At 55.3% G+C, this 138270-nt stretch overlaps 5 protein-coding genes across 10 annotated transcripts; 3 read left to right on the top strand and 2 right to left on the bottom strand.

The window, feature by feature from the left end:
* Positions 1–3517: 3517 nt before the first annotated feature.
* Positions 3518–21193, bottom strand: LOC307178228 (CMRF35-like molecule 1). Its single transcript, XM_079906166.1, has 8 exons — positions 21087–21193; positions 9278–9607; positions 7838–7958; positions 6926–7038; positions 5311–5333; positions 4837–4983; positions 4147–4346; positions 3518–3682 (listed from the first exon to the last, which is right to left on the bottom strand). Exons 1-7 carry the CDS (start codon positions 21127–21129, stop codon positions 4191–4193), a joined length of 933 nt encoding a protein of 310 aa, XP_079762292.1. The 5' UTR covers positions 21130–21193; the 3' UTR covers positions 3518–3682; positions 4147–4190.
* Positions 21194–43163: 21970 nt separating this feature from the next.
* On the top strand, positions 43164–52314 carry RAB37 (RAB37, member RAS oncogene family). Of its 2 annotated transcripts, XM_079906167.1 has the most exons (10): positions 43164–43903; positions 44040–44136; positions 46823–46933; positions 47923–47964; positions 48474–48540; positions 48643–48695; positions 49624–49689; positions 50259–50315; positions 50389–50465; positions 50661–52314. In XM_079906167.1, the coding sequence occupies exons 2-10, from the start codon at positions 44044–44046 to the stop codon at positions 50764–50766; spliced, it is 672 nt and encodes a 223-aa protein (XP_079762293.1). In that variant the 5' UTR covers positions 43164–43903; positions 44040–44043; the 3' UTR covers positions 50767–52314. The 2 variants fall into 2 exon arrangements, with proteins under 2 accessions (XP_079762293.1, XP_079762294.1); XM_079906168.1 differs by lacking the exon at positions 46823–46933.
* A 1108-nt stretch (positions 52315–53422) lies between these two features.
* NHERF1 (NHERF family PDZ scaffold protein 1) lies at positions 53423–70626 on the top strand. The gene is made up of 6 exons (XM_079904365.1): positions 53423–54085; positions 64551–64712; positions 65757–65910; positions 68169–68209; positions 69363–69452; positions 69664–70626. Exons 1-6 carry the CDS (start codon positions 53624–53626, stop codon positions 69853–69855), a joined length of 1101 nt encoding a protein of 366 aa, XP_079760491.1. The 5' UTR covers positions 53423–53623; the 3' UTR covers positions 69856–70626.
* Positions 70627–72376: 1750 nt separating this feature from the next.
* NAT9 (N-acetyltransferase 9) lies at positions 72377–76498 on the bottom strand. 4 transcript variants are annotated; one of them, XM_079905723.1, is made up of 7 exons: positions 76468–76498; positions 75742–75827; positions 74722–74831; positions 74028–74171; positions 73370–73429; positions 73069–73163; positions 72377–72961 (listed from the first exon to the last, which is right to left on the bottom strand). In XM_079905723.1, the coding sequence occupies exons 2-7, from the start codon at positions 75816–75818 to the stop codon at positions 72827–72829; spliced, it is 621 nt and encodes a 206-aa protein (XP_079761849.1). In that variant the 5' UTR covers positions 75819–75827; positions 76468–76498; the 3' UTR covers positions 72377–72826. The 4 variants fall into 4 exon arrangements, with proteins under 4 accessions (XP_079761849.1, XP_079761850.1, XP_079761851.1 ...); XM_079905724.1 differs by lacking the exon at positions 76468–76498 and adding an exon at positions 76126–76424; XM_079905725.1 differs by lacking the exon at positions 75742–75827 and having other exon boundaries at positions 76468–76489.
* Positions 76499–76621: 123 nt separating this feature from the next.
* TMEM104 (transmembrane protein 104) lies at positions 76622–134605 on the top strand. 2 transcript variants are annotated; one of them, XM_079905329.1, is made up of 10 exons: positions 76622–76750; positions 77355–77471; positions 84793–84914; positions 87612–87693; positions 88166–88262; positions 89243–89323; positions 93462–93561; positions 94004–94109; positions 117182–117275; positions 131688–134605. In XM_079905329.1, the coding sequence occupies exons 1-10, from the start codon at positions 76655–76657 to the stop codon at positions 132446–132448; spliced, it is 1656 nt and encodes a 551-aa protein (XP_079761455.1). In that variant the 5' UTR covers positions 76622–76654; the 3' UTR covers positions 132449–134605. The 2 variants fall into 2 exon arrangements, with proteins under 2 accessions (XP_079761455.1, XP_079761454.1); XM_079905328.1 differs by having other exon boundaries at positions 94001–94109.
* The last annotated feature ends 3665 nt before the right edge of the window (positions 134606–138270 follow it).

Raw genomic sequence — 138270 nt, 5'->3', positions numbered from 1 at the left:
CCTCCAACTTTTATAAAGTGGAATCTTTAAATATTAATCATTCAAAAAGCAAAGGAGGGAAACCCTGGAAGCTTTAGTCAGGTTATAAATAATCGTGCACTCAACCAGAACTGAGTGGTTAAATCTCTCGGAGTTTGTCTTAACAGAATGTGCTTTCCTGGAAGGTGGTAAATGCCACCCTCACTCAGATCAGCAGAACCTTACCTGAACTTTCTCTCTCTTGCAGTAAAGGTGCCAGTCCACAGCCCAAAGTCTGCCTTAGCAGGGTCTCCGGAAACGGTTGAGACAACACCTAGATGCCGGTCATTATGAAACAATTTCCCTTCAAACCTCTTGCACATGTTTGCCTCCCTTCTCCCACCCTGACTACTTCCCCAGCGCTCTCAGGACTGAACAAATCGGGCTGGTTTCAGGGCAGAGTCCTGTAGTCACGACCCAAAACCTAAAGAACCTAAATGCCTCCCGTGAGGACCACCAGTCAGAAATCCGCCCCATCCAGCTATAGAACGGACTGGACAAATTTCACAAATATCATGGGCTGCTCAGCTACATCTCTGAGGACATGAGAAGGTCTCTTTTCAGACAGCCACCCATCCAGATGGCTGGGAGCTGGGATAAAAACATTATATCCCGCGATATATCTGGTAGACACTTTTTTAAAGCTTGCATGAGGCAATTAAAAGCGTGAATCAGAGTGAATCTGTCTTCTAGGCTGATTTACCTTCCCTCGGCTCAGCCGGGCGGCCAGGACCTTCCACGTCCAGCCCATATCCACCATGCAGACAAAGTCAGGGTGGGAGGGAAGTCCAAGAGGGAGGGGATATAGGTATACATATAGCTGATTCACTTCATTGTACAGCAGAAGCTAACACAACGTCGTGGAGCAATTATACTCCAGTAAAAATTAAAATTAAAAAAAGAGGAAGAAGAGGCCACCAGACTCCTCCAGCCAAATCAGACGGAGCTGAATACTAGTCTGTGTTCCTAGACATGACACAAGTTTCACGACAGTAAATCTTTACTAGTATCTGTGGTAGATTCCAGAGAAGATGAGTCCCCTACAATCCGACAGAAGCTTGTACTGAGCGAGTCTGTTTTGTGCGGGCTGCTTAAACACTCAGCAGTAAAGGGACGTCCCACACAACGGTTAAAATGGCGCAGCGACGCCATTCAGAACGTGGCTGTCTGTTGTGACTTATTCACGGAGCTCAATTCACTGTTTCATTTAAAGGTCTCCCTACAGGCACTTCGTGCTCTGTAAGTCCTAAAACCACCTGGGTCAGAAATACTCTTACTCTGACCCACTCAGCTCAGGTGACCAGCCCAAGAATATTTAAGCTTGCTTGGGTTCTGTAAGCTCTCCCAGGATGATAAAGCCCTTGAGATTCTAGGGAATCATCTTTCAGGGAGTGGGGGGCAAGAAGAAAGAGCAGCCCATGCTGAGATGAGATGGCCATCCACTAAGGCCACCTCCGCCAGACTACTTGGGATGTCCAGAGCTGTGAGAAGTTGGGGAAACCCCAGGACACACTGATAATGGCCCAACTAAACATCCCTACGGTCCCAATACCTGCTGGGGCACTTGTCTGTGACCCCCAGGCAGAGCTGGTCCTTTCTTCCCAAGTCATGACTCCCTTCCCTGACACTTCCCTCCAGCCCCAAACAAAAGAAACCCAAGCAAAGGAAGAGACCTTTGTCCTCCAGTCAAGGGGAATCATGGTGCCTCACCGCTCTCATTTCGGGAGGCGGAAAAAAAGTCTCTCCACTGCATGCTGCTGGGAAGGGGATCCTGAAATCCCTCTGGTTGCCCAGGTGACCCAGGGGTCCCTTCCTCACGTGATGGACACGGGTGTCCCTGCTCCTGAAAGCTCACCCTGAGTTCCCAAGTCTGAACCATCAAGTTACTTATTCATTCGGTCAACACATAAATATTCAAGAACGCACCCTGTACCTGACATTAAACTAGGCACGGGGGATACAGCAGTGAGGAAGACAAATTCCCCACGTCTGGGCAGCCTACAGCCAGGTGGAGAGGGGGCAATCAGTAAACGCATGTGCCAATCAACAAGTTAGCTCATAAAGTAGTAAGTACTACTTTTTTTTTTTGCGGTACGTGGGCCTCTCACTGTTGTGGCCTCTCCCGTTGCGGAGCACAGGCTCCGGGCGCACAGGCTCAGCGGCCATGGCTCACGGGCCCAGCCGCTCCGCGGCATGTGGGATCTTCCCGGACCGGGGCACGAACCCGTGTCCCCTGCATCGGCAGGCGGACTCTCAACCACTGCGCCACCAGGGAAGCCCAAGTACTACTTTTACTTAGGGCAATGTGACAGAGAGGAATCAGAGGTGTAGCAGGGGCCACTGCTGTTAGGGGGGTCTGGGAAGGCCACCCTGGGAGGGAACATTTGAGCTGAGTTGTGATAATAAAAATAAGCTTTTTTTTTTTTGCCACACCACATGGCCTGTGGGATCTTAGCTCCCCGACCAGGGATTGAACACAGGTCCCTGCAGTGAAAGCACGGAGTCCTAAGCACTGGACCACCAGGGAATTCCCTTTTCTCCTTTTCTCCCTCTCTCCCTCCCTCCCTCTCTCCCTGCCTTTCTCTCTCTTTGGCAAACCTAACTATTCACATATCCGTTGGAAGAGCATTCCAGAAAGAAGGAATAGTAAGTGTCAACGCCCTGAGAAGGAACCACGTATTATCTTGTTAGAAGGATGGAAGAAAGTCCAGTGTGGGCAGAGCAGGGCAAGTGAGAGGCAGAGTAGCCAGAGAGAGGGTCTTAGGGGCAGGCAGGGACCCATGGACCCCGGGGGCCTCCTGGGCTGTGGAAGAAGCCACTGGAAGGTTACAAGCAGGGAGTGATCAAGTCTGTGCTTTAAAAAGATCCCTCTGGCTGCTGGGAGGAGACTGGACTCAGGAGCAGAGAACAAGAGGGACTCCAGGCCGGGGACTGGACTGGTTTGGTAACCATGGAGATGGCAAGCTGGGATGAGATTCAGGATTCCAGAGGGAGAGCTGCCAGGACCCTAGAATAAAGACAGCAAGTCCAGCGTCTGTATATACTCGATGACTGTCCCTGTGTGAGTAGCTGTGTATAGACACACACGCTCACACACACACACACACACACACACAACACACATTATCCTCCTTATACACACAGTCCAGGGTGGTGGCCCAGACTCCAGATTCTGGAGCCAAGATGCCCAAGTTCAAATTCTAACTTATCCACTTGCTAGCAGTAAAATTTGGTAAGTCACTGAACCTCTCTGTACCCAGATTCCTCCTCTGTAAAATGGGGACAATAATAAAGGCGTCCTCTTAGGGTTGTGGTGAGGATTAAATTAGTTACTATAGGTAAAGCATTTAGGGAAGAGTACCTGTTACACAGTATATTTTTTCCTATTTCTGCTGTAACAAATTACCACAGATGTAATGGCTTCACTAACACAATACAAATTTATTCTCTTACAATTCTGGAGACCAGAAGTATGAAATCAGTTTCACTGGGCTAAAGTCAAGACATCAGCCGGGCTGGCTCCTTCCGGGGGCTCTGGAGAGGATCCGTTCCTGCCTCTTCAGCTCCTGGAGGCTGCGGCGTTCTGCGGGCCCTGGCTGCATCACTCCGACCTTTGCTCCCACCATCACACTGTCTTCTCCTCTGTGACCTTCTTGCCTCCCTCCTATAAGAAACCTTGAGCTTATATTCAGGGCCCAGTTGGATAATCCAGAATCATCTCCCCATTCACAATCCTCAACTCTGTTACATCTGCACAGTCCCTTATGCCACAGAAGGTAACATTCACAGGTTCCGAGGGTCCAGGTACCGCTAAGTCTTAGGACCATTGTTCAGTCCAGCACTCGTGATAAGCAATAAATAAAAGTGAATTACTATTATTATCGTTACCATTGTGACCGCTCCCTCAGCAGCTCCGGAGTGTATCCCCAGCCCCCTCCCCAGCTGTGTGGGAGAGAAAGGGATGTGGAAAGACCCCTGTCTAACTCCCAGAAGCTCCCTGAGACTAGGCCCCGAGCCCAAACCATAGCTGGCCACGATGCTGACTGTATCAGACAGAGGCCTCAGGACCTGGCTGGTCCCATGAGGGGACTGGGGGGCAGGCAGAGAGCAGATGAAGCAGGAACATACTCAGAGGCCTCGAGTGGGTCTGAGAGGGGCCCCTGGAGCGCAGGCTAAGGCTTCCTGATGGCGCTGTATTCCGTGGGTTCCTCATGGCTCCTGCTGGGAATGCGGGTGATGAAGCACTCCATGTTGCTATAGGTTGGCTCTTGATCTGAAGTTTCCAAAGACAGAGCTGCACAGGCAATGCCCTCCCTGAGAAAGGGAGTCTGCAATGAAGACGTCCTCGGGGTTAGAGAGGCTGGCAGGAGGCTGTGCCCACAGACGGAGGAGACCTTGGAGGAGCCTGGGGAGACAGACCCTCCAGGGCTTCTGGAGTCTTCTCCCAGGCCCCCCAGCTGCTCCCCCCTCCACTCTGCCAGGCACCTTTAGCTCCGGCCACGGCAGAAGATGCTCTCCCTCAATTCCATGCCAGGGCGGCACATTTGGCATGGAATCCAGGTCCCTCAGCCTGTCTGGGTCTCCCCTGCCCAGCATGAGGACCGTGTCTGACCGGGCTCTGAGTCTCCCAATGCTAAGACCTGGTGTGGAGGTACTTCAAATGCCAAAAGCATGCAGGAGCTCTGCCAGCAAGGCTTTCAATGACTGCATCTTGTCCCAGCACCCACCCTCCCACGTGGGCGGGAGAAAGCCGGTCCTCAAAGGAAGGGCAACAGCGGGTCCGGTCTGAGCCCCGTAGCAGCCCCACCAAGTGCATACCATGGTGACATACTCCACTTCCTCCGCGTTGGCCTGGGCGGGGGAAGAGGACCTCGTGGAAGCCTTCTTCTGGGACGACCCAGAGTTTTCAGTCTGCTGCAGGCTCAGGTTTGCGTAGCACATGTCGCCCTCCTTGGGCTGAAGCACCTAGGAGAGGAAACACAGGTTTCTCTTCCACAGAAGGACACGTGGCTCTCTGCTCCCCTGGGACCCCCCTCTCCCAGCTCCCTCTGCAACCCCCATCTCCTCTTAGCCTCCCACACCTCCCCCTCCCAAGCCCTCCTCCCTTCTGGCTGATGCCAGCGTACGACTGGGCCCCTTCCCCGGCCCTTGCAGCTGCGCCATGAGTATATGGACATTTGGACACAGAGTTTGTCTGATACATTTGGACCTTGGTGCTCCTGGGAGATGGAAAATAGGGAAGTGAGGGAAACGTGTCTGGTGTCTCTGCTCTGACCTCGGGGACTCTCTTACCTGCTCTGCGGATATCTCAGCAGCTAAAAGACAAAAACAATCAGAGTTAGAAAGCCCATCCCCTCAGGTCTGGGGGAGAAAAGAGGAATTAGGTTTCGGACTCAGAGAGAAGAGACCCGCTTCTAATTCTGATCCCTCAGATGAGAACTAAGGAGACCTCAGCCCATCCATTCCCCACATCACAGAACTGTGCGATCAGCTGCTCAGGTGGCCCTGCCAGTTATCAACTCCCCCGGGATTAGGCTCGACCTAAAACTTCTGCTGGGATTCTGCCTGTGACGCCACCATTTCTCCACCTGCAGGGCTCAACTCAAAGTCACACCTACTTTCTCCAGCTATCCAGGCTGTCGGATCCCTCCCTCCCTGGCTCCCAGGGCATTTGATTTATGTCTGTCTCATCACCCTTGTCCCACTGAATTCTGGTTGGTCTTCAGGTGGGATGCGGGCTGCTGGATGGCCAAGATTGTCCCTCCCATGCCTTCCGGGTGCGGACTGTACCAGGCACAAGAGGGGCTCCATCAGTACAAGCTGTCCTCGCGACGGGATGGCTCTAAGCTGCCTCTGAGTGGCGTACCCGAGCTGGGTCATCACTGTCCGGACCAGCTCTCAGGTGCCCTCTGGTTCCTGTTTCTTTCTCTCCCTGCCCTCCCCCTGCCACCGTCACGCCCCCAGCTTCGGAGACAACAAAGAAACAAGAAAGATTTTCCCTATGATTTTTAGATACTGAGGGGGACAGAAAGTATTTTTAACTTAGGTCACGGACAATACATTGGGGGGAAAGTATGATGAACAGGAGTCAGGCTCCCGTGTCTCCAAACTACAAGATTCCCCAGGCTGTGGGGACAGAGCAGTGTTAAAGAGGGTCCCGTGAGTTCCCAGATCCCAGTGGGTTCTGAGAAAGGGAGGAGGCGCAGTTAATGTGAGAACGTGGAAGTGGAGCCAGACAGGAAAAGTGTTTGGCCGAGGCCAGACCTCGTAATAGACAAGTGCAGACTCGTGAGCAGAGGCCCTTCCCTAAAGGGCAAATATACACAGAACAAGTAGGGTAGCCTGAGAAAGGGCTGAAGGGAGGAAGGGCAAACACAGGAGTGGCCACCAGCATTCCTGAGAAAACACAGAGAACCGTGTATGCGTGTGCACACGCACATGTGCACATGCGTGTGCGGGCTATGTTGTGTGTGCGTGCGTGAACATGTGCTCGTGCATGTGTGTATACATGCGTGTGTGTGTGTTTCTCCATGCCCCCATGTCTATTCAGTACCCCCTTGACCACCACAGGAATTCTACTAAAGTGTCTGGGGACCCTAGGAAGGCTGCCTGCCTAAGGCCATTGCCATCTCTGCCACCAGGAACCAAGCCAAGAAACAGACAGGGAGGCAGAGCAGAGAGGCAAGAGGAGCAAAGAGGGATGAGCAAGGTAGAATTGAGTCCAAAACCTCCTGGGTTCACCTCCAAGCTCCAGCCCCTCAAACTGCCAGTTGCCGTGGCCTTTGGGACGGCACCCCTTCCAGACTGTGCAGGTATTCCCTTGGGCTGATGGTTCCCGGATGACCATGCTGGCCCACACACTTCCACCCAGCCCAGCCCCAGCCCGGTGTCAGCCAGGTCCCCTCACCTTTCTTCTGTTGTTTCATCATTCTCCAAACCACAAGTGAGGTCACCATCAAGAGAAGAAGCAGCACAGCAAAGATGAAGGGAAGGAGGGTGTTGGCCTTCAGGAACACACTGCTGGGAATGACAGAGGATGCCCCAGTCACCCAGGCTCACCTCCTGTCTTTGGCCTTATCCCACCCACCTGGGAGCAGGGACAGCCACAGGCCTTGAAACCTTTCAACCTACAGGCCTGAGGTTTCCAGTCGGGGAACCCCTACTCCCAGATGCCCTCAAAGATGGTGTTTTAAAAAAAGAGAGAGGGGGGTTCCACAAGGGGTCTCAGTGAGCCTAGAAGCCAAACAGAAATTGTATGGCAAAGGCTCTGAAAAGGCCTCCCTGCTTCTAAGTTTGCCCCCTGTACAGGCTGAACAGTGTCCCTCACCCAGGAATTCATGTTCATTAGGAACTGGAGAAGGTGACCCCTTGGGAAATAAGATCTTTGCAGAGGTCGCCGAGTTAAGATGAGGTCATACTGGATTAGGATGGGCCTGAATCCAATGACTGGTGTCCTTATAAAAGGGAAATGGGGGCACACAGACACAGAGGGAAAAGGCCATGGGATGACAGAGGCTGAGATTGGAGTGATTGCCATAAGCCAAGGAGTGCTTGGCTCACTGGCGACCACCAGAAGCTAGGGGAGAGGCCTGGGACAGAGTCTACTCTTGAGCCCAAAGAAGGAGCCAACCCTGCCGACACCTTGATTTCATTTCTGGCCTCCTGAGCTGTGAGAGTAAGTGAGAGGAGGCCCCAGCATCCTTGAGCTTGAGGGTCCGGAGACAAGCTCTGGCTGGGACCTGGGACTACAAAAGTCTCCCCTTTGGAAGAGTTTGGGCCAAGTGGGCCACATGTAACAGCAGCATCAGAGCTGGCTTACCCGCTGTTGGAGTCGGGGCTGGTTACAGCCAGGGAGTCACTGGTCTCTTCCAGGTTGGCCGACACTGTGAACACGTTGATAGCAGAGGTGGCAGCAGTGGTGGCCGGCACTGTGCTGGGTGCTTGGCGTACAGACCAGGTTACACATGGCTCTGCCTGTTCACCCACCCGCAGCCTTACACATGGCTCTGAGCCGGGGGTGGGGATCATGGGCTACCTGAGGAGTCTGGAGCAGGGCCAAGGGAGAGAGCCTATAGCCTGGACCGCTCATATCTCCCTGGCCGCTAGGAGACTCAGAACCTCAGAGGCAGGTGGAGCTGGCACAGGTCCGGGGAGGACATCAAGCAGAACTTGGAAGGTTAGGGGGGGCCAGGCTTGCCTCAGGACAAGGGCAGCTGGAGTTCAGCTGGAATTCAAACACTCCGGCTGCTTATGACAGGGCCTCGGCCAGAGGCCAGTGCCTCTCACCTTATTTATCCACAAGGACATGAACAGAATGGGGGCTCTCAGGTGGCTGACACGCCCCAAATCTGTGACTTCGAACATGAGGACCAGCCCTGAGCAAAACCCTGAGGTTCAGGAAGAGCCTTTACTTGGGGCAAGTTCTAAAGCTTTCGCAGTGGGGATGGTTACATCTCAGGAGCGCTGTCGGGACTGAACGAAATGAGGCTGTGCTCTGCAAGTATAACGGGCCTCACACGTTCCTGGTGTGGTGGAGGCTCCGTTGACTGTGCGCCCACCCCCGTTGCCACAGGTGCCCAATGAGCTGGTGTCACCAGCTCTCTGCAGAAGCAGAGCCCAACAGATAAACTCGATCAGACCAAGGCACTGAGACCACTGAGCCGACACGCTCAGCGTGTTTGCATTCTGAAAGGATTTAGGAAGAGAACATCCTTCATCCCAAATGTGTAAATGGCAAATGATGGGATTTCAGGCACCTGGGAATGCGGTCCTTGGATTGTGGAGGCCTTTCCAGACCCCAGGAATTAATGGCAGCAGTCCAACTGTGCTGGGTCTTTCCCCCTGAGATGGGACATGGACCAGGGGGTGGGAGCTGCAGCTCTGAAGACCCAGCCCCAAATTCCAGAAAGAATAGGAACACCTGGGCAACAGGAGTCCCAGGAAAACATTAGCAGAAATTAGGGTCTCCGGGTGAGCCCATCACCTTGATCTCCATGGGCAATAGACTCGGGCACCGGGAAAAATAATGTGTCGAGAAAGGCTTGTCCCATCCTGGAGGAGGCCCTGGGGGCCATGAGAGCCTCTAAGGGAAGCCTTGCCCCTCCCAATCCCAGGTGGTCAGTGTGGGTTCCATGAGACCTCAGGACTCCCCCACCCCTGTGACGGTTCACTCTGAGTGACAAGTCACTAAAGAGGGACCCCAGGGACCAGGACAGAGCAGGCCCTGAAGAGACACATCTACACATACACATATGCTTACCTGGGTTAATGGTCACTTTAACTCGGACCCCAAGGTCAGTTCCAAATTTCTCAATCCCACACCAGTAAGAGTCTGCATCGTTTAGCCTGAGCTTCTCCATGGTCACGGCAATGGTGCGACTTTTCCTATTGTCCCTGATGGACACGCGGCCCTCCTTCACCTCCTTCTCTGGTTCAGTGGTTTTAACGACGAACTTGCAGCTGCTCCAAGCAGCTCCTCGGCACCACCACTTCTCATACGTCTCCCACTCAGGGCTGTATTGACACTTCACAGTCAACGAGCCTCCCTCTGGGCCGCTCACTGCTCCTGGGCCAGTGATGGCAGATGAGCCTGGAAAACACGAATCCATGTACCTGTCACCTCCCATCCTGAGGGCAGGGCCACAGCCTCCTGCATTGTGAATAGTTCCAATAAACCCAAGGTCCTCATGAGTTAAGTAGCAGTCAAGAAAGGAATACACCTTACACGTAAAGACCTTTTGTTCTTCAAAATCCTACCAGATCAAAGCCACCAGGAAAATCCCATAAAAGCACAACTACAGACCTTAAAGAAACAAAAACGTTGACACAGAGCAATAATAACTTCCTGTAGTTCACCCCCTCTCCCCTTCTCTGAGGCCAGTAAGTCTTTCTATTTCCAGCAATGTCCTTTTGCAACCATCTCTGTGTTATGCTGGTCTGATGGGGAAGAAAGACCAGAGGACCCATTTCCACAGAAGATGACTTTGTACTGAGGACCTCAGGAGGTTCAGCTGAAACACCCCCATCACCTAGCCCTGGAGAAACTTCCTAACGGTTCTAATTGTTTCGAGCGGTTCTACTGTAAACCACCCTGGAAGGAACGCCTTTGAAATCGACCAAAACAGTGATGCTAATCAGTCTCCCCATGCTATGGAATCTGTAACACCCGGATCCCATTTCTCCCCATTGAATTGCTTTGGTTCCTTTGTCAAAAAGCGAATCTGTGGGCTTCCCTGGTGGCGCAGTGGTTGAGAGTCCGCCTGCCCATGCAGGGGACAAGGGTTCACGCCCCGGTCCGGGAAGATCCCACATGCCGCGGAGCGGCTGGGCCCGTGAGCCATGGCCGCTGAGCCTGTGTGTCCGGAGCCTGTGCTCCGCAACAGGAGAGGTCACAACAGTGAGAGGCCTGTGTACTGCAAAATTAAAAAAAGCAAATATGTGAGTTCTTTATGGATTTTCCATTCTGTTCCGTTGATCCATTTGTCTGTCCTTTTGCCAATCCACACTGTCTTGAATACTATAGCTTTGCAGTAAGGCAGGTATCACAGAGTAAAGCAGCATTTCCCGATATATATGTTCTTACTCTTTCTTTCATTTTCTCGCCTTTGAAAGATTCAAGATACAGAGAAATGTATCTTTATTATAAGAAAAACAACACTTCAAGCATGATGAAGAATGGCATCAGTGTCAGACCCCGGGAGGTAGTGAGGACCAGGGCAATCTGGAGAGCAAACGCCCCCCGCAGAGGCATGGCCCCTCCCACTCAGCCCACTGTCCTCTTGCAAGAAGCAAGCAGTGTAATTTAAGACCTTCTCATTTTTCTGGAGGAGTCCAAATTCTGGGTTTGGGGTGGAACCTCTCAATTTTAAAACTCTGGCTTATTTAGAAACAACAGCCATCCAGCCCGGGCCGCCCAAACCCGTCTGCCGGCAGAGCCTGCTGTCCGGGCTCAACTCAGATCCACACGCGTAAGGGAGGTTCTTTCTGTCATTTTCCTTGTGTGTCTTTGTCAGCGTTGGTAGTAGAGATATGCTACTTTCACACAATTGATCTGGCAGATTTCCATTATTTTGCGCTCTGAGATCAGAACATAAATAGAGCAAAGGAATTTTGGTTTCTTTCGGATCTTAAAAAATTGGCTAGAAAACGATCTGGCAAATTCTTCATTGGGGCAAATTCTTTGATTACTTAAATTTTTTTCTCCATGGATATTGACCTATTTAAGCTTTTTTATTGTTCTTTAATAAATTCTGTTCTTTTGTTTTGTTTTTCCCCAAAAGATGTCTATTTTACAGTGTATTAGCATAAAGTTCTGCAAATATAAAGTATCCTTTAATAATTAAATTTTTCATACCTATTATAATGACACATTTTGATGACATGTGCTGTTTTATTTTATTGATTACATGTGTCACAAGATTTCCTCCTTCATGTTTTTCCTCCCCCTCTTCCTCTTTCTTTTTTCCTGTGCTAAACCCTTTTGAGATTTAGTTGGTAAATGTTACTGTTTTTAGTTTTAAGTTATTAATTTCTCATAGATATAATTTTATTTCCTTGAGATTACCACGTATCTTTTTCTAATCTGCTAAGTTTAAAGCTGGGATAATTTTCTTCCTTTCTAAAGTTAAATAAAGCATGTTGAAAACTAAGAATTTACTTCTGTCCACTTTTAAAGTTAAGATATAATTCGCATATCGTAAATTTTACACTTTGAAAATGTATACTTCCGTGGGTTTTAGGATATTCACAAAGTTGTACAGCCACGAACTCTATCCAATTCCAGAATGTTTTCATCACCCCAGAAAGAAGCCCTGTACCCATTAGCAGTGACTCCTCACCTACCCCTTCCCTGAAGCCTCTGGAGACCACGAATCTTTCTGTCTCTATGGACTTGCCTTTCTGGACATTTCATATAAATGGAAGCATACAATATATGATCTTTTTTGTCTGACTTCTTTTACTTAGCATAATGTTTTTAAGATTCATTCATGTCATAACATGTATCAATATTTCATTCCTTTTTCTGGCTGAACATTATTCCATGGTGTGGATCTGCCGCATTTTGTATATCCATTCATCACTTCATGACATTTGGGTTGTTTCCACTTGATACATAATTTTGGAACACTGTAAAAGTGCTTTTCTTATAAAACAAAGCATGAATCTATCCTCTGACCTAGCAATTTCACTTCTAGGTATTTTTCTAAGAGAAGTTAAAAACAAATGTCCACAAAAAAGAATTTTTATCACAGCTTTATTTATAATACCAACATATTAGAAGTAACTCAATGGAGTAGGAGGTTGGGGTGAGCAGATGTGAGCTTTTATATAGAGGATGGAGAGACAGCATGGTCCTACTGTGCAGCACAGGGAACTATAGTCAATATCCTGTGACAAACCCTCATGGAAAAGAAACTGCAAGGTCCTACTGTGCAGCACAGGGAACTACAGTCAATATCCCATGATAAACCCTAATGGAAAAGAATATAATTTAAAGGAACATATATATATGTATAACTGAGTCACTTTGCTGTATAGCAGTAATTAACACAACACTGTAAATCAACTATACTTGAAAGAAAGAGAGAAAGAAAGAAAGAAAGAGAGAGAGAGAGAAAGAAAGAAAGAAAGAAAGAAAGAAAGAAAGGAAGGAAGGAAGGAAGGAAGGAAGGAAGAAGGAAGAAAGAAAGAAAGAAGGAAGGAAGGAAGGAAGAAAGAGAGAGAGAGAAAGAAGGAAAGAAAGAAAGAAAGAAAGAAAGAAAGAAAGAGAAAGAAACTCAAATGTTCACCAACAGGGGAACAGGTAAACAATTAGTAGCATATTCGTAGTAACAGCATAGTACAGAATAATAAGAAGGAGTGAATTAGTGATACAAAAAACAACATGGACGAATCTCAAAAACACACTGTGTGAAAGATCAAAAGAGAATAAACTTCATGATCCCGTTTATGCAAAGTTCTACATTAAGCAAAATAACCTTCGGTGATAGAAATTACAACAGTGATTCATGGGTGGGGGAAAGATTGGGAGGGACACTAAAGAACTCCAGGTGATGGAAATGTTCTGTATCTTGATAGGTGATACAAGTTACACGAATTTGTCAAAACTCAGAATTATACACTTAAGATCTATACATTTCACTATATGTAAATTATACCTTAATTTAAAAGACTCTTATGGGATGCATCTGGAGTTATGCTTAAGGACATTTTATAACGTTAAATGCATCTATTAGAAAAGTAAAAAGGACTTAAATTTAATAAACATATATTTCAGAAGTTAACCGAAAAACAGAAGGAGGAGTAGGAGGAAAGAAGAAAGTAGAAGAAAGGAAATAATGAAGTTAATAAAAATTAATGAAGTGGAAAAAATCATATAATAAGGAAATCAAAAAAGCCTAGAGTTGGTTAAAAATAAATAAATAAATAACCCTAATTAGATATTCATTACAGAAAGAGAGAGGTCTAAATAATGAATATCAGGAATGAAAATGGGGACATCAGTACATATCCTGCACACATTAAAAGGATTATAAGGACTTCCCTGGTGGCACAGTGGTTAAGAATCCGCCTGCCAATGCAGGGGACACGGTATCGATCCCTGGTCCGGGAAGATCCCACGTGCCGCGGAGCGTGCGCCACAACTACTGAGCCTGCGCGCCTCGAGCCCGTGCTCTGCAACAAGAGAAGCCACCGCAATGAGAAGCCCGCTCACTGCAACGAAGAGTAGCCCCCGCTCGCCACAACTAGAGAAAACCCGCGCGCAGCAACGAAGACCCAACGCAGCCAAAAAACAAAAAAGCTAACAAGAGGATAAGGCAATAATAGGATAGGATAATAAAAGGATATCTAGATAAGATTATGGCAATAAATTTGAAATTTTTTGGAATAAACAGATGCCTAGCAAAAATAATACAATGTGCTAAAACAACACAAAAAGAAATAGAAATCTGAATAATCTTACAACTATTTAAATAAATTAAATCCATTATTAAAAACCTCTCCAAAAGAAAACTCGAGACGTCTATAGCTTCAATGGAGATATCTATTTACTAAACATTGAAGGAAGAAGTCATGTCTACCTTACACAAAAGAATTCTGAAACAAAGGAAAGGAGGATGCAATCCCAAATCCATTTAATGAGACTGGCATAATCTTGATGCCAAACACTGACAAGGGCAGTGCAAGAAAGAAATATTATAAGCAAATATCACTCATGAATATAAGTGCAAAGGTCTGAAATGAAAACTCAGCAAGCTGAATCCAGGGCATCTTTTTAAGATTCGTGCATATGTTATAACGTGTGTCAGTATTTCATTCCTTTTTATGGCTGATCACTATTCCATGGATCTGCCACATTTTGTATATCCATTCATCAGTTCACAACATTTGTTTTTCCCACTTTACACTAAGATCCCACATGCCGCGAGGTCAACACCCATTCATGATTTTCTAAACATTCTTAGCAAATGAAGCGTAGAACATGCTTTATCTGATAAAGACCATCTATTAAAAGCCTCAGGGCTTCCCTGGTGGCGCAGTGGTTGAGAGTCCACCTGCCGATGCAGGGGACACGGGTTCGTGCCCCGGTCCGGGAGGATCCCACATGCCGCGGAGCGGCTGGGCCCGTGAGCCATGGCCACTGAGCCTGCGCGTCCGGAGCCTGTGCTCCGCAATGGGAGAGGCCACAATAGTGAGAGGCCCGCGTACCGCAAAAAAAAAGGAAAAAAAAAAAAAAGCCTCAGCAAATACCGCAATTAATGTGAGACATTGGCATCTACTTTATAATAATGTGTTAACCTGGACATTGATTCTGTATCCACTTTTCTGTACATGTGCTGTTTTCTGAAATTCTGACCAACGTAGTAAGACATGGAAAAATATAAAATATATAATTATTGGGGGGAAATAATAACAGTTATAGAAAAGTTTTAAATCTTAAGTTTAAAAGGATTTTCATTTATAATGGAATTCAATAGAGTGGCTAAAGCCACAATAAATATATTAAAATCAATGGCTTTCCTATAAACCAGCAACAAGTAGTTGGAAAATAAAATAGAAAAGTGCTCATTTACAGTAGTAATAAAGGTGTATTAAATACCAAGAAATAACTTTAACAGAAACAATCAGGACTTATAGAAAAAAAACCATACACAAACACAATGAAGTTTTCTTGACAGACATAAGGTTTAAATATAAGAGAAGAGCTCTGTTATGATCCTGAATGAAAATGCTGTATACTGTAAAGATTTTCCTCCTTCCCAAATACATTTATAGATTTAACTCAAAACCCCCAGAACATTTTTAGAGCATGTACATTTTTTTCAGATAATCTCCATCTATACACATGTGTGTATATATATGAATATGTATGGCTATGTAATAAATATTATATTTAATATGTGCTAGAGATTATTTGAATAAATGAAGAGACAAGAATTTTTAACATATTAAAGATGAGCAGTAAGGAGGGACTTGCCTGCCAGGTATCAAAATAGTACCAGGCCAGGGGCTTCTTTGGTGGTGCAGTGGTTAAGAATCCGCCTGTCAATGCAGGGGACAAGTGTTCGATCCCTGGTCCAGGAAGATCCCACATGCCGTGGAGCAGCTAAGCCCATGTGCCACAACTACAGAGCCTGTGCTCTAGAGCCCACAACCCACAACTACTGAGCCCGCGTGCCACAACTACTGAAGCTCTCGAGCCTAGAGCCCGTGCTCCACAGCAAGAGAAGCCACCACAATAAGAAGCCTGCACGCCACAGCGAAGAGTAGCCCCTGCTCTCCACAACTAGAGAAAAGCCCATGTGCAGCAACAAAGACCCAACGCAGCCAAAAATAAATAAATATTTTTAAAATAAATTAAAAAAAATAAAATAGTACCAAGCCATAATAAAGAAACCAGTTTGTGAATATAACAAGACTGTATACACATATCAATAGGACACAGTCAATAGCCTAAAAACAGACCTAGTCTATTTAAGAATTTCACATATACCATAGAAGACTAAAACGATAAATAGAGAAGGGAAGGGTTAAGGCATATCGCTATCCTGTCACCTCTCAGTGTGCTCCATTTAGGTAAATATAGAGAGATTAAGGAGGTCAGCATAAAATAGCAAAGCATTTTTTAAACTGAAAGAAAACAGAAGTGAATCTATAAAATTCCTGGATGACAGGGAGATCTTTCGAAACTTGAAATCAATGGACGACAGGAAACTAGAAAGAGTTAGTAGTGAATTTGACTGCATGCAAATATAGCACTTGGACATACCAATAAAAAAAGACTGAAAAGGCAAAGAACAGACTGAGAGAAATATTTAGAACAAACAACATAGAAAAGGATTAATAGAGTTTCTCTCGATTAAGAGTGTATAGAAGAAAAACATTAATACCCCATTTGGAAAACTGATGAGAGGTAAGAGGCAAGTCACAAAGAGGAAATTCAGCAGCTAATAAAATTCAAATGTTTCATTTAAATAATCTCGCAAATAAGAAATGTGGAAGACAACACCTTTTTTCACATAACAAACCAATCAAGTTTTGATGACTCACTTTTTTGCTGACGGGGGCCAGGTGGTCCAGGCACTGTGAGAATATGCTGGAAGGAATGTAGCTGGTTCAGCCATACAGAAAGCCATATGGCAGTCATATGTAACAGACACAGTCATGCCCTTTGCTCCAGTAATGCTACCTCTAGGATTTGGTTCTCAGGAAATAATCAAAGAGGCTAACAAAAAGCGTATGCACAAAGATTCATCGCATAATTAGCAAAAATAAAGGAAACAAAGTTAACTTCCACCAATTAGGGACATAAGTATATAATGAAATATAATGCAAACACTGCTGCTTATGCTTAGAAATATTTTTAATTATGTGGAAAATTCTCATATGAAGTGAAAATAAGGGTGTTAAAAAATCGTATGCAGTATAACACCGATGAACTTTTAAAATATGCATAGAAAACAAAGCTTAAACATAAGTAAACCAAAATCTTAACAACTGGTCACCTCGGGCGTTAAGACAGACATAAGGGTTTTTTTTGTTTTTGTTTTTGTTTTGATTTTTATTTATTTATTTTTGGCTGTGTTGGGTCTTCGTTTCTGTGCGAGGGCTTTCTCTAGTTGCGGCGAGTGGGGGCCACTCTTCATCGCGGTGCGCGGGCCTCTCACTGTCGCGGCCTCTCTTGTTGTGGAGCACAGGCTCCAGACGCGCAGGCTCAGTAGTTGTGGCTCACGGGCCTAGCTGCTCCGTGGCATGTGGGATCTTCCCAGACCAGGGCTCGAACCCGTGTCCCCTTCATTGGCAGGCAGATTCTCAACCACTGCGCCACCAGGGAAGCCCCAGACATAAGGTTTTTTGATTTTTCCTAATTCTTCATTTTTTTCCTGTACTTTCCCAAGTGTCAACAATGAGCATTTACTACTTTCAAAATCATAGGAAAAACAAATGCCTGGACAGGGCTGTTTAATAGTGTGGTAGGCAGAGCAATGGCCCCCAAGGATGTCTGTGTCCTAACCCCCAGAATCTGTGAATATGTTCACCCTTACATGGCAAAAAGGGACTTTGCAGATGTCATTAAATTAGGGATGTTGAGATGGACAGATTATCCTGGATTATCCCGGTGGCCCAATATAATCAGAAAGGTCCTTAACCGAGGGAGGCGGGAGGGTCTGAGTCAGGGAAGGAGTGATGACAATGGAGCGGGGGCTGAAGTGATGTGGGACCACACGCCAAGGAAAGCAGGCAGCCTCTGGACTTCCCTGGCGGTCCAGTGGTTAAGACTCCGCACTTCCACTTCAGGGGCCGCAGGTTTGACCCCTGGTGGTGGGGGAAGTTCCGCACGCCACAGGGTGTGGCAGGCAGCCTCTGGAAAGCCTCTGGAAGTCGAGGAATCAAATTTTCCTCCTAGAGCCACCAGAAGGAGCGCTGCCCTGTTGACTCATTTTAGACTTCTTATCTCTAGACTGTAACATTATAAATTTGTGCTGTTCTAAGCCACTAAGATTGTGGTCATTTGTCCCAGCAACCCTAGGATTCTAACGCGGATGGCCATTCCATCTTTAGTTGTCATTTAGTAGCGGATCTGACCCTTGAACTCGACTGAGCATTTAGTATCAGCTCTGACCCTTGGACCATCTGCTCCACTCACTTCTCGGACCCCTCTTCCAGGTCCCCACTCCCCAGCAACCTGTGCTGTGGGAACCCTCCTGGCACAGAGGCAGCCTGGAGCTCCAAGAAGCAGCATCCTCCCTGGGCATGGTTACTCGCAGCCTAGATGATCAGGAATAATCCTAGATCAGGTGGAAGCTAAGCCCCAGGGGGAGGTGAGCGGCTCACGGTCAGTGAGTGACAGTTGGGACTGGACCCCATCTCCGGCTCAGCAGGGGACATCAGCTAATTTCCACTCTGGGTCAGCACGTCTGGGGTCTTGTCCACCTCTGCCACCACTTACGGTGAGGCTTAAGTTGGACAAGACAGCTCATTTTTCTCTGAAAAAAATAGCATCATTAAGACTCTTGTCTCATAGAAAATGAATGCTATAAAGCCCGGTGGGAACTTTCTGGGGTATCTTCTCGTGTACTTTTAAAACAGTGAACCCTTGCAAAGAGGGAAGTAGTGCTGGTTAAATGTGTTACTTGCAATCGGAAGTTCTATGGGAAAGGCTGGTGACAGGTGGCACAGAGGTTCCCACTTGAGACTGGCTTCCTGTTAGTGCACAGCTGAGCCTGTCCCACTTCAGACAGATATTCCCGCTCTGCCTCAATCACTCCTAAACCATATACACACGCGTGCGCACGCGCGCGCGCACACACACACACACACACACACACACACACTACTCTCACATCTGCTCACCGTCAAGTTCCCCTGTTCCCAGACGTCAGGGAAGAAAAGCAATCCTTTACGTGCATTCGCTGCTTTGCTTGTCAATTTGTCCCCTGACTTCTCACCCCAAATCTATCTTCTCTGTTTCTACACCGAAACTCAAGGCGGAGCACCCACAAGCCACCCGCAGCCACCGGCAGGAGGAGAGCCACACATCTCTCTCCTCCCCAGAGACCTTTTCCCCAAAGAGATAATAGTATCCTCCCAATCGGCCCCAGCAGGCTGTTGTGAAGTGTGTAAGGAAGCCGCAAGGCCTTTCTGTTCCTCAGACGTACCACGGCCAAGCTCATTTCCACATCAGAGCCTTGCTGTGCCCGGTGCCTGAAAAGGCGTCCCTGATCTGAAGTGCCCGTTCCTTCTCGTCTCCCAGGTCTCAGCTCAGAAAGCGCCTCCTCAGAGGGCTCCTTCTAAGCCCACCCTATTGAAAGCACAGCCACCACCCCCTGAGTCAGGGCATCTAGCTCAGCTCTGTTCACAGCACGTGTCACTGCTTGGAAGCATCATTTTCATTTCTATGCCTGATGGAATGAACGATCCAATCAGACCACGTAAAAGAGTCATGGGTCACAAAGGGGTGTCCGGTTGTCACGCCCCCTGGAGACTCAGATCCAAACGCAACCACAGAAACTTTTCTCAGGAGAACACGACGGCTCCTAACTCTTCTCTCTGCTCCGTAATTCTTTTCTTACGGAGATATAATTCACATACCATGTAATTCACCCTTTTAAAGTGGACAGCTCAGTGCTTTTGTAAGATACTCACAAAGCTGTGCGAACATCATCACTAATTCCAGAACACTGTCGTCATCTCAAAAGAGAAACCCCGTACTCATGAGGCGTCCCTTCCCCTTCCTCCCTCCCCCAGTCCCTGGCAACCACTAATCTACTTTCAGTCTCTATGAATTTACATATTCTAGACTTTTCATATGAATGGACTCATACAAAGTCCAGCCTTTTGTGTCTGGATTCTTTCACTGAGCTTAATCCAGGTTGTAGCAGGTGTCAGTACCTCATTCCTTTTCATGACGAGTAGTATGCCCTGGTGTGAGTATGCCCTGGTGTGAGTATGCCCTGGTGTGAGTATGCCCTGGTGTGAGTACACCACGTTTTATTTATCCATCCATCAGTTGATGTGCATGTAGATTGTTTCCAGTTTTTAGCTATTATGGACTATGTTGCCCTGAACATTTGCATACCAGGTTTTTGTGTTCTTTTTTTTTTTGCGGTACGCGGGCCTCTCACTGTTGTGGCCTCTCCCGTTGCGGAGCACAGGCTCCGGACGCGCAGGCTCAGCGGCCATGGCTCACGGGCCCAGCCGCTCCGCGGCATGTGGGATCTCCCCGGACTGGGGCACGAACCCGCGTCCCCTGCATCGGCAGGCGGACTCTCAACCACTGCGCCACCAGGGAAGCCCCCCGCCCCTTGACTTTTAATCAAAATGGTATCCATGGGACTTCCCTGGCGGTCCAGTGGTTAAGACTCCAAGCTTCCAATGCAGGGGGTGCGGGTTCGATCCCTGGTTGGGGAACTAAGATCCCACATGCCACACGGCGTGGTCAAAAAAAAAATGGTATCCATCAACCTCAAGTTGGCTTCAACCCTGTGTCTCTGCTCACGTCCCTGTCCCCTTTTCCTCTTCATTCTACAAAGCTGACCTCCTCTCGACCTTTCCATTCTACTATTTCCTTCCCCAAAAGCCTAGAACTGCCTCTCCCTCTCCATCTGGCAAACTCCCGCTTCCCTTCCTTCCAGGCCCCCTTCACCCTCACCCCTTCCCGAGAGCCCTCCCTTGCTCACAAAGCTTTCTGGAAGGTGACAGTGCAGGAGCGATTATTCGCCAGTTCTCCTGAGCAACTAGGGTGCCTCTGCTTTTCTGTGACCAGTGGGGGCCATCCGTCTGTCCGTTTTGAATGACCAGCCCCTGGGTGGTCAGGAGTTATGCCTGGTTCTAGGTTCATCATGAAGACCACGTTCCATATTTCTGCATCGGCCGTTGTGGGCACCGCAACACGAGGGTGAGGGATTGAGTGGATGAAACACACAGGCTGACGACTGGGAGGAACTACTTAGAAAGGGGGTTGGTTTCTCAGCAGGACACCTTGCTGGGCTCCCCCCTCCCTCTGCCAGCCGCTTCCTCCTGCCCCATAGGCTTTTCCCGAGAGAACAGACCCAGGCCCAGCTCACCTGCGAGCCGGCGGAGGAGATAGAACAGCAGCAGCAGGTGCATTTTCTCCTCACACGGGTCCTCCTTGGTGGAGCGCGTCAGCGAGAACCAACTGCAGTCTGCTTCATCTTCCAGCCCTTCTGCGTTCACTTATTCTCACTCTTGTACTTCCTCCTTCAGGCCCTTCCCACTGACGAATGAGACTCAAAGAGGAAGGAGGTGGAATGGGTGAAATTTCAAGGCAGTTGGCAATTCAAGAAGTGATCATAAATAAGCTTTTGAGAAGTACCTCCCTGTCCGGAGCCATGATGGGTTCTCTAAAAGGAGAACTTTGCTCCTTCTTGGCCTTGAAGTTTGCAGACCCACCAGTTCTGAGCAGCTCTTACTCAGTCCTTCTCTGTTGGTGGGAAGACTGGGATGGGGGAAAACCAGCCCCACTGGAGAAGTCGTGGGGAGCACACAATGTCCTAAATGTGGAATTTCAAGCGTAGCCAAATTCTCGGGAGCCTGGAAGGTCAGGAGTTCCACTGTATCACGGGGGGTTGAGCCAAAGTCAGAGAAGAGATTGTAGATTCCAATCTAGACCAGAGATTGGAATGAGGGGGTGAGGGGGTAACAAAACCCAGACTACCTACTAAAAGAGAGGGGCTCAAAGAGTAGGGACACGGGTATTCCCTGGGGGTCCAGTGGTTACGGCTCCGCACTTCTTCCACTGCAGTGGCTACGGGTTCGATCCCTGGTCGGAGAACTAAAAAACAGAGTAGGGACAAGTGAGCAGGGAACTACTGGTCCAATGGGCAAGAGGGGCCTCTGTCCTGAGAACATACCAGGAACTCTTGTTGCTGTGCCCCAGTTTACAACGTGAGAATCGTGGATATCGATTCCAGCCTGAATCCTCCAGAAACTTGTCAGTTATACCTTCCTGAAGAAACCAGCTCATTGTTCCTGGCTATTACCCCCTAGCTCCTCTCACCCCCTGACACACACCTTGTAATAACTGTCTGTTGCAGTGGGAAGAAAGGATGCACCAGCTTCGCCTGTCTGACTCCCTTTCTTTTTTGACAATTTTGTGCCCATCTCCCACCCCTCTCCCCCATCAGAATCCCAGCAGGACCTGGGGTTAAGCACAGAAATTAGGAAAGAATGGGACGTTTCTCATATTTTGTTCCTAGAGCCACTTTTGCTGTGTGTCACACATACCTTGTGACATCTTGAGGAGCGAGTGAATCCCAAGGAGAGATATAAGCCCTCACAGGCTCATCAGGAGTGAGAAGGCATCAGGAGGGTTACCTGCACTGAAAAGCACAGCAGCTGATAAGCCAGGATGTGGCCAGAATTGGTCTCGCACTTTACATACCTCCAGACCGTAAAATAAGGTCAACAGTACAGGGTGAGAGCTCGGTCAGCCCTTGGTCCCCGCTGCTCAGCAAAGCCATCCTGGGCCTGTGGCACTGAACAGCTATGCCAGGAGACATTGGGCCCCAGCAAACAGGAACACCATTTGGCTTCCAGGGGAAATGACCAAGGAATTAAGCAATTTGGAGCACCCTGAAAAATAAGGGACGGGTGCTTTGAGGGATGTGGGGTAGTCTTTCCTTTCTTGAGAGCAGGCAGTAGGAGTAAACAGCCTCTGAACTACCCCAAAACTCTGCCTGTGGCCTGACCCTCTGCTCCTGGGCCCTTCTGGATCAAGAAGAGAAATTCTCCTTTGAATCAAGAAAAGAGAATTCTTGGGCTACCCTGGTGGCGCAGTGGTTGGGAGTCCGCCCGCCGATTCAGAGGACACGGGTTTGTGCCCCGGTCCGGGAAGATCCCACATGCCGTGGAGCGGCTGGGCCCGTGAGCCATGGCTGCTGAGCCTGCGCATCCGGAGCCTGTGCTCCGCAACGGGAGAGGCCACAGCGGTGAGAGGCCTGTGTACCAAAAAAAAAAAAAAAGAAAAGAGAATTCTCTGAGCATCTCTAAGTGATAGCAAGTCTGTTCCTCTAAACAAATGCCTCTGGGCACTAGGGGAGCCTCAGTCTTTTCTGGGGGCCCTGTGTCCTCAAAGACCCATTTGAGGCCCTCATCCTGGCTTGGCCATTGACGTCTACATGAGCAGTAACCTTCAATGTCCCCATCTGCGAAGGAAGGAATTGGACAGGTCGTCTGAGATTCCCCTGCCCCGAGGCACCTGTGGGTGTGTGCGTGAATATGTGCACGTATGCACACGTGCGCGTGCGCGTATGAGCACATGTGGTGTGTTCCTGTTTGTATGTGGGCCCATGCGTGGGAGCTGTGTTACAAGTGTGCAATGCATTGTGCATGCTAGTGCTGTGTGTGCACCTATGTAGTGTGTGTGTTTTGTGTGTGTGTTGATGCAACCATCAGGTTCTCCTGGTGACAAGGAGCAAGCAGCTTGCTCAGGCTACTTCTCTAGGTCATATTGGACTTACAAACTACAACCATTTCAGAACCCAATCTGTTCTCAGTGGGAGGAGCTCCTGTATCGAAAGGGCCGGTTTTGTTGAGTCTCTCCCACTCTGGAATAGAAGGCCCACGAGATGTCTGTTCCAAGACCCACTGGAGAATTACAAAACCAAAGTCTAAACCAGGCGGAACTGAAGAAAACCAAGGAACTAAACCTCTCCATGGAGGAACAACAAGAAACAGCCAGACTTCACCGGGACCAGAGCAGATGGGTGTCCAGAAGCCAGGCACCCCTGGGCTGAAGGAGCCTCACTCTGGGCTCTGCCACCAGCACGGCAGTGGCTCTGCTGTGCTCCCCTTCTCAGCTCTTCTCACTGGGGTGGCTAGATTCTCGCTTCTTTGTGACAGTGAGGAAGAGGTCCATTTGCCACGAATCGATGGTGTCAGCACCCCTCACTTGACCAGACCCCTATATCAAATTTTGTGTTCATAATTTGGGGATCCTTTTTTTCTTCAAAAGGGCCCCCAACATTGTATAAGCTTCAGGCCTGTGATAGATGGTCCCACCCTGGATATCTACCCTTTGACTCCCTAGCCCTTCTCCCAAAGAGGCAGAGTCTCTCCCCCCTCCACTCGAGTCTGGACCAGACTTAGGATCTCCTTTGCCCAAGAAAATGCAGCGAAAGTGATGCTGGGACTCCCCTGGTGGTGCAGAGTTAAGAATCCACCTGCCAATGCAGGGGACACGGGTTCGATCCCTGGTCCGTGAAGATCCCACATGCCGCAGAGCAACTGAGCCTGTGCGCCACAACTACTGAGCCACACTCCAGAGCCCATGAGCCACAACTACTGGAGCCCACGAGCCACAACTACTGAAGCCCATGCACCTAGAGCCCTTGTTCTGCAACAAGAGAAGCCACTGAGATGAGAAGCCCGCACAGCACAATGAAGAGTAGCCCCTGCTGGCTGCGACTAGAGAAAGCCCGTGTGCAGCAATGAAGACCCAATGCAGCCAAAAATAAGAAAGAAAGAAAGAAAGAAAGAAAGAAAGAAAGAAAGAAAGAAAGAAAGAAAGAAAGAAAGAAAGAAAGAAAGAAAGGAAGGAAGGAAGGAAGGAAGGAAGGAAGGAAGGAAGGAAGGAAGGAAGGAAGGAAGGAGGGAAGGAAGGAAGGAGGGAAGGAAGGAAGGAGGGAAGGAAGGAAGGAAGGAAGGAAGGAAGAAAGAAAGAAGTGATGCTGCACCGTTTCCAAACCCCAGCCTGCGGAGGCCTCCTGCACCTTCTCTTATTCTCATGCTCTTCTGCTTCTGCCATGAGAACACGCCAGGCTAACCAGTGGCTGGATTGAGAGACAGGTGGAACGGAGCGAGGCGGCCCTAGCCAACAGCCAGCTGACCCCCAGACGCGCAAGGGAGCCCACCTGAGGCCAGAAGGACCACCCAGATTAAACTGCCAATTCACAAACTTATTGCATGCCACTGAGTTTGGGACAGTCCATTGCAGCATTATTGTAGCAATCAAAAACTAAAAGAAGACCCCACAAAATCCAGACCCGCCCTGACAGCAGCTCATCCTCCACTCCATGGTTTTATCTGCCCCATGGTTTCTGTTCACTCCAATCCTCTCTGCCCTTCTGACTTTTCCTCGCAGCTCCTCAAGGATGGCCTGGCCTGGCCCTTCTGTCTCAAGACTCTCACCCTCACCTCTTCCCCAACGTGGTTCAGATCAGAACAGCCTTTGGACCACTAGAGTCATCCATGGCTTGTGATTCAATAAATTGGTCTAAATTACAAAAGCAATACATGTTCATTTCAGGAAAGTAAATTGTGAAATAGAGATAAGGTCAAAAAAAAGGATTTAATTGCTTCACTTTTAAGAGCTAATCACTCGCAACATTAAGGTTTATACTTCACCCATCTTTTTTCTCTCTTCCTGCAGAAATGCAACGTTATTCCAGAAATTATGGAGAGTGACTAATGTATGAGTTCACGTCACTCACTGCTCAACAGATTTCCACCGCAAACAACACTATCTCCTTTGGGGAAAGATGTCCTGTAAAACAAATATCCTCAAGGAGGATGGTTTTAGGGAATTCCCTGGTGGTCCAGTGGTTAGGACTCGGTGCTTTCACTGCTGTGGGCCGGGGTTCAATCCCTGGTCAGGGAACTAAGATCCCGCAAGAAGCGTGGCACGGCCAAAAAAAAAAAAAGAATGGTTTTAAAGCTTTGGAGAGTAGAACCAGTTCACGTTTCTTTTTGGTGGAAATGCCTCCAGCGACTATATGACCACAAATTCCTCTTCGTCCCGTTGGACTTGCAAACTACAGTCTTTTCAGAACATAACTTGTCCACAGGTGAAGGAGCTCCTGTATTGAAAGCACCGGGCTTGTTGGGTGTCTCCCACTCTGGATTAGAAGATCTGTGAGGGCTGTATCCCCAGTGGCTAAAACCACATTTGACCCTTAGTAGATTCTCAATAAAGTAATTGGTGGAAAATGAATGAACGAATGAACCATTTTTACTGCATTGTCATTCTTCCCCTAGCCATGTAACCTCTGCTAAGAAACTCTGTCTAGCACCTAGGAACCAGTCATAAACCATAACTGTTCTCAGCAACTGTCCCCAACCCCTTTCGGTTCACCTTGGACCCAACCTCACTCCATCTTTTCTACCCACTCTGTGCTACGCTCCGTGTTTCATATCGTTACCATATTGACCGTATTGAACCCTCACTACAAATCTAGGGGAAAGGTGATGTGATTCCTATTTTTCAGGTAAAGAAATTAAGGCTCAGAGAGCAAGTACCTTGTCCAAGGTCACACGGCTAATAACTGGCAAACCCAGGATTCAGCCCCAGGTCTGGCTCGTATAAGCATGCCATCCTGCTTCCTGCTGGAGAGGTTGAGAAAGAAACCAGCTGCCCTTTGATCCTGTTCAGTGCTGACAATGAAGAGGAAGGTAGCATCAAAGAGTGAATAAGACAGAGCATTCTTGAGCTGCTTGTCTTCAGGGTATCCACTCCAACGCTGTTTTTTTTAAATTTTATTGAAGTATAGTTGATTTACAGTGTTGTGTTAATTTCTGCTGTACAGCAAAGTGATTCAGTTATTTATATACATATTCTTTTCCATTATGGTTCATCACAGGACTGAATATAGTTCCCTCTGCTATTCAGTAGGACCTTGTTGTTTGTCCATCCTATATATAATAGTTTGCATCTACTAATCCCAAACTCTCAGTCTTTCCCTGCCCCCCACACTTGGGAACCACAAGTCTGTTCTCTATGTCTGTGAGTCTGTTTCTGTTTTGTAGATATGTTCTTTTGTGTCATGTTTTAGATTCCACTTATAAGTGTTATCATATGGTATTTTTCTTTTTCTGACTTACTTCACTTAGCGTGATCATCTCTAAGTCCATCCATGTTGCTTCAAATGACATTATTTCATTCTTTTTAATGGCTGAGTAATATTCCATTCTGTATATGTACCACATCTTCTTTATCCATTCATGTGTCAATGGACATTTAAGTTGTTACCATGTCTTGGCTATTGTAAATAGTGCTGTTATGAACATAGGGGTGCATGGATCTTTTCGAATTATAGTTTTGTCTGAGTAAAGACAAAAAAACCTTCTCCAAAAGTGAAAGAATGTGTTATCATGAACTGGAAACTGATTTAACAAAGCAAGTGACTGATAACACCGGCGTTGAACATTTTCCAGGTCTAACGCCCCTCTAGTCTGCAGTCTATGGAATGAGAAACTGAGTCTCAACTAAGCTCTTGTCCAGGAATTCAGGCAGAGGCAAAACTTCTTTTTGAGAAAAACATAGGTCTCCAGAGAGTGAGTTTACCCCCTACTAGGATCAGAAGATGAAAGGGTTCTTTGATTTTCAGAACAGAGTGTCTGTCATCTCTGCTGCCTGCTCCTCGGGTATCCAAGGTGTGCAACACCTGCTGAAATGGATGAAACGGAATAGCTGCTATTCAGGTTCCCTTTGCCCAAAGAGCCTGATCCATTTTAGTGTGCTAGATTTGTTTGCAAAAATAAAATCAAGTATTTTTAAGCAAAAGTTAGGCTAAACATTGGCATTCTTCTTGGCTTTTACCAGAGTTGTCCTAGCTCACCATGCTTCCCCAACACAGACACGGACTTTTTCAGATTACGAAAGTAATGTGGTCCAGTGGTTAAGACTCCATGTTTCCACTACAGGGGCATGGGTTTGATCCTTGGTCAGGGAACTAAGATCCCGCATGCTGTGTGACGCGTGGGCAAAATTAATTAATTAATTAATTTTTTAAAAAAGCTTATGAAAACCAGCATATACACCTAAGTGAGGTACATATAGGTCATCATAGAAGCAGACCTCTCTGCCCCCTCTTCTTTTGCTTAATAATATAGTTTTTCCCAAACAGCACATATAGATCTTCCTCATTCTTTTATCATTCCCAATATTGCATTGCATGTACATTCTAGAGTTTATTTCACCTATACCAACTGCTTAATTATTTGCTCCTACAAATGCTACAATGAGCAGCCTTGTACACATATCTTGGTGTACTTTTGCAAGCAAAGCCATAGAATTGCTGAATCATAGGAATTTGCTTTTGTAACTCTGCTATTGTCAACTGCTCTCCAAAATGCCCCAATGTAGACTCCCACCAATGATGTATGTGTGAGTACCTGCTTCCCGAAGTCTCAGCCAATATTGACCATTATCAAAGTTTTATCAAACCTTTGTATATTATTTTGTATCAGTCAGGGTTCTCCAGAAAAACAGAACCAGTAGGAAATATATCTATAAAGGTAGATTTCATTCAAGGAGTTGGCTTACACAACCGTGGGAGTTGGCAAGTCCAGAATCTGTAGGGTTGGCCAGCAGATTGGAAATTCTCAGGCAGGAGCCAATACTACAATCTTGAGGCATAATTTTTCCTTTCTCAGGGAAATCTCAGCTTTGCTCTTAAGGTCTTTCAATTAACTGGATAAGGCAAATGCAGATTATTGAAGACTTACAAGTCAACTCATTGTAGATGTTAATCACATCGAAAATATGCCTTCACAGCAATCTCTAGATTAGTGTTTAATTGAATAACTGGGATTATAGCCTGGCCACCTTGACACATAAAACTAACCATATATACACACACATAAAATATATCTATTCATAACCTTTGTTCATTTTTCTATTGAGACTTTCTTTTGAGAGCTCTTTATATTACTTGGTGTTTTAACCCTTTGTCTGTCATACGTCTTGCCAATATTTTCCCTCTGTCTTTTCTTTTTTTTTTTTCGGTTTGTAACTGCATTTTTTTTCTTTTTTTTTTAACATCATTATTGGACTTAATTGCTTTACAATGGTGTGTTAGTTTCTGCTTTATAACAAAGTGAATTAGCTCTAGAGCCCGCGAGCCACAACTACTGAGCCCTCGAGCCACAACTACTGAAGACCGTGTGCCTAGAGCCCATGCTCCGCAACAAGAGAAGCCACCGCAATGAGAAGCCCACGCACCGCAATGAAGAGTAGCCCCAGCTTGCCGCAACTAGAGAAAGCTCTCACGTAGCAATGAAGACCCAACATAGTCAAAAATAAATTAATTAATTTTTTAAAATGGGCATTTGTAATTTTGCAGAAGATGCAAAGTTTTTCCTATAGCTTTTGTATCGACCCTTGCTAAAAGCCAGGGACTAACATTAAATCACATTTCCATAGAGGCCTCTCACCGGGAGCTGGGCTAATGCTGTCTAAATACATCGCTTTCCTGTGACTTCGTGATTCAGGGGAACATTTAGAAAGCAAGATGAATGCGGTGGTTACCATGGCTCTTACAGTGGCTCTGAGCGACCTTTTTTTTCTTTTTCTTTTTCTTTTTTAACACTGGTGTGTTCGTTTCTGCTTTATAACCAAGTGAATCAGCTATACATATACATATATCCTCATATCTCCTCCCTCTTGCGTCTCCCTCCCACCCTCCCTATCCCACCCCAGCGACCTTTTAAATAAGACAGGAAATTTAAATGCCATAAAGAAAAAGATCAATAGATCTGATTGTATAGAAAAATATACTCCGGTCTACAGAAGATACCAGCAACAAAATCAAAAGACAGAGGGGGACATATATACACTACCAAATGTAGAATACATAGCTAGTGGGAAGCAGCCGCATAGCACAGGGAGATCAGCTCGGTGCTTTGTGACTCAGTAGTTGTGGCGCACAGGCTTAGCTGCTCTGCGGCATGTGGGATCTTCCTGGACCAGGGATCGAACCCGTGTCCCTTGCATTGGCAGGCGGATTCTCAACCACTGTGCCACCAAGGAAGCCCTACAAATGCCCATTTTGTCATTCAGGACCTCTTGTATAAGAATCTACATAAGAGATTCCTCTCAGCAGCTCATGCCAAGAGAAAATACTCATTGATTGACAGGACTCAAGTACCACACACCCCTTCTGGTTTCCCATTTTGTCTTGACTGCCAAGAAATCCAGAATCAAATGTAATTCTCAAATGCAGGAAAAACCCAGCCTCACTCTGGGGCAGAAATTCCTCGGGCAGCATCATTAACTGCCCTCTTTTATAGTGGGTTTTGTTGTAAATCACCTCAAATCCCTTTTGGATGTGGATGAGGCACAAATACGGACATAAACAAAATGACTTAAGAAGAGAGAACAGGGTTCAAGATGGCGGAGTAGAAGGACGTGCGCTCACTCCCTCTTCGAGAGCACCGGAATCACAACTAACTGCTGAACAATCATTGACAGGAAGACATTGGAACTCACCACAAAAGACACCCACATCCAAAGACAAAGGAGAAGCTGCACTGAGACAGTAGGAGGGGCGCAATCACAATAAAATCAAATCCCATAACTGCTGGGTGGGTGACTCACAAACTGGAGAACACTTATACCACAGAAGTCCACCCACTGGAGTGAAGGTTCTGAGCCCCACGTCAGGTTTCCCAACCTGGGGGTCTGGCAATGGGAGGAGGAATTCCTAGAGAATCAGACTTTGAAGGCTAGCAGGATTTGACTGCAGGACTTTGACAGGACTGGGGAAAACAGAGACTCCACTCTTGGAGGGCACACACAAAGTAGTGTGCACATGGGGACTCAGGGGAAGGAGTAGTGACCCCATAGGAGACTGAACCATACCTACCTGCTAGTGTTGGAGGGTCTCCTGCAGAAGCAGGGGGTGGCTGTGGCTCACGTGGGGACAAGGACACTGGCAGCAGAAGTTCTGAGAAGTACTCCTTGGTGTGAGCCCTCCCAGAGTCCGCCATTAACCCCACCAAAGAGCCGGGTAAGCTCCAGTGCTGGGTCACCTCAGGCCAAACAACCAACAGGGAGGGAACCCAGTCCCACCCATCAGCAGACAAGCGGATTAAAGTTTTACTGATCTCTGCCCACCAGAGCAACAGCCAGCTCTACCACCACCAGTCCCTCCCATCAGGAAGCTTGCACAAGCCTCTTAGATAACCTCATCCACCAAAGGGCAGACAGCAGAAGCAAGAAGAACTACAATTCTGCAACCTGTGGAAGGAAAACCACATTCACAGAAAGATAGAAGAATTTAGATAGAAGAATTTAGAATAATGAAAGTGAAGATGATCCAGGACCTCAGAAAAAGAATGGAGACAAAGATCAAGAAGATGCAAGAAATGTTGAACAAAGACCTAGAAGAATTAAAGAACAAACACCTGGAAGAATTAAAGAACAAACAGAGATGAACAATAACTGAAATGAAAAGTACACTAGAAGGAATCAATAGCAGAATAACTGAGGCAGAAGAACAGATAAGTGACTGGGAAGACAGAATGGTGGAATTAACTGCTGCAGAACAGAATAAAGAAAAAAGAAATGAAGACAGCCTTAGAGACCTCTGGGACAACATTAACAACAAGATTCATATTATAGGGGTCCCAGAAGAAGACAGAGAAAAAGACCCGAGAAAATATTTGAAGAGATCATACTCGAAAACTTCCCTAACGTGGGAAAGGAAATAGCCACCCAAATCCAGGAAGCGCAGAGAGTCCCAGGTAGGATAAACCCAAGGAGAAACATGCTGAGACACATAATAATCAAATTGACAAAAATTAAAGACAAAGAAAAGTTATTGAAAGCAACAAGGGAAAAATGACAAATAAAATACAAGGGAACTCCCAGCTGATTTCTCAGCAGAAACTCTACAAGCCAGAAGGGAGTGGCATGATATACTTAAAGTGATGAAAAGGAAGAACCTACAACCAAGATTACTCTACCCGGCAAAGATCTCATTCAGATTTGATGGAGAAATCAAAAGCTTTACAGACAAGCAAAACCTAAGAGAATTCACACCACCAAACCCGCTCTACGACAAATGCTAAAGGAATTTCTCTAAGTGGGAAACACAAGAGAAGAAAAGGACCTACAAAAACAAACCCATAACAATTAAGAAAATGGTAATAGGAACATACATATCGATAATTACCTTAAACGTGAATGGATTAAAGGCTCCAACCAAAAGACACAGGCTCGCTGAATGGATACAAAAACAAGACACATATATATGCTGTCTACAAGAGACCACTTCAGACCTAGGGACACATACAGACTGAAAGTGTGGGGATGGAAAATGATATTCCATGCAAATGGAAATCAAAAGAAAGCTGGAATAGCAATACTCATATCAGATAAAATAGACTTTAAAATAAAGAATGTTACAAGAGATAAAGAAGGACACTACATAATGATCAAGGGATCAATCCAAGAAGAAGATATAACAATTATAAATACATATGCACCCAACATAGGAGCACCTCAATACATAAGGCAACTGCTAACAGCTATAAAAGAGGAAATCGACAGTAACACAATAATAGTGGGGGACTTTAACACCTCACTTACACCAATGGACAGATCATCCAGACAGAAAATTAATAAGGAAACACAAGCTTTAAACGACACAAGAGGACAGATAGATTTAACTGATATTTATAGGACATTCCATCCAAAAACAGCAGATTACACTTTCTTCTCAAGTGCACATGGAACATTCTCCAGGAAAGATCACATCTTGGGTCACAAATCAAGCCTTGGTAAATTTAAGAAAATTGAAATCATATCAAGAATCTTTTCTGACCACAACGCTATGAGATTAGAAATTAATTACAGGGAAAAAAATGTAAAAAACACAAACACAAACACATGGAGGCTAAACAATACATTACTAAATAACCAAGAGATCACTGAAGAAATCAAAGAGGAAATCAAAAAATAGCTAGAGACAAATGACAATGAAAACATGACGATCCAAAATCTATGGGATGCAGCAAAAGCAGTTCTAAGAGGGAAGTTTATAGCTATACAAGCCTACCTCAAGAAACAAGAAAAATCTCAAATAAACAATCTAACCTTACACCTAAAGGAACTAGAGAAAGAAGAAAAAACAAAACCCGAAGTTAGTAGGAGGAAAGAAATCATAAAGATCAGAGCAGAAATAAATGAGATAACAACAAAGAAAACAATAGCAAAGATCAATAAAACTAAAAGGTGCTTCTTTGAGAAGATGAACAAAATTGATAAACCTTTAACCAGACTTATCAAGAAAAAGAGGGAGAGGACTCAAATCAATAAAATTAGAAATGAAAAAGGAGAAGTTACAACAGACACCGCAGAAATACAAAGTATCATAAGAGACTACTACAAGAAATTCTATGCCAATAAAATGGACAACCTGGAAGAAATGGACAAATTCTTAGAAAAGCACAACCTTCTGAGACTGAGCCAGGAAGAAATAGAAAGACAATTTGGTACTGGCACAAAAACAGAAATATAGATCAATGGAACAGGATAGAAAGCCCAGAGATAAACCCACGCACCTATGGTCCACTAATCTATGACAAAGGAGGCAAGGATACACAATGGAGAAAAGACAGTCTCTTCAATAAGTGGTGCTGGGAAAACTGGACAGCTACATGTAAAAGAATGAAATTAGAACACTCCCTAACACCATACACAAAAATAAACTCAAAATGGAATAGAGACCTAAATGTAAGACCGCACAATATAAAACTCTTAGAGGAAAACATAGGAAGAACACTGTTTGACATAAATCACAGCAAGATCTTTTTTGATCCACTTTCTCGAGTAATGGAGATAAAAACAAACAAATGGGACCTAATGAAACTTAAAAGCTTTTGCAAAGCAAAGGAAACTACAAACAAGATGAAAAGACAACCCTCAGAATGGGAGAAAATATTTGCAAACGAATCAACGGACAAAGGATTAATCTCCAAAATATATAAACAGCTCATGCAGCTCAATATTAAAAAAAACAAACAACCCAATCAAAAAATGGGCAGAAGATGTAAATAGACATTTCTCTTAAGAAGACATACAGATGGCCAAGAAGCATATGAAAAGCTGCTCAACATCACTAATTATTAGAGAAATGTAAGTCAAAACTACAATGAGGTATCACCTCACACCAGTTAGAATGGGCATCATCAGAAAATCTACAAACAACAAATGCTGGAGAGGGTGTGGAGAAAAGGGAACCCTCTTGCACTGTTGGTGGGAATGTAAATTGATACAGCCACTATGGAGAACAGTATGGAGGTTCCTTAAAAAACTAAAAATAGGATTACCTTATGACCCAGCAATCCCACTACTGGGCATATACCCAGAGAAAACCTTAATTCAAAAAGACACATGCACCCCAATGTTCATTGCAGCACTATTTACAATAGCCAGGTCATGGAAACAAATGCCCATTGACAGACAAATGGATAAAGAAGATGTGGTACATATATGCAATGGAATATCACTCAGCCATAAAAAGGAACGAAAATTCCTTTCATAGAGAGATGGATGGATCTAGAGACTGTCATACAAAGTGAAGTAAGTCAGAAAGAGAAAAACAAATATCGTATATTAACGCATATATGTGGAACCTAGAAAAATGGTACAGATGAACCGGTTTGCAGGGCAGAAATAGAGACACAGATGTAGAGAACAAACGTATGGACACCAAGAGGGGAGAGTGGCAGTGGGGTGGGGGGGTGGTGGGATGAATTGGGTGATTGGGATTGACATGTATACACTCATATGTGTAAAATGGATAGCTAATAAGAACCTGCTGCATAAAAAAATAAATAAAATAAAATTCAAAAAAAAGTCCTATGATAAACAATAATGGAAAAGAATATGAAAAAGAATATATATATATATATATAACTGAATCACTTTGCTCTACAGCAGAAATTAACACAACATTGTAAATCAACTATACTTCCATAAAATTAAAAAAAAAAAAAAAAAGAAGGGAGAACAAAGACACTTGTCTGAATGGTGGCGAAGCTGACACAGATTTCTGTCACAACCACAATTAATTAACAGTTTCATAAATGCTCCAAAAGAGGAAAGGTGGAGTAGAAAATCTAGATCTGAGGTTGACATCTGGCTTCTCCAAGCAGTAACATTTGGAGCCCCCCTGGAGAAACTTGAGGAAAATCCTGGCAGCTTCTGAGTGGAGAGAGAAACTCCATTGTGTCTCTAAGGTAATAGATTAGGCAGACCCACCTGTAACATTTGGGAGACCAGGGCTAGAATACAAATGGTGGCCCATAAACCTTATGTCTCAATATTTTCATGTTCTAAATCAAGCTAAAAAAACTATCCAATCAAGTGCATCTGATCTTCCTACCTTGACAAAAATACCAGCCTACTGACCCAGAAGGATTTGAATGTAGGATTCTCAGAAGTTCTGCACCGAAATGTGGCAGCCTAGTGACAGCCATCTCCCGGTCCTTAGCCCGCCATCCACAGACACTCCCCTGCCCTTCTCCCTCCTGCACATTCCACACCCCAAAGGTCCTAAGGAGGATGCATGTAGACACCCCAGCCTTCACATCCAAGCTCTGTTCACATCCCTGCAAAGAGCCACCCCTTGGCCACTCCTCAGGCAACTCTAGCAGTGAGCTAGGAGCAAAGTATAGTCTATAGGAGGGACACGGGTCTTTGGACCACTCATTTCATGGGGAGAGGCACAGGCAGAGGATGACCAGGGCTAAGGGTGGTCCTGGATTTAGGGGAAAATCATTCAATGTGTAAATTGATCCACTCTGAGCTCTCCATGGTGACCCAGGAAAAAAGTCTGGGTCATCAATTGATTTCCTGATGTGATCATCTTCACGGGGCTGATGTTTCTAAAACGGCCTATACGAGAGCATCGTCCTGGCCCTGCCTCCAGGCAGGATTCACCTGGATCTGAAATGCTGAACCCCGTCACCCCGGACTGTGAGCTCACTGAATCAGAAGGCGTCCTAAGAAGATGGAACTGTTTTCATATGAGAGAAGAAAGTGATGAGAACTCTTCACCCTGGAAAGGAAAAGGATATAGCCTTTAGTAAATGAATGAGGTGGGCACGGATGGACAGATTGACCCCTCACATTCTGGAATATTCTCTCTAGGAAGCACTTCCTCCAGCTTGAGGAAGTTTGATTTGAGACGTGAATTATTAAAGCCGCTACACACAACAAACAAACGGAGCCTTTTAACCCGGGAGGAAAATAAAAGCTGAACGGAATTTGGTTCGCGAAGTGTGGGTGGGGGACGGTAGTCAGAGGAGGTCCAAAGGCAGCATCATGGGTAACCCCATGTTTGCCCTGCTATCGAGTCAACGCCACGGTCAGAGCAAACAGTGCTGGCGCCCACGGCTCTGACCTAAGGAGGCCTTGTCAATCTTTATGCTTTTAAATTTTTGGTTTTTTATGTCTTTATGTTTTTCCAAGTTGAGCTAAAGTTGGCATCTCCTAAGCCTTTCCAATGACTCTGAATGCTTGCCTTTGGAAAGTGGCTACTGTCCTCTTTGAAACTAAGGCATTTACCCATTCATTCATTCATTGAGCACCCACTGGGTATCAGCCTCTGGGTGCATGTATATTTCTTCCCTGCTGCTTATGATTTTCTTTCAAATACAGCACCCGAACTTCCAGCTAATTCTCCCCACTTACTTCTTCCAAGTTCAAAAGTAGCCAGACCCTTCTTTCCCAGACTCTGCTTCCCTTTGAAATGCTGTCCTCTCCAAGGCCAAGTGCAAACTCTTCCCAAGATCTATATGCAGACATCCTGATTTTTTTTTATTCTATAGATTTTCCCATACAGGAAACCCATTGTGTTAATCCAGGTCTTCCAAGAAGCAGATGCCAAAAGGGAATTAAATGCGCAAGGATTTTGTTAGTGGAAACACCTACAAGATAAATGGGGTGGGAGCCAGGAGAGGTAGGGAGAGCGGTGAGGCCATGGGGAGGGCAGGTCTGACGCCAGGTGAAGGAGGGAGAGCAGCAAGGTTGGGTAGAAGCAGCTGAGGCTGCTGTGAAGTCTCTGGAAGGTTCTGTAAAACGTAGAGAGAGTCCTTGAGCCTAATTCGGCTTTTAGGGGCGTCTTGTGTCTCCCAGGAACAGATCTGCCTCAGTGTTCCCGCCACGCTCCACCTTTGGCCAGGAAGCTCCCGAGGGAAGCATGGCCTCAGCACAAACACGTCAGTGATGGATTGGATCGCAGAGTGCAGCCACGGGGGCCTCCGTCAGGAATGCCGCTGTGTTCGGAAGTCTGAGAGGCACATTCTCAAGGTCACCTCAGATGCTAATTAACTTGGGCTGAAACGAGGTTTCCTCTGTGCTTTCACGCTGTCCTCAGTGGTTTCAATAGGAAATCCAGAGTTTGGCCTGTGTCTGTGTGTGTGTGTGTGCGCGGGGGTGGATGCGTGTGCACACACGTATATGGTATTTAGAGAGCCCACTCCCGCAGCCACCAGGACCTCTCAGCAGCCTAATCTACACCGCAGGCCCTCAAACCCCTCTGCTGCTCCCTTTCAGACCATCCTGGTGGGCGACAGCGGCGTGGGGAAGACATCTCTGCTCGTTCAGTTCGACCAGGGCAAGTTCATCCCGGGATCCTTCTCAGCCACCTTGGGCATCGGATTCACAGTAAGTACCTCTGGGCTCGGGGCCCTGCTGGGCCTCTGACAGGGTCCCGGCAGGAAACAGGTGGATGCTCACATTGGATCATTCAGGAGGTTTAATAGAAAGGCTATTTACCAAGATGCAGTCCATGGGTGGGGAAACCAGGAGGGATGGCCCAGGGCCCTTGGGCAGTTTCAAGGCGTCCATCCCACCCCGAGCCTGAAAATCAGTGAGGAGGGCACCGTCACCAGAACCAGGGACAAAGGGGGCTGCGTGGGCAGGGCTGGGAGGAGCTGCCACCCTCGGTGGTGGAACGGAGCAACCAGTGCAATAAGTCGGCCGCCCTCCCGTGTTGCTCTCCTCCTGCTTCCCCTCCATCTTCTTCCTGGGCTCCGCTCCAACTAGTAAGCAAGGGAATATCTTGATACAGACACAGGGCAAGAAGAGCCTGGAGAGGCAAAGGGATGCCTTAAAAGTTTAAGCACAGGGCTTCGCTGGTGGCGCAGTGGTTGAGAGTCCGCCTGCCGATGCAGGGGACACGGGTTCGTGCCCCGGTCCGGGAAGATCCCACATGCCGTGGAGCGGCTGGGCCCGTGAGCCATGGCCGCTGCGCCTGCGCGTCCGGAGCCTGTGCTCCGCAACGGGAGAGGCCACAGCAGTGAGAGGCCCGCGTACCGCAAAAAAAAAAAAAAAAAAGTTTAAGCACAATCCACACTTGGCATCGTCATGTGGGGCCTAGGGCGCTGGCAGGTCAAGGGTTAAAGTTCAGGTTTCAGCACTGTCTCTCCCTGGAACAGCCTCAAGTTTCCTCTATTCCCAGCCCTTCTGTGGGCCACGAAGCCCTCGCTCTAGCTCACATCCCCACTTTCACCATGGCTGCCGGCTGCTGTCAGAAGACCTTGAACCCTGGGGAGGCCTTTGGAAGGGTCTCAGCCCTCTCTTGGACAGTGGCAGGAGCAGCAGGACCCTCTTTTGGGGTCTCCAGAATCCTTGTCCCCAGAGATGCAGAAGAGCAAATGTCATTTCTTGGGCAGCATGGGTATTTGAAAGGCCAGCCCCCGGGACCGAACAGAGCACCAGGCCTGCGAGGTGCTGGGACACAGCAGAGCCACGCTGGTGGGAAGAGAGAGGGGACCCCCAGAATCTGGGCCTGCCCACTGGGTCACAGTGCAGAAGGCAAGGGCCCACGACGCAGCAGAAATGAGAGGCTGGCCAGGGTGTGCGCCAGGGCCTGGAGTGATGGGGGAGACCGAGCCCCCGGAGGGCGGGGCCGAGTCCAGGGGGGCGGGGCTGAGTTCCAGGAGAGTGCGGCCCATCCTGGCAACCCCCAAGCCTTGGACCAGGCTGCCATGAAATGAACCAGGATGGCGGTGTCAGGCGTCCTCCACCGCGGGCCCACGTCACCTGCCCCTCAGCACCCAGGGCACACGGTGTCCCCACAGTCACACTCCTCACTCACTCCAACCCCGTCCTTCCGCCTGTCAGAGGACAGGAGGCAGAGAGTGGGGTGGGGAGTCTGTGTCACACTCCACAGAGGCACAGGTGTGGGACCTCCAAATTCTGCCACCAGCCTGGTAAGAAAAGTGAGGCAACTCGCCCGTGAGAAGGAAGAAAGTGTGTGGTCCACAGGGCAGGCCGGGCTCTTCCCCTCTCCTGGGCCAGGGCCTTCCAGAGGCTCAGCTGCTCGCCTGGCACCGGTCAGCACCTCAGGACAAACCCGTGGGCAGCTTATGCTGGGTGAGGGCCTGAGGGCCCAACTCAGGCCTGAACCTGGGCTCTCCTGTGTCAAGTACATGACCTGGGAGCAAAACGGGTACATAGTCTACCCCTCAGCTGGGACACAAACCTAGGGGAACCCCCATACTGGTGGTAGAGGGCAGGATCAACAGCCCATGATGGGAACCACACCAAGGACAAGTGACTGACCCTGGGCCTAGACACACTGCCCAGTTATATACAAAGAGGTCTGCAGCTCTCGCTGAGAAAATGTCTGTCTCCTCCGCAAGCCCCCTTCCCACCGCTTGTATAGCACTAAGGACCCTCAATTCCTTTCCTTTCCAGAGACAGGTCTCTTTCCAACCCTCTGCTCAGAGCAGCTCAATCTTTGTGGAGCAGCTGAAGTCTCCTGTGTTGTCTGACAAAGGGGCTGGAGGGCATTGGGGTCTCCTTCCAATATCAGTGGTCTGGGGAGCCCCAGAGAGCTGGGCTGCAGGACACTCATTTGTCTGTCTGTCATTTGCACAGAGGTTTGAATCACTGCCGACAGCTGGCCATGTGCAAGTGCCCTGTGGCCAGCCCTGGTTGTGGCTGAATTCCCGGTAACTGAGGTCCTGCTGGCCTAGCTCATAAGGCTGAGCGTGGCCTGGGCAGCAGGAGAGGGGAGGAGTCCTTGATCTTTACTTTAAAGGAGACAGAGGTGGGGAATTCCCTGGTGGTCCGGGGGTTAGGACTCTGCACTTCCACTGCAGGACAGCAGGAGTCACGGGTTCGATCCCGCATGCCATGCGGCCAAAAAAATAATACTACTACTAAAAAATAAAGGAGACAGAGGTAAGTGGGGGGAAGCACCTGGTATCTGTCCTCAGGCCACTTCTCAGAGCCTCTGGAGCCCACTGCTTCCGGAAGCGGGACCGGCCCAGGTCCTGGGTAGGTGCCTCTCAAACCAATATCTTCCCCAACTGCTCCCTCATCACCTCCATCAAACTGGCTGCTGAGTCCTGCGGATGGGTTCACTGGGGTGCTGACACCGACCGGGCTCACACACTAGTTGCTCCAGCTGGCCCCTCCCCCGTGCCAGTTCAGGTCCTCCTGGCTACCTCTTGCCTCGGTGTGCCCCAAACTCTGCAATCTTGCCTGGACACTGCTGTAAAGTTCATCTTCCGAAAGCCTTGCCCCCGCGCCCCACCACCAAGCACCATCAGTCTCGCTACCGCCTTCCAATAAAGTCAGAACCCCTCATCTGCCAGCCGAAGTCTTGCACAATTTAGCCTGGTGGTTTTTCAAGCACTCACGCAATGCTCATGAAAACCTCCATTTTGTCTGCGGTGCAGATCCCAAGCTCACCCACGCCCATGTGGGGACCAGGATTTGCATGTTGTCAGCCGCCACGGACTCTCACGCAGATGCTCCTCGTGCCTCAGTCCCCCAGCCTCTGTCCTGGTCTCCCCTCTACATCCTGACCCTGCACTCACAGGGCTGTGCACCTTTCCCCCAGCTCTGGGGGTTTCTTCCAGCCCCCTCTGCTCGTTCCCCGATCTCCTCAGCTGCACACAAGGGCCCCCCTCTGAACCACCATGAGGTTTCATGAGGCATCATCACCTGCTGTATCAGGAAGGGGTGTGGCTGTGTGGGGTGACGTGCACAGGCGGGCAGGGAGGTCTGTTAGGGGTAATGTGGGGTGTATGTGCCTTCTGGATTTGGAGGTGATGGGAGGGGCTGGGGTCATTGAAGAGGCGCTTTCTGGGAATTCCTCGGCGGTCCGGTGGTTAGGACTCCTCGCTTTCACTGCCGAGGGCGCGGGTTCGAGGCCTGGTAGGGGAACTAAGATCCTGCAAGCCCCATGGCACGGTCGGAAAAAAAAAAGAGGGGCTTTATTTGGGGGGTGATTTGTACATCTGGGGACGGCGTGAGACATGGGGGCCAGTTAGGGGTGTATGTTGGTGGTGTGGGATAAGCTGTGTAACTGTGATGTGGTGAGAGGTGTTTAGGGGGACGTGAGGTGTGTGTTTGGGAGGGGTGGTCATTTAAGATGCGTGTTTCGGGGGGGCCGTGTAAGGCATTGTGTTTATGGTATGATATGAGGTGTGCCTGTGTTCATGATGTGACATGTGTGTTTGTGGGATGATGGACGGTATGTGTGGTTGTGGTGTGTCATGAGGCGTGTGTGTGTGATTGCAGCTGATACAAGACGCTGTATGTGGCTTGATCTGCGACGTGCATGGTGTGAGGGGTATGTGTTTCTGTGACGTTGCGTGTGTGTGAGATTTGAGGTGTGTGTGTGTGTTGTGTGCATGATGTGAGGTGTCTATTTGTGGTGTGGTGTGAGCTGTGTGTGTCTGTGTGGGGTGTGAGGTGTGGGTGGGGTGACGTGTCCCTGGTGTGAGTACTTGAGGAGATGCAGGCTGGCCCAGCGTGTACACAGCACTAAAGAGGCTCTCGGGAGGCCTGGACCTTCCAGCAGTTGTGCTCTCCAGGTCACCCATCTAGAGCCCCCATCCTTGAGTGGGTTGTGCTCCCTCCCTTTGGGGCAAAACCTGCCTCTCCTGCACCCCCAATTCTGAGCACCCCTGACCCCCTCTCGCTTCTGCCTCACTGGCCGCTGCCCTTGAACACCCCGCCTGACGCTGCAGTGTCCCAGAGGACAGTGTGTAACACTCTGCATACAACACAGCCCACAGGCCCCAGACCCAGCAGGCCACACAGACATGACCCAGAAGAGGGCGGCCGGGCCTCCCCGGTGCCACCAGCCCACTCGGACTCCGCTGCAGTGTACAGCAAGACAGTGCTTGTACTTCTCCCCCACTTCTGGAGCATTCACTGATGGGCAACCGTCTCCATCCCAAACCTGTGTGCCACAGGACAGAAAGGGTCTTGGTGGAGCCAATATAAACCACAGCCGGAGGTCAGAAACCAAGGTGTCGGCAGGGCCACGCTCCCTCTGAAAGCTGAGGGAGGGTCCTTCCTTGCCTCTTCCAGCTTCTGGTGGCTCCCGGAAATCCTTGGCATTCCCTGGCTTGTAGCCGCAACACTCCCATCTCTGCCTCTGTCTCCACATGGCCATTTTCTCCCCGTGTGTCCTCTTCTTATAAGGACCCCAGTCGTACTGGATTAAGGGCCCACCCTACTCTCTATGACGTCATCTTAAATAATTACATCCGCAATGACCCTCCTTCCAAATAAGGTCACATTCTGAGTTACTGGGGTTTAGGACTTCAGCATCTCTTTGGGGAGTGGGGGGAGCATAGTGCAACCCGTATCAGCCTGGTTGGCAGTGGAAGGCCCGGGAGGACCAGGCCAGGTCCCCTCTCTCCTTCCTCCTTGGTCATTACCCACTTGCGCTGAAACCCGCTCCCCTGCAGGGTTCCTGGATGAACCCTCAGGAGCCCGGGGCCCAGGACATTGAATGGACTGGGGCGTTATGTACAGCCAGAGCCTCTGGCACCCGAACAGCAGGCAAGGACGCACACCTGCAGGGCTGTGTAGAGCTGCTCCTTGCCCAGGTATGGCTCCCCGTACGAGTCCCTCCCTGTGTGCAGATGAGGTTACAGCACACCACTTCCGGCAAACAGCTCCAGCTGATGCCAAAAGTCACGTGGTAGGAGGCGGGTGCACACACAGTCCCCTCGGGGCCTGTGGTCACCCATAAGCCGTGCCTGCCCCTTGCCCCTCACCCCAACATGTAGGTAGAGAGGTGCAGGGCCCCTGCCTCTCCTCACACCCTTCACACAGTTCCTTTGCATTGCACCCACCCCGTTCCGCGGGAACCTGACCTCCCTTATATAAGACGTTGGGACAGCGTAACTGAATGGTTAGCCCAGGCCAGGGCCCCTGAACTCCGCTATAGACAACCCCGGACATACTCTCACCCTCTGTCACCAGGAGCTGCAGGGTTCCTTAGATGTCCTGGAGACTCTGCTCAAAATGATTCACCACAGGGACTTCCCTGGCGGTCCAGTGGTTAAGACTCTGTGCTTCCATTGCTGGGGGCGTGAGTTCGATCCCTGGTGAGGGAAGTAAGAACCCAGGTGCCAGTGCGGTGGAGCCAAAAAAAAAAAAGATTCAGGACTTCATGAATTCTTTTGATACCAAACGTTTAAGGCCTACTCGGTGCCAGGGGTCAGCTCTGCCTTCGGGAGCGCCTGGATTGGGAGGTGTGCAGGGAAGCCCACCTCGGAAGGCTCTCCGGGGTGGGTACATTCTGGGCGCAGTCCAACAGGGCGGGCAGAAATGGGAGGTGTCAAAGTCCAAGCACCGGCCAGGGGCCCCGAAGTGCAAATGCGCTGCAAGGTGAATATCCACCGGTCGGTAAACGCAATTACATTCAGATGACGTCGAGCTGGGGTGCATTAGCAAAAGCGAAACCGCCTGAGAGCTGCGCTCGGAACGCACGCCTCCTCGTGAACTCCGCGCCGCGCTGCCCAGGGGCGTCTCCAGCCTCCCCCGCCCCCGCTCCCGGAGCCACCTGTTGCCCGCCAGCCGGATGGAGCCCGGGCGCCGCCTCCTGGCCACGCTGCGCAGTGGCAACCCGGGCGCGGGTCCGCGGGTCCCAGCGAGGCCAGACCTTCCCCTGAAGGCGGGGTCTCCAGGGACAGCTCCCGGTGGGAACCTAACCCCGGCAGCTGGCAACCCTGGGGACCGGTCGGTCCTAGGGCTGGCTTTGGCCCACGCCCTCAGGCCAGTGTGGCGCACGGGGGCCCTCCTGCCCCTCCGGAGCTGACCCTGCGGTCCTGCGCGCCCCAGCGGGACAGCCCGCTCCACGCCAGTGTCTTTCAGGTGGCGGACGGAGGGAGGAGCCTGTCGGGGTCCGGGCCGGGGCGGTGGAGGGGAGAAGGAGTGGGTGGAGCCTAAGGCGAGGCGGTTCCTGCGCCGTCCCTCGCCCGCCGCCTACCCCAGCTCACCTCTGGTCCAGGGACATGACGGGCACTCCTGGCGCCGCTGCCACCCGGAACGGCGAGGCCCCCGAGCGCTCCCCACCCTGCAGTCCGAGCTACGATCTTATGGGCAAGGTGGGTGGGCACTGCACCCAGCGCTGGGGACTCGGTGCCGGCTCTGGGGGTCACCCCTCCCCGCGCTCTTCGCCCTGAGACCCCGGCCTCCCCGCCCAAGACCCTTTCTGGCTGCGTCTGCGTTGGACTCATCCCTTCCCCCCAGGCAGCCGGGTCTCCCAGAATAAGGAAGGAGGGTCGAGACAGAGCCCTGGGCCCATGCCAGCGTCCAGGGATCTGGGCTGGCTCCGTGGGAGAAGGGAAAGGAAGGTCGGAAGGAGCGAGTGACTCCCCACCCAGAGGACCGCAACCCCATTTTCTTCTGCCACACTCCGGCCAATACGAGCCCCAGGAATCCCATGCTTCTAGGTAGGGTTTGAGCGCACAACCCTCCAGGGTACAGGTACCCGAAGCGCTGGGAAATAGGGCTGCCTGGCGACTTGGAAAGGACGCCTCCTGGCGGCGGGGAAACTTGCAGTTAATGCCCTTCTCGCAGTTTCCAGGCCTTAGGACTGAAGATCTTTAGGACCCCAGCTGCCCCCAGGCGCTACCCCTTCCCTTTCCACCCCTGCAGTCACTGCCCACACCTTCTTCTGGGAGGATGTTGCTAGCCAGAATGCAGACCCACATGGGAATTTTTAGAACCTGAGAAAGACCTGGGGCGTTAGGCACAAGTCTCCCACCTGGGAGAGCTTAAGTCAGCTGTCTGGGGCTGGTTCCCTCTGCGGGTGGCCCTGAACGGAAGCAGGTGGGGCTGGTGGTGGACACTGGTCTGTATGCCCTCCCTCCATGCCCTTGGAGCAGGCAGGTACCAGGAACTCTGAAAGAGGTGCTGGGAGAGCCCAGAGCCTCCACTCTTCCTCTGTACGGTTGGGGATAGATTAGCGAAGGGGCCGCCCATCTCATGCTACATGGCCTTGAAGGAGACCTGCCTCTTTCTGCGCCTTGGGTTCCTCCTGCAACCCCCCTTGTTTCAGAGGAAGCCACTCTGCAAGTCACCCACCCAGAGCCGTTGCGATAAGCGTCCTGTGTGGGCTCCAGGCAGGAAGTCGGCCCCCACTGTGTTCGGGGGAGGGGAGCTGCTGAGGGCCAGCCCCAGGCCGCTGGGAACTGCCTGACCTCCTTGCCTGACACGCCAGCTGGGTGTTTGCCTAGGAGGTGGCAAGGCTGGGCAGCTGTTTGGTGGACTTGCCTGGCTGGGTGGGTGGCATCATTTGCTCAAGGCAACCGTCAACTGTAAAGTACACAGGTGCTTGCCCTACCTCCCTCTCTCCCTCCTTCCCCATCGGGTACTGGGACCCAGGAGCCAGGGAGCAATGCAGGCTCCCGAAGGCTCCTTAGCCCCCAGCCTGCCATCTGTCCCCTGGGCCAAGCGGCATCTGTGGAGAGTTGGCCTCTGGCCCCCACCAGCCTTCGTGCCCGAGGCCTGCCTAGGAGACTGAGTCCGGGATGGTCTGGGAAGAGCCTGGTGGGAGCTCCTTGGGGAGGATTAGAGGGGATGGGGCCACAGGCAGGCAGCACCCACCCCGGGCCACTCTTCTGGAGTCAGGTGGTTCACGCCAACATTGTTGACCCTAGACATTAACGGAGTCTAGAAAGGCCTCAAAGAAATTATCCCTCTTTCCTTCTAACCACTATGGAAACTGCCACAGAAGGGTTAAGAAATCTTCCCGAAGTCCCCCAGTAACCCACGTACAAGCCAGGACCCCAGCCTTCATACACCTTTGGTTCAGCCCCCCACCTCTCCACCAAAGTTAGCTAATCCCATACCCCATGCCCACAGCAGGAAAGCCCTTGGGCTCCATTGTCAAGGTCACAGCCTCAAAAATAACTCAAATCCAGTCCCTGCTCAGCCCATTAAGTATCGACTCGGCCTGTTGGGAAAGTTCCAGCATTAGGTCTGGACATCTGTTCTCCAAGATTGAGGAGTGACTGGACAGAGGGGTCCCCTCCCCCGCCCATGGTCCCCAGAGAATATGAGCAGAGACTGGACAGACAGGAAAGGGACAAACATACCCCCCCCCACACTCCCTCCTGCTCTGCCACCTACAGTGACCAGGGATGCCAACTGTCAGCCATTTGTCCCATGTGGGAGGTTTCTGCGGAACGAACTTCAGACTAAATGTCTCTCCGCTTCAGTATAAATTTCAACCTTCCCTAATTCACGCAACGCTTTTATAAACATAAAATGTCATCAGGAACTTCCAAATAAATGTAACCAAAAGTAAAACACCTGAACAAAAGTAAGTTTAGAATATGGCTTTGCAAATGACAGAGCCGTGCCCCCAGCAGATTCTGATACACTCCCTTGGGTGGGAATCCCTGTCCGAGGTATTAACACTTCTCTTTCTGGCACCATAGCCCCACCCACGTGTGCACACATGCGTGGAACACACACAGAGAGGTAAGGGATCCTAGCACGGTGCAGAGTCGAGACCACAAGAATGTGGTTGTTCTCTGGGGCCACCGAGCACGTTTGAGGTCCTGTTAGTGCTAAGTTGGCAGCTCAGGCTTCCAGGAAACCAGATGAGGACAGGAGGGTCAGAGGGAGAGCCTGAGAGGCAGCCGGAGCCAGGGAGTGTGGAGAGGAGAGGCAGGGTGAAGGCAGCAGCAGGCTTTTCCAGAAGCAGGTGCCCTCGGGGCAGTCGGCATCCTTCCCTGGCTCTCCCTGGAAGCCCAGCTAACTGCCTCTGCCCCCATCTCCTAGGTGATGCTTCTGGGAGACTCAGGCGTCGGCAAAACCTGTTTCCTGATCCAATTCAAAGATGGGGCCTTCCTGTCCGGGACCTTCATAGCCACTGTCGGCATAGACTTCAGGGTGAGGTGGCTGCAGGCTCCTCCTCCAGCAGCGAGCCAGGGGCTATGGCTCAGGCACGGGGGACGGTCCTCTCCTCACCTGCGCTGGCTTCTCAGGACCGCTGTGGCTCACCCTAGGGCACAGGATGCTCCCCTAGGGACCCCAGAGGTGGCCAGCTAAGAGGAGTCTGGGCTTGGGGAGGCTCTTGGCTCCCCTACAGGATGAGAAATGAGAGACTGAGTCTTAACATCCTGCCCCCAGCCAGGCAGACATATCCCACAGTGCTAGCTGGGCCCCCCGGCAAGACCTGAGGTCAGCCAGTCTTTCTGGAGTCCCGGGAAGCCCAGCACAGCACTAGGTGGAGGAACTGGGCTGGCCCTGTGGGAACAGAGCAGCTTGCCAGCATCCCTCCCTCTCACCTCGATGAACCCATCTTTACAAATCGGCATCCCGGATGCCGAGGGCTCTGAGCACTGCACACGCGCACGGGCCAGGAGAGTGAGGGTCTAACCCTGGCAGGGGTGCTCTCAAAGGCCAGGTGCCTCCCTCCCAGTGCGAGGGGAAGCTTCACTGAGGAGAACTAGTGGACAGCCAGGGGAAAGACGGCCCTGCAGATCCAGCCTCTGCGGTCCCCGAGATGCTGGTGGGCGTCTTATCTCTAAGAGCTTGGAGGCTGGGCTCCGCCTGTGCACCTTGCTGAGCCCGGGCCGGGGCGAGAGGAGGGGTGCGGTCAGGCAGGTTCTCAGGCTCTCCCTGCCTTGGCGTGTTGTGAGAAGGGCAGACGGAGTCCCCAGAAGAGAGGACTCCAAAGTAGGGGTACCTGGGGACAGAGTCCCACTGCCCTGATGGGGCGATCCGGCTGGAGACGTCTCCGGGGCTCACCGGACCCCCGTGGCCCTGGGGAGCAACCAGACAGGATGTTTGCTGTACTGTAGGATTCAGCAGAAGGCAGAAACCGAGACTCCCCTGCCCTCCACGCCCACCTCTCCCTCTGCCCTTTTCTCTTTCAGAACAAGGTGGTGACCGTGGATGGTATGAGGGTGAAGCTGCAGGTGAGACCAGCGGCTGGGAGGGCTGGGGTGTGGGCGAGAGGATGGGGGAGCCTGCCCAGCCTCCGCACCCAACCACAGGAGGCCTGCGGCCCTGCGCTCCGCCTGGGCTAACTTCCTGTGGGGGTCAGGAGAGGAAACGGCCTTTGTTTGTTTGATGTCTGCAGAAAAAGCCGTTCCCAGGCACCCTCCCTTCTGTCAAAGGCAGCAGCTCTAAGTGCCTTCAGACAAGCTTAGGCTCGCTTCAAATCATCCCCAGGTTCCCAGGCCTCATCTGCTCTGGGAGGTTGGACACCTCTAATCCCTGGGCTGGGCAAGAGGCAACAGCACCGAACGAGCTTGAGAACTCATTAACTACCGCCATCCGGGACATCACCAGATGTTCACAAACCCATGAGAAACTAAAGAAGGAAACATCTCACCTCCCCGCCCATCTCTCGTACCACAACATGGCTTTCCTCTGCCCAGGACAGTCCCTGCCCCCTTCTGACCATTTGTCCATCCCTTCCTAGATCTGGGACACCGCAGGGCAGGAGCGGTTCCGCAGTGTCACCCACGCTTATTACCGAGATGCCCAGGGTAGGTCCCTCACGTGCTCCACCTCCACCACCCCCCCAGCCCACTTGTAACATCCACCCTTCTGCCCCAAGTTCCCCATGTGACCTCTCTCTCCCCCTCCAGCCTTGCTCCTGCTGTATGACATCACCAACAAATCTTCCTTCGACAACATCCGGGTAGGTCCTCCCCACCCACCACTCACGAGCAGGCAGGGCAGGGCCTGTGCAGGCCAGGGCTGCTTCCTGCTTTGTGGGAATGGGTGGAGCATGGAATACTGCTGCCTCGTTAAAAACACCGGAGCTGTGACTCAGAAGTAATCAACTGCTCCTGGGTGGTTGATGGGCATGTGGGCATGAAGGCCAAGCAGGCTGTATGTCACCTGTTCATCCCTATGATTCATGGAGCATTTCATGACAGAATGTTCAGAAAGTGCCCAGCGCCACCCTGGACAATTACCCACAGAGACCGAGAGGAGAGCCCGAGCAGAAAAGTCTACCCATACATCCACCCCAACTTTCAAGAAGGTGACTCAGGCAGACAAAGCGAGTGGCTCCCTCCTCACAAGCAAACTATTAAATAGTCGAGACAGTAATTCAACAAACGCTGACTCTGTGCACAGCATCGTGACGATTTCACATGCTCCCTGACCTCAAGGGGTTGACAAGCAAACTGGGGGAACAAGACATACAGATATAAAACTGCTTATAAACTGGATGGAATCCATGGCACTCCTACTGCCACCTCCAACCCCATGCTCATGGCAGACATCACTAATCAATCACAGTATTTTTGATCACTGAGCCCTTATGGGGCCTTAGAATCCTCAACAGGGCACTCGAGGAGACTGCTGGTGACTACCAGCTGATTTATAAGATATAGCCTCTGTCGCCTCTGTCTTTCATAGAACTGAGAGCTACACTGCAAGGGGTTTAGAGCTACTCAGGACTGGAGAGGCCCAAACAAAGATGTCGATGAGAGAATGCACAGGGCATTATGATCGGTGTTCAGGGGCAGTGAGTAGTCCAGGATAATCCACAGGGCAGAAGAAGGAAAGGCAGGAGGGAGGAGGGGAATGGCTGGGGCTCAGCGCACCCTCTCCCGCAGGCCTGGCTCACTGAGATTCACGAGTACGCCCAGAGGGATGTGGTGATTATGCTCCTAGGCAACAAGGTGAGTGGCTCCAGGGCAGGGTCAGCCCATCCTTCTCCCACTGCCACAAGTATTAGCTGGACATCCTTCCAGCAAAGCACTCTTTACAGCCTCCAGTTCAGGAGTCAGACCTATCTGGAGGCTTCAGTCCATCATATCTGCCCTCTTAAAGCTTTGGAAATGGCCCCCTGCGGGGAAAGGTCAAGCTGCTTCCTGAGAGATCCAGGGATGACCAGCTGCTCAGCCCCTATTAGATCCTAGGGACTAGATACACGGATTAAGAGCTGTGTGTGGAAAGGGTTAACCTCAAATACTGTCAGCCCTTCGAGGCTGGCCACCACCCCCTTGCCAAGCAGAGTTACCCACCTCCCTGAGTTGGGGTGAGATCCCCCTGCTGGGAGCTGGGTAAGAACTTGAAGAAGGCAGAAGCCCTGGCCCCAGGTGGATCATACCACCCGCAGTCCCGCAGGCCACCAGCAGAGGGCGGGAAGTACCTGCTCCCAGGGCAGAAACCTGGGCCCGCGGGGCGGGAGAGGGGCCATCCGGGGTCAAGGCTTCCTTCCCCAGAGTGACCCACCTGGGCTTGACAGGCGGACGTGAGCAGTGAAAGGATGATCCGTTCAGAGGATGGAGAGATGCTGGCCAGGGTAAGTGACTGCCTGGGGGGAGTGGGGGTGGGCAGCCGGAGACTGGCCACTGAGGCTAATCTCACCCTGGCAGGAGTATGGAGTTCCCTTCATGGAGACCAGCGCCAAGACGGGCATGAACGTGGAGTTAGCCTTTCTGGCCATTGCCAAGTGAGCGCTGAGCCGGGAAGGGAACGTGCAGGGAAGGGTGGCACCATCTGGGAATTCGGTAGGGCCTGGCCCTTGGCCCAGTCCCCGGGCCCAACTATATTCTGCGTTCCGAGGCCCCCTGGCCCCGGGCCGTGGGAGTGGGAGAAGGCTCAGTTCCTCACTGCCTTCCCAGCCCATTTCTTCTTCCTCTTCAAGGGAGCTGAAGTACAGAGCCGGGCGGCAGGCTAATGAACCCAGCTTCCAGATCCGAGACTATGTGGAATCCCAGAAGAAGCGGCCCAGCTGCTGCTCTTTCTTGTGAATCCCAAGGGGCTGAGAGGAAGCTCCAGAGACGCACAAGGATGCAGCCTTCTCCCTCAGACCTGGTTTATTCTAAGCGGCTGAGCCAATGAGGAGAGAGTTGGGGGACCCAGTGCACAGCCCCTCCGTACTCCTGCCCCTATTCTAGCTCCTGTAGCTTCCCTGCATCCCCGGAGGAGGGTAAAATATTTTTATTTCATTTTAATGATACATAATCTAATCAAAAGGGCACCAGAAAACGGAGGAAGGGAGCTGGTGCCCCTTTTGCCTTCTAGTGCTAGGACTCAGGGGCCTGGGCCTCCCACCTACCCACCATGAGGGTGATATTGCACCAGCTCAGCACCAGGGGGCACTGATGCACTTCTGGGGTATGAGGCAGGTAGTGACCCCATTCCCACCCTTCAGCTGGCAAGAGGCTGAGCAGACCCAGGCCTTCATTTCCTCCGGCTCCCCAGAGAACAATCTTCCCCAATAAGACAGGGCCCTTGTGCCAGGAGCGAGACCAAAGCCTCAGGAAGATAAGAGATGTGGAGATTGGGCAGGGACCCAGCTCCCTGGGGGGAGGGGGGGAGAGGAGTAACAGAGATTAGGTCTGTTAGGCTACCTCTGGCCTTACTAGCCCCTCTCTGGGAGGTGCACCCCATTTCCCCCAGCCCACAAGCACATTAGGGCACCTGGAAACATCTGGTTCCTATTCACTGGACCTCAGATCCCAGGGGAGCCCCTCCTCCCTGAATCCCTGGCCTTATCTTCCTACCTTTCTGCCTGTGTCCCCAGACACCTACAGTTACTGATAGGGAAAGGTTATTCTTCTGTTCCAATCCTTAGGCCGGTATGCAGCCCACAGGCTACTTCTTCAAGCAGCTGTAGTGCTTCCACTGGATAAAGAGCCAAATAAAAAGAAAGCCCTGACTCCTGGAGTAGGTGGGAGATAGAAGTGAGCAAACCTCACCCCGTTGTGTAACCCCTAAACCCAAGGGCCATCTCCTCCCCCATCAGCCACATCCTTTTCTTCTCAGATGGACATTCGGGCCCAAACTTCTTTATCTCCCTTCGTACTGAGCCAGGTTAGGGAGTGAGAGGTCATCCATTTCTGGGAAAATCAACGCATTGTATGCAAAACAAGGTCATGTGGGTGAGGCTTGGGGTGGGGAGACGGGCAGCAAGGAGTTTACATGCTAAAGGAGTTTACATGGGGCCAAGGTCACATGTCTCCCAAAGCCCTGACCCCAACAATGGGAAGAGGGCAGGAGACGTGCAGCTTATGACCTAGAGGCACCTTTACTCCAGCTCTGTTCACCAGGGGTGGGGAGAGGGGTGAGAAAGGTATGCACTGTACATTTCTGCAGCTGCTGCATTTGCTTTCAAGGCAGAAATCTTGCTCCCAGAGCAGAGTCAGCACGATAAGGACACTCTCCAGGCCTCTCCCGGGCAGAGCAGGGAGGAGCCTGACCTTGCCGGGTTCTTCTGGGGCCCAAGGCAGGTCGCAGGCAATCCAATCACATGGGCTGCTCTGGGCCTTTGGCATTTGTGTTTTTCAGAAGTAAATGGCAGTATTTTGGAAAGTACACCCTGTCCGTTGCTTCTTTGAGGTGCACATGATGCGGGGGTCGGGGGGGGGAGTTGCGGGGGCGGATCATGTTGAAAGGATTGTCGTTGCTTGTCACTGATTGCCAAAATCATTTGCTTCTCATCCTTCAATGTCCCCAACTAGTCACCTCATCCCTAACAGACTGCCCCCAGCCTCTGTGACCAGCCTCTCATCTGAAAGTAGGAGCTGAAAGGTTTATCTTACGGTCCTAATCATTTTTCCTTCTCTATTGAAAAAAGCCAGGGCTCCTTTTCCTATGGAATGTACCCAGAGATTGGTTACCTGACCCTGATCTGCCTCTCCCCAACCCCACCTCCCTAGCCAAAGGCTGACGCCAATTCCCACGCCATTGTCCCTAGGTGGCCTGTCTTGGATGGGCAGCCCCGTGAAGCCTTGGGCTCTCTGCTGGACCCTCACACTGTCCCAGCGAGGATCAGAGCCCGCACCCCTATTAGCAGTTCCTGGGACAAAGCAAAGTGGCCCCACAAATGGAAAAATCTCGTTATTCAAACTACTCTGTTGGGTCCGAGGTGGACCTCGTTCTTATTCGTAAGACCGCTCGCAGCACTGGAGCGGCATTGATTTTCCTGGCAACAGTCGCCCCCGCCCCCACCCCCAACTGGAGTTGCACACTTCGGCTGAAGGCTGTTGAAATGTTAGGGTCCTTTACCCGAGGGTTGGCTCTCAATCCCCGAGGCAGGTGGAGGGAAATCAGAAAAGATCCTGCGGGCCGCTCTGCCCAGTACCAGGAACTCGCCCCCGCCCGGCCCTCCCCCTCCTCCTCCCCCTCCCCTCTCCCCCCCACCCCCGGGCCTCAACCAGCCACTTGGTAACAGACACTTCCACTTCCTGAGCCCTCTTTCTTCTCCCGCCGCGGGGCGCCGCGCTGAGAGCAGAAACTCACCCCTGCGCGCTCCCATTGGCCGGTGTCGTTCACCCTGCCAGAGCGCCCCCTCTCCGTGGTGTCTGATTGGCCCTCGGTGGTCCACACCCTCCACGCGGCCCCGCCCCCCGGAATAAGCAGCCTGGGCGGGCTCTGGAACGCTCAGACTCCGCGCACGGCGGGGATTGGTCCGTGAGCTTCGGCTTCGGCTCCTCGCAGTTCGCCTCCGCCGCTCCCGGGACACCTGCTCGCTCTGCCAGTTCGGCGGCGCGGGCTTTCCCTGCCGCCCTCGCTCTCGTCTCCCGGCCCGCAGGGTGAGAAGAAGGGGTGGACCGTCCCGTCTCCGGACCCCGACCGGACGCCGCTGAGCCGTTGCAGGGCGAGATGAGCACGGACGCGGCGGCCGGGGCGCCTCTACCCCGGCTCTGCTGCCTGGAGAAGGGTCCGAACGGCTACGGCTTCCACCTGCACGGGGAAAAGGGCAAGGTAGGCCAGTTCATCCGGCTGGTGGAGCCCGGCTCGCCGGCCGAGAAGTCGGGACTGCTGGCCGGAGACCGGCTAGTGGAGGTGAATGGCGAGAACGTGGAGAAAGAGACCCACCAGCAGGTGGTGAGCCGCATCCGTGCCGCACTCAACTCCGTGCGCCTGCTGGTGGTCGACCCCGAGACCGACGAGCGGCTGCAGAAGTTGGGCGTCCAGGTCCGGGAGGAGATGCTGCGCCCCCAGGAAGGATCCGGGCAGGCCGAGCCGCCGGCCGCCGCCGAGGAGCAGGGGGCTGGCGGCGAAAATGAGCCGCCCGCCGCCGCGCCGGAGCCGCACGAGGCCGAGAAGAGCCATCAGGAGCGGGTAAGTGCGGGCCCGGGCCGGACGGCGAGGCTGGAACCGGGTGGGAGGGAGAGTAGTCCAGAGACCCAGGCGCCCCGGACGCCCAGCCCTGCTGCCGCCTTGTCTTTCTGAAACTGGATCCTCACGGGGGAGACTGCTTCCGCCCGCCAACCGGGCGAACTGGCAGTTACAGCCTTGAGGCTGCGTCCCGCGACCCCTACTCCCTCTCCCCAGACTGGGCTGGGACCCTGAGCGCCTTTGGGAGTGAGGGTGAGGGCGAGCGGCTCCAGGGAGCCCAGTCCCCTTTTCCTCGACTCTGTCGGTGGTGTCTGCTCCGGTCCCTTGGGACTCCCAATCCCGCCCCTCCTGGTGAAGTGACCAGCTTTCTCCACGGCCCCTGGGGGTGGTAAATGGAGCTGGGGTGAGGCTAGAGCGGCCCCGACTTCAAAAAGCTAGAGGAATAACTACGCTCTTTCTGTGTGGAGCTGCAGCGCTGGGAGGGGAGGGGAGGGGGTCACACGCTGGGTTCTCAGGCACTTCCCCCCTTCCCCACAGCCCGCTGGCTGGCGTGTGTATCATGAACTTCCGGCTGGCTGGACTTCATCCTCCTGAAGTCCGGTGTGACTTCTAAGAAAGAAGCTCCACCGTCCCAAGGCGATGTATGGGGGTGGGGCTCAGGGAGGAGGCGCAGAGGCGTCTGGTCTGGGGGATGGTGGCAGCTCTGCCACCCAGGGGGATTTATGATTCTCAGGAATGTGAGGAGTAAGCGCTGGCTAGTATCTGGGAGCGGGAGGGAAGACCTTGGAGGAGGAGAAACGGCGGCGGGAGTGGTCCAGCGTTCCTGGGCTGGACAGCGGACAGCAGGTGGTCTTGCCCGGGCATCAGCTGTCTCACTCCAGTCCCTGGACAGCAAGCAGACTGGTTGCTTTCTAACCACGTTTGGTGTTTCCTCTCATGACCCCAGTTTGGATCGGCCGTAGGAGGGGCGGAGGCAAAAGGGAAGTTGTACTGAGCCTGCCGTTCCCCGGAGAGTGAAGGGGGGGGCCTCAGGATGGGGTTGTGGGGAGCAGGACCAGGGCATCCCCTGGGCCCGTTTGGCTTCACCAGCTCTCCACCTGCTGGCAGGGGTGTCCGTGGTGCCAGTAGGAGCCTCCCTTGACAGAGAAAGGGCACAGTTCAGCCTTTAAGGGTAGCAGGTGGAGCCGGAGAGGGCCGGTTGGGTTGGTGGAGGTGAAGTCACCAGGAGCCCTGTCCAGCCAGAGCTGGGTGCCGAGAACGCCAGGGCCACCAGGCTCCTGCTTCCTGCCGCTAACAAGCTGGCATTGGCAAGGGTGGGGGTGGGGTCGGAGCACCCCTGGCAGGGGTTTGACACTGGGGAGTTGGAACCCATGACCTCTGGTCCCAGGCAGAAATCCAGTTTGAACTTTGTGCCGAGGGCATCGATTGACCATTCCTGTTCTGTTTTTGTTTTTTTTGGACTTCGGCACTGGCACAAGTAACCGGCCTCCCCGACCCGCCCCCCTAGGTTGCAGTCATGTTTAGCTCCTCCTGGTGCCCTTTCGGTTTTGCTGCTGGGTGCAGGAGGGCCTGCGGGGAGCTGGGGGGCGCAGAGGCCAGGACGGAGGCTTGACCTAGCTCATGTGCTCCCCACCAGGCCACCTGAGGAGCAGCAGAGGTTGGCTTCTGCTCTCTGGGTGAGCGCAGGATGGGGTTGCCCCAGGTAGTGGCGTGACACCTGCATTTGTGTGTATGCTCTGTTGGGCCCGTGGAAGGGAACAGAACCCTCCAGCCAGTCCCGGGGACACCATCACCAGGCCTCTTGGGGTTTCAGGTCAACGAGCAAATCAGAACTTCTCTGAGCCTTGGTTCTCCCATCAATAAAATGAGGGCGTTGGATTCCAGTGACACCTGCCTTCTCTAGAATTTTACAGCTAATGGAAGGTCCTTGAGCCCCTAGTGTGCTGGACTGAGCATCTGTACGCCCAGGCATTTGAATCCCAGCTGTGAGCGGGGTGTCTCTTAGCCTCTGCATGGCCGCTGAGCAGCATTCAGTCCTTCTGGTGGGAGGTTCCCATGAAATCTGGTACGGTGGGCCTGCAGATGACCCGCCCTGTCGTTGCAAAAAAAGAAAAGAAAAAAGAAGTTAATAGACATCATAAGAGTTCATCGTTCCCTGAAGAGACAAGGGATGTCTATGTAAGGGATATACCCAGCGTTTGAATGTTAACTGATTAGTTTGAGTCTGAATTCGTTTACAAAGTGGGGGCTGTTAATGACATCATCGTTAGTTCTCAGAAGTGAAAAAGGTGTTGGTGGGAAAGTGTCATGCAGAGCGGGCGGCGGGTGACATCTCACTGGGAAGAGCGGCCTGGGTCGAGAACGATGCAGGGCAGAGGGCGAGGGGTGCCCGTAGTCCTGATCTCGGAGGAGGTGGCGGGGTGCTTCCAGCTCGGCACACCTCCACCCACGGGGAGGGAGGAGCAACAGCACCCCTGCTCACGGCCCCCCGCAGTCACAGGATGAGGCCTAAATCCTTGAGCTGGGCAGCCGGCACGGGGCCCACAGCGGGGGCTGGGCAGGCCTGAGCCAGCTCAGCTGCACTCCCTGGGCCACCGCGAGCGAGCCAAGTTTCTCTAAGCTTCCATTTCCTCTTGTGTAAATTGGGGGTGACAGCAGGGGCCTCGTGGCGTTGGCGGGGGTTACATGAGAATGCCTGTCGAGCCAGTAGCTCAGAGCCTCCACTAAGTAAATGCTCAGTGAACGTTGGTTGCTGAGATCTGAATTAATACATATGTCACAGTGATGATTACACGCCCACCCAGGGGGCAGCTAGCCCTGGATCTGCCTCTCCCGTAGGGCACGTGCTGCCGTGGCCAAGCCTGGCATCCGAAAGCGCTCCATCTGGGGTCGCTGTCATTGAAGAATCAGCCCTTCACAATCCGGCAGCCTTCTCTCGCCACCGCCCCTCTTGTCCCCACCAGCCCACCAAACCACACCGAGGGTCCGAATTCCCTCCCAGCATGCCATGTGCTTTGAGCCTTCGCCCCTGATATCTGCACGTGGGAACCCTCAGTCCTCTTCCGCACCAAGCACGCTCCCCAAGACCACTCACCTCCCAGGAAACCTTTCCTCGACCCCGCAGGCATCGTGAGCTCTTCCCTCACCTCCTTCTGCCCCCTGTCCTTCCACCTTTTCTCACACGGAACACGCAATATCTCAATCATCTGTTCATATCTGCTCCACCAGCCCGTGCTGGGTCCCAAGGGCAACAGCTGTGGCTGATTTATGTTCATATCCCCATCACTGTCCCCGGCACCGAGCAGGGAGGGGCTCAATAAATCATTTTTGCGTGAATGGATGAATGCGAAACAGCCATGGGGGACTTTGTCCTAATTCATCTCGGCCCAACCCACCTGGGCCTGTTCGAGCCTTGAGAGCACACCCGGAGATTGGAATTCCAGATAGAGCTTTACTCGCTCCTTTTTCTTGCCTACTAGCAGCTTCCGTTTTCAAACCAGAGAGCCAAAAGTCTGTGAATCCCAGCCCTGCTGCCCTCTGGCTCTGGGACCCTGATTGTTCAGCGTTCCCCACGAGCCTCAGCTTCTCCCTCTGTGAAATGGGGACCCCGACCCCACCCTGTAGGGTTGTGGGAGAGATTTGATGAGATGATGCGGAAGGTGTGTGTTAAGTGCCCAGCGTGGGGTGGGTTCCCGCCACGCCTGACCTTGATCCCAGAGGTACCCCAGGTGGCAAAGTCGGGGGTGGGCACCATTAGCTGGCAGCCTCCGACCTCTTTCCCATGTTCCCGTTTCACATGGACCGAGCTGGAGTCTGCGAGGGCAGAGCAGGGCTTGAGCTGCAGGATGTTTGGATTGGAAATGGACAGGGTGTGACGGCTTGTGTGCTCGTTCCTCCTCTTAAGTCACATACTTGGGATTTCTTTCTCCCCTGGGATAGCCCCTGGTTCTGACCTTCTGGTTCCTGTTCAGTCCTGGAGATGATTCTCTTGGAAAGAGAATGGGGCTTTTTTCTCAAGGAACCCCGTCCTGTCTCCATGGGGGGGCCCTTCTCTTCCTCCCCAGGCTTCCCATCCCATGGATCCCTGAGGAAGTCAGGGAGCGCTTAGGAATTAGGGGAAGACGGGGCCTGGCCAAGGTCTTGAGGGTGCTGTGAGCCTCTTACAGAGAGAAACCAGAGCTCTAGACCCCAATAATGGGAGCTACTCTAAGCCTACTAGTTGCCCGGCCCTAGAGAGAGTGATACACACTTCACTGATTTTTTTCTTTTTCTTCCCTCACCACAACCCTGCAAATCAGGTATTATTTTCTCCATTTTGTAAGTTGATAAATAATAAGTAAATGGTAGTTATTATGTGTGTCTGGCGATGTGCTGTGTACTAACACGCCTTATCTCAGTTAATCCACACGACCACCCTACGGGGTAGCTACTAGCCCCCTTGTCCATATGCGGAGACTGAGGCTCCATCAGTGCGGGCGGTGGCCCCACGGTTCTCAGTAGGGAGCCCTTACCCTGTAGCAGGGCTGTGTCTGAGAACTCCGCTCACTCTGACTCCAGTGTCTGCACGTCCATCCGGCTTGGGTTGTGCTTAAGGGCCTGACCCTCCAGCTGGGTGTCTCTGCCCGTCACATTCTGGGCCATACCAGGGCCATCACAGCAGCGTAAATTCAGGCTGCTGGAACCAGCTCCCTGCAAGGATCCAGGGCTCCCAGGTGCTTCTGTCCCCAGGGGACACCATCAGGAAAAGTGTCAGCCCCGATGGAAGGCCTCAGCCCAGAAGGGGCAGGCTCCAGGCCCCATCCCTTCTCACACTATGGGCCCAGCCGGGAGTCTGGTGACCAAGTCTCTACCCTCATCCCCAGGGCCTGAGAACTGTCCTTGCTGGCTCTGGAGCTTCCTGTAGCACAAAGGACTACCCCTGAGAGGCTGACCTTGGCTGTCGGCCTTGGCCTTCCTCCCCCACCCCTCAGGGTAGGACAGTTCACCACGTCCCCCGACCCCAGACCCTGTTTGGCTTCCTGCTCCCTGAAAAGGACAAGTGGTACGGATGCCCCGAGGCCTGGGTTCTAGTGCCGCCCAAGGCTGGGGGACTGAGGCCGGAGCTCTGACTTTCCAGGGACAAAGGCTCCGGCCTCTCCCTGTGCTTGTTTATAAGGTCGTGATGCCCAGTTGAAACAGCAAAGGCCATGGGGACGTAGGGGACAGCCTAAGAGTTGAGAGTGAGACCTCTAGGGTCTGTACGGGCCTTTTGGGCAGCCACTGGCCACGTGTGGCTCTTAGCGCTTGAAATGTGCTGGTTGAAATTGAGATGTGCCGTAAGTGAAAAATAAAATGCACACCAGATTTGGAAAACTTAGTACAGGAAAAAGGATGTACAGTATGCCATTAATAACTTTTAACTAGATTACGTGTTAGAATGATAATATTTTAGATATGTTGTGTTAAGTAAGATATTAAAATTGATTTCTCTTGTTTCTTTTTACGTTTTAATTTGGCTACTAGAAACGTTTAAGTTACCTACGTGACTGGCGTTCTGTTTCTCTGGGCACTGCTGCTCTAGAGCTGAGCTCAAAGCCGACCCTCTCCTCCCATCAGCTGTGTGTACCTGAGCGGTTTATGCCACCTGTTTGAACCTGAGTTTCCTCGTCTGTGAAGTGAGGGCAATAATACCCTCCTCCCAAAGGGTTACAGTTGGGTCCTGACAAGAACATACACTTATAAAGCCGTTGGTGGGGTGCTTGGCACTTAGTAAGTGCTCACTAAACGTAGAGCCCCGATTTCACAAGCTCCGAGAAGGTCCTCACAGAGCCTCTCGGGACAGCCCACAGGAGTTAAATCCAGCAACTTCTGGAAGGAGGGTGAGGAGGGATGATGGTAGAGAGCCTGCCAGCCTGGGTGGTGTCCAGCCAGGCCGCAGCCCAGGTACCAGCCTGCTCTATCCCAGGCTTGCCCAGGCCTGGGGAGAACTGAGCCAAACTCCCCATCGGGTGGGTCTCTGGCCAGCACCGGGAGAAAAGAGCCAGAGGGAGAACCTGGCTCAGGGTCCCTGCGTGGGGGTGTCAGAGAAGCAGCCCCACTTTATCATCTGGATCCCACCCTGCGGGTCTCCGGAGAAGGGCCTTCCCGCTGAGAAACGGCAAAGCACGAGATCAAGGCCTAGAGTCGCTCCTTTTTTGCAGAGGGAGGCGGCCAGAATTCCTCAGTGTGCACAGACCTTGGGCTGGGGTGTCTTCTAGGGAGAAATAAATGAAGCCACATCAGGGCCAGAGATCATGGGTCAGTGACAGCCGAGCCCTTGGTCACCTCCCTTTGGGTGAGGAGAGGATGCCTTCAGCCTAGAGCCTGGACACTGGCCAGCAGTCTGAGCTCCTGGTCACTTCCCAGCCTGGCCTAAGGACAGTGCCCCCGTACTGCCCAGTCACACGTCACCCCCAGGCAGAGGCAGCTCGCTCCATCCTGGTTTCCTTGAAGAGTTGGCACCAGACCCAGGCCTGTGTCTCCAAGAGCCCCGCGGAGCGGCCTGAGCTGCAGCCCGGGCTCCTTACACCCAGTATACCCCACCCCTCCCCCACCAGAACAGCCAGGGCTCCATCTCTCCACCCCCCCCTCCCTTGTTGGGGCTGATTCCCCAGCGTGGGGGCAGGGTATCATTCTTATCTTATTTGCATAAAGAAGAGCCCTCGGCTGGCCGGGCTGGGGGGAAGGGCAGCCTTGGGAGGTGACGAGTCACCTCTGTTGTTCCCCTAGCCACCCTGGTGGTCTTGCTGCTCCTCCAGCCGCCCCTTCTGGGGCCCGGAGCTGGCTGGCCTGGGAGAAGCAGCCTGGCTTGTTTTCTATAGGGCCCATCACCATGGCACCGGCCAGGGCGGGGCTGGGCCCAGTGGGGCGTTGGCCCCCAGCCGCCCTCCCCAAGGAGGAGCAGGGAGCGGCCCTGGGCCTGCTCCCCAGAGACGGTCACCAGGATTAGGGTATCGACTTTCCCCAGCTTTCCAGGTGGCTGCTGGTGGTGCCTATTGAATTCCGTGCCCAACATCCGCTCCCTGGGCTGAGTGGGTGGAGGTGACTGGGCTCCCTGGGTGAAGAGGACGGAATGGAGCCAGCAGCCGGGGCAGGCCTGTGCAAGGCTCGAGGCAGCCCGAGACCCGCAGGGTGGGAGAAGCCCCCATGGGAAGAGTCTAGAGGCAGCTCTCCTGACAGGGTCTGTTCTGGAAGGCAGGTCTGGCATTGTCTGGAAGTGAGAGACTCATCCAGCCCCCAGCCGCCCCGGCCCATTTGCACAGCCCGTCGGCCACCACCGCCTCCTGGTCTTTCCTCTCACTTCTCTGCCAGTCTCCCCACTGAGCAGATCCTGATCTTTCCTTCCGAGCTGTCATCCACACTGGAAGACCCCCCTGAATCTCTGAACACGCTGGGGCCATGTTCCCCTCCGGAGCTGCCACCATGGCACAGGTCCCCTCCTGAGCTCCTGGGAGCCGCATGCCACCCCCAGGATGTCCCAGATGTTCCATTTCTTCCCCTTGCCCCAGCTCTGGGGTGTGGGCCCAGAGCAATGGTGGCCAAGCTCCGGCCAGCACCTGACACCTCCCGTCCCCATCTTCTCTTCTCGGTGCTGACCACACACCCCCAGGACTCCTGACAGCAGCAGCCTCCGCCAGGCTGGGACGGGCGCCTTTGATGGGCTGACTCAGCAGCTGGCAATGACGCCTCCTGGGGGCAGCTGGGGGAAGGGTGGAGAGCAACTCGGGAAGAATGGGAAGCCCCCCCCCCAGCCCCATGGGAAGGGAGGGAGCCTCTGGGGACTGGGGAAGATGGGAGCTGGGTGGGGCTCTATACCTGTCTGAGCGCTTCGGAAAACGCCTGGGGTTTCCTTGTCCCCCGCCCCAGCCACCCCAGAAAGCAACGGAACAGGTCCCAGTGCAGGGGGAAGGGAGCAGCGGGGGCCTGGGCTCTGCAGGTGAATCTGCCCTGAGATCCTCATGGCTTGGCGCCAGCAGAAGGAAGTGAGGTGCACACGACAAGTCACCAGGCAAGGGTCCCCGGGGTGAAAGGTGCTGCGGATCAGGGAGGGAAGCCCGCGGCACAGAGACCCATCACGGGGGCAGCCAGTGCCGCCCCGCCAGCCAGGAGGACACCCGAAGCCGCCGGGCCTGCTCGACCCCGTGTCGCCCCGCGAGAGGCCGCGAGCCTGAGCCTCGGAAGGAAGCCTGCGGTTTCATCATCTCCTTGCCCCTCCCAGCAGAGGCTGCAAGCGGTGTTTGCAACTCCCCACCTCCAGTGGGCCTCCTCCCAGCCTGGGCTTGGGTCCTTCCAGGGATGGTGGCGGGAGCACAGGTCCCAAGTCAGAGCCCGGGGTGGCGTCCTGGCTTCTCCACCGTGAAGCTCTGACATCAGGCAATGGGCTTCCTGTCTCAGTTTCCCCATCTCGAGGATAGGGGTCAGGCTTAACCCTCACCCTACCCCTAACCCTATCTCGAGGATGGAGGGAAGGCTCTCTGGAGTGAGGGGCGGCGGGGGGAGCAGAGACACCAGAGCTGCCCTCTCCCTTCCCCGTGATTCACCCTCCCCGCTTTCTCAGGGTGACTGCAGAGCACTGCCCGGCTGGGGCAGAAAGCTGCCTGCCCCGTGGTAGCAACTGGTCGGACCTGTTCCTGTTCCCCTGGGCCTGGGGGAGGGCTGGGCTGGCAGCTCCGCGGAGGGATTAGCTTGAGGGGAAAAGAGCCTCACTCCCGGAACTAGATCCCGGTGGGGGGCGGGGGCTGCAGGCTGCGGGAGGGCCTCCCCCCCACACCCCAGGGGAAGCAGCGGGAGGGGGGCATCAGCGGGGGTGGGGGGTGGGCCTGCAGTGAGGACCAGAAGGGATGAGGAGAACTGGAGAAAAGAGGGTGCCTCCGTGGGCGCCTCCCACTTTTTTATGCTCACTTAACTGTCTCAGCTGTGGTCTGGGGTGAAGTGAGAGCGCACGGGGCCTCTAGCCCAGATTAGGGTAAACCCAGGCCTAAACGTCGCCTCACCCCTCCTTCCTGTCTTGGCCTCTCCACACCCCCTACCAACATCCTGAAACACACAAAGGCCCACCCAGGCATCTAAAGGAAAGCAGAGTCACCCTCCTCCGGCCACCTCCCTACCCCTCCCGGAGCAGAGGGGTGGGGACTGAGGCTTCACTGCAGACGGCGGCCGCCTCCTGGGGCCAGCGAGTTGGGGCAGGAGGCCTGTAAGCCCTCCTCTCCCTCCCCACCCCTCCCTTGCCTTCTCCTCTCCCAGCTGGGGAGTGAGGTCTCAGAGCTACCCGGCACCCCACCCCACCCTCAGAATCTCACTTCTCAGCTTGTATTGATACTAGCAACGATGGCAAACCGGGCACAGAGATTTTAGCGTGGTCAGGTGTTCCCACATATGTTAATTACCCCCTGGACCTCCTAGCAACCCTGGCACTAAGAATGGTCTACAAACAATGAACCCTAGGCTCTGAGAAGGAAATTACTTGCCCCAGGTCACATAGCTCCTCAGCGGGAGATACCTGGCAGCCTGGTGATAACCCAGAGCTCGCAGGCCTTGGAGAAGGGGGAGAGGCACCCCAAGTTGGTCATGGGCTCAGGCCTCTGGCCCCCTCACACTGTATTCCCTCCGTCTTGTAAACGTACCCCAGGGCTGCAGCTTCTAAGCTAAGCTGCTTAGGCTGGTGAAAACTGTTTTCAGCGGAGGGTCTGAGTGTTTAAGAGCAATCTTCCTGTGCCTTTTCCGTGGGTCCCCCTCTCCAGGCCATGGCCACAGCCACACGGGGCTCCCTTCAGCCCAGCCCTGCTCCCCACCGCTCCCCTCCCCATTCAGGCTCCTTGGGGACCCACACGGTCTTTGGGGTTCTGTTGCTGCCTTTCCCCTCAGCCTTGGTTCTGCCGGTGGGATGTGCCTGTCCCGTCCGGGACCCCTGGCTGTGCCTCCCTCCGGTCTGTGGTCATCTGGCCCCCGGCTCCCTTCTGGCTGGGCCATTTTGCTTGGTGGGGACGAGACAGGAGTCCGTGTGGGCGAGGAGACGCTTTACTGTAAACATGCTGACCAGCTTTGAGTAACCAGCTGCCCTTGCTTCCCCCACTGCAGACAATATTGAGTACAAAAGGGCTGGGGGTCCCCAGTCCCTGTCCCAGGTACCCAGCCAGGCTGGCAGGGATGCTACCCGCTGAGAGACGAGGTAGTGATCAAAATAACATGATTACCCTTAGAATGTCAGAAGGGGAGAGACTTGAGCTAACCTGCTCCCACCCCGCATCTGCCAGAAGAGGGAACGGTGGCCTGCCCAGGGTCACCCGGCTGGGTTGCTGCAGTGCGGGGTCTCGGGTCTTCTGAGTCCCAGGCCAGCATGTTGCGTCCTCCCCCAGTTCTCCTCGGTGGGGAGGTGGGGTCAGGCACGGAGCAGGGAGGGCGGAACCCGGGGTGCTGTGGGATGACCGTGGCCCCTCCTTTCTCCCCGCAGCACGAGCTTCGGCCACGGCTCTGCGCCATGAAGAAGGGCCCCAACGGCTACGGCTTCAACCTGCACAGTGACAAGTCCAAGCCAGGCCAGTTCATCCGGGCAGTGGACCCAGACTCGCCCGCTGAGGCCTCGGGGCTCCGGGCCCAGGACCGCATCGTGGAGGTAACGCTTCTTGCTTTCCTCCCAGGCTCTTCCTTCCTGACTGCAGGAGGCCTCCCCTGCGGCAGGCGTCACATCATTGCTCCTTCATTATTAGCCTGTGAGGCTCGGGCAGCCCAGAGATACCAGACAGATGGATGGATGGGAGACGGGGGAGGATGGTGGGGGAGTGGGAAGGAAGGAAGGAAGGACAAAAGGAAGGAAACATGGGGGACTTCCCTGGCGGTCCAGTGGTTAGGACTGTGCGCTTCCACTCCTGGGGCCTGGGTTCAATCCCCGGTCGGGGAACTGAGATCCACAAGCCATGCGGTGTGGCAAAAAAAAAAATTTTTTTAAAAAAAAGGAAGGAAGGAAAGATGGGTGGTGGACGGATGGAGAGATGGACTGACTTCTCTTCTGCCTGGATCTCCCCTGGGCTCTTCGTCACCGAGCAGACACACTCAGCTGTCCACGATGCACCCGTCCATCCAGCTAGACGTCTGGGGCCATCGCCAGAGCTTCCCTCTGCCCGAGGCCTTCATGCCAGGCACGAGGATGCGGGCAGGAGGATGAAATCCTTCTCCCAAGTGGGGCTCTCAGGCACACTCTTACACCCTTGTGCTATGCTCGTTGGGAGAGGAAACGTGAACCAAGTGTCTTGGGGCCGGTCCCAGAATCTCAGTCTTCGAACCTTAGAGCTGGAAGCTCAGCTCTCCCAAGACTTCTCATTTTACATGTGAGCAAACCAAGGCCCAGGGAGGGAAGTACCTAGAAAAGCTGGGGCCCAACCCAGGCCTCCCAGATCTTTCCCGTCCCATGTCACAGCTGTGTTTGTTCAGTCTTGGCCGGCTATTTTCTTTGGCTTTTCCCACGTGTCCTGCCTCCCCATCTGACCATCAGGTGGGAGGATCACTTGGCCTGGTTCAGGACTCCACAGGCAAGGGGGGGCTGAGTGTCCCCCAGTTGCCAACTGGCCGAGGACAGAGAGGACCCCTTGTACTGCCTCCAGCTGCCCCCGCCCACCCCGGAACTGAGACCTGTGCCAGTAACCCCTGCCCCCACCCACAGGTGAACGGGGTCTGCGTGGAGGGCAGGCAGCATGGGGACGTGGTGTCCGCCATCAAGGCTGGCGGGGACGAGGCCAAGCTGCTGGTGGTGGACAAGGAGACCGATGAGTTCTTCAAGAAATGCAAAGTGATCCCGTCTCAGGAGCACCTGCATGGTGAGCTGGGCAGGGCGGCCCAGGCCCCCAGGTCAGGGGTGCGGGCCGGTGCTCTAGCCTCTACTGTGTCCCACGGGACGGGAGGCAGACGGTGTAGGTTGGGAGAGAGGGTCAGGGAGAGGACGCCGGCGCTGACATCGGGTCTCTGAGGGTGGCATATGACGGGGGGGAAGCTGGCACGAGGGAGGGCGAGATGGAAGCGAGCTGCCGATTCCCAGGCCAAAGCTGCAGCAGCGGAGGGAGGCCTGGGCCCCCACCCCTCTCCCCCCAGCAGTCTCTCAGGGCAGTGCTGATGCGAGGAAAGGGTTAAGTCTCGAGAGGCTTCCAGCCTTAGCTTGGTCAGATCAGAGTCCAATGACAGGGCCCAGTACCTCCCCTTCCCTTCTCTCAGGTTGTCTTGGAAACCCAGGCTCGCTGGCTCTAGAGAGCAGTGGGTCCCTGGGCCCCTGCCCTTCCCATCCCCCGCGTCACCCTGCCAAGCCTGGCACCTCCCCCGCCCTAGCCCAAGCCAAATGGGGCAGGGCTGCTGCACCAGGACAGGGAGGAGTTGAGTGGTGCTCTGCTCCCTGGTCTGGACTTTTCTCCCTGGGAAGATGGCTCCTGGAGGGGTGGGGGGCTGGGTGGTAAATCTTTGGACTTTGCAATGGGTGGGGCCTCCCTGAGGGTCATATTTGTAGCAGATGGGTCCACGCAAAGGTCCTGCCACAAACTTAGATCCCCAGCTGGAGGGGCCCAGTGGGTCCTGGGGGTTCCTGGAGGCGGGGATGGGTGAGTTAGAAGTCGCTAGCAGACCCTGGGCATGGGAGGTGGGTACCCCTTTACCCTTGGCTCCCAAGTTCATGGAAACCAGGTCACTCAGATAATCCCCTTTCTCACTGAGGGGGAAACAAGCCAAGAGAAGCCCCCAGCCTTGTTCTTGGCAACATGTGGTGGGGAGACACAGCTGAAATCTGGATTCCCCGCAGCTGCTCAAATACCTCCCCCGGCCTCCCCCAGCATCCTTCTCTGCCCCCCACCCCCAAGTCATCAACACTCAGACATTCCTCCCTCCTCTGTCTCCCTCTGGCTGGGTGGGAACGCCCTGGGAACCTCAGTGCCTGCAGCCTCTGGCCAGAGGACCTGCGCAGGGAGACCTGGGGGTGGGTACTCTCCCCAGGTGACCCTCCTCCCAGCTGGATGTAACTCTCCCCGTGGAGAGGCATGCCCCCTCCCAGCGGCTGCCTCCCTACCACAGTGAGACAGCCTACAGCTCATGGGTGAGGGGCTGCTTGCAGGGGGATGGGAGTGAGTGTCCCCGTGTCCCAGCAATCCCCTGCCCAGCCACCGTGGGAAGGCTGGGTGAGCGTCAGGTATGCCTGCCTGTGCCGGGGCCACGGTCCAGGGGAGGAGAAAGACACACACTGATCTTGAGCTAAGAGTTCAGAAGAAACCCACCCAGGCTGACCAGTCCCCAGAGACGGAACAGCTCCCCTTGCAGCCAGGTGGGGTGTCTACCCTGAGTGAGCCCAGGGAGGGTGACCCCAGGGCCCGCTGTCTCTCCCTCTGACCCCTTCTGCCACCACCAGGTTTCCCATTGGCTGGGGGAGGGCACACCCAGGACTCTGCCCTGAGCCCTCTGGTCCCCCGCCCCACCCCGATCCCCACACTGGCCAGTAGGAGTTGGGCTTCTTTTCTTTCAGCTGATGCAGGTACTAATCATAACCAGGGTGTGGTCCCAGTTCTGGTGATGCCGCTGTCACTTAGGAAGCATTTGAAAGATACTGATTCCTAGGCCTGTCGCAGACCCACTGAAACAGAAACTGATACCAAAGCCCAGGAATTTGTATTTCTAACAAGCTCCCCGGGTGGCTGGTAGGCAGCCAGCCTGGAATTTCAGCCCCCTCTAGGACGGCGCTTTTTTTCAAACAGCTCCTTACTCATCGGTGATTCTTGGGATTAATCGAGTAGGCAGAGGCCAGCATCTTTTTTTTCTTTAATGAAACTGAATAGAAAATATCAAAAAGTATTGCGACGTAGTAAGGGCAAGTTGTTTCGTTAAACTTTGGTCACACACACGCATAACGTATGTGGGTGCTGGGTTGTCAAAATGTCAAAGGTACTCACGGTGGGTGGCAGTCAGGAGACTTTTAAACACTGACCTTGGGGAACGTGATCTGCTTATCTGCCCAAAGCCCGCAACTTCACTGCCTTCCATGCCCCACTCCATCGGCATTCCCCAGAGCCCCTGCCTCACCTCCGCTCTTCTCTCCTTCGCCTAGGTCCCTTGCCTGAGCCCTTCACCAATGGAGAGATCCGGAAGGTAAAGGCAGACCCCTAATTGCTTCTCTGGCGCTGAGTCCTGGTGTGCAGGGGGAGGGGGGAGGTGGACAGCATCTGGCTCAGGTGGAAACTGCGGGTTTCCAGGCTGCTCCCTCCTGGGCCCCAAGCTATGTAACTGCCCGTGTATCCCTCAGCCCCCGCCTGGGCCCAAGGCAGCGGGGAGGGAGAGGGGCCTGGCCGGCCCGTCCGCAGCCCGCCATCCTGGGTGCCAAGCTCCGCCTCTAGCTCCCCACCGCACAGAGGCGGCCATTCTTCCCCCCAAGAACAGAGCTGCAGTGTCTGGCCGCGCGCTCCCCGGCCCCTGCTACTTCCAGTCTGGGCTGGAAGAACAAAGCCTGTCCTCCCCGGACAGAGGGAAGAGGAGGCAGCGGAGGCTGGGGGGAGATGGCGGGGCCCGGTGGCAGCTGGGGCCACAGAGGAACCCAGGCAGGAGCTGAGCACCAAGCCACAGCCCTGGTCAAGGCCTTGGCTCTAGGATGGGCTGACTCGCTGTCGGACCACAGAACGGGAGCTCTCTGCAGGGTCTGCTCAAAGGCTTCCCTTCCCCGGGGGCTCCTGCTGGGGGACAGACACAGCAAGGGGCTGGCCCTGGACCACCTGAGCCTCTGTCACTCTGCCTGTGGGTCTAGAACTCATCCACCTCCTTCCTTCAGAGCCCTTCTTGGCAGCTTTGGGGTTAAGACTTCAAGAATCCCGGGGTCAAGTCCAAGTAAACAGTCAGATGGGCTGCAGGAGACTCAGGGAGCATGATGGGCGTTCCCCACGCCAAGCAAAGGTGCTCCCAGTGTCCCCACACTCCAGGAGGCCCCTCCCGGGTCGCCGTCCCAAAAGGCGAGTCAGCCCCAAAGGCTGCATTGGGAGGACTGGGGCGGGTAACTCGGCTAATCCCACGATGGATGGTTCCTCCTGCCTGGGTGGTGGAACCGGGCTACCCTCTGATCCTTGGAAGAATGTGAAAATGTAAATCCTCGAGGGGCCCTGGCAGGCTCAGGCGGTGGGGCTCTGGGGTGGATAGCGAGGGCTTAAGTGGAACTTCTCAGACCGAGGCGCCTGTCTTCCCTGGGAATGCCCTTCCTCGCCCGGGACTGCCCACCCCGTGCCCTGCCCACCCACACGCCTCCTCTCCGTGCCAGGAGAACAGTCGTGAAGCCCTGGCCGAGACGGCCTCCGAGAGCCCCAGGCCAACCCTGGCGAGATCCACCTCCAGTGACACCAGTGAGGAGGTAGGCCGGCCGGCTGGGCGGAGCGGGGTGGCACTGGGTGACAGGAAGTCCATTGCCAGGCCACATTTGATCCTGGCACACCAGCCTGTGTGGAGGTCACATGCTGAGCCACGTTCAGTTCTTGTGACCTGGCTTCCCTGGGCACCGCCCCAAGGGAGCCACCTCTCCAAGGCACTAACTCCCGTGCTCTGCCGCCCCCTCCTCTTTACAGCTGAATTCCCAAGACAGCCTCAAGAAGCAGGACTGCACGGCACCCTCATCTACCTCCTCCTCCTCCGACCCCATCCTGGACTTCAACATCTCCCTGGCTGTGGCCAAAGAGAGGGCCCACCAGAAGCGCAGCAGCAAACGGGCCCCGCAGATGGACTGGAGCAAGAAAAACGAACTCTTCAGCAACCTCTGAGTGCCCCAGCCACCAGGAAGGCTGGCAGGGCCGGGCCAGCCCCACACCCCGACCCGGCTCCTTTTCCCTCTTCCCCACTTACCCCCAAATCGACATTACAAATCAGCACCAGCATCTCCTCTCTTGGCAAATCTGACTTTTTTCTAGAGAACTGTGTTCTTCCCTTACTTCAGGGAAGGTGACTGTTTTTCCGTCCTGGCCCCGATCAGAAAGCAGACTGTCCCCCACTGGGTGCTTCAGCCTACCAGGTGTCCCGATGCCACCCTCCTGGGACATCACTGGGACCTCCACCGAGCAAGGATCGTGGGACTGGGCGAGAGGTCACCTTCCCACATGACCCCAAGTGATGACTGGGTCCAGGATTGATCGAGGACTCAGGTCACAGCAACATCTCAGAGTGGACAGGGGGCCGTCATCCTAAGCCGTGGCTTGGGCATCTTACTTTTGTTTGATTTTTTTTTTTTTTTTAAAGAGTGCAGTACCACAGACTTTAGCGGGACGTCCGTTTCCTTGATTAATGTGATTTCACAGGTTGCTGCACCCAGGACATAGCAGCGGCCTTAGCCTAGAACTTTTTTGTTTCTGCTCCCACCCCCCACAGACCTGGGCAACACGGGGAGGGTTTCGCCACCCGCTGCCCAGCCCTGAGCCAGGCACAGTTGTAAGGAAATGCTATCGAAATGGAACCGGTTTCTCCAAACCGCCTTGGCCTCTGTGTTTTCCTTTGGAGCTCTGTCCATGGGTGTTCCCGGCGTGGCCTCTGGCAGAGAGGGTAGGGAACAGCTGGAGGGAGGGGAGGTGGGGTGGCTTTATCCCGAGGGCCTTGAGCCTATAGCTGCTAGGTGGCCCTGCCGAGGTCCCCCCCCCCCCCCGCCACCACCCCATGTGCTTGGCTCACCAGGGCTGCCCTAGAGGGACATTCATCAGGGAAAGTGGGAGCTAAACCCACGTGCTCGGAGGGCGCCGGGAAGGCACCTCGGATTCCAGGAGCGTTCAAACTGTGAATTCACGATGGAGCCAGACTTGGAAAGAGAAGGCTTTTGGCTTTCATCTTTCCACCCACAGCCAGCGAGGTACAGGAGTCCCAGGAGTGACCTGAGCTGGTCCCAGATACTCTCATCTTATCTGGCCGTGGACCTGACTGGAGGGACTGGGGGAAAACAAACCTGGCCTACCGAGCCCTGGGACGTGCCTGTGGCAGGTGGCATGGAGGGGACTCTCCAAGGACTCACCCAGGTCCCTTATACCTCTGCCCCTGAGGCCACATCCTGGAGATCTGCCAGGGTGGCCTGCCAGGGCCAGGTTCCTGGGCAGGTGCTCAGAAGCAAGGGAAGCTGGCCCTGGGCTGTTCTCTACCCAACCAGGAGACCACTCAGAAAAGCCAGGTTCCTGGGACTGAGGAAAACAAGTAGGGAGACAGTGGACCAGGGAGGGGACCCGTGGAGCCCCTGGGGTGGAGAGAAGGGCAGGTCACTATCTGGCCATCACTATCTGACCTGTTAAGGTTTGAATCCCACCATCGTTAAGAGAAACCTTTCAAAACCCTTATCACAGCACCACAGGCAGCAGTTAGGCTGAGCCTGGCCGGGCCCCCAGCCTGCCCTTTGACCCCTGATGGAGGGCCCCCGCAGGTTAGCAGGCCTGAGAAGGGGCCCCTCCCTACCTCACCTGCTGGGTGGGGAAGTCCTCAGGACTTTTGACTCTGATTAAGCTGGGGACAGGTGGAAGGAACACGTGGCTCAGAGGGAACTGTCGCTGAGGGGCTGGGGGCCCCAGCAAGCAAAGTTTGTGTGTTCGCTTCAGGCATGTTTCAGATTCGTAGTCTGCTGGGAGAGGCCAGGATCGAGAGGCCTGGGCGCTGGGAGTCGTCAGCCACAGTCCTGGCTCTGCCATCAGAAGCTCTGGGGCCTTGGGCGCGTGCCGCAACTTGCCTGGGACCGTTTCCCCCCCTTGAAAATGTCCTAGGTGTCCTCGAGAGTCTCTTGTCCAATTGTGTTTTGAAACACGCCTGACTTTTTTGACGGCCACCCCGGATTACGACAGGGCATGAGACGGGGTTAGAAGTCAAAGGGTGTCCCCCTCGCTGTGAGGTGGGGAGCCCCGGCCCGGCTCTGCCTGTTAAGCCCCGGTTGCCAAGCAGCCGAATCATCCGAACCTGTGCCTCTGGCACCCCCTAGTGGCCTTCGCAGGTGCAGCTGCTCCCAGAGGCAGAGGCCCGGAGAGCGAGGACGCAGGTGCCCCCGGGAGGCCACCCTGCAACTGAGGAGGCCCGGAGCTTCCTCGGCAGCGGGGGTACTCCAGCCACAGGCAGCTGCATCCGAAACTAACCTACGCCACCCTCAAAACTGGCTCCAAAGAGGAAGGAGCAAGGACACTCGCCCACTTTCCAAGCCACCTGTCTGTCCTTCAAGGCCGAGCTCATTTATTTCCAGACCTCCCGGGGTCACACCCACCCGCTTCTGCTGGATGACACAGGACCGAGCTACCCCTCCCCTGTCCCTACGACGCCGGACCAGATGCCGCAGGCCGGCCCTCCTGGCAGCTCACCTCCACACGGGCCCGATGAGAGAACAGGGCAAGCTGCGTGCAGTGCGCTTTACTCCCGCAGAGCCTCGGTGGCCCCTCTGGCCCTCCGGGGGAAAGGGAGGTCCTGCCCATTCACCAGGCGCCCCCTCGTCTCCACCTCCACCCTGCCTCTTCCCGTGGACTCATGCCGTCCACTCCAGATTCCAAGAGTCTGAGTCCAGCTTTGGCCAGGAGGAGGGGCTGGCCCTGGAGTGGCTCAGCCACAAGGCCGGCCAGAGGGAGGCCGAGGCAAGTCCAGCCCGGAGTCCGAAGGGCCCCAAGAGGAGAGTCCCAGGCCGCAGCAAGGCCAGCGCAGCCTGCCCCATAGGCCCCCCTGTGTGCCTGCTGCAGGGCTCTGGTCTCACACCCCCATCCACGCAGGGTGGCTGGTCCGCAAGGCCGGCTGTCAGCGGGGCTCTGACGCCCCAGCTCTGTAGGGCTTCTCTTCCACGTGGCTGGTCTGCTCGAGAAGCCACTGCCGCTCCGGCTCACTCATCGTCAGTCTGAGCGTCACCTCCTGGAAGACACTGCTCACAGCCACCTACGTGATCCAGACAGAGCAGGGCCGACTAAGTTACAGGCCCAAGTCCTAGCGCCACTGGGCCCGCCCAGACCCAGGCCTCACCCTCGCACTGGCACCATCCTCACCTGCTCAAAGTGAAGCTTTCGGAACATCCGGATGCTCGGTTCATTTCCTTGCCCAATTTTAGCCTCAAACTTGGTCAGACCTAGCTTGGTCACTCCTCCAAGAGGTTAGAGAGGGATGAGCAGCAGGATGAAGCCCTCCCCCACCTCCCCAGCACCCTCGGCCCCCCCTTTCCCAGCCCGCGATGGAAACGCCTGTCACCGGCTTCCACCCTCAGGCCCGAAGGCTCCCTCCCAACACGCCCTCGCCTTCTCCTGGGGCCTGGCCACTTCTCCCCAACATAGCCTGCTCGGCCTTCCTTACCATAAGACATCATCATGAGGACGGCCTCGGTGCCCAAGCCCTGGCCCCTGCAGCTGGGCTCTAGGAGGAATGACAACAGTCACTGACAGTGTGTGCCCGGCTCACGTCATCCTCACAACCCCTAGGAAGTTCGCAGATATGGGTACCATTCTGCAGATGAGGAGACAGAGGCCCAGAGAAGTTAAGTGACTCGCCCGGTCGCACAGCTTAGAGGCACCCAGCAACCTGACCCCCAAACTGACCCCTTCGGCTCAGCGTGCTGCCCCACGAGGACAGTCACACGGCCCCTTAGAAAGAGGCTGAGGACGCTGATGGACACAGAAACTGGAGGGGCTCCTCCCACGGCATGGGGAGATGCTCCAGGGAAGATCGTTTATTTTGGGAGGGTCCCCAGTCCACCCCAAGGATGGGGCAGACTGCAGTTTGAAGACCCTAACACCAATGGTTAAGTTCACACCTAAGCATAAGATGGGAATAAAATGAACTACCAGGGGTGAGCCGCAAGGCTGACAGGGTGCCAGGTGACAGTCCGCCCAGCCAGGTGCTAGGCTCACCAAGGCCGGAGCTGCCCATGGAGTGCCCTACACAGCCTCGGTGGCTTCAGGTTCAGCGGATCTGAGGACCAGAGGGATGGCGGGCAGGGCCCGGTGGAACAAACCTGCAATCATGACCTCAATCTCCCCCAGGGTGGGGTCCCCTAGATCCGTGAGGAAGAGGTTCACATCTCCCGCCATGCAGCTTTCCTCGCTGGTGCCTAGCTGGGCCTGCCACTTCTCTGCGTCCAGCACGATGAAGGTACACTCTGAGGAAGGAGGCGACGGGATTATCACCTACACTCCCCAAAGGACTGCAGGGAGGCCAGTCTTCCTACCCGAGCCAGAGAACTGCAGGGAACTACCGCTGTCTCTGAGTCGGGCAGGAAAAGGGAGCCAGCACTTCCTTCAGCTGATTACAAAGCCTACATCGGCCTCATGCAGGAGACGATGGCCTTCTGCAAACAGCAACTGTATTCTCAGAGAGCACGAACCACACGGGGCTTGTGGCAAGGGGCACAAGGGGCAGGGCCTCGATTTACAGCCAGAGCCCCAAATGCTTTCCTTTCTCTAAATCCCTTCACGCCTGGTGCAGGGAGTGGGGAAGAGGACGAAAGCGTCAGCCACAGGGACTTGCTTCAGGGGGCGTCGCAGTCTGAGGGCTTCAGGCACCTCCCAAGCTTTTCACGAAGTATTTTTTGCAAACTTTCTGTGGCTCCAGCGGGGCTACAGCTGGGAACAGTAAAGGGTGGGAACCCGGTAAGGCCTCTGGAATCAGCCCTCCCGTGACCGGCACAGCCCGGGGCCTCCACTTCTCACTGTCTGCATCTTCCTGCCAGCTGTGCTGCATCACATACTCCTGCTCCAGGGTCAGCGGCTCGGAGGCTGTCAAACGCCGCAGCTCCTCTGATTTCATCCACTCGTGGTACCTGCAGGGACGGAGGGTCGGCCTTTGGCAGGCAGGACAAATTGAGAAGCCTAAGTCTGACGCTTTATCAGATGAAGAAATGGATGGCTGAGGGGAGAACCCCCCCCCAGGGCTAACAGAGGGCTAGAGAAGAACCCCAAGAAAGAGTTATAATGGCTCCTATGGTAGAAGGCCACAGGCCCAAGAACTAGAGGCAGGCTAGTCCTAAAGAGAACCGCAGGAGGCAGTTCTATCCATCCAGCCTCCTCTCCTATCTCAGGGGTCAGTGCGGTGGAGCAGCCTGGAGCCGAACATTCCTCAAATTCCCCAGGGGAGGTCCTGGCAAGCCGAACTCAGCAAAGAAGGCTGGACAGATCTCCACAAAGGCCAGGCACCAGGAACCCCCAAACGGAAGACCACAAGTAGAGAACACACGCCTACAGCACCAGTATCCCTGTCTACCAGACATTCGTCACCTGGCCCACGACAGTCCCACCCTGCGACTCGGTCCTGCCCTTTCCAAGCAGTAGACATCACGACGACCCACCTGCTCAGTTTTATGACAAGCTGACGTTTAGTTTCCAAGAACTGAGCCTATTCACTGGCCCCAGAGGAATGGCACTCATTTGTAATTAGAAGACAGTACCTTTTTTTTCTTGCACACGTGTAGTTTACATAAAAGAATTCCTGGCTGAAAGGCCAGAAAGGAAGCTGAGGGGATGGGAGGGAGAAACAGGGGGATGGATGACTTCTTCCAGGGAGGTCATAGCCCTCTGTTTCAGTTTTCACTTTTTCCCGTATGCAATTACTTCTCACACCAGTGTTTCTCCTTCTCAGAGAAAACAGCCTCTGAGATTTGGGTTAAGTCAGGCTCACCCTCCTCGCTGCACCTTGGAGAGCTGGCTTGCACCCCATGTCAGGGGAATGGTTACCTAGGCACATGCTCTGGGGTGTAGGGTACCAGCACCACCTTCTTTCCCAGCAGCAAGATGTTCTGATTTAACCTCATGGTAGCAGCCTGCGGGTGGGAGGGCAAAGATTTCAGCACCTGAGTTTCCTCCCACTTAGGGTGGGAGCCCCGGCTCTCAGTTCACTAAATGCCTCCTGGGGCTAAGCTGTCAGAAGAGCCTCTGTCCTTCTTCCTTTCCAAACACTTCAGAGAACACGGACTTTAAACCCTTTGCAAGAAAGGGAACACGGCTGGTGAAAGATGATTAAACAATCCTGGGCTCGCATCTCAAGGGGCCAAATACGGGCTGCCTTTTCTGCCAGTCCCTTCAGCCCCATCACCCGGAACTTCGATGCCCCACACTCACCAAGACTCATCACCAAAACTCCCATCACTCGCCCCAGTTCTGAGACTCCGCCCCACGGTTACTTCTCAGCCCTGTCTTGAACCTATTTCCAACCCCTTTTCCCAGCGACCACCCCACTGGGCTCGGGTCCTCCCTCTTCCTGCCCCCCAAGCCATCGGGGCCTCCCTGGCCACTCTTGGGTGAGGCAGGCTTAAGGCCTCAATCCCCTCCTCTTTGTGAGGAGTTACAGGCTACTCTTCTCGAACCCCCACAACCACTGGGGTCCCGCGACGGCCAAGTTCACACCCACTCCTCGCCGACGAACGTGTCCCCAGCAGGTCTGATCCACCCCTTCCAACCTACCCCGCTTTCCCACCTGGCAGGCGGCCGCCCCTCCCGCATGCGCGTGGGAGCGCACCCCGCCCACTTCCGCCACGCAGACGGCAGCCGCCGGGACCTAATCCCGGTCCCGCCTCCGCGAGGCGCCCAATCAGCGCCGTGCGCCCCGCCCGAGGCGCGCACAAAAAAGGTGGGCTCCCGGCGCGGGCGCATGCGTGCTGCCGGCGCTGGTGCGGGACAGCTGTTGCCGGCAGCAGCCCCGGGTCGGAGACAGCGGCCGCGGCAGCGGGAGCAAGCTTCGCTGCAGGTGTCGGAGCGGGAGGGTGGGATGGAATGGGGTCGTGCCAGACTCGGGGCTCCTCCAGGAGGGAGGAAGAAATGGAGGAGAGGCTCGGAGAGGGCCTCTTGGGAAGAGGAGGAGGCTGGAGGGTGGAGAGCCCTAAGGCAGATTGGGAGACGTGGAGGCCCCGTTAAAAAGGAGAGGCTCTGGGGCAAGGAGTTGGGTTGGGGGGCGACCTAGGAAAGCCCCCAGCCCCTTGCTCTAGGCGGAGGAGGCAGACAGTTGCTTGGCTTCCCTGTGTGGTAGTGAGCTCGCTGTTCCTGGCATTAAATGGGGGGTAACCAGAGTGGGTAAAGGGGACCCTTGTGGTGGGTGACTCTTAGTGGCGTCTGAGGCCCCTTAAATCACTTGGAGTCTGAGCGGTAATGAATACATGCCCTGCACAGACAGGAAAAAGTTAGAAGAAACCACCCAGGTGTCATCATACAGGGAGGTCCTTCCCTCCGGGCTCTCTTTTGACAGATAAGGCCATAAGTGGCTGTGATTAAAGGACAGGGAGGGGGTGGCTCTGTAGACATCCCTCCGCCCGCGTCTAGGTCCGTCAGAAAGCTGAAGTCTGTTTTTTTCCTAGGGAGCCGCGGCCGCCGCCGCCCGTGCACGGAAGGAACCTTGGCAACCAACGGACCCTTCCTCGCTTTTGGAAATGGCGGGTGAAATCACAGAGCCCGGGGAGCTCTATTCTCCCTACGTGAGTTTTACTTTTGGAGATGTTTTGCCCACATCAGTGCCCTTGGCTTCTGGAGAAGCACACTGCTTCCTGTGGACCGTACTTGTGAGTCCAGCGGCTTTCATAGCTGCGGTCTGGGAACCCCATTCAGCAGCAGCCACGGTGAATGTATGGTGAGAGTCAGGTTTGTTCACTCTTCACGTGTTGATCAGAGAGTGGTCAAGAAAGGAGACCGGACTTGCTCGCTCGTTATTTTTGTCTCAGGGCTGCTAGCACTTGCACACTGAGGCCAGTTCAGATGGATGAAGGCTGTCGGCTGTTGACTCTGGGTTCTGCTCCCCTCAGCAGTTTGAAACCACTTCGGTTCTCAGCTGAATTTTCGGTTGCACAACTTTTATAGTCTTGGATGGCGTAAGAGGCGGAGAAAGCATACAGAGACCTTCAGTTGCCGTTGGGTGGAGTCTGTAACTAGGACAACTAGAATGATTGATTTCTCGCTGTCTTGGGTCTGCTGTTCCCCCACCCCTCTCACGTACACTCAGTTTATCTTCTTTGTGTAATATACGATTGGTCGTGGTTCCATCATGGAATCCTTGCTGGGATGAGTAGCTGGAGGACTGGAATAATCAAATGATGGATTCATGTTGCTGCCAAGTATCCCAGAGAAAGGCAGCACTGCCTTAAGTGGCAAGAGGCCTCTTTCTAGAAAGTACCTAACCTTCAACAGCTGCCCTGCTCTGCACCTGCCTGGGGATCCATGCTCTGTTTCTGCCAGCTTCATAGACTCTAGAGCTGTGGTGTGATGCGTAAGGAAGCACCTCTGAGAACATCTGGCAAAAACCCTCCCGCTAGGGTCCCCCTGCTGGGTCTGTGCCATTTGTGTGTGGCTCCAAGGGAGCCTCCTTCACCTGAATAATTTATCAGGGAAGTCTTTCTTTTTTTTTTAAATAAATGTATTTATTTTTGGCTGTGTTGGGTCTTCGTTGCTGTGCACAGGCTTTCTCTAGTTGCGGCGAGCGGGGGCTACTCTTCGTTGCGGTGCATGGGCTTCTCATTGCGGTGGCTTCTCTTGTTGCAGAGCACGGGCTCGAGGTGCGTGGGCTTGAGTAGTTGTGGCTCGCGGGCTCTAGAGCGCAGGCTCAGTAGTTGTGGCGCGCGGGCTTCGTTGCTCCGCGGCATGTGGGATCCTCCCGGACCAGGGCTCGAACCCGTGTCCCCTGCATTAGCAGGTGGATTCTTAACCACTGCACCACCAGGGAAGTCCGGGAAGTCTTTCTTGAACCTTGGAATGAATCAGGTCATGCCCCTCTCATTAGTGGAATTGCGTAACAGCTCACAGCCTCCTCTTGGTATCAGCAATGACATGTCCACACTGTCCATGAAAGTCACCACGGTTCCTGCATCATCTTACAACATCTGTAAGCTGAGAGGCGAGGAAATGAGTTATTTCTGTAGCTGAGTGTTGGGAAGGAAAACCTTTGATGTGCCCACTTTTCTCGTGCTTCCAGCTGTTCAGTAATTTCACATATCAGCATATGCTCACAGGAAATGGGGCGGCGAGACCTAAAGGTCTCAGCGGGTTCTGCTTTTTTAAATTTTTTTCCTCCATCTCCTGTGTGTTTGGTTTTGTCTGAGGCATGTGTTCAAGGGCCGACTCTGGGCCCTGGCCGTAAACAGCTGCTCGTATTCTCTTATCCTGCCGGTGAAGAGAGAGGCAGGGGGAAGGTGGGTGGCGCTGAGGATGAGGTGGCATTAACCAGGATTCGTGGTCTCGGTTTGAGCCGAGAGCACACCTTTTGCCTGAGGTTTCCTTAACTCTGCCACCCTGCAAGAGTGGTTCTTGATCCCCTTGTGAGACCAGGAGAAGGGTGTGAGGTGCGCCGCCCACGGAGCCCAGAGAGGCTGCAGAATGGACTTTACCGCACGTGCTGCTCAGCACGATGTGGGCGGCACCTGCTCTGCCTGCCTTGGGAGACCATGACCCTGAGCGGTGCGTCAGCCCGTAACACGGGCATTCTCAGCACCAAGCCTCTCCCTACCTCTGCGGTGCCCTGTTGGGAGTTCTCGCCCCTCCTGGGTGTCAGGGGTGTTTGCCTTAGCCCGCATTCTTCTGCATAAACTGTGTGTGTGTAATGGGCAGACGAGCCTCGCAGGGGACTCGGATGACAAACTCTCTCAAGGATAGTGCCGGACGCAGGAGCGTGGTTTAGGCCCACGCATCCCCCCCATAAGTGATCTCAGAACAGGCGTGTCTGTTTCCCCATTTACGGGGACCACGAGTGGCTCGGGACTGAAGGGGTCGTGGGATCAAAATAGAGGAAGAAGGGGGTCACTGCCTACATAAGGATAACTGCTGAGGCTGCCTTCCGCTGGCCGGTCTCGCGGAAGATCGATGCGGGTGCTTTCGAAGGAAAGAGGGCTTGTCTCCCGGCCTGAAACCCTAGTTGTTGCTTCCACATCTCTGCCACCTTCTGTTTCCTTTGACAGCTGTCGTTGGGGAAGCCGTTGAAAGGTGCCCGTGACCCCTGCTTCATGCACACCTGTGGGTGAGGCCGTGGGAACGCTGCACTGAACCCCCTCGAGCACAGGGGAGCGGGTCAGCCACCCCAAGGGACAGGGACTGTGTCTTCTGCACTTCAGCCACAGGGGAAGAGTCTAGAACAGGAGGAAGCTCGGTTTGCATAGCCTTCTTTATTGAGACCACAGCAGGGTTCTATTTCACCACTTTTGGTCATGCCTCCCTGCAGGCTGTCCCCACAGAACTGTCCCCTAACAAACAGAAGAGCAGTTCACTCCCCCGTTTCCTTCTGCGTCACAACTGCCTTCCACCCGGCCTGTGGCTCAGCTCAGGTCTGCTTCCTGCGTCGTGCTCTTCTCCTTGGTGTTGGTCCCTACTGATCCCCGTTACTGGAAGTAAGGAGGGTTTAACTCCGGCCGGGAAGGTGGAGAAGCCGTATGTTTCCCTATGGGATTCCCTGCAGCACCACCAGGCCCGGAGTGCTTGCCTCAGAACTAAAACAGCAACAACCCAAGACAGATGTGATGACTCATTTCTGCTCGTAACTGCCAGTAGTTGATCCCTAATTAACCTCCTTGTCACGTTCGTGGAGGGTCTTTTTCACTGAGGTTTATTGGAAGTTTCCATCGGGAGTGTGTTTGTTTCACTGCATCTTTATCAGCGGTGGTTCTCAGCTGGTGGCAGTCTTGCCTCCCAGGGGACATTTGGCAATGTCTGGAGACGTTGTGACCATCACAACACAAGGGCAAGGTGGGGGGTACTGGAATCTAGTGGGTACAGGCCAGGGATACTGCTAAACATCCTACAGTCCACAGAACAGGCCCACAGCACAGAGTGAGCTGGCCCCAGGTGTCAGCAGCGCTCAGGCTGAGAAACACTGCTTGACAGCAGACCCTTGACCTTCACATCCCAAGACCTTCAGGCATCCCTGAATTCACAAATGCTTCTTGTACTAAATTTCCCCATAAAACTTTTTTTTTTTTGGCCGCGCCCCGCGGCTTGCGGGAACTTAGTTCCCCGACCGGGGATCGCACCCATGCCCCCTGCAGTGAAAGCGCAGAGTCCTAACCGCTGGACCGCCAGGGAAGTCCCATCCCCATAAAACTTTTGGCTGAGAACCATCACTTTCTTAGGCCTCTTTGCTTTCTCTTAACTTCTGTCACGAGCCCATCACCAGGGCTGTTTTCCATAAAGAAGTAAGGTTCTGCCCTTCAAAGTGTTACAGCTTCTAAAAGCAATATGCAGAGAGCAGAGCTGCCGGGAGATCAGACGTTAGGTCATCGACCAGGGCCTGGCCTCTTAGCGTCCTGCTTACGACCCTGCCTGTGACGTCGAACTCCCTGTCCCGTGCGCCAGGGCCCGGGAGTCTGCCTGCAGCCACGCTGGCCTCAAAGTTCCTGGAAAATCCCTCCCCCTCTCCCACCTGCCAGTGTCTTCCCTGGCCCTTTGCCTGGGTGGCTCCTGCTCGGCCCTCAGGTCCCGGCTTGAACGTCACCACGAGGCCGTCCTCTGCTTGAAGTGCTGACCCACTGTTCTTGGTCACGGCGCCCCTTCTTTCCTTCAGAGCGCTTCTCCGAGGCAGTAATCATCGTTTGTCTTCTTGTCTGTGTCCTCCTGTCCGTCTTGCTCACTGTCATTCCCTGGGCTCTGAGCACAGGGCCAGGACCGTGGAAGGCTCTCGGTAGCTGTGCAGTAAGTGAGCAAACGAGCCCACGCCTGGACGTACTCGCCTCAGAGCGCCGGTGATCGAAGTTAAACCCAACAAAGGGCAAAGTTAGTTTGTAGACGTTCCCATTTGTGAAAAGTCAATTCAGAAGGCCCGCTGTCACCCTCACATTTATTCTCATAACATCACCCTGGGCCAGGACTCCCGGCAGGGCAACCACATCATGGTTTTGTGATCCAGTCAGGAGCTAGAGGAAGACGATTCAAACTTGTCTTAATCCTTCTGGGATCTGCCTGGGGGATCAGAGTGAGACCGTGACGTTTAAAAGGGGCCGAAGACTGTCAGGTTCACGGCAGAGAGGACCTGAGCCAGAGCCGTTGAGGACCCCCATCTTGAGGCCATGTGCCAGGCACCCCGAGAAATGCAGAGAGAAGTGAGTTGCAGGCTGTGACCGCAGCGAGCCTCAGATATAATAGTGGGGAAAAGATAAACACATCAACATCAAAAACCCAAACTAGGAAAAAAAAAAAAACAACCCAAACTATGGCGTAAGAAGTGTTTTTGCTCCAGGGCTTTGAGGGGGGAGCAAGATGGGTTCGGGAGACTGGGAAGGGCTTTATGGTGGGACAGGCGTTTGAATGGGCCCCTCGTGGTGGGTGGGAGTTGAGGGGCTGGGTGGGAGGCACAAGGGCTTGGTGCCCTGTGTCAAGTGTACGTGGGCTCTGGGCAGAGCTGTTTCCTCTCTACAGGACGCCCTCCCGTTTGGCCAGCACTCACGTGGCCAGTCGGCACCTGCCCGGAACCCTGTCCCTCCCTGTCAAGGGCCCCAGAATGGTAGCTGTTGCTCCCTATCTCTGTTTCGTCTTGTTTTTTAGATCTGACTGAGGCTGGTCTGAGAATGGGCCCTAATTTGTGTGTTTCTGATTAAGAATGCAGCGCGTGGTTATCTTGAAAAAAATGTAAATACAGAAAAGTGCGTATTTCTCAGAAAGGGGACGTGAAAACGAGCGATGGATAAGTATTTCTGGTGTTTGTCTTCTCATGACCAGAAACAAGTGGTAAAGCAAACTGTAAGTTAGCCAGTTTAGTGGAGTACAGGGAGACCCGTTAGGAACCTACTGGCATAGGCCAGGCCAGAAATGGTTCACTTGAATTGTAAATGGAATAGGAGTCAGAGGCACCCACAAAAGACTCTTCAGAAATAAAATCACTAGCCCTGGGATATGGAGGGGAAGGGGGGAGCTGAGGCCACGCTGGGGTGCCCAGGTGGAGGTGACCAGCAGGCAGTTGGATTTGAGGTCTGCAGAAAGCCTTGCACTAAGAGAAATACCGTCTGCCATGATGGTTAAAGCCTTGGGATTGAATGATGTTGCTGAGGAAAAGAAACGCAGAGAGAGAGAGACCGCTGACGTCAGAAGTGCAAGAAAGATTAAGTCTAAGAAAGCCGTTGGATTTGGCAAATAGGAGGTCATTGGTGATTTTTAAGAATGCAGTTTCAAAAGAGTTCTGGGGATGGAAACCACAAACTAGAGGAAGTCGGAAATGAAGGCGGAGGATATAGATGGCTCCTTCAAGGAGTTGGGCTGAGGGAAAGTGAGAGCGCGTTCGCGGTCAGAGGGGGAGAGAGCTAGGAGGAGGAGAGGATTCCAGAGAGAGCGGAGCCCAGCTCTGGTGCAGGGCTGAGCCTGTCAGGGAAGAGGAAGCAGCCGTGCTCCCCCAGACATGGGGAGGGGGGCAGAGGGGAGACTGACACTGACTTCTGAGCTCAGAAGGAGCGAGGCTTGGGGAGCGCGTGTCAGGCGGTCTCCGTCCCCTCCGTAGCGTTGGAGGTGCAGCCTTCACGTGGGAGAGATGGGAGCCGTGGGTCTGGGACTTGGAGACTGAGGTTTGGAGCCTTTACGTGCGTGGGAAATACTCGCAGGTCCACAGGGAGGAGTAAAGAGAGTCTGTTGCTGCCGGACCGCAGCTGAAGAGACCATCTGTTAGGGGGACTCACAGTTAGAATTTTTTAAAAATCCCAGGAGCCTTTAGCGGCTTTCTATTAGGGAGTCGAGGAGGCGGGTGCCGGGCTGTCTCTGAGGCTGGGGGCCGGAGAGGTTAGAACGGGGAAGGTGTGGGGAGCTCGGGGACAGTGTGGGCTTTGAGCAACCAGCCGATTGTCAATGAGGCCACCGTGGAGGTGGTGGCCTGGGTAGGGAGGGTTTGGGGGGACTGGACATCATGATGAGGACAAGGGCGGGTCAGTGGGAGTGCACAGGGTTGTAGGCGGCAGGGGCTTCAGGTCAGCGAAAGGGATTTCATGATCGAGGAGGGCCCGAGAAGGGAATGATTGTAATTAGCTGAGCTAGAGTCAAGTTGGTGTGAGTTAAGTTTAAAACCTGAAGTCAGTGACCCAGCAATTCCGCTGGAAGGTTGGTTGCCAGGGGAGAGGGGGAGGGGCTGCCGCTGAGTAGGGGGTTTCTCCGTGGGGTAATGAAATGGAATTAGATGGTGATGCTGGTTGCAGAACTTGTGGAAATACTGCAAGGCTGTGTACTTGAAAAGGGGGAATTTTATGGCACGTGAATGATCCTTTTTTCTTTTCACCCCTGAAGTTAGTACGGGGCAGAGGACAGGAAAAGGGAAGCAGCATGTACGGCGACGTCCTGAAGGGCAGTGGCAAGAACGGGCGGAGAGGAGGATCAGGCCACGTGCTCAGTGGCCTTGGAAAAGTGGGAGTTTTTTGGGGGGTCAGCGCTATGGGTTGATCCATGTGCCGGGTACCCCAGACGTGACGGCCCGTCCTCAGGAAACCTGCAGTCTGGTTGAGCCCAGAGCTATCATCTGAGACACGGCTCTGAATAATACGCACTGATGAGGGGATGGGGCTGATGACAGCCAAAGTGGAGAATCAAACCCAACGCCAGAGACATTTTGAAAAGACTGATGGAAGCCGGGCCTTCAGTCTTCCAGGTGTTCACATTTGGCTCCCAGCGGCCAGCTGCAGATCCCGCCTTCCTGGAACCTGGGTGGAACCCTCCCTGCTTACCTGATCGCCTGCCTAAGGCCTGGCCTGCCGGCCTCCATGGTTCTGCCGTTGCGCAGGGTCACCCTTGGGAGCCGTTCGGGGGTGAGGTTCGTTAATTTCTGGGCTCGAATGTCACCTCTCTCGCTTCCAGGTCGGACTGGTGTATATGTTTAACCTCATCGTGGGCACCGGCGCGCTCACCATGCCCAAGGCCTTTGCCGCGGCCGGGTGGCTCGTCAGCCTGGTTCTGTTGGTGTTCCTGGGCTTCATGAGGTAAGAGGCCACCCCCGGGGAGCTGGGGGCAGAGCTGGGAGAGTCTGCCCAGGAAGCCCGAGCTCTCTCCGTCAGTGTGGGGGAAGAATTCTGTGGTGAGGGAATCCTAACAGGTGCCCGGAGCCAGGAAAGGAGGCCCAGAGGTCTCAGGGGCTCGCTCTGATGGAGCGGTTGTCCACCCCCAGTCACTGCGAAGTGAAGACCTCCAGTTAGGCCGTGGGGTGTCTCACCGTGGGGCTCATGTGTTTCTTACCCAGCTGCTTTGCCTCCGCTGTTGTACCCTTTCTCAATGGACAATTAGACGGACGATTAGTAGTGAAGATAACAAGTGTAGAGTACAGTTAGGTGATGAGTGATAAGGGGAAACGTACAGCGAGGTGAGGGGCTCAGGAGCCTGGGGGGTGACCGCGGTTTGAAGTAAGTGGTCCATGGCCATGGAGGGCAGCAGACTGGAAGGACGAAGGAGGGGGCACTAGTGGAGGAATGAAGCAGTTTAGTAGCTGAAGTGAGTTAAGACCTAGAGGAGGCTGCACAGGATGGGAAACACCCATGTTTTTCAGTTTCTTCCCACGTTTTCTTCGGGGGGGTTTTGTGGCCAGCCTCGCGGGACGGTTGGCTCGTTACGTACTGCGAGCCCTGGTGACCGACAGCCCCAGAAGTCCTTGTCCTTCGGTGACCCTGCAGTCCCCTTCAAAGGACCTTCAGCGCAGGCAGCCACCTGAACGGGAAGTGATTATTGGGGGCCCCCAGCTAGGGGCCGCCACGCCCCAACCTCGCTCAACCCATCTGCGTTCAGACATGGCTTTGTGCAGCCTGGAGAAGCCTCTTTACGCCTTAAGATTGATTTTAGTTTTACTTCCCAAAAGAAGGGGAAATCTAAAGCCCTTAAAACGGTCACTTAGGCAAGGTAGTGAGAAACCTTTCTAGGAGGTGCTGCAGTGGCCGGAGTGGGAGTTTCAGAGATGGCTGCCCCACCCGTACCGAGATGGAGTGGGTTCCCCCCCACCCCCCCAGCCACCTGACTCCTGGGCCAGGCAGCCAGCCTGCAGCAGGTGACAGCGCCCGAGGCAGGGGCTTGGGGTCGAGTCTGGTGGCAGAGCCTGCCGGGTGGCTTCAAGAAACAGATGCATGTTCCACCCCGGGTCGGTCGTTTCAGCAAGGACGGAGTCATTCCTCAGGCTTTATCAGCAGGAAAGCGGCCCTCCCCTGTACTACCGGCTGCTAGGGAGAGCCCTCCCGCTCTCATCCGTGTCTCTCCCATTTCCTTAAGTAAAGACGATTTTTCACTCTAGTCTGACTTCTCAACAAACGTCTGGTGCCACCTCCCAATTTCCCTTTTCGGACCAGATTATTAGGAAATTAAAATGTGAACATATTTTAATTTATTAATACGTTTTAATTTATTAAATATATTAATTTATTGGTATATTTTAACTTAGTAATACGTTGTTTATTGGGACTTCCCTGGCGGCGCAGTGGTTAAGACTCCACACTCACAGTGCAGGGGACCCGGGTTTGATCCCTGGTCAGGGGACTAGATCCCACATGCATGCCGCAACTAAGAGTTCGCCTGCCACAACTAAGGAGCCCACGAGCTGCAACTAAGGAGCCCACCTGTTGCAACGAAGACCGAGCGCAACCAAATTAATTAATTAATATTTTAAAAAATACATTATGCATTAATATATTGTAGTTTATTTTAATAACTAATATTGAAGCAACAGTTACTTTAATACTAAACAGATTATTAGGAAAGTAAAGGTACCCCCCAAAAAAGAAGGAGGGGATGATTCCAGAGCCAAGTGTCCTTTTCAATTATTATTATTATTTTTTTAATTAATTTATTTTATTTTTGGCTGCATTGGGTCTTCGCTGCTGCGTGCAGGCTTTCTCTGGTTGCAGCAAGCGGGGGCTACTCTTCGTTGCGGTGCGCGGGCTTCTCATAGCGGTGGCTTCTCTTTTTGTGGAGCATGGACTCTAGGTGCACAGGCTTCAGTAGTTGTGGCACACGGGCTCAGTAGTTGTGGCTCACTGGTTTAGCTGCTTCGCAGCATGTGGGATCTTCCCAGACCAGGGCTCGAACCCGTGTCCCCTGCATTGGCAGGCGGATTCTTAACCACTGCGCCACCAGGGAAGTCCCCCTTTTCAATTATATCCACACCTGTGCTCCGTCCATTAGTGTGTGTAACTGGGGGTTGACCGCTTGGCTAGCGAGGAGAGGTGAGAGCTGCCTGCTGCCCCTCCCAGAAGCTCTGGAAGGGCCCCCTTGTGGACCAGTCTCCTCTTCCCAGCTTAGAGCATTACCTGGTGTCCGTCCTCCCATCTCTCCCACCTCTGCCCCCCGACAGGCCCCTTCTGGGGAGCAGTACCACCTTGCCCCCCGGGCAAGGGAGCACCTCTCCCCCAAGCTCATTCTCCCTCCTTCCCATCAGCTTACTTCACACCCTTCTCTCCAGTGCACTGGAAATACATTCTAAGTATAGACAGACGTCAGGAAGAGCACAAGAGGCACCGCGTATTCACACATGCTTTTTTATCAGGTCAGACCCATCTCAGAAGTTGCCATCCCTTCCTCAGGAGAGAGAATGCTGTGGGCTTACTGGTCGGGTCAGGTCTTAAATGGCTTTTCCTTTTATTTTGTACCTTCTCCAAACTCCTCCCTGCCTTTCGCAGTTAACGCGTGGCCTTCCCTTGCAGTTTTGTGACAACTACCTTTGTGGTGGAGGCCATGGCGGCAGCCAACGCTCAGCTCCGCTGGAAGAGGATGGAAACCCATCAGGTGTGTGTGCTGCTCCTGGCCCCAGGCAGTGCCCCCAGGCAGTCGTGTGCAAAGAGGTGGCCCTGAGCAGCCAGTCCTCTCCCTCCTGACGCCTGGAGGGCTCCTGACCACAGCGCGGCTCCAGGACCCCAGCCCAGAGCTGAAGTTCACGGCCATGTCAACTTACAGAACAAACGCAGTCTCTGCTCTTTTAACATCCCCTTGTTGGTCCCTCCTACCCCGGCCTTGAGCTGGCTCAGTCATTCTGAACCTTTGTACCCAGGAACTGTGCCGCAGCTTCTCCCTCCCCGTGTGTCTGACCCTCTAATGTGACAGCCGGGAAGTGTTGAAAGCTTCCTAATCAGGTACCTTCTAGAAGGAAATCACAAAGGAAGCAGGCTGTCCATTGGCCGCCCCGGGGGTTGCTGTAGAGCTGTGTGCCCTCTGTTTCCTTGTTTGTTCTCATCCGCCCTGTCCCCCCGCCCCTCCCCAGGAGGAGGAAGACGATGGCTCCTCCACGGCCTCCGACAGTGATGTTCTCACCCAGGACAACGACGTGCGGGCAGAGAAGCGGCCCATCCTGTCTGTGCGTAAGTCCTGGGGTTCTGGGCTGGCCCGTGCTTCCCTCTGGTTCGTGGGCTTTCCCTTACTCGTGGAGAGGACCCCAGGGACTCCCTACAGAGACGCTGTGGCATTTACCACCTGAGGGTTGAGCCGAGGACGGCACCATGGGACAGTAGAGCAGAGCACCGGCCCTGCTGTCTCCGCTGCTAACTGGCGCGTGCAGCTTGGGGAGGTCCCTTCACCTCGGCCCCTGGAAGCTCAAGTAAATGTCAGTTCTCTGACTCTGTCCTTCCTCCTATCCCAACACACACACACACACGTGCACACGCGCCCTCACGCACACGCACACACACGAACACGTGCCTTCACACGTGCGCGCACACACGCTCACACGCTCAGTCTCACACTCTCACACACTCTCACTAACACACACATACTCCCACACGCGCACACGTGCCCTCACGTGCACACACGTGCACACACTCACACGCTTGCACGCCCACGCACACACACGCTCACACATGCACACACGCTCACACACACACACTCAGCCACACACCCACACACGCACACACTCCAGTTGCGCCAGGGCGAAGCATCCCAGCCTTCCCTCTCACCCTACAGTGAGCACCCCTGGGATCCCTTTCTATAGACGATTTATTTATTTACTTATTTATGTATTTATTTACTTATTTAATTTAGTCTATTTATTTATGGCCGTGCCGCATGGCAGGCAGGATCTTAGTTCCCCAACCAGGGATCAAACCCACACCCCCTGCAGTGCAAGTGTGGAGTCCGAACCACTGGACCGCCAAGGAAGTCCCTCTAGATATTTCAAAATGTTTCAAGCAGGAAGCATTAGGAAAACTTTTCTCAGGAGTTTGAACCCGTTGGGATGTCATTATTCTGGAGAATTCAGTGAACTCAGCACCCCTTCTAAGAGCTTTTCCTTGTGAGAGAGAAAAAAAAAAAAAAAACCACTTCCTCTTTCTTCTTGATTCCACAGAGAGGCATGGATCTCCGAACCTTTTTGAGATCACAGACCGGGTGGAGATGGGGCAGATGGCCTCCATGTTCTTCAATAAAGGTGGGAGTGCTTTCTCCAGGTGGGGCATGGGCAGGGGCAGAGCTGGTGCCTTCTTGGGGGCCAGGGCAGCCGGAGCGGGGGTTCCACCTCAACTAGGGACGGGGCAGGCGAGGTGGGGGAGCAGGTCCTCAACCCGGAGACCGCCTTGCTGAGAGACGTGAACCACTTCATGGTTTTTCCTGGATTCCTGCCCGCTCGTCAGCGCATCAGGAATAAAGAAGCAGCTGCTTAGCGACTACAGCTCACACAGGTTGAGAGTCCCAAGCAGCTTTCCAAGGAAGGAAGCCAGTGGAGGCGGCTGGTGGTTCTGTGCCTTCTGCTCGATTACTTCTGACTTGTCTTCTCTTTTCTTCTGGACTGTTCTGTTTAGGACAGGACAGAGCAACCACCTTGTGACAGGGTGTGTGTGTGTGTGTGTGTGTGTGTGTGTGTCTGTCTGTCTGTCTGTCTGTCTGCCTGCCTGCGTGTCTGTGTGTGTGTCTGCGTGTCTTCCTGGTGGCCAGGACACAGCAACCACCTTGTGACAGTAGGGGTGTATGTGTGTGTCTGTGTGTGTGTCTGTGTGTCTTCCTGGTGGCCAGCAGAGGGCGCTAGGAGCCCACACTCAGGACTGCTGTCTGGACTCTGCGCATCTAATCCTGACAGTAGGGTTGTGTGTGTGTGTGTGTGTGTCTGTGTGTGTGTGTGTCTGTGTCTCTTCCTGGTGGCCAGCAGAGGGCGCTAGGAGCCCACGCTCAGGACTGCTGTCTGGACTCTGCGCATCTAATCGTGACCTCTCTGTGTGCTCCACCTGCGGCTTGGTGGGGTCGAAGGATAGCACCCAGCTCGGGCGCTGCCTTGTTGGTTCCGGCAACAATAGCTTAGACCTCCGTTCCAAATCTTGTTCTTTTGGAAGATGAGCTATTTAGGGTTTAGTTTTTTAAAATGTTCGATCCTTCACAGAAAGTCAGACACATCTCAAAAAATCCTTGACCTTGCAGTTACCTTGGGAGATTTTGTGCCCCTTCGTCAAAGCCCCTGTTTGCAGAGGGGAGCGTCTCCCTTGGTTCTTTCCTGTTTTGAATGTGGCCGCACTAAGTTAGAGCCGAGGGGGATTGTGGAAACTAGAATCTAGAATCTTCTCAATGGCTTCTTAGGACATCCAGCGGTCCGTTTATCACCATGGTGTGATGTGACAGAAGATCCTGATTGAGGTTGCCTCGGGGTCTGCCTCCCTCCATCCTCCCCACCAGACCGGCCTCACTGAGGGTTCTCAGAATTTATCAAAACCAGATTGGGGGCTTCCCTCGTGGCACAGTGGTTAAGAATCTGCCTGCCAATGCAGGGGACACGGGTTTGAGCCCTGGTCTGGGAAGATCCCACAGGCCGCGGAGCAACTAAGCCCGTGCACCACAACTACTGAGCCTGCGCTCTAGAGCCCACGAGCCACAACTACTGAGCCCATGTGCCACAACCACTGAAGCCCGTGTGCCTAGGGCCCGTGCTCCGCAACAAGAGAAGCCACCACAGTGAGAGGCCTACGCACCACAATGAAGAGTAGCCCCCACTTGCCGCAATTAGAGAAGGCCCGCGCGCAGTAACAAAAACCCAACACAGCCAAAAATAAATAAGTAAAAATAAATAAACTTATTAAAAAAAACCAGATTGGTTGTGTCTGGCGCACTTCTGTGCTTTTCCTTTGTTCCGTTTCTATCTCTCCCCGTCTCGTTAGACTCAGATCAGAGAAGCAAACATTCCCTTCTGGCTGCTGCACAGCCTCCTCCCAAATGCAAGCTTCTGAAATAAAATGCACGTTGGAGGGAGGACACATACCTCTTAAACGTCCTTCCTAATTTTCATGTTTCACAGTCTGCCCTGATTTCTTTAAGAATTCTAGGAACTTGTGGTTTTGTTTTGTATTTTAATTTATTCATTTATTTTTGGCTGTGTTGGGTTTTCATTGCTACGTGCAGGCTTTGTCTAGTTGTGGCGAGCGGGGGCTACTCTTAGTTGCAGTGCGCGGGCTTCTCATTGCCTTGGCTTCTCTTGTGGTGGAGCACGGGCTCTAGGCGCGCGGGCTCAGTAGTGGGGCTCGCGGGCTCTAGAGCACAGGCTCAGTAGTCGTGGTGCATGGGCTTAGTTGCTCCGCGGCACATGGGGTCTTCCCGGACCAGGGCTCGAACCCGTGTCCCCTGCATTGGCAGGCGGATTCTTAACCCCTGCGCCACCAGGGAAGCCCTGGTTTTGTTTTGTCTTTGTGTGTGTGTGTGTGTGTGTGTGTGTGTGTGTGTGTGTGTGCCCCACAGACTAGACTCCTAGTTTACCCAAATCTGATAGAAAATAAACACGTTCGTACAAGAGCAGCTCAGCCTTAAAGGATGCTCTCTTCCCACCTGCTCCTGGGTTTCTCAAGCTCACCACTAGAGCTGTGTGCCTGGGTCCTTCTTCATTGCAGGGCCTGCCCTGTGTGTTGTAGGATGTTGAGTAGCATCCCTGGCTTCTACCCACTAGTCGTCGGTAGCACCACCCAGTCGTGACAATCAAAAAGGTCCTCAGACTCTGCCAAATATCCCCGGTAGGGGGTGGGGGACAAAATCACCCCCTGTTGAAACCACTGCTCGGCTCTATCCTAATTCGTAGACCGTCACCTTCACCTTTGGGAGGGCTGCCACACTCCACACAAGTCTCCCTTGGGGTCCAGACTCCGTCCTTGTAATGAGAAATGCCAGTCCTGGTCATTGCCGTCCTCAAGGAAGTTCATTGATCCTCCCACTTTGTGTCTCGTAATGAAATTTATTGATCAGGGAGGGCCAGTGACAGTTTTATAAACAGCGGACATGAGTCCATGGCAGGTGGAGAAAAGGATGGGAGTGGGGAGGGGCAGTGCCTCCCTGCAGGAGCCACGGCTCAGAGCGAAAAGATGAGCGGGGGCTGGGCTCGGAGCCTGGCGGTGAGTGGCAGCTACGCCAGGGGCCACTGAGCTTGGACATCCAGGGTTCTTTCAAGAACTATATCTTCCGAGTCTTTTCCGCCTAGGCTCCTAGGAGCAGAGCCGACCTCAAATAGCCCAGGAGGAACATGGCCCTGGCTTTCCCCCGGGACCTAGAGGCTCATCTGAGCCACCTGGATTAGAAGGGCACTGTCACTTCATTTTTCTTTCTGTTCTCGGAGACTCCAGCAGCTTAAGATCAATGAAACCAAAACCAAGCAATCAGTCTGAATGGGAGTTTGAGACTGGCCGTCTGGGGCCACGACCCTGAGGTTTTAGGGCCCAGAGGCTTTTTTCAGCATTTTTACCCCTGATCTTCGTAGCTGGAATCACGTATGGAATTTAGCACTGGCTGAATTCTTCTCACTGCACAGGGTTAGAGACGGTCAGGGACTTGCCAGGGTCAGGAGAAGAGGCCGATGGGATGAAGACCAGAGCCTGAGTTCCCGCCTGCCAGTCCAGGCCCCTCCTGGAGGGAGAGGGGACCAAGGTTTGCCTCTGCAGAGGGAGCTTCCTCGTCCCATGCCTTCCAAAGTCAGCATCCTCCCCTGCAGACGCTTCCTGTACGGAGGGAAGTGCGCCGTCCCACTCCTGCCACCGTCTCCCTCCCCAGCGCCCCAGGCCACCCTTCTTCCTCTAGGGTGCTTGGTGACGGGCCACATTCAGAACGAGGCACTTGGTCTTTGGAAATCAAGAGCTTTTCACCCTCCTGATTTCAGCTTCCGGAGCTGGGCCACTTCCTGTTCTCTTCTTTTCAGTCTCTCAGTCTTTCATCTTAGAGCCCTGTGTGCGGCTGCAAAGGAGGCCCTGGTCCAGGCAAGCCCGGGGGTTCAGGCCCTGACTCAGGCCATCCCTCCTTCTCCCCTCCGGGCAGCTCGTCCCGAGCGCGAAGACGCCTCCAGGTCCTCCCTGGCGAGTCCACGCCCCACACTCACCCTGGATGCAGAACCTCTCTGATCCTGTCCCGCTCACCACCGGGCGACAGTCTCGAGCAGATACGTCTCCCGCCAGCATCCCAGTGTCGGTAGCCAGAATGAGAAACAGGACTTGGGGGTTGTTTTCCGACGCTGCTTGGAGAACGAAAGCCGTGGTGAGGTAGAGCCGTAGTCAGCAAACAAGCAGGCCGGCTTCTCCCTGTGGCTCCCTGACCGATGGTTTTGTTGCTTTCAGTGGGGGTCAACCTGTTCTATTTCTGCATCATCATCTACCTGTACGGGGACCTGGCCATCTATGCTGCCGCCGTGCCCTTCTCTCTCATGCAGGTGACCTGGTGAGTGTCCCCCCTGCCCCCCACACCAGCTGCAGCCAGAGGGGCTTCCTTGGGCAGTCGGGGCAGTGTTTTCTCAGGGTAGAAGCCCAACACCAAGCGAGTCCATCATGTCTGAGGCCCTTTTCTGCACGCATCACAGCCAGCTGTGCGTCCTGGCCTTCGGAGACACACAGCTCACCGCTGACCCCATCCCTGCCCCGCTGGGAAGGTGACTGGGATTCCCACCAGTCGCCGGGAAACAGTGCAGCAGGAATAAGGAATAAGGTGCCTGCCCCCAGAGACAGAAAAACGTGGCTTGTGGAGAGTCGGAGCGTGGAACCTGAAGCTGCAGCTGGGGTGGGGGGGGGGCGCGGCAGTTGCCCCTGATCAGTAAGGGCAGGTTCTCTCTGCACCCGGCCAGGCAGGGAGGCCCACACTGAGCCATTGTTCTCTCTATCAGCAGCGCCGTGGGCAACGACTCCTGCGGAGTGGAGGCCGAGGCCAAGTACAACGACACGGACCCGTGCTGGGGGCCCCTGCACCGCGTGGACGCCTACCGCATCTACCTGGTGAGTGGTTTCGCAGGCTGGCCCGGGGGACCAGGGGCCTGGGAGCCGCCCGCCTGCACTCTCGGCTAGAACCTTCCCCAGAGAGGAGAGTCTGCACAGCCCCACAGCCTGGCTAATGACTGGGGCTTTGGTCCCGGGCAGAAAGTGGATCACGTGGCTACAGTGCCAGCCCCAGCGCGTCCCGGCCAGCGGGCTTCCATCGTGTGTGGTTTGGAGTTGGCATTGGCGTTGGTGCCAGCTCCAGGGCCGTGAACTCTTCTAAACTCATCTAGGGGTTTGAAGGGCATGCTTATCAAAGCCCTGTAAGAGGGCCAGGGCTGGCTTTCCGGAAACTTTCCCTGTTTTGACCTTGCTCCCGGCCAGCCCAGGAGCACGTGAGTGGATGCCGGGGTTGCTGGCTAGGCAGGCGGGACTGAGCCATCTCACGGCTGACCCCAGGTACAGACAGCTCTCCAGATCAGGAGGGATCAGCCCAGCTCGCTCCCAGTCTCCCCTGCTCCTCGCAGACAAGGGAAGAAGATGAATGTCCAGGCTCCGTCTTGAGTGCTTTGTGCCAGGGGCGGGCCGGGGGTGGGCGGAGGGGGGAATTGGAGCTGAATAACGCGTCCCACGGGTCTCGGGGAATAAGACGCAAAACCAGAGGCAGGTGTCTGTCTGCCTGCTTTGCAGGCGCGACTCAGAAATGGTTCCCTTTCGCCTGTGCGGTGTCTGTTAATACCCTCTGCTTCCTCCTGGCCCTCCTCAGCCCTGACACAGATTTAGGCACATTAGGCGACACACAGCTTGACACGCGGCCACTTAGCTGCCGTGAAGCGGGACGCGGGACACGGGAGAGCCGGCCTCGCCGGGAGGCTCAGGGTGTCGGCCTCTTGACTTGATTATCCCGATCCTGGCAGAGCTTCCCGCGGCCGCCACCTGTGTTACGCGGCTCTGAATTTGTTAACCCCAAGGACAGCGGAATGGTGGTCTCACCTTCCCAGTCCTATCCTATCGACCTACCCCAGGAGTCCTGCGGCCCCAGCCCCGGGAGAGATTCGTTTTCCTCTGTGCGTTTCTGGAGCAGTCGGGTGGTCAGCTACGGCTAGGAGGGTGTCTTCTAGGAGGACTGTTATCTCAGCCGAGGTCCGATGGGACTTCGGTGGCAGGTTAATTTCCCGGCCCCTCCCCCACTTCCCCAGCCTTGGGGGCAGGTAGAGAACTCAGCAGGGCCACCAGGAGAACCCGGGAGAGCGGAGGCCTGTTAGCCTCTCAGCTTTCAACAAACCGTGATTGATACAATTAGCAGAAGTGTTGGTGATTGTAAGGACCCATCTGGAGCTCTAACCGGCACAGTCAGGCAGAAGGAGGAGGTTGAAGAAAGGGTCCCAGGGGCTCAGCACAGACCCGGGAGCAGGTCCAGGATGGAGGGTCAGCGGCGGAGCCCCTCAGGCAGGTCTGTACCGGGGGCGCTGCTGGGGGCTGTGCAGGGCCTGCCTGGCTCATTCCCCCGCGCGTCGGCAGAACAGACACGGAGTGCTGGGAATATTGCTGCCGCCATCGGCCCGATGAGTTATTTAGCAGCGTCGTTACTGCCTTATTAAACTGTTCTTCCTCTCATTCCTATAAACCTTCCACATGATGGAAGCCTCCCTGCCCGAGTTTCAATAACTGTCTGACCGAATAGGAAGAGCCCTTCAGGAAAGCAGACAGGCATTAATTACAGCCTTTGTCTCCCAGATGCTGCACTTATAGCTCATAAAGCTAATTGCCACCGGGCCCACAGAAGCCGCACGAAATAGCAGGGGGCGGGGCTGAGCAGAAACAGAGCCCCTTCTCTCTGGGTGGTTGACCCCCTCCCACTGCCGGGGACGTCGGTTGGCTCAGAAGGTTTTCGGTTCAGACGTGCTCTTCTGCCTGGTTTGGAGAAATTCAGGGCAGGTGGACCTTCGCGTTGTCTCAGAAGTTACTTTACAACTTTGCATGTGGCTCCCGGGGTCCGCGGCTTCCACAGAGCTGTGCTAAATACCGGGGGGGGGGGGGGGGGGGGGCTCTGTCCCTCTGCAGGCCACCGCCTCTTAGTGAGTCGGAAGCGGCCTAGCGACTGAAGGAGGGGGTTGGCAGACGTGGGTTTCCTTCCTCCGTCCTGGGCGCCCTGTGACAGGTGCTAACAGCATCTTCCCCTCCCAAGTCCGGCCCGCGGGGCTCATCCCTGCATCCTTGTTCCACCAAGTGGCCCCTTCAGATCATGGGAGAAGAGGGGCATCCTTTCCCCTCGCCCCCCAGTCATTCGTGTTTGGAAGATTGTCCATCCCGCCTAGAGAATCCCGTCGCGCCTCTTTCTACCAGCTGTTTTGTTGCTGCAGCGTTGGCCACGGAGGCGGGCGGGTTTTAAGCCCCCTTCCCACCCCAGGCACCGCCGCTTCTCTGTCTCAGGTACACGATACACCTGTCCGGCCTGCATGTTCAGAAGGACCTCTAATAGCCGCTTCTTTTCTATTCCAGGACAGTATTTTTCTGGCTTTAACTTTACGGCTTAATTTTTAGAAAGTCCTCTGGAAGCAGCCTCTTCTGTGTCTTCCCGGGAGTGCTGCTGAGACGCACACACAGAATGAGAATATTTGAGATATTAACTATCTCCAGAGGCCAGCCTGTGTAGCATCATGATTACTTGTCAGAAGGGAGCTTTCTCTACCACCAGCTACCGGTCGCCTCCCGAAGCCCTTGACCTTAATGAGTGGAAAATTCCTCCTCCCCTCCCGTAGCCTGTGACCTCTGTCCACATCCTGTGATTCCCATGCAGCTGATATGAGTCAGTTTCTCCCTCTCCCTCCTTGAAGTAGCCGCAGAGCAGGGCGCCGTGAGGTGGGGGTGGTCCCGTGAGTCACACGTGCCCCCAGGGCGTCCCAGCAAGACGCCACAGCTGGAGCCAGCAGGGACCTGGGCCCCCCGTCATGAGGGCCCGTGAGAATTAGCATCAGGATCTGATCTTCCGGGCCCCACCGCCCACCCCTCATGCTCCTTTGAAGTATCAAATGGGACAGTGTTGATGCCCCAGCGCTTTCAGACCCGCAACCTTGCCTCCAGGCTGGGGAACGTCATGGGATCTCTCTGCAGAGCATCTCTGGCTTGAGTAGGAAACAAAGTCAGAATTTAGCATTTCATTTTCTATGTGCTGAGGAAGAGTCAGGAGCTGCTGGTGAATGGCAGGGTCATGTGGAAATGAGTTCCATCCAGGAATCGTACTGTCCTGAGTGTCTGGGAGGCAGGACGTGTGTCGCTGTCCCCTTGAGTCAAGGGCACTGCCCGGCGCTCTTGTTCTCCTTCCTCATTCCTGCAGGGCCGTCCGGCCTCATTTGCGCCCCAGGCCCCGTCGGTACCGTCTCCTGGAGAGTGTCAGAGGGAAGTCCTGGGGGGACAGTGGGACTCCCCGAGTGCTGAAGCCTCCTCACTGCCGGCAGGAGCGGCCTCCACAGCTTACAGGTGGACAGGTGCCGCTGCGGCACCGGCGGCCCAGCAGGCCCTGGCTGGGCAGAGCCGGGCCCGCAGATGACAGAGCGGAGCTCATCCTGGCTGGAGACCCAGCCGCAAACTGGCAGCGTGGGGCAGGGGGCCCCTCGTGGGCTGCTTTGAGACAGGACAAGGTCACCCTGGCTTGCCGTGCTGCCTTGAACGCAGGAGCTGTGAGGTCCACCTCCAGGGTCTGGGGCTGAGCTGGGAGAGAGGTGCAGCCTGGCAGGTGACCTGCCACCCACTGCCGGACAGAGGGGCCTCTCCCTGCAGACACCCCTTGAAGAAACAGGGTATGTGTTGGGGGCTGCAGGCGGGGTTCTGCCTACTGAACTCTCTTCCTAAAGGAGCAGGTCAGTCTGATTCGGGCTCAGGTTAGCGGTGAAGGGTCCTGGTCTCTCCTCCTCTGGCAGGAGGCTGTTTTCTGAGTCCGTCTTGTCTCAGCCTCACACGGCAACGCTTGCCTGTGCCACCGGCGACGTTTAAACAGCGCGCGCTTCCCTTTTTATTTTTATTTATGTATTTGGCTGCTCCGGGTCTTAGTTGCGGGATGCGGGCATGTGGGATCTAGTTCCCGGACCAGGGATCGAACCCGGGCCCCCTGCATTGGGAGCACAGAGTCCTAACCACTGGGCCACCAGGGAGGTGCCACACAATCCCCTTTTTAAAACCCAACAGTCTCTTTCTAGAACGGTACCATTCAGGGGGAGAAACATCCCTTGTGCTGGGGTGTGGAGAACGGAGTGACGTACCCGCGCGGAGGCGCCAGGCCGAGCACTGCCAGGTCCTTCCTGCTGTGTGGTTTGCGTCAGTGTAGCGAGTTACCCGTTACTTTCTCGTTTCCAAACAGTAAGGTCTGTGGCCTCATCCCATTTCACAGCAGAGAAAACTGAGACTTGGAGACCGTGACTTCCCCAGGGTCTCTGAGCTGAGGCAGAGATGAGAGCCCAGAAACGAGGGGGCAGGTCACGCGTGCTCATCAGCCCTGGGAGCCTGACGTTTGCAGAGGTTGGGGCGACGCTGCCCCAGGATAGCATCTGCTCAGTGACCTGTGTCTGCGCATCCTGCCCATCTGCCTGACTGACCTGCTGTCTTCCTGCCGCCCCTCACTCCTGGGTAGCGAGATGGGCTTCTTCCGTTCACTCGAGTAGCGCTGGAGCTCAGAACGTCTGCCCAAGGACGTCTCCCTTCCCTGCCACCGTCTCTCTCTCTGTTCTTTCAATAGCAACCACGGTACCCTGGAACTGTGGCATCTGCTAATAAGTGGGTCACCACTGCCATTGCTTGAATGTTTATTCTTAGCGACGCTGGGGCAGGAGGTGGTCTAGACGCCTTCAGGATCAGTGAGGAGGGAAAGTTAGTGTGAAGCAACAAGGCTCAGCGGCAGCAGTGACTTCACGGGACCTGGGGACTCTCGGGGACACCTCCAGGGGCACCAGCCTGTGCCCCTAGAGCACAGCCCCAGTAGGAGACAGTGTGAGCGCCGCCCCTGGATTTGCACAACGTGGGGAACCCGGAAGGAAGCAGAGACCATGGCGAGACAGGCAGGGTGGTCCTGGAGGGCAAGCGCAGTGCTCCCAGGATGGGCCGTCTTCATGCAGGAGTCTGATGGGTTGGCTCCGTCCGCAGATGGAGAGCAGGGCCCTAAGTGCAGTAAACGGACCAGTGGCAGTTTCCCTTCTTTGGGGACATCGCCTTCCTGTCTGCCTCCTGTGGGTTGGGACCTAGCCCAGCACCAACGCGGAACAAGCCAAGAGGAGGTTCCCGGCCACCTGGGCAAGAAGTGGGTTGCTTACAGGGTCTGGGACCTCAAGGCGCCTCCCTCATAGGATGGGGACTGTTTGGGGACCTGCCTGGGCTACCAGGGAAGCCCGTCTTCTTTCCCTTCCTTTCCTCCCTTCCTAACCCTGATATCAGCTCCTCGTTTGGTTCTGGAGGCTCCTGGAAGGTCAGTTTTGTTGTGCTTCACCCTTTCCTCGCCGCTCGCCGGTGGGAAGATGCCGGTCATGCTGGGCAACCCCCTGCAGGTGCGGCGAGCAGAGTAGCTCTCCCGACCCGGGCCGGTCCCACCCCGACTTGGTGGGGGGTCTGCGGTCGTCTGCCAGCTCATCTGGCCCCCCGGGAGGCCTTGTGTCTCAGGGTGCTAGCCCCCCAGGTGCCGAGCCTCTGCTTTCAGCCCACGGTCCTGGGTCTCAAGGGAGAAAGCATTTCTGCCCAACACCCTAAAACTGCATGTACCCACTCTGCAGACAGGCAGGCGCTCCTGCTGAGCAAATTCTAACTTCAAACGGTGGCCGGCGCTCAGGTTGAAAGGACTGACTTTAAAGGATCGGCTTGTCTCTTCTTTCTCAAGGATATCAACAATACAGGGGCAGGCCTGCATTTTTCCTCCTCCCTCCCTCCCTCCCTCCCTCCCTCCCTTTCCTAGGAAGCTGTCTCTATGGCTCATCCAGGGAATGGCTGCTTGTGTTTCATTGTGCTCTCCATCCCCCCCCCCCCCAGCCCTTTCTAAATGAAGTTCAGATCACGCTGTCACTCACTCTGACACTATGGCTTGTCTCTCCAGCTCCTGCCAAGGGACCCCAAGGGCACCCCCGTCACTGCCCCCCCACTGCTACTGGTGTCTGGGCACAGCGTCCGGTCCATCCCCAGTGCCAGCTCAGCTGCTGCCCAGCATTGCTCAGGACCAGCCCTCACCTTTCCGAGGAGACCTGGGTAGCGCCTCGCTGGACCACGGTGACCCCCTCCTCCCTGACCCCCAGTGCCTTGGGGTGTTTGGCCCGAGCTCCCTCCAGCTCAGTGAGAGGACTGTTTTTATTTTTAACGCGGCTCTCGGGGACATGGGTTCTGTCCGCCAGCGTTAAGCTCGCCATCCATCACCCCCCACGTCCTGCCTCTGCGATGGCTGATGCCTGACACACCAGCTTAGAGGACGGCGCTGACTCCCCTGTGCCATCCGCTCCGAGCTCCCGGTAAAGATAGCAGGTGACGGGCGTCAGGATCACAAGACAGTCCACACCACCCCCTCCACGAGCCCTGGAAGCTGCTCACCGGCTGAGCTCGAGTCCTCTGGCCTTTCTTCCGTCCTGGTGGATGAAGGGAACTCGGTTGTAGCGCCTGAGCCAGGTGAACTGCCCAGACCCCCTTCTCACAGTGGCAACTCGAGTGTCTCTCTGACCCTGTTAGAATGTCCCCGACCTCTGCCCCCGTCTCCGTCGTCTGGAAAGTAACGAGTACCTCCTTACAATAGGACTTGCCCAGGGCACAGGCCACTTTTACCCCGAGCTCGTGGGAAACTGTCGGTTTGGCTCGTCTGGTGTCTCGTCCTTTCTCCCTGCCCCCTCCCCCAGTTCACTCAGGGACAGGCACTGCGATGGGGAAAGTTGTCTGTGCGCCACAACCGGACGGCCCCTGCCAGCAGCCGCGGCTTGTAAGAAGCCCCAGGATATGAAAATCCCAACGTATAAAACGAACTCAGCGGGTAATCGTTTGTTACAAAACAATTCGATACTTTGCAGAAGGGCTCGCCGCAGGTTTCTCTGGAGCACTTACTTTCCCTAGTGCGCATAAAACGTTATTCTGTGGAAATTAAGTATCTGTAAATAGAACTTTTAGAGACCCATCTCTTGGGTAAAGCGAATCCACATGTTTGTGTGTAAAGTGCAGGAGTCCAGAGCCCATTTCACGGAGAAATAGGCCGACATGGGGTTGGCGTGGACATCACAGGCAGACGGATACACACACACGCGCACGTGCACACACACGGGGCCCCAAGCCGGGAAGGCATCACGGAGCTTGTTAAGAATACACCCACGACCCACACTCATGCACAGGCCAGTTTGGTTGGGAAACTTCCCAATAAGTCTCCCTGGGGAGTGTTCATCCCTGCTGGGGACCTTCTGCACTGCGCTCTTTCAGGACCGTTTCTACCCATACTTCACGCTGATCCCGGGCACGCCCTCAGCTGGAGGCTTCTTTATTCGTGCGCAGCGTGATCGGTGATGCAGAGCTGCTGTTCTTGCTTCATGCGCTCCCCGGGCTGGTCCTGGCCACTGACCCAGGTGTGTGTGTCCACGTCTGTGTGCTTTTAGTCAGTCCCCTCGGAAGCTGCTCTAGGCAAACTCCCAAAACGCCACAGCTGAGGCCATCTCCAGACTCTGCATCCCCTCTGCTTGCAGACCTCCCATTTCTGGGCAAAGAGCTAAAAAAAATGACTTTGTATTCTTTAAGGAAATGTCCCAGTTGTCAAGTTCAGATCCTCACTCTCCCCTGCTCCTTTTTTTGGCTTCATTTCCCAAAAAGTATAAGAAAGAACTATAGGAAATACAGCAGCCTTCCAGTTGTTTTAAGAGTAATATGGAATGTTCTTAAACATCTTGTGCTAAGGAGGGTCAAAACTGTTTACGCTAAACCACGTTCCTCCTTCAGCTCCATGTCTCTCTGATGCTTTCATTCCATAGCTGAATCCGTGGTCCTCGCGACGGCCCTGCTGACTTCTGTGAGGCTGTGCTACCCCCTGAATGATACTTGCTCTCTGTTACAGGGCGTCTGTTATAAACAGAATCTGCTGTCTTTCTAAATAGTGTCCCAGGGCCCTGGTAGTAATTGTTTAATTAAATAAAGCGCTCATTCTAAAGTAATAAGCGTGCTCCGCCGTGTGGCTGGTGTCCCAACCGGAGGCCCAGCAAACCGTGCGGAGACTAAAAGTATCCATGGGCACGTTCCCCAGCCTGCAGGCTGGCCCCGAGGAGAAAGCGGCAGCTAAGGAACCCCGAAGCGTTCTCAGCCAGCAGAAGGGCGCCTGGCACACGGACGTGATTAGGCAGAGCTGAACAATTAGGGTGCATATCAATGATGACATCCGATTAAGTAGCACAGACTTGGGATGTCTCGTGAATTAGCCGAGAGTAGGCCAAGGTACGTTTTAATAAGCCTTCGCGTGCAAAGGGAGGTACCGCAGAGGGCACTGCTGAGCAGATGCTGTGTGAAGCCAGAAGGAAGGGTCACAGAGCCCAGCAGGGCACGTTGAGTTGAGCTACAGGAAGAACTTCCTTTAGCCGCAGATTGAGATGCACTCTGGAAACCTGGACAGGAGGAGGGAAGAGGCTGCCGGGCCGGGTTAGAGGCTGACCAGGGCTGGAAGGCCCCCCCCAGTTTGTAACACCCAAGCAGTTCTGGCAGGAGAGCTTCTCGCTGCTGTTTCGGGAGGCCGTGCTGCACCCGAGGGGTGGGTCACCAGCCTCCAGGGACACTGCCCAGCCCTCTCCCCACCCCCGGTCAGGAACAATAACCTCAACTGAGTCTCAGAGCTTGGCTCCAGGACCGCTGGTACTTATTAAAAATACAGATCCCTGGGTTGCACCCCAGGCCTAATGTAGCAGCACCTAGGACCGCAAGGCCCAGGAATCTGCATGTTCCACCTGTTCTGAGGGTGATTCTGTGTCCTCTGCCCTTTGAGAAAGTCTGCTGGCCGAGGCCCTCTCGCAGCGATAAGTGGTCTTGCTGACACCCAGCCTCCCGGGGAGAGGCCTGCTCTGGTCTCCCTTGGATCTGCTCCCCAAGCTGCAGCTGAAGAGGCAGTGGTCAGGGCCCCGCCGAGCCTCCTCCAGGGAGAGACGGGGCAGGCGTCGCAGGTCTCCAGCCTGGCTGCCGGCGCGTCACTGCAGACAGGGAGCAGCTGCACTCCAGCTCTGACCAGACTGGTTTCAGACTTCGAGTGTCCCCAGGAGAAGAGGGCCTCCAGCAGTACCCCTTTGCCAGCGGCTGCTTTGTTACCTGTGGCCAACAGGTCCCGCCCGGTCCCTTCCTCGTGGAGCCCACAGCGTGCCAGCCCCACAGAGAGGCCTTGGCCTCTGACCATCCACTAGGGAGGGAGCCGGGGGTCATTAGCGTGGTTTCTTATACCCGACTCCACGGAGCTCGTTAATCAGCCCCCTTGCCTTGCCGGCTCCCCTCCCTCCCCACCTCCAAGGTTACTCGGTGCCCCGCAAAGAATCCTGCTGCTTTCCGTTTATTTCGAGGTCAGGGGTCAGCAGGGGAGAGGTGGAGCCAGTCCGCCCGTGCTCTCTGCAGGGCTTCCGCGTCCCGGGCCCTGACTTCCTTCCCTCCCTCCGCTCCAGCCCTGGCCCCGCTCTTCCTGCGCAGAGATGAGCGGGAAGAGTTGGGGGGGGCGGGGGTGCCTGCGCATCCGCAGTGATTATCCGGCACCTCTCCGGGAGCATCACACAGGCATCAGGCAGTTGAGGTGACAGAGGGCAATGGCTCCGCCTCCTCGTGTCCCCGGGGCGGGGCCAGCGGAAGCAGTCAGATTCCAGCAGGTTACTGGAGACGCTAACAGCCCTGCGGGTCCTAAGGGTCCACGGGGCTCACGTCCCGCCCAGCACCCAGGGTATCTGAGCAGCTTCGTTCTTGACAGAATCCGGTGGTTGGGGGTGTGGGTGCTTTTTTCCGAGGGAACTGAGAGCCCAGAGGCTCCCCAGCCCCTGTTACTCATAACACAGTCCATGATATAGGGTGTTACCTGCCCACCCGTTCCCCTCAAGTCCTCCTGTTCTGAGGACCTGTAAGGCCCAGTTGATCTCTAGTCTGGCCGCGGCAGCTGTTCCCCAGCCCCTGGATCACGGGGCCAATAGCTCCAGCTTCCTCGTGTCTGTGAGGCAGCGTGTAAGTTCAGCCGGCCCTGGGGGAGGGACTCCAGGTACCCATCCTCTCCCCTTGTTTGACAGCCAGCAGAAATAGACCGGGCCACAGAGCTGGCTTTGATTCTCTGCAGACAGATTTCAGTGGCTAAAAAGTGGGAAGGGGTCAACCCAGCCTGCGGTGCCCAGGAAGTTGTCATCTGTGCAGCTGTTCACTGAGCCCAAGGAGAGGTTGCCGCGCTCTTCTGGGGCTTTCAAACTCTGCTGCCCGTGAGCAGAGCCCTGCCTCCCCCGTGAGACCTGTTCTCTTCTCGCCGTAGAGGGCTGCTTCAGAGCCTGCCCCGGGCTTGTACACCTCCTTGCTCGGGCTCACCGCCAAGCCCTGGGTCAACGTTTTCATGCATCTGTCACTGCACCCAGCTGGACAGGGAGTCCCAGCCATGCCCCCTCTCCTCTGGCCCCCAGAACTTACAGTTCTAACGTTCCAAGTCCCTTTCAGATCTCCTCCCGTGAGAACAGAGAGGACTCCCACGCTGGGGATTCCGAGGGGGGCCTTGGAGCCCGGGCGCCCGGGCTGCTTGTCCAAGGAGAGGTACCTCCTCCCAGCGTGAGGATTGCCCCAGGGTCCTGAGGCGTTTCTGTTTCTGACATTTCATTCTTTCAGCCTGGTTTTAGGTAAATCTGACTGCCATCTCCGTACTTAAAATCCTTTAGAAACTCCTCTCTGCAAGGCAGCTCTAAACTCCTTCACGGGACGTGGTCTGCTCTAATCTCCTCCTGGAACTTTCTCTCTCACCACCGCCCCACCCTCACTGGCCACTGTCCTCCACAGACGCCGGGTACTTTCACGGCTCTGTGCCCTTCACGTGCCTTCCGCTCGCTTCAGAGCCCGACAAGCACTCGCTCATTCCAGACTGAGCTCAGGGACCCCCGCCCCTCACCCGCGCGTGGCGGTGATCGGACTCTTATCCGTGTTCAATTCCTTGGCCTCACCGTGAGCTCCTCGAGGTTAGGGCCATGCCTTATCCACCTTTCAGTCCAGAGCCAGCACGGGGCTGCCCGCAGGGGGGTTGCTCCACGAGCATCTGAGTGGACGAGACCCTTCAGGCGGGCCGCCGTCACGGGGTCTGCGGCCGGGCAAGGGTGCGAGACCCTCCATCAGCCCTTGGACCTGCTGACGCCCAGGGCTCACCACAGCTGGCGGCCGCTGCTCCGGCCAGAAAACCTCCCCGTCGAGCCGACCCCTCCATCCCCAGAGGCATGGCCGTCCTCTGCTCCTTGGTGCTGGGACAGAAGCTGCCCCTCAGTGAGGGCTTAGGGGCCCCCTATCTTTGGCGGCTGAAGGTAGCGGAGAGCAGTCCAAAGCCATCCAGGTGGCAGGAGGTCGAGGATGGCTCACCACCCATCTCCTTCTCTGCCACCTTTTGGCACCTGGAGTGTGAGAAGTGAAGTATTAGAACAGGTACCATCTCCAAAGTCCAGTCTTTTTCCCCAGGCAGAGCCCCCAGCCTTCCACCTGTTTCACCCCGCTTCCCACATCCTCACACACCCCCCGTCCCTCCCCAGCTCCTTGTCATAATGTCCTTAAAGCCCACCTAGTTCAAGGTCAAGCCCCTTGGTCTTTCGCCTGGATGTGGCAGGGTGGGGGGAATGGACCCTCCCCTCCCCGCCCCGGTCTCTTTCACACCTGTGAGAAGCCAGCCCGTCCTTTTTAAACCCTGATGGCTTAACATCATCGAGTGAGTGACTGCGTGGGTTTTCCACAATATTTATCTTTTCTCCCCAAATCACAAGGGTTGCAGCTCTGGCATCAAATCCTTGGAGCTCTGCCCACCACTGGTTACCATCTGGCTTTTCAGCTGAGAAAGAGACAACACAGGCACCCGGGCTTGTCCTCCAATAAGACCACAAGGACGGCAGCAGCCGTGCCAGGCTGATGCCATCAGACCAGACCAGCCCTCCTGGCCCGGCCCTGGGAGCCAGCCTGGAAGGGACATGGAGGGGGTGTTGGAGAGACTCTTTCTCTAGGACGTAATCGAGGGAGGCAGTCAAGTGCTCCAAAGGAGGACTGGGCCTTGGATACAGACAGCCTGACCTCTGATCTCAGCTGTCTTGGTTATTATGAGATCTTAGACAAGTTAGTTAACCCCCTCAACCTCAGTTTTTTTAAGATGGAGACAGTAACCGACTTGTAGGGTGTCAGGATTCAAAAGCGATCTTAGATGGAAGATACTGTTGTGTCTGGGCACTCAGGAGGCGCGCGGTAATGTTGGTTCACTTGCCCATTGGTTCTCTGAGCCTCCTTCTTCCCCACCCCCGCACAGAGCCTTCCTTCTCTGAGAGGTGGCTTAGTCTCCTGGGGAGTGTCCGGAAGCAGGAGTAGGCTCTGGGCGGAAGAGTGGCCTGATTGGGGGCAGAGCCCTCCCTCGCTGCCAACAGCATCCCCTCAGAACTGGGGGCTTGGAGGTGATGTGGGCATGACACCCGGACCGGGTGCATGGGACACCACCTGACTCCAGAGACCGGGAGGGGATTGTGATGTGATGGTGGAGACCACTGGCTGGGAGCCACAGTGTATGTTCTGGAAAGACCCGGCCTCCCTCCAGCAGTGGTCACAGCACACGCCAGGCCACCCTGCACTGGAGGAGCCTCCCGTGGGCTGTGACATTCCACCCCCTCCCAGGTCGCTCCTCCCACCATCTCTAAAACTGCGTGAAGCAGCCAGGCTCCTTGGTAGGACATCACGGTGCTTGATCATAGAAGTTTGGGATGAATTTCCCAACCTATCTTTTTCACCATCTATGGGTTCGGGAGGAGATATGCGCTTTTTTTTTTTTTTGCCTCGCAGAGCAAAAACTATAAAGCTGGGTACAAACCTCAGGCCCCTAAGTAGGGATTTTCTATCTCATCTGAGTAAGGCGGGGGGTTGATTAGAGAAGCGGGCTCGGAAAAGGAAGTTACAGTTATTTGGGTTCTTTCCTAGGTCTGTTCTGTTTCCAGCTGCCTTGAAAGAAAGGGAAGCAGGCAGCTTTGAGGGAGGGATCTGGGGATGTTTTCAACTGTCAAACAGTCCAGGCAGCCTTTCAGTCAGTGTGTCTGGGGAGTCACAGAGCGAGCCTGAGACCTGCCCTCTGCGTGCATGGTTGTCTCCGGGCTGACAGGGCTGAGATCGCATCACCCAGGCTCCTTGAGAGCTGGGGAGCGATGCGCCGGGGGCCTGGGCCGTCCTGTGCCCAGCCCTCCCCTCTCAGAGCTGGAGCCCGCATCCTGTGCAGTTGCCGCGTCGGCTCGGTCCGGGGGGCCTCTCTGCCGTTGCCTTCCAGGCCGCCCCCTCCCCAGCCACAAAGCGGCTGAACTCACAGCCTGTAGGAGGCAGCACTCTGGGCTTCGACAGCCAGAGCTGCCCGTGTGCACGGGGTTGGGAGCAGCCACCCCTTCTGTGGTCCCTCCCCGAAATCCCTCCCAGGCTCCCCGGTATCAGAGACAAAGAGCGTGTTCACCAGTACCTTGGCAGAGGTCGTTCAGGCACCCCCGCCCTGGCCAGTCTGTGCTGCTGCCGGGAAGGTGCCCCAGCATTTCATCCTCTTCTCGGTGAATTGTGCGTGGGGAGAGGTCTTTTGTCCCGGCCAGCCCCCTCATCCCCGGGTCTGACAGGCGGGCGAGTTCCTGCCGTGTGGGTTTGGTTTCTTGCCTCTGTTCTGTAGCTCAGTGGCTACGTAAGAACTCCCTGGGGAATCTTAACTTCTGGCCTCGCCCTGGGTCTCGGCGCCTTGCTCTCCTGGGCTTAGTGTCTGCCGGCAGCACGCGCTCACCTTTTGATGAGCGCTACAGATGTTACGAGTCTCGGAGCTCACTCAGTCCGAATGGGGCTGAATTGTTTGACAGGAGTGGACTTTGTTTTCTGCTGAAGGGCACCATGAGATAACAGCTGGGTTTATAGAGTTGACGTCTATGCTCCAGAATCACACGCTGCTTTAGAATATCTGGGCGTCAACCCTCCACTTTCTTTTAAATTTATTTTAAATTTATTTATTTTTGGCTGCATTGAATCTTCGTTGCTGCGCGCGGGCTTTCTCTAGTTGCAGCGAGCGGGGGCTGCTCTTCGTTGCCGTGCACGGGCTTCTTATTGCCATGGCTTCTCTTTTTGTGGAGCACAGGGTCTAGGCGCGCGGGCTCAGTAGTTGTGCCTCACGGACCTAGCTGCTCTGCGGCATGTGGAATATTCCCGGACCAGGGATCGAACCCGTGTCCCCCGCACCAGCAGGCAGATTCCCAACCACTGCGCCACCAGGGAAGTCCTAGCCCTCCTCCACTTTCACCTTCAGGCATCACCTGAATCTTTCAGTCTTTCAACCCATTCAGCAAGCAACTCCGAAGTACCTTCTAGGTGAGGGTTGGGGAAGCTGGGGAGGGACCCAGGGACACTAAGACAGGGTGACTCGCCCAAAGCAGCGCATCTGGGGAGGGTGCCTGTCAGACAGGCCACGCCTGCAAGGCTGGAGAGGCGTCCAGCCTCCATCCGTCTCCATCACTCCTTCTCCACCCGGTAAGCGTATTGGAGGGATCGGTGAGTAAGAGGTTGGCAGCGCCCCCATCGTTGCTGGCTTGGTCGTCTGAAGCCCAGCAGTCTATCCCGGCAGGAGCCCCCTCCCACAGCAGGGCTCTTCACGCTCTCCGGGTCAGCCCCTCCCCGCCCTGTCGGGGAAGGTTGTCATTTCTGAAACCTCATTCTCAGAGCTTCCTGTGAGTTTGCCGGTCCTCCTGCAGGATCAGGTGACCTCCTCTAGGTGGCGCGATGCCTCTCGTCTCAGGGTTTGGGCAGAGAGGCTGTGCTGGTGGACGGTTCGCTGGGTCCAGTGCACAAGCTGCTGACGCCGCTCCAGCCCTACCCCCTGTTCTCATTCCCTCACGTCATGCATTGCATCTGCATCATGACTGATCCTCCATGCTTGGTACTTGAGAACTTGAACTCCCCCTGAAGAGCGCTTGGGGTGGAGGTGCTGGAAGTCCAATGGGAATAGTATCGACCTAACATTCTGTGGCCGGAGGTCGTCACTCGGCTTCACTTGTTCCAATTCCCCCTCCCGGGATGTTGGGAGGACAGGTGGGCTGTGATACCGCGAGGGTGTGCTGATCCTTGTTGGGGTCACACGGCCAGGGCTGCTGTGTACTGAGTACCTTCTCTGCACACGTAACGTGCTCTGGGAAGTTCACAAGTGCTCTAGGGTCTCGCTGTTAGCTGGGACAACATTAGGATTCAGACCCCCGCCCTGAGCATGTGACCCTGAAGCCTCTGGTCCCTCCGCTGTCCTTCACTGCCTCAGAACGCACCTCCTTCTCATGGCTGGATCACCAGACATTGTCATTCAAGTTGGGAAAATACAAACTCCCAAACCAAAACGTTCACAGCCACTTGAGGGATAAAAATAGAATCTTGAGCATTTCTTCGCTGCACCTCAAGGACGCGTTGAAAGTTCAGCTCCCGTCTAGGGACGGGTTCGTGCTGAGTTTCCATTAACCCCAATTAACCCTTAACCCTTAGCGCCCAACAAGGACAGCCCTGTCAGCAGCAGGGCGTCCGTTTCCTTTGTCATTTGAAGGAACCTCCAGGACCAGTCCACAGAGCTCAGCCGTGCCCTCGGTGTGTGGCCACCTCTGAGTGAACTGGCTCCCTGGGGCCCCGTGTACTGGGTCGTCAGCCCCACGGGTCCCTGTGTGTTTAGGTAGATCAGGCAGCATAGCGCCATTCCCCCTTCCAAGACTTTTTGCTTCGTCACTAACAAGAGAAGCCGGAGTCCCCCCAGCGCCCTAGTACAAGGAGGCTCCAAGTGGATCTGCCGCTCTTTTATGTTGAAAGTCAGGAACTGACAGCTGAAGTGAGAGAAAGGTGCTGATGCCTGAGTTCTTGTCTCTGGGAAGCTCCATCTCACTACACCATGGGAGCCACAGACAAACCAAAAAGATGCTTATTTTTAGAGGGAAATAAGTAGGGAAGCAGGCAGTCCAAGGACTGGCCGTCCAGCCAGTTACCCCGCCAGGCAGGGCGTCACCTCCTTCAGCTCCAAGCCCTCTCTCGGCCCGGGAACGATGGGACACCACAGAAGCGTTGCCTTGGTGCTTTGAGGGCCACTGCTGGCTTCCCTGACCATCTGGCCTTTGTCCCCCCGGATCCTATCCCTTTGCTCACGCCAACGTCGGGGGCAGGGCTGGGAGGGACCCTCCCCTGTTGGGTCAGCAGTCGGCTGACTGTTCCGCTGCTCTTCTAGGATGTTTTCTCACTGTCACTTGTTAGGGGAGGTGATTGGTGTATCGCCCTTTGTCCCATGGAGTTGCCCAGAGGCTCTTAGGACGCTTGTCCTGTACGGTGGTCATCACTTTAGCACATCATTCTCTCCTGCTTCCCTTTCCTCGAAGAAGAGCGTGCCCTATATCTCCTCCCCCCACCCCTTTTTCGAGGGGAATGAGATGGACTTATGGGTGTTGTTGAATTTCTTCCAAGTTTAAGTTCTAATTAAAAACTATGGTCCCGGGCTTCCCTGGTGGCGCAGTGGTTGAGAGTGCGCCTGCCGATTCAGGGGACACAGGTTCGTGCCCCGGTCCGGGAGGATCCCACATGCCGTGGAGCGGCTGGGCCCGTGAGCCATGGCCGCTGAGCCTGCGCGTCCGGAGCCTGTGCTCCGCAACGGGAGAGGCCACAGCAGTGAGAGGCCCGCGTACCGCAAAAAAAAAAAAAAAAAAAAAAAGAACTGGTGGGTGGCCGGTGTACGGCTCTTGGGGAACCATGAATCCACTGTCTCCCAGAAGTAGGAGAGGGAAGAGCCGCTCCTCTGAAGACGTGTAGGTTCTTGACTTTAGGTTTCTTGTAAGACATCGCCCCTTCCTCAGTGGGCGTCCTGGGAGATACTGCTGACGGCGGGCAGCCGAGTACGCGAACTCATCTCAGACGGGCCTTTTCCTCCTCATCGGGGCTGCGTCTCACCCTCCCCTGGAGCCAGCTGCGTGCTCGGAGCGATGCCATTTCCATGCGCTCTTCCTAAATCAGAGCAGTTGATTTCACAACTGTTCTGGGAAGGGAGCTTTTTCCCTGACAAAGTGAACTGCTTTCCGGCGAGCGGGTGACTTCTGCATACCCACGTGCCGCTTGGTCTGCCAGCCCGGATGCTGCCCGTGACAGAGGGTACAAGGCGAGTCAGCAAGGCTGGGGTGGCCTCTTCCCACCCTGCAGGAGTAAACCTGCCTCTGTCAGGCACCTCCTCCACCAAGTTCAGTGCACGCTGTAAATGTTTACTCACTGAGCATCTCACGTGTGCCGAGAGAGGCAGAGCTCGCCATCATGGCGCTTACCCTCTGCTGGTGGCACAAGCAGCCCACGAACAAGGAGCGACACAGAACCTACAAGGATTACGTGATGTGGTACCGACCGCGCGTTCGGTGATTCAGTCAGGAGCCCCCAGGGAGGAATAAGACATTTGGAGAAACTTGCAGGGGAGACCGGCACTTGAGCAGGGCTTGAAAGGTGATAGGAATAAGGAAGGTAGAGAGGAAATTCTTTGCCAGCAGGAGGAATCACGAGGGTTAAGGCATGAGGGTGAGAATTAGCTTGATGTGGGGAAAGCAGGTGTCAGAGGGGAAGGCGGCCTCACACAGGATGCGGTGTGTGGATCACAGCGGTCGGGGCAGAGGGCCAGGAGACCCCCAGTCCCCTCTGCCACTTCCTTACCCTGTCACCCAACCTCTCCAGTCCCTCCGCCCCCTTGTCAGTAAAATGAGACATCGTCAGCTACCTGGTGACCTCACAGATGGCAGTGAGCGTGACGTGAAACCGTGCCTGTGTGAGCACTTTGTGAAGCTCGGGGGGTCTGCAGCCCTGGGCAGCGACCTCATCACGGGACCCCTTTGATGCGATGGGTGGTTAACAGGAGCGGCAGCTGGGAGGACAGGGCTGAGGCTGACGTGACAGATACACGAACAGAAGGCGGAGCCCAGAGACTTGGCACCCAGGTCCCCTGGCGTCTAATTTGGGATTCCCACCAAATTAACATTTTCGTTCTCTGGCCAGCTAAACTTGCAGAGAAGCTTGGGGGTGGGGAGACAGGCAGCAAGCTGCTTTACTACTTTGCCCCGGTTCTGACTCGCTCCCACTTTCTCATTTTGCACCATTGAGCAAAGGACGTAGCACATGGCCGATCCCGGGCTCATTTTGTGTGTGAAGCAAGATTGAGTTGCACTGGGGGTCTCTCCTCTCCGAGGGCAGTGGGCGCAGCTTAGCCTCCGCGCTTCTGAGCAAGGGACCCTGATTGAAAGGTGCTCTCCGAAGCAGCACAGCGTGTGTTCCTCTCTCCCGTCCCGTAGCTGCGGCTGTTTCCCAAGAGGAAGGCGGTGGCTCCAGTTGGAGACGAGCCTTGGGTTCCCCGAGGCCAGCCGGCTCGTGCGGGCCTGAGCGTCTGTACTTCGGGGTCTCAGCAAAGCCGCCGTCCTGTCCGGGGAACCTCCTGTCCCAGGCATCTCGGAGCGCAGCCCCCCTGGCCTTCCTCGCGTCTCTCAGACACTGACTCCTGCCTCTGCTGGACCGGGAGCTGGGAGTTAGGTTAGGACTGTCTTTATTCCCCTGTCGCTGGGTCTCATTTCTGGCAGAGGCTGGAGAAACGGGCTCATCCCTGCCCACCCCACCCTCCAGGCATGTGCCCGGTCAGCTCAGTCCCATGGGGGACACAGATGTGCAGGGAAACTCTGCCCACTCCAGTGAGGGGACTCAGGAGACAAGGGTGAAGGAGCAGACTTTTGAGTGGGACTCTGACCCGCAGAACTGGTGTGACGAGCTTGCCGAGCAAAGGCCCAGCAGCCGGAGGGGGCGGGCAAGTCGGGGACTCACGCCCGTAGGCTCTCGGGGTGGTGTCTCCAGAGACGAGGTTGAGAAAGGCAGCCGGCACCAGATCATGGGGCCACTGGACTTTGTCGTCTGAAGCGATGAGCCCTTCGCTCATCACAAGCGAAGTATGGTTGGGGCTGACAGTGGGGAGGCGGCCCTGACACCAGCTGGCTCGGGCCCGGGAGGGAGAGGACAGGGACAAAGGGGCCCGACAGCTCCCCAGTCCTGAACTGCCCGCAGCCCTCTGCCCACCTGATTCCTCTTACTTTATGTATTGTTACCCCTGTGTCCCCCCGCTCCCCGGCCCCTCCCGGGCTGGGTTAGGAGCCCTTGCTCCGTGTTCCCCGTGTCCCCTCCAGGACTACAAAGAACACGTCCCTGCGGTTTTAAGCCAGCAAGTTACAGCGGTCATGGGACATCAGCACAGAGTGAGGAAGGGGTCAGGGGTAGTTGGAAGTTTGGAGTGGGAGCAGGTGGACGTGGGTGGTGCCCTTAACCCGCCTGGGGATGTGGGCGGAGAGGCAGCACTGAGTTCTAGACTCCGTGTCAAGTTCACGGTGCCACCGGGACACTGTAAGAGCCGTGGCCAAGCGTTGCCGGCCGTGCCTGAGGACGTGAGCTGCGTCCTGTCCGTCAGGACCGGCAGGGTTGCCACAGGGCACATCTAAACTCAGCAGCCAGAAGAGAGAGGCACATGGGTGGCCCTGTTTGCACCCTCCCGGGTCTGTCTCAGAGTCCCAGTGACCAGTTTGAAGGTTTCATTAGAAACCAAAGAGTTGTTCTTTTTTTTTTTTTTTTTTTTTTTAAAGAAACACATTCGGGACTTCCCTGGTGGTGCAGTGGATAAGAATCCACCCACCAATGCAGGGGACACGGGTTTGAGCCCTGGTCCGGGAAGATCCCACATGTCGCGGAGCAACTAAGCCCGTGCGCCGCAACTACTGAGCCTGCGCTCTGGAGCCCGCGAGCCACAACTACTGAAGCCCACGCGCCTAGAGCCCGTGCTCCGCAACAAGAGAAGCCACTGCAGTGAGAAGCCCACACACCACAACGAAGAGTAGCCCCCGCTCACTGCAACTAGAGAAAGCCTGCGTGCAGCAACGAAGACCCAACGCAGCCAAAAATGAATCAATAAAATAAAATAAATAAATTTATAGAAAAGAAAGAAACACCCTCGGCTACAGCAGTCGGTGTCCCTACCTCCTGTCATGCGTCGGGCTCGCAGAGTCCTTGAACAGAGACCGAACTTGAACTGATCGATGGCGTTGGGGTGTTGGGAAAGTGCTGGGGAGCCAGGTGATTTATAATGTCATACAGGCTGGACAAGAAGACCCAGGAGGACAGGCCGTCTCTCGGCTTTTAATTTCTTCTTTTTGTAAAAGAAAAGGGAGAACAGAAGGTGCCAAGCCTGGCTGGTCAGCTGGACCGTCGGGCCACCAGGGCCATTTCGTCCCCCAGACCCCGCGTCCACACCACGGTGAGGCCAGACATGCCGCCGCCGGATCCTCTGTCCTTCGCCACCCTGGAGGCTGAGTCTGGCAGGAACTAATTTGCAGAGGACACCTGTTCCTTAACTAGCCCCAGCTTGAGCCGCGTCTCAGTCTGGGCTCCCTGCGCTGCGTGAGCTCTGACCCGCGCGAGGGCTGCCGTTAGGCTGTCGGCCCTGCGCCTCCCCGAGCCCTGTGTTCAGTCTGGGCTCCTGAGCGGAAGAAAAGAAAGCACTTCCCAGCCGCCGTCCAGCCACAGGTATCACAGCCTGTTGTCCGAATCTTCCAAAGGAGTCCTTCACCGCCAGTCCCCACCCTGAGGACAGACCTGCTGTCCCGGAGCTGGATCTGAAAGAGGGCAGCAGACCCTCGTTCTCAGCTCAACTCACGCTCCCCGGCCCTCGGTGGGCACCTTGCGTACGCTTCCGACTCTACCCTGGGCAGTGTGTCTGTGTGCTCAGTCCCTTTAGACGAGGGGTGCTCTCAGCGGGGTCCCATCCTACAGGGTCATATAAAACGGGGCCCCGTGCATAGTAGGATGTTGATGAACGTCTGCCGAGGAGGTGGATGAAGATGGATTCCCTCTTGGCGAGGAGGCCCCACGCAGCCCGCAGCAGCAGAATTCCCCACCTGCCTCTGCGGCTGGTTCTGTGATCTCCCTGGTTTTAAGCAACGGAACCTTCGAAAACCCAGTCTTGAGGCTTCCAAGGTCAGATCTGACCTCCCGCATAAGCCACCCACCAAGAAAACGTCCAGCACCCACAGCTGGAGCACCGTGTTTTCAGCAGGGGGCGTCGCAGGTCAGAGGTGAAAGTCCCCAACCTCTGGCCCGGCTGCCCCAGAGTCCAGTTTCTAGCAGGCCAGGGCCGTTTGGGAATGTTTGTGACAAGCGGCTTTGTACTTGTTCTTCCACATGACGTGTCCCTCTCCCATCCTTCAAAAGAGAAATTCATCAGTGGAAAGTTTCCCTTAAGTGGTAATTTTCCTAAATGACTTGCTGATGGTGCTGTATACAGACTAGCTCGGCCAAGGGCTTCTGATCCAGTACCTCACTGTGTCCTCGGGCCAGAGGGGCACTGGCGAGGGCTGCCCGGAGAGCCCCTTGCCTCTGCCTCCCCCATCACCCCCGCCCGAATGGAGACGCTGCTCCTTCCAGAGCAGAAGCAGGGCTGTCAGCCCCCAGGAGCAAGCTCCTTCCCGAAGTCTCCCAGCCCGGGCGCCTGCCAGGAGGCTCTGCCCACCCCAGCTAATTAGAACCTCTCCTTAAGCAGCGCTTTCGTCTCTCCTGTCATTCATTCTCACGGTGATAATGGACTGAGATGAGAGGTCACAGCCTCTCCCACATCCTGCCTTCCTTGCAGGCAGGGAGGGGAGAGACGGGCTCAGCCCACCTCGGGGGAGCCAGGGACTGGCCGCCAGGCCGAGCAGCCAGGAGGTATTCACCCGCATCACAGGGCCAGACCCAACTCCCCCAAAGCGGGCCCCGCTCCCCACTTTCGGGCCTCGCGCAGTCAGCCGCATCTCTGGTGAATGTCATTAGCAGTAACGTGATAAAATGGCACAGTGTAAATGTTAATAAGGTCTGATGCCTCTGCTGCTTCCGAGTGGCAGATCGGAAATGGTACCATCATCGTAACTCCAACCAGCAGCTTCTAATTCCTCTGCTCTCTGAGCAGACGATTTGGCGTGGAGGTCCTCGCCTTCCCTCAGTTCCCAGCCCCAGTGTCTACAGTGCCACGTCTACCCCCGTTTTCCTTTGCAAAGCGGGTTCAGATTTCCCACAGACCAATTCTCTAAGGCAAGGTTTGGATTCTCTTTTTTCCTCCTAAGTAAACGCTCGCTTTCCCCTGCTCTCCAGAGAGGAAGAGTAGTGAGGGGCCCAGTGCCAGCAGCTCCCATTCCTCTGGCCAGGCTCCCACCCCTACCCCTGTCCACTCCCAGCTCCCTGGAGTAGCCCCTGCTTTTCCTGGTCCGGGATGTTTCTCTGACGGGTTTGCCCTGGGAGCCACCGGCTGTGGTTCTCCAGGCTTTCCCTTCTCTCGAAGTCCAGGACGTTGCTGATGAACGACATCCTGATTCATCCTTTCCTCTGAACCCTCCAGGATGGTGTCCTTCCCACTGTGCCGTGTCATCAGGGCCCGTGCGTCCCCCCCACCCCGGTCCTTTCTTCCCAGTAAACCGAGAGGGTCCAGGGTGTGCTTGGTGTTTGTGTTGGAGCCTCATCTTCCTAACTCGCGCTCGCACCAGCTTAGTGCCGGGCCCTCGACCCTTCAGTCAGTGCTTGCTGAAGAGAAGCAGACGGGGCCATGTCCCTAGGATGTCACCTGGATTTGCCTAGAAAGTAGCCTCAGGGCAGTAAGTGAGGAATAGCAGAGAAGCACAGCTCTGAGTTTCCCTTGCACCCCTGGCCCTGGGAACTCGCCAGGTGATGCTGTCTGACCCCAGGGAGCCTCTGCCGTTCCAGGTGCACATCTGGGTTAGGACCGGCCCTGGGGTGGCCGGGGGCTGCGTGCACGGTGTGCCCTCCCCACACACACGATGTGCCATGTGCGCCCAGTCTCTGCGCCCGCTCACTCTTGTTTTCATCACCAGGCTGTCTTCACTCTCCTCCTCGGACCCTTCACCTTCTTTGACGTCCAGAAGACCAAGTACCTGCAGATCCTGACATCGCTGATGAGATGGATCGGTGAGTCTGAGCAACACCTCGGGTCTGACGCCCTTTCTCCCCTCCTGTCCTCAGCCACGTGGGCCACGGCCACATGAGCTCACAGCCGGGGCTGCAACGTGGCATGGGCTTCCGCGGGCCAGGAGGCGGCAGGTGCTCTGTGCCTTTTAACTGGTAGGGAAATCTAGTACCAAAAAAGAGAAGCCACTTCAAGGTCCCGTAATGCGAGCAGGGCGGGGCTCAGCCCTGGACTGCTGATTCCGAGGGTGCTGGGTCCGCCTGCAACCCACAGGTGGGCTCCGGGGCTCCTGGGGGCCTGGGTCAGGCTCAGCCCCCTTCAGGGCGGGGGAGCAGCCTGCTCTTTGCTCTCTTGGGCGCACCGTGCGGCACAGCCATAGAACCCCGTGGGCCGTGGCGGCCACCTCTGCGTCCCCGGCCACCAGGGCGGGAAGAGACACCCCATCTGTAGTACCTTCCAACTGTCTGACGCCCTGCTGAGCGAGAGCGCCACCATCCTCAGGGGAGCTTGGGGGCTTCTCCCCCATACCAGGTCTGCGGCCAGGAGCTTGGTCACCCCCGACACTGTCCTGCCAGCCACCCGGAAGGGCCGGGCTGCTGACCCACCTGGACCCGTGACCGGAGGGTGTGCAGTCGCTGCTCCCCCCCCACCGGCAGGCGCTCTGAGATCAGTTGCGCGCCTGCTTTGGTCTAAAAACAAAGATGCTGATGCTGTTGTGGCTGACGGGCCTGGCAGAGGGGGCCTGCCCGGCCTCCAGGACCCCCGCGGGGTGCTCCCCAGGATCCCCCCTGCCCATCAGCACAGAGGTTCCCAAGGAACCCGAGGTTGGGAGGCCCCGCTCCTGACCCTCTGGCCCGGCTCCCGTCGCTGCTGCACCCGCCCTGATCAGGACTCGGGGTGCACGTCGCTCCGTATTCCGTGCTGGCGCCCGGCACTGGATCGTGACGAGCTCAGGACAGTTTCTGATCCAGACGGTCTCCAGCAAGTCTGGCACCTTCAGGCCCCCGGCTCCCCCTTACTCCAGGGTTCCGAGATCCCAGCGTAAGGAGCCGCTGCATCCCAGGAGTCCTGGTGCACCTCCATTGGGAAGGTGCCAGGTCATCCAGCCCAGCCCCTCCCCTGCAGAGGCAGGCGCTGCAGCTCGAGGACGGCGCAGGCAGCCTCCAGCCCAGGAGCTCCCGAAGGGGGAAGGCCCCTGCTGCACCCTGAGGGGACGTCTGCCAGTGCCTTGTCTTGAGCCAGACTCGCCAGCCTGTAGCTTCTTCCCACTCTTGGTCCTTCCTGCAAGGAAATGAGAGCAGGACTGAGCCGTCCGGTGTGTGAGCTCTGGGGCCTCTGTAGCTCGATGAGCTGCCCTTCACCGTCCAGCTGAGACGAGGGAACACCTGGATGCGGCAGGCGTCCTTGTCGGCCCCACCCAGTTGGTCTGACCCTATAGGCTGCTCTTCCCAGATTTCATTCACAAGCTCCAAAGCCCTGGGTTAAACTAACATGACCACCTGGGGGAAAAACGCAAACTCCTTCCTTAGAACGTAAGGATCACGCTAGCTCCGGGGTAGGAAGCTGGAAGGGAGCCTCCGTGGGTACCAGGAGGGGTTGTGCCCAAAAATTGGGATCACAATTACTGGCCGTCCAATCTTCTCCTTGTAAGTCCACTTATAGGAAGTATTTGAAAGCCCTGGTGACCTCCAGAAGGAAAAGTTTTCTCTCGGTAAGCTGTATTTGGAGAAAACCATCTCCCTCCTCGCTCCCTGGCCCAACTCTGTTGCCCCAACTCCTCCGGTCCCTGAAGTCGGGTCCCCAAGTCCTGGAGGTCTGGCCCCTGCCCGGCTCGGGCTTGGCTGTCCTTGACCTGCCGCATCAGTGGTGGAAGGGGCTCGTTAAGCGCTGGTTCCGTCGTCGGGGGGACAGAGCAGGGCGCGGGGGGTGGAGGGGACGACCTGCTGTAGCTGACATGACGGATTCCCGGTCAGCCCACACGGGGAGCCGCCTGGATAATGACAGTTAATGGCTTCTCTAGCATCTGGGGCCCGTTTAGCACGAGGCATCTGGTGAGCGATGCATTTCTTAAAAGGGAGAAGGTTGTAAGAGGGAGTGGAGGAGGCTGACGGTAGATAGAGAGCGATTGTCTGGGCACAGGATGCCAGGTGCCCCCAGGCTCAGGTCAGACCCAGCTCCCACCCGCACGGGTGGCAACGAGCTCCCGTTGCTCGCTGGCCACAGGGTCCTCAGGCCCCTCGAGCGGCCCCTCCTGCTTCTGCGGTTGGAGTTCTCTTCCTCGTCCTCCAGAACCGGGCTCGCGGAGTGTCACCTGCGGCTCAGTTGCTTTAGAAATTCAGCTGCTCTTTCCCATGGCACAGGGCACACTGGCCTCCGGTGACCCCATCCTGCCTCTCCTCCCAGCCAGAGCCCCCCTCCCACAGGGCAGCAAGGGGACTGCAGGGGGACTCCTCTGGTCTCCCACCTGCCACTTCATGGGCCCTCGGTGGCAGCCCTTGCGGTGCGACAGGGCCAGGCGGCCGTGGCCTTGAGAGAGGGTGCCAGGTGGAGACCAGCCCGTGAAGGTCATCCGCGCTCGTGTCTTGGTGGTGACATGGCTGTCTCTGCAAGTCACTCGCCTCTTTTCTCCCTCTGATCCTTGAGATAATGAAGCGGCAGTAGCCTCTCTGCGAACCTTCTCCCCGTGGCGCCGCCGTGGGTGACAGCTGCAGTGGGTGACGGCACAGACCAGTCGTTTGTCTCCGTGAGGGGCTCAGGCCTCTGGGCTTGGGAAGTAGACCCGTCTCTGATACAAAGCCCTCTCAAGTGGAAGACGAATAGGCCAGTGAAGTCAACTCTCTAACATGTAGTTGAACCCGGGGTTCAGTTCCCAGCCTGGGGCGGTGGAGACACCTGGGCGTTTTCCTTTGTAGACCTGGTGGAAGGAGTTTCCCTGGTCCTGACCCCAGGCAGCAGGCGGCAGCAGGAGGGGGGGCAGGGAGTGGAGATTGTGGAATCCGGGGAGCCCCCAGGCAGCCCCGCTGTGGGAGGGAGCGCGCCCCGCCCACGGGACGTCCCAGGGGGGTGTTTCCTCTGGCCCCAGCTGACCCCAGGTGATTTTTCTAGAACTCCTCCAAAGGCAGTGAGCACCAAGGCCCCGTTAGCCCTCTCAAGTTTGCGCCAAGCTGTCAGTTTGCAATGAGCTCTCTTTTCATTTTGCTTCTGAACGGCAGCTGTGCGGTCGTGCCCCCCCACCGACCTCCCTCCTTCCCACGCACCCTGCCTCTTCCCGCCGCCCAGATTAGGGCCCAGACTGTCCAAGAGAGCCGAGCGGGGAGCTCAGGGTGGCAATAAGCTGGCTTGGGTTCTAGGAAGACAAAAGGGAAGAATGAGCACCAAAGGGACCGGAAAATCATAAATAAACGTGCTGAGCCGGCCGGAAACGTTCTTGTGCGTAATTAGGAATTTATTCTGCCATCTGTTGAAGTGAGGCTGGGGCAGACTTGCAGGGACCCCACCCCGAGCAGGGGCCCCCGGAGCTCCAGACAAACGGGGAAGCCTTTAAGCTGGTTCCTCCAGGGTGTTCACCATGCCCTCCGCCAGAAGCCCCTGGTGCTGCCAGGACGGGATCTAAAAGTTGGATGGCCGCTGGAAATAGCCGCTTGTCGGGAAAATGCCAGAACATGTCCGACACGCGCCAGCATCGATTCGTGTCTTTTGCTGCTCAGAGAAGTTCTGGGGAGACCAGGCTGCCGAGTCTGGGAGACCCGGTTTGCAAATGCCCCTGAATTTGTGTGGACGAGAGCGATCGGTCGCCGTCCCGGCAGGTGAAGCTTGTCCAGGCCTCAGCAGACTCCCTGACCTGCCCCCCGTGCCGTCCACTGGTTCCTGAACACTCAGCTCCAGGCCGGGTGCGCAGGTCGGCCGGTATCCGTCGCCGGTGTGCGCTGACGGGCCAGGCTCCCTGTCGGGCGGTGGCGAAGGCCAGAAGATGAATTGGGACTGTGTGAAAAGCACTATTGGCAGAGCGCTCAGCAGCGGGTCAGCATCCAGACGCCAGCCCCGTGCGCGTCCCTGCCATTGGCGTCTCCGGCCACTGCGTCCTGGGAGCGGCCTCAGAGCGAGCCTCCCTTGGGGCTGGCCCGGAGATCAGAGACGGGGCCCAAGCCACCCGCAGAAAGAGCTGTGTCGCTGGATGGTCCCCGGAGAGACCTTGAAGCATCGCCGGCTGCCTCCGTTTGTGTGTACCTGCCTCAGCACTGTGTGTACCTGGGGAACACCGGGCGGGGAGCCTCCCTGCCCCCACCAGCCTCCACCCCCATCGTCTTCAAGGAAGCCTGAGCCCAAGAGAAATGAGACGCAGGCCCACCTCACAGAGAGGCTGGGCTTCCTCCTGACTCCCAGCTCTCACTGTCAGCTGTAGGTCGACCAGGGACACTTAGGAGACGCCGACGACCGTGCTGTCCTTCATGTCCACAGGCCCAGCAGCGGTGGCACCAGAGCCTGGAGCCCTAAACCACGAAATGGGCCGCTGGGGACTGTTCTACCTGGGCCGCCCAGCAGGGGGCTCTCGGGCTGGAAGGGGCTGCGGCAGCACCATCACTTCACTCCCGTTGCCAGCCCCCCGCCCCCGCCCCCGCAGACGCCTCCCACTCGGGGACCTGAACAGCTGGCTCGGCTCGGGGCTCCCCATTTGGTGGTGTTAAAAAAACGATTCTTTCTAATAAAGGCAGCTCTGGCTCAGGGCAGCCCTCTTCGGTCTGGGTTGTCAGGGACCCGCAGGGCTGCCTTCCCTCCGATCGTGTATTCAGAGCACCACGCACGTTATTCCCACCTCTGTGCTCCCTTCAAAGTGGGTCAGGCGCCGTCCTCCCCGACTGTTGGTGGAGAAACTTGAGGTTGCCTCATGAATTGTCTTGGCCCCGCTCGCCCCACCTTCCCTGGCTGGTGCCCCAGATTTGTCTTCCAGACCGAGCCAGCAGGGAGAGGTGGGACCCGGTGGTGGTCGCCCGAGTGGCAGAAGGTCCCCAGGAGGAGACCATCACCTGGGAACATAAGGGCTCAGGTTTGACCTGCCCCCAGAATGATCTGTGGCCGTGTGGCCTCCTCCCCCGCAGATCTATGACTGATCTCAGCTGAGTGTCTCCTGGTGGGACTGCTCTGATCTCTCACCACCAGCAGCCAGGGGTCTTCTACGTCTGAGCCATCTGTTCCCCACATCCTGTTGGCTCAGCAAGCCAGCTCAGCGTTTGAATTCCTTCAGGGTCACTCACTGCTGTCCCCTCACTCTCAACTGGTGCTCCTCGGGGGGCCAGGAAGGACCCCCGCTCCCTAAGGATGGTAGCACATGGGCCCCCCTCTGACCTTCCAGCCAGCCTTTGTCCTGAGCCTTTGCTGCTGCCCTACCTACCCTATCTCTGGGCCACTGTCCAGGGCTCTCCTGGGCCATTAAGGGTCCGGCTTTCCCTCATTACACAGCCAGTGGAGGGAATCCAGGAAAACCTTTTTATGTACGTTTCATTTCAGTCTTATTTTATTCTTGGTTTTCTGAAAGTCCTCTCTGCAGACTCAAAGGTCAGTTGAAAGAAGAGGGACTGGAGGGTTCTGTCTTAAGGCTTTCAGGGTCGAGCGGACACCTAATCAAAGTCTGCTGAAGGGCCAGCCACGTGTCGCCAAGTGACCCCTTTCATTAGCGGCAGGACTGACCTGAGAGCTCCGCTGGGCCCCAAGCAGAGGCCGTGGCTCTCCCGGCCGCACCTCCCCTCTGAGTGGCTTCTGTTGTCAGCAGCTCTGCTCTGCGTGTGGCTGACATGTGTGCTGGCCCGGCCATCAGGCAGGGACTCCTGTTCCGCCAGGAGGTTAGCAGGCCAGCTGCCTGGACTCTGGCAAGGGAAGGGAGGGTGAGGCCCACGCGGGGCGAGGTGTCTGACGGACACTGATGGTTACAGTTTCGCCTCTGCTCGGAATCAGGCTGCACACAAGCCAGGGTGAACCCCAGGCAGGCAGCCAGGTCAGGCGGCCATATCGGTCTACAGAGCTAGTGTGGCCCAGGGCAACCCTGGAGCTCCGGGGTTTACATTCAGACCAGGGCAACCCAACGCCCCTGTCACGGTACTGCCTCTCCTCTTCCTCGCCTTCCTGTTTCCTCTCGGCATCCAGCCACTGCATAACAGCTGTCTTAGCTCAGGCTACTGTAAAATACCATGGGCTGGGTGGCTTAAACAGCAGAAATTTAATTTTTCAGCGCTGGGGGCTAGAAGCCCAAGATCAAGGTGCTGTCAGGGTTGGTTTCCGGTGAGGCCTCCCTCCCTGGCTTGTAGACGGCCGCCTTCTCACCGTGCCCTCACATGGCTTTTCCTCCGTGTGTGCAGAGAGAGAGCACGTACTCTGGTGTCTCTTTCTCTTCTTAAAAGCTCACTGCTTTTAAGAAGCAGTGTATCCCATCAGATTAGGGTCCGCCCTTACGACTTCATCTAACCTGTAATGCCTCTTCAGGGGCCCTGTCCCCAAATACAGTCACATTGAGGATTAGGGCTTCGACATACGAATCAGAAGAGGGGGACAGTGGCAAGAAGAAAGGGTTAAGAAAGGACTGAGCGGCCTTCAGGAAAGGTGACGGTGTGGAAGTTTTATATTTCCAGTCTCTGGGAAGGAGATTAGTCCACCAGCAGCCAGAGGGCCCTCGGGTGCGCTTTCCCAGCGATGACAAATGGAGCTGTGGCTCTGACAGCTTAAGAATGAGGAACCGAGAGCCTGCCGCCCCAGGCGCCGCTTGCCGTGCCTTGAGAGCGTGGAAAGTTGAAGGATGAAAAGGCCAGAACTCTTGATCTCGTACTTGAGACTTGATTGCTTCAGAGACTCAAATACGTGCCCTTTATCAACGACCTGCGCCTCCTGACACACTTGGAGGCGGGGAGGCTTTGCCCTGAGTCCTTCTGGAGTAGAATCTCAGTCCCGTAAGTTGATTATGTAAACATCCTTCTCTTCTGCCTCCATGATGATGATGATGACGACGATGGCAGCTACAGAGCTAGAATCCTCCAGAAACCACGGGGGTGACCCTGCCTGGGAAGGTAGTCCGATTGGCTTTAAATTCCCTCCCTTCGGTGGAAACCCAGGTGACTTTTTTTGCAAGGGTAGCAATCACAGAATGTCTCATCGACCTGACGTGAAATGCGACCCAGGGCCAAGATGCTTCTGGAGCCGAGTGCATCTGCACGGGGAGCTTCCCCGTCTCCCCAGAGGGAGCCCCTCCCAGCCAGAGATGGAGTGTGTCCTGTCTTCTCGGAGCATGAAAGGAGGCCCCACCCCGACCACAGCCTGTGCTTAGGTGGGAGGGTGATGACAGAGGAAGGATGGGTGAACGTGAGCACCAAAGAATCCGAACAGAATTCCTTTCCGGTCTCGCCCAGCCGCCTACAGAGAGCACGTGCCGACTCCCCCTAGATGACAGGTGGAGGGAACGGCTTAGCCCTGTGTGGCCTTCAGTGGAGGGAGAGGAGGTGTCTCTGATTCACAGAGCAGATATGAGCAGCCTGCCCGGGGTCCTCCTGACCCCCAAAGCCCCAAAGACTAGCTGACCCCTGGGCCAGAGACGCTCAGCAGGGAAGGGTCATGGCTGCGGCTCCACCCGGCTGGGGTCACGAGGATGACCCCAGTACCCTCCTTGGAGCAAAAGGAGAATTAGGGGAGAACTCGGTATTGACAAGTTTTCCTGCTTGCCCGGGCTTTCCGGGTGGGAAGTCAGGTTTTTGCGACAAGAAAAGGGACTGACGCGTTTCTGAGCGACTGCTGTGGGCCAGGCCCTGCCCCTGTTCTTTATTGTACCAGCTTATTCCATCCTCCCAGCACCCACGAGCATCCCCCTTTTTAAAGGTGACGGAACAGGGGCACTGAGAAGTTAAGTGACTGCCCCGGGATCACACAGTTCGGTGGCAGAATCAGGAGTTGAGCCCAGAGTAACTTGAGAACTTAAGCTTGTTTAGAAGAAGGGCAGCGGCCACCTCTCTCCGTCTCTCCTGCTCTTTCCAAGGCGTTAGCGCTTCACGAGGTGGGCTGCCACTCACGCCCCTGGCCTGTGGTCTTGTGGGCCTGCCCAATGGCTCTCTGTTCACAGTCGGTCCTGTTCTTTAAGGAATGGTTACACAGCCGCCTGCGCCCACTTCTAGGGCCGAGCAACTGCTTGGTCTTCAGTGGTTCTCAGCTCAGGCTGACGTTACCCTGTCGGTTCCTCCCAGCTCTCCTGAATCTCGGGAGGCCCTGGCCCAGCTCTGATGACCCAGCCTAAGGAGAGACACACGCATGCCCCAGCGCCTCTGAGGACAGTGCGGTGGTGAAGAGGGAAGCTGGTGCCGGATCCTCCCCCAGATCCAGCTCCCAGCCTGGAGCGCCAGTGCCCGAGCCGGGATGGGCACCCACGGCCATTCATTAGCATCACCCCTGGCATGTTGATCCCCTTCTTGGAGAAGAGAGCGCCGTCCTCCTGACAGCCGCCTTGACAGGTGGCCTCCACCTCGCACGTGTCAGAGCAGAGCCACCTACAGGGCTCCGAAAACAGCAAGGTGTCTGGGGTCAGCATCAGGGCCGGTCCAGAGCTCAGGGGGTCAGGCGGCTCCCCAGGAGGCAGGCCCCCTCGGGCGAGGCATGCTGCGGGGCTGGCTTGTGAGGAGGGCCCGGGGCTCCACTGGGAGGAGTCCGTCAGCTTCGCCGTTGGCTGTTAATCACAGCTTCACATATATGTGTGCTCCGGGGCCCTCAGGGATTAAGGATGAGGGATCTGGCCTTAGTGGACATGTGTCCCCCTCGCCCGTGACAGCTGTGTTCCTTCCAGTGCCTGCAGAGGACACAGCAGGGGTCAGGGCCGGGCACAGGCCACCGGGCAGAGCCCTCCTGTGTTCCAGAGAAGCTCTGTTCCAGCTCGAGCTCCCACCAGAATGTCCCTCTGACTCGATGACCCAGGACCACAGGCCACTTGCCCAGCCCCACCCAGCAGTGCCTTCCCTCTGTAGGGCAGGTCGCCCTGGTGGGCACAGCCCGGGGAACTGATAGCCTATTTTCCCTTTAGCTTTTTAAAGACTGGTCCAGTATCACACCTCGGGCCTAGGTTTCAAGTGTCTCGTGCAAATCAGGGCAGGTGACCGAGGGTTACAGTGAGGAGACCTGGGCCGAGGTTGGAGGCAGGGGGCAGAGAGCTTTCTGATTCCCAACAGGTCAGGTGTTTCCCTCACACACCGTCACGGAGCACACGGTCACAGTAAACCCATGTTGCCCCATCAAAATATAATGCGAGCCAACTGGGGACTTTTCAATTTTGTGGCGGTCACATCTGAACATTTAATTAATTTTAATAATATGCTTATCCAACCTAAGAGATCAAAAATACCTTTTCAACATGGAACCAATATGAGAAAATGATGAGTGAGCTAGGTTACCTTCCTTTTTCACGCTGAGTCTCTGAAATCCGGTGTGCGTTTTAGACTTCAGCAAGGCTCGTTTGGGGCCGGCCGCATTCAGGCACTCTGGAGCCTCACGTGGCTCATGGCTGCCCTGGTGGACAGCACAGCTGCACGTGCTGCTCTTTCAGAGCTCGAGGGTTTTACTGCCCCCTGCTAGGAGGGCCCTCAGAGGCACTCAGCATGCCCAGAGGTAGCCCATGCATAATTGCAAAGCCAGTCTTGGAGAAGGAGCGGAATGGTAAAACCAGTATGAGGGATCCCGTGTCCCGTCATCACAGTGTCAGCGTGACAGCCTAATGGGGGGCGCGGGGCAGGGGGCTCCTGGGAGAGCTCCGCCCTGCCCTCCTCCAGGCAGGGAGAGTCTTGGCCCGAGCTCCCCAACTCGCGTGATGCTCAGGCAGGTGGCCCGGCTCATGCCAGCCCCACACCGACCCCAGAATTCTGTAAGGAAGGCGGAGCTCTGCATAGCCTCACCGCCACTCCAAGTGCTTGGGAGAGCCCCACCACAGCCCAGAGGCCAAGGCAGAGGCCCGGAAGGAACTCTCCCCTCTCCAGTGCCAGCGCAACCCACCCAGGGCTGGGTTCCAGTGCACGAAGGCTGGAACTGGCTTCTGACCACTCCGATCTCTGCCTTAACCCACAGCCCCAAGACAGGCATACCGGGGTCACTGGTTGGACTCCCAGAGCCCCGGACCCAGACCCCAGACCCCTGCCCATCTCCACTTGGCCCCAAGAACGAGTCAGCTCCGACTCCTGTGAGGTCTGGGCCAGTTCACCTCTTTATGCAGCCGAGGCCCCAGGGTGGAGGGGGTCCGGGAGAGCAAAGGGAGGAACAGGAGAGGCCGAAGCAGTCCAGATTCGCGGTCGTCTGCCTTTTCACTCTCATCCCCTTATAAGTCTGGACCATCTTTACCCTTTGGCAGGAGTTCAGAGGGTGTCGGCTCAGCGGCCCAACTCTCTGCAGAGGAGAGAGGCTCTGAGGTCAGATAGACAGACGGCCGTGAGGCAAGACAGCTCCCAGCTGGGGCTCCTCATCTGACTCCAGCTCACAAAGAAGGGGGGAGGAGCAGGGGGCCTCCGTGGACAGCGGTGCTTCTCCTCTGACTGCGCAAAGGAACTCATGCATGACTCGTTAAATGTCGTGAGAATGCATCTTGACATAAAATATGACCTTGACCTCCATCCTTGAGGCTGCTGACGCCCCCAGGACAGAAAACTAGTAGTGACATGACCCCACTGACCTGCCACCATCCTGATACTGTCACCCCGGACGTGCCTGTGCTGGAGGGCCGTTCCTGGTGTAGATTTTCCTTTTAACCTGACCTCCTCAGAAAAGGAGGGGGAAAGATGTCTCCTCTAAGCAGTGCCCTCAGGGCTCAGGATTTGTACCGAGATTAGGACTTGCCTCCCCTCCTGTCTCTCTCCCTCCCTCCCAAGGCAGCGCATGTGGGGAGAGCGGAGAGCAGTTCCAGGTGGGTCGATATGCTGGGCGGAAGCGGTGAAGTCCCGGGGCCCCGACCCCCTGTCGCCACCCTCATTGGGCTGCTCCTTCCCTCCTGCGCTGCGAGGGGGACTGCAGACAGGTTCTTCCAAGTTAGCTCTGGCGCCCGGTTCCCCTGTGACCCCCAGGTCTTCTTCCCTGGGCTTGGACGTCCCGAGACAGGGATCTCCCCATCTGCCCCCCTGCCCCTCCGCAGCTCATGTGGCTGTTAGGCAGTTCTTTCTGTGGTAGTAATTTGTGTCCTGTAAGTTCCACCCGGTGGCCCCCTGGACTGGGTTTTACTGCCTGCAGGACCGTAACTGCTGGCTCAGAGCGCCATCCCCAGATGCCCAGAATAGTGTCTGCACGGTGGGCTCAGTACATCCTTGCTGAATGAACGAATGAACGAATGAATGAGTGGTCCTGGTGAGCCCCTTGAGCCACACAAAACAAGCGCAGCTGTTCTTACGTGGGCTCTTACCACAGATATTAAAAAAGAGGTCTCCTGATCCCCCACGTCACCTGGCAGCTGCATCTTCCGAGGCCGTCAGCCACTCCTCGTGTGACATGTGTTGGGCCCTCCCCTCTCCCCCCACAGCATCCTCCCCGGCAGCTCGCTGCACCTCCTCACCCCTTGGAGCATGACTCCTGTGCAGGATGCGGGTGGATGCGGACTGCTACCCTGTCCGTCACGTGGGCTCCCTGAGCACAGCCCGTGAGGCTCAGCGAGAAGCTCAGCCCGCCCTGCCCTCGGGGAACTGTAAGGCCTGCTTACCCAGACGGCAGGACCGCTCGCGCCCTGTCCCCCTCTCCCAAGCGGCCACCCCCGCCTCCCACACGGCCGCGACCAGGTGGCGCGAGCTGCCAGTGGCCGCGCCCGAGCCCTGGGCATCCTGTGTGCACTGAGAGCCCTGCTCTCCGCCGAACTTCCTGGCCGCGTTTGTCGCTCACAACCTGTCATCCTCATTTCGTCTTGATTTATCATCAGACCTAATGAGTTTTTGGAGCAGCTACCTCCCGGGGACGGGACGATCAATCTAGGAGATGGCTGTTGAACTCTGCTTCCCCGGCAATGCGTGGAGGGAAGGGCCGGGAGCAGAGGACTGTGGTCCAGAGGGTAGGGCCGGGCGGCCCTTGTGCCAGGACCCCTCCCTCAAGGTCAGAGCTGCCGGTCAGGGCTGGCCAGACAGCTCGCCTTGAAGTCAGCGAGCCAGTTTCTGCCTGCGTTTCTTACAGCCTCTTGGAGATGTAGGGCTGAGGAGATGAGTAGAGAAGCATCAGCTCAGCCAGCATCCCAGCTGCAGGCAGCAGTGATGAGCTCATGTCCCAACAGCCGACTTCTCCCTGCCTCCTCCACGCCCACCAGACCCAGGGCCCCGCGGCCGAGCAACAGACAGGATTTCCCCACTTGCCTCTTTGCCAGTCCGCGCTGGCCTCGGCCTGGGCCAGGAGTAGCGCCGGGTCACCGGGGGACGCTCCGCTAGTGGCACGACAGGATTGAGCTCTTGTCTTACAGCAGCTGCCCCCTTTGCCCCGGCCCTGGTGGCCCAGCTCTGCTGGCGGAGGTGTCAGCTGCAGCCTCGTGAACAGCTAATCGGCAGGCGGCCCACCCGCTCAGCTCTGCTTCGTAACCCTTTCCGGCCCAAGACAGACTGCCTGGCACACGGGGGACTCCGCCTCCACCCCGTCCACCGTCTCCCCTGGGTGCTGCCCTCACACCCTGCCCCAGTGCACTTCCTGGGTGCGGGTCTGCCACACAGATCTCTGGCCCGCACACCCCTCCTGCACCCACCCTGAGAAGTGTGACAAGCCAGACTGCCGGGGTCCTGAGTGTCCCCGAGGAAACAGGGAGGCCCTCACGGGGTGTCCTGTCCCAGGCCCGAGAGGGTTCAGCCAGAGGCAGCTCCTCTGGGAGGGACTGGGTCACCACTTGCCCCTTGGCTGACCACAGCTGGCGGGATTTGTGACACCCCTCAGTCGTGGGGCCCTCGGAATCAGCAGCGGCAGGGCCGGAGTCGGATGAGAGCATCAGAAACAAATCATCGTCTTTATTGGCAATTTTCACAGGCCTGTTCCCTGGCTCCCCTCCCCCGATCCTGTCCCCAGCAGTGTCAGCAGCTCTGATGAAAAGTAACAGATGACATTTCCGTTGAGCCCACTTCCGAGTGTCATTATGGGAAAACATTGGTCTGGCTTCCCGTGAATCCTGGAAGAAAGGCCTCTTCCTTCCAGGGAGCGGGGAGGGCATGACGTGGCCCGAGGGGACAGTGGGGAGACCCCCAGCCTCCCACTCGGGAGGAGCCCTGAGCTTCCCGTGGGCTGGCAGGCAGTCTCTTCAGCCACTGTTCCTTCACGCTCGCCTGCGTCACTCCCCGAGAAATGTCAGGTGTCATCGTGGGCTTTACCTGAGCGATGGGGGCCCGGGCTGGAGGGGCTGTCAGGTCTGGTCTGAACAGAGACAGCAGCGGTTTATGGACTCCAACACTGGAGACAGGGACACCGGTGGTCCCTGCGTGTGCCGAGTGGCTAAGGGTGGCAGTTCTGGGAGATCTGGATAACAGATGCAAGAAGCCAGAGACTCAGAGAGAGGCTGCTGGATCTGGAAGTATGTCTGTCTGCTGGGAGCAGCGGCTGGGAAGCCCGGCTCTGGGCATGAGACCCACAGGAGGGCCGCTGTAAGAGGTGCAGCTGGCCTGGAGCTCTCTTTGCTCTGAACAGATAGGTCGTGGGTCCCCTACCGCTTCTGCAGCAAAGCCAGGTCAGAGTTACTCCCTGTACTTCTGTGCCTCCTACCTGTGCCACCAGGCCCAGGAGAACAGAGCCACATGCCCTTGGCCTCCAGCCTTGGACTCAGCTCCCACGATCCTTGAGCTTTGGTGCCATTTCTTCCCTCGAGTGAGCCCAGGTACCTTCCTTCCCGGTGTTGGCCCCTGGGTGCCCGCCTCCGCTCAGGGCTGCCCGCACTCTTCACTGCCGCCCCTTAGCTGTCCCTGGCAGATGCCCTGGCCCAGGAGGACACCTCCTCCCAAGTGCTCCGTGCCTCCACCCCTGCTCCTCAGACACACATTCTTGAAACCAAAGGAGAGTCAGGAAGCTGGCAGGAAGCCCCCCAACCCCCAGACCCCTGGGGCCGGGAAGGGAGCCGGGAAGCGCCTGGCCAGGAGCCTGCGCTCCTCTGAGAAGACAGCAGGGGGCTCTGCTGCCGATCTCCCCGCGCAGCCCCCGTCATGCCCGGCCCTCACCCCCAGACACCTTCCCTCACCTGCTGGCGTGGGGTGTGCACGGCATGTCCCCAGCAGCAGCGGCCACTGCTGACCTGCCCCAGAGTGTGACCCTCACGGCCACAGGAATTTAACCCTTAGAACCCATCCACAGACGCTAGCAGAACCCGCAGGTTCTCTCTCATGGGGCTCGGGTCCCTCGGCAGGCGCCCCCAGACCAGAGGCTGGCCCAGGTAGGGCTGCCCCTCCTTCCCTGGCTCACTCCCGTCCTGTTTCCAGCTTTCGCCATCATGATCGTGCTGGCCCTGGTGCGCATCGCGCATGGGCGTGGGGAGGGGCGCCCGCCGCTGGCCGACTTCTCCGGCGTCCGGAACCTGTTCGGCGTGTGCATCTACTCCTTCATGAGCCAGCACTCCCTGCCGTCCCTCATCACCCCCATCTCCTCCAAGCGCCACCTCACACGCCTGGTCTTCCTGGACTACGTGCTGATCCTGGCTTTCTACGGCCTCCTCTCCTTCACCGCCATCTTCTGCTTCCGCGGTGACAGCCTCCTGGACATGTACACCCTCAACTTTGCGCGCTGCGACGTCGTGAGCCTGGCCGCCGTGCGCTTCTTCCTGGGCCTCTTCCCCGTCTTCACCATCAGCACCAACTTCCCCATCATCGCCGTGACCCTGCGCAACAACTGGAAGACGCTTTTCCACCGAGAGGGGGGCACATACCCCTGGGTGGTGGACCACGTGGTGTTCCCCACCATCACCCTGCTGCCCCCTGTGCTGGTGGCCTTCTGCACACACGACCTGGAGTCCCTGGTGGGCATCACGGGGGCCTACGCGGGCACGGGCATCCAGTACGTCATCCCCGCCTTCTTGGTGTACCTCTGCCGCAAGGACACCCAGCTGGCCTTCGGCTACGGGACCGTCAACAAGCACGGGTCCCCTTTCCGCCGCACCTTCTGGGTGGGCTTTGTGCTGCTCTGGGCTTTCTCCTGCTTCTTCTTTGTCACCGCCAACATCGTCCTCAGCGAGACTAAGCTCTGATGGCAGGACAAGTCTGGTGACGAGAGGGGTGGGGCCCCCCCGCCCTCCCCGCTGGCAGAGCCAAGGGCTAGTTGCCTCCCAGGTGTCCGTGGGGCAGGCAAGGCCCGGGCTCTTGGAGGGTACCCTCCACGCCTCCAGCTGGGGGGCTCCCCCACCCAGGATTCCGCACAGTCTGCACCTCGCCTCACTTGCCGGGGTCACCCTCCTCCAGGTCCTCCTGCTGGGGCTGCCCCCAGCCAGCCGAGTCCCACAACCGGGCACACGGCTGCTCCTAGATTCTAGGACTGGTTACTGGGATCGAGCCCTCTGCTTTCACACACTCCACCACCAGGGCGGGCTCTTCCCCCGGAAGGGTGGAGACGCAGTGCTGGCACTGCCACTATTTATGCCAGACACGTGTCCCCCCACCCCTTACCCCGCTCTCCCAGTCCCTCCCGCATCCTTGTCTGGGAATCTCCATTAGGGCAAACCCAGGCCCTACCCCTCCTCTCCACTGGGCCTGGCAGCGCTCACCTTCCCACCGGGCCTGGAGGTGCCGAGTGCCTCTCCTAGGGGAGTGCCTGGCCAGCTGACAACAAGGACCATAAGTGCTACTTGGCACCAGGGTCCCCAGAACAGAGCTGGGAAGGCCCTGCTGTGGGCGCCAGCTCCTGTCCTGGGCTTCGGAGCCCATGATGACTCCGGAGCAGCGGGTGGGAGCAGCCTTTCCGCACGGGCACAGCAGCCTACGCACGGGGTTTAAAGCCCAGAGCTCTCGACCCCTGAAAGGGAGCCTCGGGCTTCCTGCGGGGGGCGCGGGGGGGAGCAGCCTACAAGGGCCACCAGAGGGGAGCTACCCCCAGCTGTCACCACAGTGGCCTGGGAGCACCCCGGGCATGGAGCCCGTGGTTCCCACCCTGTGAGAGAGGTCGGGCCTGCCCCCCCGCCCCAGCACATGGAGCAGAACCTCTTACCTTACAGAAAAAACCCTTAGAACCCATACACAGACTCTAGCAAAACCCTAACCATCTATATTTCAGTCTGAATAAAGCGCAGCTGCGGGAGCGCCCGGCCCTGCCCCCGCTCCAACACTAACGGCGGCTCCCTTTGGAGCCGAGCTGTGCGTGCTCAGCGTCCACGCTCTCCATGTCCCTTGGGCGCTGTGGGGTGAGACGGGGCCCCGGCCACCATTCCCATGGAAGGAGAGCCAGGTTCCCGGGCACGTCACCAGCTCCACGTGCTCCCCTCCCCCCCAACAATCGTGCATGCACCTGCTGGGCCAGCCTTCCTCGGAGACACATGGGACCCTAAAGAACTCTGCATTTTCAATGTGCCTTCTCCTGCGTCAGGGCCTGGGGGCTCCTCCTGCCCCTCCCTCGTGTGGCCCCGGCCCTGGGCCTAAGCCCACTTGTCCTGGAGCCCACAGCAGCTGGGCCAGGAGCAGCCTCTGGGGTGGGGTCTCGGCCCTTCCCCCTCCCTCCGCTGATTTCAGTGCCTTGCTCCGCTCTCCAGGGAACCCCTTGCAGCCTCCCCCCTGCATCTCACCGTCACTGAACTTTGGACAGAGCGAGGACGCCAGGTCTCCTGGGGCCCACGGTGGTCTCAGGGCAGGGGGACATGGGATTTGCAAGAACACGGGGAGTCCGCAGGCAGCCCCAGCCCTCCCCTATGGCCCCCTGGCAGCCCCGGCCTGTGAGAGTCCCGTGTCATAATCGGCCAAGATCTGCTGTCTCTCTTTTGCCGCACATCTTCAGTTCTCACAGCTCATCCGGCGTATTGTTATTTTTCCACCCTCGTGAAAGAAGGACGCCTCTTCCGCATTTGCCATCGTGGCTGCTTCCCAGGAGGCCTTGCGGGGTGGGCGGGGCTGGGGGGGCCTCCACGAGGCTCCGCCCCCCGTGGCACGGATCCCCGTGGCACGGACCCCCGCCCGAAGCTGCCGGAATGTTTGCTGAAAATTAAAACATCTGTACTTACCCTTCTGTAATTACATTCCCTCTTGCTTAAGGACAAAGCAAATTAAATCATCCCGCCGCCTCAGGTTCCAATCCAAATTTTGGACAGAAATTTACTAGCATGGTAAAGCCAGTTTGATTTATGGGGCAGTCTGGAGGCACACAGCAGTGGAGCCGGATGGCTGCATTCCCCTCCACCTCCGAGCTGGGCAACCACAGTCCTGGAAGGAATTGGCCGGAGGTGACCACGTCACTGGGTTCCTTTGCTCCTTGGTGTTTGCCTGCTGTCTGTCGTGCTAGAGGTCAGATGGGGTCAGCTTCCTCTCTACTGCTGATGGCCTGAGGAGGGGGCGCGGGGACCCTGACAGCTAGACGTTCCCAGGTGAGGCTTGTTCACCTTGCCCATGCAGCACATTCGCCTGTGAGTTTTTACATCAGCTTGCGGAGGTGGGCCAGTTGGGTCATGGTTTCCGTTCTACCGATGGGCCCTGTGGTCTATGGTGGGGAAGCCAGAAGAGGATGCCAGCCCAACCTGGCCCAGTTACAAGTGTTGCTGTGGAGGAGAACATAAACTCAGCAGGCTCCACCCGACGCCATTCACCCGCACTGACCCAGACTGGCCCCGAGGGCAGGCCAGTTCAAGGTGGGAGGCAGCCTTCTCTGTCTCGTTCCCTGCCGAGGCACTGGAGCCTCGTGCCATCGCGCCAGCGGCTCCTGGCTGTTCCCTCACCTGAGGCCAGAGAGATGACTGCGGGCTTATGGATGGGACAGATGGCGGGTGACAGGCCAGGAGGCACTGCCGAGTGGTGGGAGGTGGGCAGCGGGCACCTCGCCAGGCCCTCAGACACACACCTGTTCCCGCCAGATGGGGGCCAGGAGCGGCCTCAGCAATGGGAAGAGGCTAGATTCAGAGTGGGGGTAGGGCAGGGGCTGCCCCTACCTCATGGGGAACCAGCCCAGGGGAAGAGCCTGGTTGTGTGTGACACTGAGCCAGCGAAGGCTGAGGCCATGCCTGTCTAGGGACCGGATCCCTGATCAGGGCTGACACCCGGCTCTTGCGCAACCAGCATCCAGAGCTGCAGGAGGGAGCTTCACGATCCCTTCTCCCCGGGGCCTGGGGCTCACGGTGTCGATTGGAGAAAGGGGAAAGTGACATCTACTAGTGCCTGGTGCATGCGGGCACAGTGCTGGGCACTTTCCACGTGGACCTTGGTGGCATAACTCGCGGGTTAAGAGCGTAGACCGAGAAGTCGGACTTGCCACTTGCAGGCAGCAAACCCCGTGCTCTCTCCTCCTGTCCTTTGTAACATGGGGAGGATAGCACCTGCATCACTGACCTGTATGGGGCTAAAGTCCTGAGTACCTGACACAGAAGTGTTCAATAAAGCTCTTAGGTACTGATGCCCAGCTCCCTTGTCCCTTGCCAGCCATACTGCACGTGTACCACATACCTCTAGACTGGTTGAAGACCCCTGGTTTGGGTCCTCACGCACCTAACCGGTTTCATAGCCTCCTGATGACTCAAGTGGCTTCTTCTTAGCAACTGCCTGCCGCAGTTCAGAAGCGGGAAATGGACTTGAATTCTTTAGGGCTTCGGGGAGGGGGTGGTCTCTGGTTCCCCAACACCCCCAGGAAACTGAAGGACAGCCTTCCCCCGTCACAGAGCCAGACTCAGGCCAGGCTGGGGAGTTTTGGAGCCAAGACTGAAGCTCAAGTATCGTAAGTGAAGGCATCGTGCCCCCTCCCCACACACGGGCCCCAGGAAAGAGGTGGTGTGGCCATGAACTCAGTAAAGACAGGAAGAAACACAGCGACGGCAGCAGCAGGAGGGAACGGGGAAAGACAGTAGGAATTTCTACTGCTGAGATGTGACCAAAGGCCTCTCCCTGTGTCCCACAAAAAAAAACCCAGCATTTGGGTGTCTGGTGTCTGGGTTCAGTTGGCTGTGCTACACTGTCACACCCTTGTGTGTGATGACTGAACGTCTGTGGCTTCACTCTCCCACACAGCTGGCTCCCTCCTCCCCTGCCAGGCTTTCTGTCCTCCCCTTGATAATGCAGGACCCTTCCTCGGTCCTCCCGCAGAGGGGCAGGAAGCATCCTTCCTGCCCCCACTCCCCATGGGACTCACTTCTCCTCAGAATACATTCTTAGAGAAGGAGCAAGGTGGCCAGGAGCCCGGCCCCAGGAGCAGGATTGGCCCCTCGTCAGAGCCAGCCAGCAGCAGGCTCAGCTCCACATGTGGTTCTTAATTATCTTTCCAGTTCTTGGTTATTAATGATCTTGGAGAGCGAGCAGAGAGCAGCCTGGCCCTCGCAACTCCTCCAGGCGTCACCTGCCGCAGCCTTCCGCCCAGCGCTGCGCTCAGACCCTGACCCAGGGAGCTCAGGTCCAGGGGCTGGTGGCCAGCGGTTAACCCTCTCACCTCCAGGGGCTGCAACCAAGGTCAAGCTCCCTTCCGCGGCACTGGCCTCTAGCACCCCCCTTAGACTCACACTCACAACCTGTTTTTGAGCCCCCCCGCCGCTCCTGGACCTGGATCCGTGAAAATCCATGGGGCAGAGAATGTGAAATTGACTATAATGGGCTGGGGGGCACACATTCTTGCGGTTGTCAGGCCCTCCAGCCAGGAACGGAGGGGTATTGGCAATTTCCGCCACTCTACCATTTCAGCGGCTCTCACCCCTAAAACCAAACAAAAAAACTTCCAGTTTTCATGGCTCCAGCCCCAGCAGTAGAATATTTGGAGACTGGAGAGGGGACCCAGCCTGCTGGGAGCCAGCAAGGAGCCATGTGGGTAAGGGCACTGGGCCGTGGCCGCACGTGGTACTGGCACCCAGCACTGCCCTCCCCAGCCCCCTCCCTACTACGTGGAGTTGAGTTTCTGCCCCGCTTCACCCAAATTGCCGGGGACAACAAGGCCCTGGACTTCACAGGCTCACAGTTAGAAAAGGCTCTAACGGCACCAATCATGCTCACCGTGTTTGCGGAATGGATGGAAGGAGGGCTGGCTTGCTTTAGTCATTGTGGGGCTAAATGTAACCCCAGAGGTGAAAGCATTGAAAATGGTACGCAAGAGCCATCTTTTTACATGGTTCACAGCCACTGACATGTGACAGAGGAAGGAGGTGGGGCCGAGAGCCCCAGAGGGAGGACAGAGAACTGAGATGTGGGACAGATTCTCTGACCTGGAGGTCTTTCCCTCCCAAGGCTGAGCCGTGCCTGACCCCGGAAGCCACCCATGCCAGGCTTCCAGAGCCAGCAGGCAGTCTGAGCCCTGCACAGCCACCGCGGGGCGAACACAGCTGGCCAGGGCCCAGGAGAGCCCAGCAGGTTCCCCACAACAGACCTCCCTCTGCCGTTTCCACCATAACATTGTCAGGCTCCCATGGGGGCCCCTGGCGGGGCAGAACCCCCAGAGCCCCTAGCACGAGCCCTTCTTTTCAAGGAGATTGAAGGATGAGCTCCATCCATCACCACCAGAGCCCCCGTGCTGAGCACATTTGTCTCATTTGGCACCAGTGCGGGCGGGAGCTGGCACTGAATACCAAGTGACTTCTGCTGCCTGGAGCCCTCTCTCAGCCTTGCCTCCCGGATACTCCACAAAGGGAGCTGCCCACCTGCTCTAGGCAGACACCCCATCTGGGATACTCCCATGATGCTCCTGTTGCCTACCAGCTCTGGTGTGCCCCCTCCAGGGATGCAGAATGAGGCAGCCAGGACCAGTGGGTTGTAAAAGGTTTGTTTAATGTCCCAGCACTCTGAGGAGAAGAAACTCCAGCCAGCTGGAACCAGGAGCAGGACCACCCTGCCCCAACACCGAGCTCCAGCCTCCATGCTCCCACACCAAACCCCCAGAAGCCATGACCAGGGACTGGCTCACAGCAGG

Source organism: Stenella coeruleoalba (assembly GCF_951394435.1).
Source record: "Stenella coeruleoalba genome assembly, chromosome: 19".
Taxonomy (NCBI): Eukaryota; Metazoa; Chordata; class Mammalia; order Artiodactyla; family Delphinidae; genus Stenella; species Stenella coeruleoalba.
This window is presented reverse-complemented; position numbering and strand designations above follow the sequence as displayed.

Excerpts from the sequence above, each read along its gene's own strand:
- LOC307178228 (XM_079906166.1), bottom strand. The coding sequence starts at position 21,129 with ATGCACCTGCTGCTGCTGTTCTATCTCCTCCGCCGGCTCGCAG. Across the intron at positions 9,608-21,086 it reads TCTCCTCCGCCGGCTCGCAG|GCTCATCTGCCATCACTGGC; the intron begins GTGAGCTGGGCC and ends CGTGTTTTCCAG. Across the intron at positions 7,039-7,837 it reads AGCCCCGACTCCAACAGCGG|CAGTGTGTTCCTGAAGGCCA; the intron begins GTAAGCCAGCTC and ends TGTCATTCCCAG.
- RAB37 (XM_079906167.1), top strand. The coding sequence starts at position 44,044 with ATGACGGGCACTCCTGGCGCCGCTGCCACCCGGAACGGCGAGGCCCCC. Across the intron at positions 44,137-46,822 it reads GCTACGATCTTATGGGCAAG|GTGATGCTTCTGGGAGACTC; the intron begins GTGGGTGGGCAC and ends CCCATCTCCTAG. Across the intron at positions 48,696-49,623 it reads CTTCCTTCGACAACATCCGG|GCCTGGCTCACTGAGATTCA; the intron begins GTAGGTCCTCCC and ends CCTCTCCCGCAG.
- NHERF1 (XM_079904365.1), top strand. The coding sequence starts at position 53,624 with ATGAGCACGGACGCGGCGGCCGGGGCGCCTCTACCCCGGCTCTGCTGC. Across the intron at positions 64,713-65,756 it reads CCCAGGACCGCATCGTGGAG|GTGAACGGGGTCTGCGTGGA; the intron begins GTAACGCTTCTT and ends CCCCACCCACAG. Across the intron at positions 65,911-68,168 it reads GTCTCAGGAGCACCTGCATG|GTCCCTTGCCTGAGCCCTTC; the intron begins GTGAGCTGGGCA and ends TCCTTCGCCTAG.
- NAT9 (XM_079905723.1), bottom strand. The coding sequence starts at position 75,818 with ATGAGGTTAAATCAGAACATCTTGCTGCTGGGAAAGAAGGTGGTGCTG. Across the intron at positions 74,832-75,741 it reads ACCCCAGAGCATGTGCCTAG|GTACCACGAGTGGATGAAAT; the intron begins GTAACCATTCCC and ends CCGTCCCTGCAG. Across the intron at positions 74,172-74,721 it reads CTGGCAGGAAGATGCAGACA|AGTGTACCTTCATCGTGCTG; the intron begins GTGAGAAGTGGA and ends CTCCTTCCTCAG.
- TMEM104 (XM_079905328.1), top strand. The coding sequence starts at position 76,655 with ATGCGTGCTGCCGGCGCTGGTGCGGGACAGCTGTTGCCGGCAGCAGCC. Across the intron at positions 88,263-89,242 it reads GCGGCCCATCCTGTCTGTGC|AGAGGCATGGATCTCCGAAC; the intron begins GTAAGTCCTGGG and ends TTGATTCCACAG. Across the intron at positions 93,562-94,000 it reads TCTCTCATGCAGGTGACCTG|CAGCGCCGTGGGCAACGACT; the intron begins GTGAGTGTCCCC and ends TCTCTCTATCAG.